This window comes from Hevea brasiliensis, chromosome 12 (assembly GCF_030052815.1).
Source record: "Hevea brasiliensis isolate MT/VB/25A 57/8 chromosome 12, ASM3005281v1, whole genome shotgun sequence".
Classification (NCBI taxonomy): domain Eukaryota; kingdom Viridiplantae; phylum Streptophyta; class Magnoliopsida; order Malpighiales; family Euphorbiaceae; genus Hevea; species Hevea brasiliensis.
The window spans coordinates 1,837,985-1,982,163 of record NC_079504.1 but is presented as its reverse complement, the minus strand read 5'-3'; the positions used below and the strand labels follow the sequence as shown (position 1 = coordinate 1,982,163).

The 144,179-nt window shown below is 33.1% G+C and overlaps 8 protein-coding genes, 2 long non-coding RNA genes, 3 other non-coding genes and 1 pseudogene across 21 annotated transcripts; 5 read left to right on the top strand and 9 right to left on the bottom strand.

The window, feature by feature from the left end:
• The first annotated feature begins 32,319 nt into the window (after positions 1–32,319).
• LOC110666134 (aldehyde oxidase GLOX) lies at positions 32,320–34,202 on the top strand. Its single transcript, XM_021826524.2, has one exon. It carries the CDS (start codon positions 32,391–32,393, stop codon positions 34,023–34,025), a length of 1,635 nt encoding a protein of 544 aa, XP_021682216.2. The 5' UTR covers positions 32,320–32,390; the 3' UTR covers positions 34,026–34,202.
• Positions 34,203–36,679: 2,477 nt separating this feature from the next.
• LOC110666154 (histone H3.3) lies at positions 36,680–38,240 on the bottom strand. Its single transcript, XM_021826554.2, has 4 exons — positions 37,807–38,240; positions 37,461–37,537; positions 37,275–37,365; positions 36,680–37,198 (listed from the first exon to the last, which is right to left on the bottom strand). Exons 1-4 carry the CDS (start codon positions 37,876–37,878, stop codon positions 37,028–37,030), a joined length of 411 nt encoding a protein of 136 aa, XP_021682246.1. The 5' UTR covers positions 37,879–38,240; the 3' UTR covers positions 36,680–37,027.
• Positions 38,241–38,736: 496 nt separating this feature from the next.
• Positions 38,737–40,033, bottom strand: LOC110666142 (histone H3.3). The gene is made up of 5 exons (XM_021826543.2): positions 39,960–40,033; positions 39,756–39,854; positions 39,542–39,618; positions 39,361–39,451; positions 38,737–39,243 (listed from the first exon to the last, which is right to left on the bottom strand). Exons 2-5 carry the CDS (start codon positions 39,825–39,827, stop codon positions 39,073–39,075), a joined length of 411 nt encoding a protein of 136 aa, XP_021682235.1. The 5' UTR covers positions 39,828–39,854; positions 39,960–40,033; the 3' UTR covers positions 38,737–39,072.
• Positions 40,034–49,089: 9,056 nt separating this feature from the next.
• On the top strand, positions 49,090–50,640 carry LOC110666164 (uncharacterized). Its single transcript, XM_021826566.2, has 3 exons — positions 49,090–49,319; positions 49,516–49,686; positions 50,214–50,640. Exons 1-3 carry the CDS (start codon positions 49,215–49,217, stop codon positions 50,295–50,297), a joined length of 360 nt encoding a protein of 119 aa, XP_021682258.1. The 5' UTR covers positions 49,090–49,214; the 3' UTR covers positions 50,298–50,640.
• Positions 50,641–54,136: 3,496 nt separating this feature from the next.
• LOC110666172 (protein BASIC PENTACYSTEINE6) lies at positions 54,137–57,371 on the top strand. 8 transcript variants are annotated; one of them, XM_021826578.2, is made up of 4 exons: positions 54,137–54,313; positions 55,562–55,607; positions 55,713–55,885; positions 56,086–57,371. In XM_021826578.2, the coding sequence occupies exons 3-4, from the start codon at positions 55,817–55,819 to the stop codon at positions 57,028–57,030; spliced, it is 1,014 nt and encodes a 337-aa protein (XP_021682270.2). In that variant the 5' UTR covers positions 54,137–54,313; positions 55,562–55,607; positions 55,713–55,816; the 3' UTR covers positions 57,031–57,371. The 8 variants fall into 8 exon arrangements, with proteins under 8 accessions (XP_021682270.2, XP_021682279.2, XP_021682299.2 ...); XM_021826587.2 differs by having other exon boundaries at positions 55,707–55,885; XM_021826607.2 differs by lacking the exon at positions 55,562–55,607.
• A 1,238-nt stretch (positions 57,372–58,609) lies between these two features.
• LOC110666216 (uncharacterized) lies at positions 58,610–59,929 on the bottom strand. The gene is made up of 2 exons (XR_002497118.2): positions 59,014–59,929; positions 58,610–58,885 (listed from the first exon to the last, which is right to left on the bottom strand). It is a non-coding gene; the product is annotated as an uncharacterized LOC110666216 (long non-coding RNA).
• LOC131171657 (small nucleolar RNA R38) lies at positions 59,248–59,335 on the bottom strand. The gene has a single exon (XR_009142315.1). It is a non-coding gene; the product is annotated as a small nucleolar RNA R38 (small nucleolar RNA).
• On the bottom strand, positions 59,405–59,498 carry LOC131171668 (small nucleolar RNA snoR20a). Its single transcript, XR_009142326.1, has one exon. It is a non-coding gene; the product is annotated as a small nucleolar RNA snoR20a (small nucleolar RNA).
• Positions 59,551–59,630, bottom strand: LOC131171667 (small nucleolar RNA snoR64a). Its single transcript, XR_009142325.1, has one exon. It is a non-coding gene; the product is annotated as a small nucleolar RNA snoR64a (small nucleolar RNA).
• Positions 59,930–60,898: 969 nt separating the features above from the next.
• Positions 60,899–67,997, top strand: LOC110666224 (uncharacterized). The gene is made up of 16 exons (XM_021826640.2): positions 60,899–61,346; positions 61,558–61,619; positions 61,704–61,771; positions 62,612–62,733; positions 63,024–63,129; positions 63,236–63,287; positions 63,882–63,999; positions 64,167–64,197; positions 64,287–64,310; positions 64,470–64,594; positions 64,847–64,928; positions 66,769–66,891; positions 66,987–67,040; positions 67,149–67,218; positions 67,357–67,390; positions 67,484–67,997. The coding sequence occupies exons 1-16, from the start codon at positions 61,163–61,165 to the stop codon at positions 67,801–67,803; spliced, it is 1,575 nt and encodes a 524-aa protein (XP_021682332.2). The 5' UTR covers positions 60,899–61,162; the 3' UTR covers positions 67,804–67,997.
• A 13,851-nt stretch (positions 67,998–81,848) lies between these two features.
• LOC110666726 (cytochrome P450 83B1-like) lies at positions 81,849–89,178 on the bottom strand (annotated as a pseudogene).
• Positions 89,179–90,376: 1,198 nt separating this feature from the next.
• On the top strand, positions 90,377–92,855 carry LOC110666240 (uncharacterized). Of its 2 annotated transcripts, XR_002497124.2 has the most exons (5): positions 90,377–90,747; positions 92,180–92,232; positions 92,341–92,410; positions 92,544–92,577; positions 92,678–92,855. It is a non-coding gene; the product is annotated as an uncharacterized LOC110666240 (long non-coding RNA). The 2 variants fall into 2 exon arrangements; XR_002497123.2 differs by having other exon boundaries at positions 92,544–92,685.
• An 8,110-nt stretch (positions 92,856–100,965) lies between these two features.
• LOC110666253 (6,7,8-trihydroxycoumarin synthase) lies at positions 100,966–102,727 on the bottom strand. The gene is made up of 2 exons (XM_021826677.2): positions 101,792–102,727; positions 100,966–101,713 (listed from the first exon to the last, which is right to left on the bottom strand). Exons 1-2 carry the CDS (start codon positions 102,665–102,667, stop codon positions 101,093–101,095), a joined length of 1,497 nt encoding a protein of 498 aa, XP_021682369.2. The 5' UTR covers positions 102,668–102,727; the 3' UTR covers positions 100,966–101,092.
• Positions 102,728–115,415: 12,688 nt separating this feature from the next.
• On the bottom strand, positions 115,416–117,394 carry LOC110666732 (cytochrome P450 83B1-like). The gene is made up of 5 exons (XM_058131605.1): positions 117,366–117,394; positions 117,202–117,252; positions 116,917–117,114; positions 116,215–116,276; positions 115,416–116,107 (listed from the first exon to the last, which is right to left on the bottom strand). Exons 1-5 carry the CDS (start codon positions 117,392–117,394, stop codon positions 115,416–115,418), a joined length of 1,032 nt encoding a protein of 343 aa, XP_057987588.1.
• Between the last annotated feature and the right edge of the window lie 26,785 nt (positions 117,395–144,179).

Genomic DNA, 144,179 nt, shown 5'->3' with positions numbered 1-144,179 from the left:
TATCATCAAGTTAAAATTTATTAATTTAATTAAATTTTTTTAATAATAACTCGAACAATAGCATCAAATAAAATTTAAATATGCTAAATTTAACATAAAATCAATTTTAATAGTTTATAATTAATATATTTAAAAAATTTAATTTTCTCAACCATGATTTTAGTAATGTTATTAAATATAATCTAAGACCACAGCTATTTATTTAAAAAAAAAAAACGTTATTTTTTAGTTTAAAGATGATAGATTTCGTAGTTAATAAATTTTCCCATGGTTATGACTCATGTGCTTTCTAAAAGTAATTAAATTTTAATTTTTTTATAAAATTCATCAAACTTTCATTTTATTTTATAAAGAGAAAATTAAAAATTTTAAAATTAATTTACTATTTTATCAATTATTTTTAAATAATATTACTTTATTTTATTAATTTCTTTAAAGAATGATACATAAAATGTATTTAGCTGCCTCTCTTTTATATTTTTTTATATCAATAATCATTAATTATAAAATTTTATTTATAAAATAATTAACAAATTAGTAAGTTAATTTAAAAATATTTAATTTTTAATTATAATAATTTTTATGAAATTAAATTAAAATTTAATAATTTTTATAAAAAAAATAAAATTTAATAATTTTTATGAAAATATTCAAAAAGTTAAGCAATCACCTATGATATAGTTTAATTTTAAAATTTTCAAGCTTTTAAATCTTTCAAGACAAACTGTAAAAAAAAATTAAAATTAAAAAAATTTAATACCCCATTATTGTTATTTGCACGTATAAATATAAATGCAATTTAAGTAAATGTAAAGTAAATATCATATCATCAGTGTATGTATATATATATATATATATATAACCACCTTGCATGTTTATTAACATTAAAAAAAATGGATAAATTAATGCTTTTTTTTCAGAGGATTGTTGAGTTTTTTTTTTAATTCAATATTTTTCCGATTCTGAATTTATTTTCTGTTTTTACAATTTCTTTTGCATGTGAATGGGCCAATAAAACTGGCGTTTACGCGTAGACTCGCTCGCATGGGCCTCAATATCACCCTTTTATTCTTCCCCACATTATTTGTTATAAAATTCGAAATGACCCAGCGGATTTGATCCTCGGAAATGGACGAATTCTCTCGCCAAATCAGAAAAGAAGTTGATTACTTGTTAAAAAAAAAAATATTTGAAAAATTCTAAATAATCTGATGATTAAATTAGTGATCCATTAATCCAGTTAAATCTTACATTAAATATAAATAATATTGTGTAAAGTTTATATGAAATAAAGAATTTTAATAAAATTATCATAATTTTATTAAAATATTAAATTTTATTTCTAAGTGTACTCTATCCATTCAAAAAAAAAAATCTATAGGGAGCAGCGACATGTTCTTCTAAAGGATCCCATTGCAATGCTTTTTGGTTTTGAGCGGATGTTGTCGTTTGTGAAATCCTTGAAAGAGGGACAGCACATGCAAGCTTTTGTCATGGTCTAATCTGGTCTCGAACTATTAACAATCCCCAGTAGGGACCGTACTGGCCTGCCCGCTTTGCGTGATCCTGTCCTCCGCCACTATTTTCATTCGGGTGCTTATGTGATGGGCTGTTTTATTAATTTTTTATATAATATAGTATTATTATTATTATTATTAATTTTTTACTTTTTAAAAATATATATATATATATTATATATATTTATAATTTTTAAATTAAATTGATAAAAATAAAAATATATCAATAAAAATATAAAAATAAAATTTATTATAAAAAATTTATTATTATAATATAATTTTATAATTAATATTTTATAAATATATAAATTTAATTATTTTTTATTTTATTAATTTATATATTTTCATGTTAAATTTTTTTAAAATAAAGTATTAGTATATTAAGACTATTTAATTTTTAATATTTCATATTTTTTATAAAATATATATAATTAGCATAAAAAAATTTAAACTTTTTTTAATCTTATTTAAAAATTTTTATATATAATAGTAAAATAAATTCAATTTAATATGATTTCATATAACATTAATTTTTTTTACTTTTAGTTATTTAAGATTTATTTTTTATTTTTATTTGCTAAAATTAATTATAAATATCAATGTTATTAATTTTTATTTGATATATAATATTTTACATAATTAAATATTTTTTTATAATATGATGAAAAATTTTAAAATAAGATTGATAAATATATTAATACTAATAAATTAATAAACAAAATTTTCTTTTTATATATTTTTTGTTTTATTAAAATATATTTTTTTAATTGGAATGATTATGGTAAAAAATATATAAAAGATTATTCGGTTTACATTTTGTTAATTTAATTTTTAAATTAAATTTTTAATAATTATTTTCCTAAAATTAAATGTCAAATTTCAATAAAAAAAATTATTAAATTTAAGAAAATAAAAATTATATTAAATAATAAAATGCTTATATTCATATAAAAATTAGATTCCTTTAATATAAATACCAATTTATGTTTTTATTCAAATATAAATTTGTTAAATTAAAATAATAATTATAAAGTCGTACCGAAAATCCGGCAGAGTCTCCCCTATACCTAGGACCTACCCAACCTGCAAAATGGCTCAAAACACACTTTTATATTCACAACCCATATATCCGCAACTCAATCATATCATACAGCCCCTCCTGGGCCCATCAAATCAGTCATCCATCACAATATGTAAAATTTCAATTTAGTCCTTATAATTTATTATTTTTGCAAAAACTACCCAAATAAGCTCTAAAAATTATAAAACTTTGCCCCGCGGGCTTTAGCGATATTACTAGGCTATTGCAAAAAGAATCATAATTTTCTGAGCTGCCACGAATATTTTATGGATTTTTAATCCTATTTAAGCACTAGAAAATTATGAAAAAACAAGGTTCGGGTTTACCTTTACCGATTCCGACTCCTGGAACGCTCTCGGGACATCTGAAAATAGGGGGGTAGCCAAAACCTCGGTCCAATTCTGAGACTTTTCCGGTAACGGGTCTGTATGGCCTGAAATTCACAGACCTGGTCAACTGTCGAATTTCCGCGAATTGAGAATACCTACACGAAGCCCACAACATGAGGGTTAGTACATAAATTTTTCAGAATTTTCTAAGCTCATTTAATGCTAGGAAAAAACACTGCGAAGTTCCATGGGACCCACCGAAAAATGGTGTCGAAAAATTTTGAAATTTATATCCCCGCGAAGCTCTCGACGAGTGGAGCGCTCTGGTACTCTCGATTTTCTCGTAGGGTTCACGGTTTGCGAAAAATCTAGCCCGAAAGTCAAAATGGGCTAAAATTTTCCAGGCAAAAATTGGACAAACCGCTCGATGGATTTCGGTGTTCTTGGTGTCTATGGAAAGCTCTCGACGAGTAGATGAGTTTAGACACAAGACCCGGTCCGATTGGTGGCCGGATCGGCAGGATTTTGGCCGTGCAGGCGAACGGTCGCGCGCGCGCTGTGCGTCGCTTCTGGAGCCATTTTTCGGCGTTTCAAGCAGCGGCCGGCCGTGGTAGGGCTGAGCACAATACGGTTCAAACCGAAAAACCGAACCCAATCGATTCAATTCGGTTCAATCGGTTCGATTTTAAAAGTTAATCGGTTCGGTTCGGTTTTAATTTATAAAAAATTCGATTATTTCGGTTCGGTTCGGTTTTGAAAATAAAAAAATCGGTTAAACCGAACCGAACCGAATAGTGATTTATATAGTCAAATCGAACTAAATCGAACCGAATCGATTTTTGAATTAATTTATTTTTATGAAAAATTTATGAATTATATTTAATTTTATATATATTAATTGTTTAATTTCATTGATTAATGGTTATTAGGTTCAAACCAAAGTTAAAATTAGACCAAATAACTTAAAAATCAAATCTAAATTAAAAAATTAATAAAAAATCAAACCGATCGGTTTAAACCGAACTGAACCGAATTAAAACGGTTCGGTTCGATTCAGTTTTTCACTAACTTCGGTTCGGTTCGATTTCTGAAATTGGCGGTTCGATTTTGATAATTTAATTCGGTTCGATTCGGTTCTGTTCGGTTTAAACCGATTGCTCACCCCTACGCCGTGGGGGAGGGCTGAGGCGGCGCACCGGCGAGGTGGGGTGGCAGGGGAGGCGGCGGCGCGGCAAGGGGAGGAGGGAGGAGGGAGGAGAGAGAAAAAGGAGAGAGAAGGGGAGGAGGAGAAATGCGCGCGGGAGAGGAAGAAAAGGAAGAAGAAGGCCGATCCGATTCGATCGGTCCGATCCTGTCCGGTTTGATTCAAAATACAAAATTTTGAATTTTTACTCTGCCTCGGGACCGAAAACGAGGTCCAAAAATTTCGAAAAAATTCCAGAAAACTCAGAAAAATTCGTAGACTCCAAATATATTTTTAGTTTTGCCACGTGGTCTTTAAATTAATTTTTAAAAATCATCAAAGTTTATATTTTCGGAAAATCGAACCCGATTTTTAAAATCCAAAAAATCTCAAATAATTTCTTAAAATTTGAATAAAATAAAAATATTAATAATACTCATAAAATAATAAAATTTAAAATTTTGGGGTGTTACATTCTTCCCCCCTTACAGAAAATTCGTCCTCGAATTTTACACAAGGCAGAATAAAGTACATGATTACACATTAAACAGATAAGAGTACTTGCTACGCATGTCCCGTTCTGACTCCCAGGTGCACTCTTCCACTGACTGGCTCCTCCACAAAACCTTAACCATAGGGATCTGTTTTGATCTTAGCTGTCTCACTTGGTGGTCCACTATGGCTACAGGTTGCTCCTCAAATGTCAAGTTTTCTTTTAGCTCTATTACATCTGGCTGTAGTACATGAGAAGGATCTGGAATGTATTTCCTAAGCATGGAGATGTGAAACACGGGATGAACGTGAGAAAGGTTGGGTGGTAGCTCCAACCAGTAGGCAACTGCTACAACTCTATCAGTAACCTCAAAAGGTCCCATATACCGAGGTGCCAACTTGCCCTTCTTTCCAAATCTCATCACTCCCTTCATCGGAGAAACCTTCAGGAATACATAGTCGCCTACTGCAAACTCCACATCCCTCCGTCTGGGGTCTGCATAACTCTTCTGCCTACTGAAAGCTGTTTTCAATCGTTCCCTGATTAAAGGTACTACTTCTGAAGTGTACTGTACTAGATCTACATCATGCACCTTCGCTTCTCCCATTTCCGTCCAACACAGAGGAGACCTACACTTCCTTTCATATAATGCCTCATAGGGTGCCATCCCTATGCTGGAATGGTAACTGTTGTTGTAGGTAAACTCCACCAAAGCTAGCTGATTATCCCATTGACCTCCAAAATCCAAAACACTCATGCGAAGCATGTCCTCCAGTGTTTGGATTGTCCTTTCGGACTGTCCATCTGTCTGAGGGTGGAAAGCCGTACTAAAGTTCAACTGTGTGCCAAGTGCCTCCTGCAACTTCCTCCAAAACCGAGAAGTGAACTGGGGCCCTCTGTCAGATATTGTGGAAGCCGAAACTCCATGCAATCTGACTATTTCTCGAATGTAGAGTCGGGCGTACTGTGCCACAGAGTACGTAGTCTTTACAGGCAAGAAGTGAGCTGATTTGGTTAGGCGGTCTACAATTACCCATATCGTATCATATCCTCGCGTGGTACAAGGCAACCCAGTCACAAAATCCATAGTAATCATTTCCCACTTTCATTCAGGGATAGGGAGCTCTTGCAGCTTCCTGTGGAGGTAAGGGGGCGTGAGGCGAAATATCATCCATTAGAATTATATAAAATGCACCAGGTAATGCCCAGGAAAGATGGTGGAGTCACAATGGTCTCACTTAAGTACCACCTCCTTAGACAGCATTTCCTAGACATGCACTTCATACAATCCTAATAGAATCAATACCCTGGAAATTAACCTCTTCCCATAACACTACCAAGGTACTAAGGATTTATGCCACGAAGGAATATATAGACAGAGTTGCCACGGGTAATAACCGGACATATTCGATGTTTCTTCCGAGGGTCATGGATGGCAACTTACTCCTTGCGAGTTTCCACAACCGTCATTACCATAGCCCAATGTCTAGGTTCGGGATAGTGGGTACGTAAGGGAAGGTGTTAGGCACCCCTTTACGCCTGGTCTAACCTCGTTAATTCGAGTGCCAGTCCTCTACTAATGTTTCTAGAAGTCTTGTTTATTATTCCTTTATTAAACTTTATCCTAAAAATGCAATTCTAATCCTACACACGCAAGTAATTCACAAAAAGGGTTGTTGTTTACACACAATTTTCATGCACAAGTAATTCCTATCTATGGGGTTGCTAATTATTTAAATGATATTTACCAGATGACTAAAATTAATTTATTATTGAGAATTTAATTTACAAACAAATTCAATTTCAAATAACCCTATGTTTCTATTTAACCTAATTAATTAATTTTCACCAAGTTACCCTAAGGATAATTAAACTAAGTTAATTATGTACATGTGTAAGTTATTCTAATATCACATAAGTCCCAAACAATCACAACCTAATAAAGATTTCTAACATGCAAATTTATTTTACAATTACCAAGTATTAAATTAAATTTGTTTTACATGCCAATGTTAGTTTAATTTACAAATAAGATTAATTTTAATTTACAAAGTATTTATTTAAATTAATTACATGCAAAAGTCGGTTAAATTAAAAACAAAGTTAATTTTAATTTATCAAATAAGAATTCTATTATTACTACAATTTCATGCCAATGATTATTCGAGGAGTTTAGAGCTACTTACCTGTTGGTAAATGCAGTTGCAATTGGGGCAAGCTACCCTTAAAAAAGGGTCTTCTCTTCTAGTATGACAATGATATCCCTGGCTTACTCCCGTTTAGCTCCATATAAGCTCCACGCAAATGCCCTCTTTGGTACTTACCTTAGGGCTACTTACCAATTTTGTTTGTAATAAAAAATAAAGAAACTAAAGAAAATAAAAGAAATAAAGAAAACATTAATAACAATTTACATTGGATTCTAACTCTAGTCTCCTAAAGGGTTAAGATTCCTAATTAGTTACAACTACCTAATGGTCTAAATCTTCTAACATGATCCAAACACTTTATAACACTTCTTGAATTAAAAGAATACAGAAAATAGATCAAATATCAATTAAAACCTAAGAAAATACAAGAACATGCATAAATATACAATTTTCAAATTCTGGCAGATTAACAGTAGCAAGAAATTCGATTTTTTAAAAATAGTTATACATGCCTAAAAATCATAAAAAAAATTACAGAAGATAGCCTACATATCATACAATAACATAAAATTTATAAATCAAACAAAACCCTAGCCGAATGATCTACATAAATCGTAACTCTTCTAAGTGACAGAATCGTACTACTTTTTTGTAAAATTCATAACTCATTAACCACAAAAGATATGAATGCAAAACCAATTGGAAAAGATTCATAAGATTCTGAAGTTAATTTTAGACACTAGATTTGCACAAAAATATTAAGGAACAAGGGAGATATGGGCTCCATAAATCGGATATCCTGCAAATCAGATTTTACAGGAACCCTAACTTCAAATAGCCATAACTTACAAAATATTAAAGCTTTTTTAGTAATTCTTGAGCCTAAAATTAATGGAATTTCGTGTAGAATATGAATATAATTTTTACAAATTTTTTACAGATTCAGAAAATAAAGAAAAATAATAAAAATACGAGACAGAAACTAAACATGTGCGAGTTGTGTATCCTCAAATTAAACATGATTACATGATCTATATGAACATATAAAATAAATTGAAGACAAAGAGCATAGAATTAAAATATTGTGTGGCATAGATCTTGAATCTTGAAAAGAAAACAACAAAAACTGACCTTCCAGAAATCTTATATGAAAATCTTCTTGAAGAAAAGAAAAAATAAGGAAAAACTCAAAGAGTCTTGAATATCTCCAAATTCCTGTAGCTCTGAATTTTCTCTTCCTCTTTCCTTTTTTCCTCCCATCATCCCCTTCTTCTCTTCTCTAGTAGGGTATTTATAGGGTTTTGGGAGAGAGGTGTGATAGGATTTGAAGTCTTAGGATGATAAAGTTTAGATGACTTAAACAACTACAATTCTGAGTCGAATAAGACTGGGATATGGGTGAGGTGTTTCAACCAATAGGAAGACAGAAAAAATGGAAGGCACCAATAGGGAGTGAGGAAGAGAGTGGGGTCAAGGAGGAGAGAGATATTTTGTTATTTTAATTTTTAGAAAATAATTAAATGGGTCCCATTTAAAATTCCTAACTAGGCTTTCTTAGGCCCATGGAGCCCAATTAAACTTAATTAGATCCATTTAAGAACTACCCATATTAAATTTAAACAAAAATAAAATTTTATTTAAATTTAATTAAATTAATTTCCCTAAAACTTTATTATGATTATTTTTTTTTTCAAGATCATGCCACAGAATTAATAATTCGGCTCCATGCCTCTAATTACATCTTACAATCATATAATTTTTCATCTTCGGGTTTCTCACGGCCTCAATGTGCATACTCATCACAAAATAAGGGTCTACAGTTTGCCTCCCACTTTGGTGAAAGTTGAAATCAATGCAAAAGCATTGCTCAAGTTTCGTCAAAGTGAAACTCAAATTTCTAATAACTATGAAACATTGGCTATGAGGATCAAGTATATCTTGCTCGATCGACATACTCTATGTTATGAGACTAGCTACGGTCTCATAACAATAATAACTGTGTCATGTGAAAAATGAGTGTATCTTGCTCTATCGATACACTCTGCATCATGAGACTAGCTACAGTCTCATAACAATGATAACTGTATCATGTAAAAATTGAGTGCATCTTGCTCTGTCGATACACTCTGTGTTATGAGACTAGCTATGGTCTCATAACAGTGATAACTTTGTAATGTGAAAATCGAATGCATCTTACTCTGTCGATACACTCTGCATCATGAGACTAGCTACGGTCTCATGATAATGGAAACTCTGTGTTTTGAAATGTTGTGGATTCGTATTTAGGACCGTAGTCCTAAACTACCTACGTATCTCCCTCGCTATCCTGAGGAAGAATTAGACCCACTCGTAGTTCGACACTTGAAACTGTGGTGATGCATGTTCTTCTACGCCTTACACACCTACAGGTGACATGTTGATGCGTGTTCTTCTACGCCTTACACAACTATGCCATATGCCCTAAACAACGTCTAAGGACTTACCAAAAAACATCTATCATGAAATGTTATGGGTTCGTATTTAGGACCACGATCCTAAACTACCTACGTATCTCCCTCGCTATCCTGAGGAAGAATCAGACCCACTCGTAGTTCGACACTTGAAACTGTGGTGATGCATGTTCTTCTACGCCTTACACACCTACAGGTGACATGTTGATGCGTGTTCTTCTACGCCTTACACAACTATGCCATGTGCCCTAAACAACGTCTAAGGACTTACCAAAAAACATCTATCATGAAATGTTGTGGGTTCGTATTTAGGACCACGATCCTAAACTACCTACGTATCTCCCTCGCTATCCTGAGGAAGAATCAGACCCACTCGTAGTTCGACACTTGAAACTGTGGTGATGCATGTTCTTCTACGCCTTACACACCTACAGTTGACATGTTGATGCGTGTTCTTCTCGCCTTACACAACTATGCCATGTGCCTAAACAACGTCTAAGGACTTACCAAAAAACATCTATCATGAAATGTTGTGGGTTCGTATTTAGGACCACGATCCTAAACTACCTACGTATCTCCCTCGCTATCCTGAGGAAGAATCAGACCCACTCGTAGTTCGACACTTGAAACTATGGTGATGCATGTTATTCTACGCCTTACACACCTACAGGTGACATGTTGATGCGTGTTCTTCTACGCCTTACACAACTATGCCATGTGCCCTAAACAGCGTCTAAGGACTTACCAAAAAAACATCTGTCATGAAATATTTTGGGTTCGTATTTAGGACCATGATCCTAAACTACCCACGTATCCCCCTCGCTATCTTGAGGAAGAATCAGACCCACTCGTAGTTCGACACTTGAAACTGTGGTGATGCATGTTCTTCTACGCCTTACACACCTACAGGTGACATGTTGATGCATGTTCTTCTACGCCTTACACAACTATGTCGTGCGCCCTAAACAACGTCTAAGGATTTACCAAAAAATATCTAATTCGTAATTTGAAAAAAATTGGGATAACTTGGTCTCAAAATTCTCTCTGATTTTTGTGCTTTCTGTATGCTATTTCCTATCATGAGAATGCAAATTTTATTGGAGATTCTATAAAAAAACATAGTCCTCTGAGGGATCTCTTTTGCAAAAACTTTCTTTTAGCCTCAAAATTTTTGAGAAAAACCATTCACTAAAAAGACTTCCTTAAGGTCACAATACAATTTCCCTCTGATTTTTCTTTTTCTTCTCTCCCCCTATGGTTTCTTCCTTGACTCATTTCTCTTCCATGAACTCCATTCTCTGTGCCCTAACTTTTGCCTGAAATGACTGTTTCGGTTTTCATCTCAGTGCTTGCTCTAACTTTTGCCTAAGCGGCCCTTTCGGGTTTTCCACTTAGCGAGCTCTCTTTTTTTCTTTTCTTTTTCTTGTTCTTTTTCTCTTTTTTTGAAATTAGACAATCACCAGGATATTCATATCAAGCACCTATTCTATCATGCTCACAAGACAATAGGTTAAATCAAAACAATGCAGTTCAATTACTTAATCTTTTGATATATCCCTCAAGACACAAAACATTCACAATCATAATTCAATAAAACCTATTCCGGGTTAATGCAATAAAAACTTCTTTATTTATTCAGGTACACCATTACTCCCTCTTACATTTAGTTTTGCTAAATTTCTAACCTTCCAAAGTTAGAAATAAGCTTTATAACCTGCCGAATGGCCTTTTCAGGTTTTCCATCCAGATCTTCTCTCATCTCTCCTTTTGCCTAGACTGCCTTTTGCAGGTTTTCAATCTAGCATTTTTTCTTTTCTTTTCTTTTCTTTTTCTTTTTCTTTTTTTTTTTCGTTCTTTTTTCTTTGACCCTTACTTTTGCCTAGACCGCCTTTTGCAGGTTTTCAGCCTAGCGAACCTGTCTCACACAAAGTACCATTTGAGCTTGTCTAAGTTGACTGGTTCTTGAAATTCATTTTCATCCAGGTCTGATATTCTTACAGCACCTTCTGGCAAGATCTTTTTGACTATGTATGGACCATCCCAGTTTGTCTTAAACTTTCCTCTTGGATCAAAAGGGATGGGCCGAGTTTGTTTCACAACCATGTCTCCCTCTTTGATCTTTCTTGGCTTCACCTTCTTATTAAAGGCTCTAGCTATCTTCCTTTGATAAGCCTGCATATGATACAAGGCTTGCATCCTCTTTTCATCAATCAAAGCTAGTTCTTCTTATAGGCCCACTCATTTTCTAGGATCTTAGCTTCTAGCATCACTCTTAAGGATTTGACCTCTTGCTTAATGGATAGCACTACTTTAATCCCATACACTAAAGAGAATGGGGTTGCCCTCGTGGATGTCCTTGTAATACTACGATAATCTTAAAGAACATAAGGGAGTTTTTCAGGCCAATCCTTATATGTTTCGAACATTTTTTCCCAACTAGAACATTTCCATTCATATGGGGACCACAAATTTCCTGCAAGTATTTCTTTCATTATTTGCTCAGCCTGTTTTTCTATCACACATAAGAGTTTGTAGAATTGCCCCCCAGCTAAAGTAAGTTGAGTGGCTAATCCATGAATTGTTGCTCTATCTCTTTTGTAGGCTTATTGTGAGTATTATCTAAATTACAGAGACCTCCTTATGTCTTCATATCATTTTCCTTCTCCCTCTAGGTCCACATGTGCTACTACTAATCCTTCATAGCATAAAATTTTACTCCTCATTAGGATAACTGGCTAAGTCAACTTTTGATCACTCTTTTCCTATAGCGACACCAGCGTGGCTTGGGAATCGGCCATCTGATTTTAAGCTCGAGGCATGTGCTTCTTGGTACTTTGTTAACAAGGCTATAAATTTATCTCTTTCTTCTTAGATTAAATCTTCAGCTAACTTAATGTCTTTAGGATTATTTGGTGTACCCAAATTAATAGAGATCGATTTTGATGCATTAACAAAAATAGATTCTAAATGATTATGAATGCCATGCATATGCCCATTAGAATAAACATCAAACAAGTAGCGGAAGAATTTGGGAATGTTATTGATCTTGGCCTCGAAATCTTTATCAAATGCGTCGAATTGGAAACATCAATATCACTCTGTGAGCATTACAAAAGATAGACTCAAACATAGGGTGTAGCTTTAGGTGTTTGGCTTTTCATGCGTCCTCGGATCAATGGTGCTGATTTTACTTTAGCTATTTCACAGGTGGTAACCCCTACTCATATGTCAAGGTAATGGCCCCATCTTTCAAGAACTTAGGACGCTTTAGATCTTCTTCCTCTTATTTTATCTCATAGCCTAAACCATGACTCGTGATCGCCCCATCATCTCAAGAAAAGTCACGGACCATCTATACTTTCTTCTAAGCTGTGCTAAGAAAAACTCACCTTTTCTTCATAGTAGCCACTTTTAGATCCATCTAGTTTTTATAGATCCCAACAACTTGAAAATCGGACACTAGTAGAATTGAACCATCTAGTTGTAATGCAACTATCTCCTCATCGGAATCATCCGGACATCCAAAGGACCCTCATCATAGCTAGAATTATCACAAATGTCAACAACCATTATAGCGAGGTTCATTGGGCTTTTGGATTGGTTGGATAGGTTCACCGGGCTTTTGGATGGGTTGGATAAGTTCATTGGGCTTTTGGATGTGTTGGATAAAGTCAATATTGTTAGGGTTATTTGGGGTGATGGAGATCATGTAGAGACTTGGCGTAGGTAGAAATTTTGGCTAGGCATGGGGCTTTTGGGTTGATTTTCTGGGTCAATCATCCTTTTGGCATCAATTAGGTCTTAGATATCATGCTTAAGTTAAAAGCATCAATCGGTGTCATGACTGTGGGCTTGGTAAAATTGGCAACATTGGTTGATATCATAGCTAGGTGGGAGTGGATTTGGTAGTAGTCTGGGTGCTAAGAGCTGTAGGAGGTCTTGAGCTTTGAGACGCTCCAAAACTTCAGATAAGGGTTAGCTGAATTGAAAAAAATCTCCTTGGGGTGTGAGACACAATTTGAACCTCAATAACTTTAATGCCACTTAATTGGCCTACCTCGGGGCCTCTTTTTAAAATTGACCACAATTTTCTCTTCTAGCTCAAACATCTCGGCTTTCAATATTTCATAAAGCATGATCATAGTTTCTTCCATCTTAAGTAGTGCAGGTGAAATCCTTACTAGTCTCTTCCCTTCCCTAACCTAAGTGACCTGACTGAAAGTCTCTTTGGTGTGTTTTGAGGCTATGTTTGCTAAAAAAAAAATAGGATTTAAGGGTTAACCTAAGTATGCTATGTACATGAATGCAATGCATGAATGGACCATTTTCTTTTTTTTTTTCTTTTTTTTTTTTATTTTTATTATTTTTTTTTTTTTTTTTTAATTTTAAAAAAACACAACCAAACCATACCAATAGAACCAAAACTGAACCCAAAACCAGACCATATAAACTGAACTAAAATAGGACCAAAGACTGAATCAAAACTAAAAAAAAAAAAAAAAAAAAAAATCTCCAGAACTGAATCTTCGCCCCCTTATACCTTCAACTCTCACGTGCAGGGTAAGAAAAAAATTCTATCCTAGGCTATGGTACACTGGACACACCAATAGGGGGTGGTCCAGGACGATCCTTCCCTCACAAACAAAGGATTTATATCCTTAAAGTTTAACCATAAGTAAGCATCCTCTTGCTTAACATGGGTTTTGAAATGGATTTGGGCCTATACACACATTGGGCCTATGCATAGGCCTAAGTTCATCTCAACTACCACTAGAACTTATGGTTTGAACAGTAAGGTTATAAATCTAGCACAACAAAAATCTACAGGGTACCTAGGGTTAAAATCTATGGCTCATGGGCTTCATCGGGTAGGAAAAGGGTCACCCATGCGAGAGCTTGTCCATTAAGCACAACGGCCGGAGCTGTGACTCTTTTATATACTCGAAGGTACGGGCATGGGGTGCTAGCATTCACCAATTCGTCATAGCTCGAGTAGAACCATGGTCTCCTTGGCTAGTACTAACGGGGCTAAAAGGGTAAGGGTGATCCGTGTGATAGTGTAGTGCAATGCAAAAAGTTTAACAAAGGAATAATATTAGACCAATAGAAACATGTTGGAGTAACTATCCATTTAGTCCCCAGTGGAGTCGCCAAACTGTGGGGGTAAGGGGGCGTGAGGCGAAATATCATCCATTAGAATTATATAAAATGCACCAGGTAATGCCCAGGAAAGATGGTGGAGTCACAATGGTCTCACTTAAGTACCACCTCCTTAGACAACATTTTTTAGACATGCACTTTATACAATCCTAATAGAATCAAGCCACTGATAAGTGCCGTATTCCCATAACACTACCACGGTACTAAAGATTTATGCCACGAAAACATATATAAACAGGAATCGTCACCCAGGTAATAACCGGGACATATTCAGTATTTCTTCCGAGAGTCATGGATGGTAACTTACTCTTTATAGACTTTCCACAACCGTCATTACCATAGCCTAATGTCTAGGTTTGGATAGTAGATATATAAGGGGAAGGTGTTAGGCATCCCTTACGCCTGGTCTAACCAAGTTAATTCGAGTATTAGTTCTCTACTAATATTTCTAAAAGTCTTATTTATTATTTCTCTATTAAACTTTATCCTAAAAATGCAATTCTATTCCTACACACATAAGTAATTCACAAAAAGGGTTATTGTTTACAAATAATTTTCATGCACAAGTAATTCCTATCTATGGGGTTGCTAATTATTTAAATGATATTTACTAGATAACTAAAATTAATTTATTATTGAGAATTTAATTTACAAACAAATTCAATTTTAAATAACCCTAAGTTTCTATTTAACCTAATTAATTAATTTTCACCAAGTTACCCTAAGGATAATTAAACTAAGTTAATTATGTACATGTGTAAGTTATTCTAATATCACATAAGTCCCAAACAATCACAACCTAATAAAGATTTCTAACATGCAAATTTATTTTACAATTACCAAGTATTAAATTAAATTTGTTTTACATGCCAATGTTAGTTTAATTTACAAATAAGATTAATTTTAATTTACAAAGTATTTATTTAAATTAATTACATGCAAAAGTCGGTTAAATTAAAAACAAAGTTAATTTTAATTTATCAAATAAGAATTCTATTATTACTACAATTTCATGCCAATGATTATTCGAGGAGTTTAGAGCTACTTACCTGTTGGTAAATGCAGTTGCAATTGGGGCAAGCTACCCTTAAAAAAGGGTCTTCTCTTCTAGTATGACAATGATATCCCTGGCTTACTCCCGTTTAGCTCCATAAGCTCCACGCAAATGCCCTCTTTGGTACTTACCTTAGGGCTACTTACCAATTTTGTTTGTAATAAAAAATAAAGAAACTAAAGAAAATAAAAGAAATAAAGAAAACATTAATAACAATTTACATTGGATTCTAACTCTAGTCTCCTAAAGGGTTAAGATTCCTAATTAGTTACAACTACCTAATGGTCTAAATCTTCTAACATGATCCAAACACTTTATAACACTTCTTGAATTAAAAGAATACAGAAAATAGATCAAATATCAATTAAAACCTAAGAAAATACAAGAACATGCATAAATATACAATTTTCAAATTCTGGCAGATTAACAGTAGCAAGAAATTCGATTTTTTAAAAATAGTTATACATGCCTAAAAATCATAAAAAAAATTACAGAAGATAGCCTACATATCATACAATAACATAAAATTTATAAATCAAACAAAACCCTAGCCGAATGATCTACATAAATCGTAACTCTTCTAAGTGACAGAATCGTACTACTTTTTTGTAAAATTCATAACTCATTAACCACAAAAGATATGAATGCAAAACCAATTGGAAAAGATTCATAAGATTCTGAAGTTAATTTTAGACACTAGATTTGCACAAAAATATTAAGGAACAAGGGAGATATGGGCTCCATAAATCGGATATCCTGCAAATCAGATTTTACAGGAACCCTAACTTCAAACAGCCATAACTTACAAAATATTAAAGCTTTTTTAGTGATTCTTGAGCCTAAAATTAATGGAATTTCGTGTAGAATATGAATATAATTTTTACAAATTTTTTACAGATTCAGAAAATAAAGAAAAATAATAAAAATACGAGAAACAGAAACTAAACATGTGCAGAGTTGTGTATCCCCTCAAATTAAACATGATTACATGATCTATATGAACATATAAAATAAATTGAAGACAAAGAGCATAGAATTAAAATATTGTGTGGCATAGATCTTGAATCTTGAAAAGAAAACAACAAAAACTGACCTTCCAGAAATCTTATATGAAAATCTTCTTGAAGAAAAGAAAAAATAAGGAAAAACTCAAAGAGTCTTGAATATCTCCAAATTCCTGTAGCTCTGAATTTTCTCTTCCTCTTTCCTTTTTTCCTCCCATCATCCCCTTCTTCTCTTCTCTAGTAGGGTATTTATAGGGTTTTGGGAGAGAGGTGTGATAGGATTTGGAGTCTTAGGATGATAAAGTTTAGATGACTTAAACAACTACAATTGCAGAATTCGAATAAGACTGGGATATGGGTGAGGTGTTTCAACCAATAGGAAGACAGAAAAAATGGAAGGCACCAATAGGGAGTGAGGAAGAGAGTGGGGTCAAGGAGGAGAGAGATATTTTGTTATTTTAATTTTTAGAAAATAATTAAATGGGTCCCATTTAAAATTCCTAACTAGGCTTTCTTAGGCCCATAGAGCCCAATTAAACTTAATTAGATCCATTTAAGAACTACCCATATTAAATTTAAACAAAATAAAATTTTATTTAAATTTAATTAAATTAATTTCCCCAAAATTTTATTATTACTTTTATTTTTTTCAAGATCATGCCACGGAATTAATAATTCAGCTCCATACCTCCAATTACATCTTACAGTCATATAATTTTTCATCATCGGGTTTCCCACGGCCTCAATGCACATACTCATCACAAAATAAGGGTCTACACTTCCCTGAAGGTCTCTGGTGTTCAAACTTTACCTTCTGACAAGTCAAGCACTTGGACACAAAGTCTGCTATGTCTCTCTTCATGCCATTCCACCAATAGCTATCCTTCACATCATGATACATCTTGGTGGAGCCTAGGTGGACATTGTATAGTGTGTAGTGTGCCTCTTGCATGATTTCATTTCTGAGATTGTCCACATCGGGCACACATATCCTAGAACCTTGCATAAGGGCGCCATCGTTGGCAAACCCGAACTCACCACCTTCACCTTGCTGGACTCTTTCTATGATTTTCATCAATTGTTGGTCTCTGTGCTGGGAAACTCTAACTCTGTCTCGCAAGTCTAGCCTTACTAAAAAATGAGCCAATAATACCCCCTCATCAGAAAGATCTAGGATTAAACCTTGATCCATTAACTCATGTACTTCCCGAATCAACGGTCTTTTCTCTGCTGAAATGTGCGCCAAACTGCCAGAAGATTTTCTACTCAAAGCATCTGCTACTACATTGGCCTTCCCAGGATGGTACTGGATAGTGCAATCATAATCTTTCAGAAGCTCCATCCATCTCCTCTGTCTCAAGTTTAAATCCCTCTGTTGGAAGATGTACTTCAAACTCTTGTGGTCGGTGTATATCTCGCACACTTCACCATACAGGTAGTGTCTCCAGATTTTTAGTGCAAAGACTACAGCCGCCATTTCCAAATCATGGGTGGGGTAGTTCTGCTCATGCCTCTTCAGCTGTCTTGAAGCATAAGCCACTACTTTTCCATTCTGCATCAAAACACACCCTAGGCTAACTCTGGAGGCGTCACAGTACACGGTGTATCCTTCACCACTCATAGGTAGTGTCAACACAGGGGCGGTGGTTAGACACTCCTTAAGGTTCTGGAAGCTCTTCTCACAGTCATCTGTCCAAATGAATGGAACATTCTTCCGAGTTAACTTAGTTAGGGGAGCCGCTATCCTGGAAAAATCTTGCACAAAACGCCTATAGTAGCCAGCTAGACCCAGAAAACTTCGCACCTCGGTGATCGCAGGTGCCTAAGCCAATCCATGACTTCAATTTTCTTGGGATCCACTTGAATACCTTCAATAGAAACCATGTGTCCCAAGAATGAGATGCTTTCTAGCCAAAATTCGCATTTCGAAAATTTGGCATACAGCTGGTGCTCCCTCAAAGTCTGTAACACCATCCTCAAGTGCCACACGTGTTCTTCCTCAGTCCGAGAGTATACCAAAATGTCATCTATGAATACGATGACAAAACGGTCCAAAAATGGCTTGAACACCCTGTTCATCAAGTCCATTAAGGCTGCTGGTGCATTAGTGAGTCCAAAAGATATCACCAAGAACTCATAATGACCATATCTTGTCCTGAATGCCGTTTTGGACACGTCCTCATTCCTGATTCTCAACTGATGGTAGCCTGATCGCAGGTCTATCTTGGAAAAGAATCTAGCCCCTTGAAGCTGATCAAACAGATCGTTGATCCGAGAAAGTGGGTACTTGTTCTTCACAGTCACCTTGTTCAGCTGTCTGTAGTCAATACACAACCTCAATGACCCATCCTTCTTTCTCACGAATAGAGCAGGAGCGCCCCAATGTGAAGTGCTCGGACGTATGAAACCTTTATCCAACAGCTCCTGTAGTTGCTCCTTTAACTCTTTCAATTCTGCTGGGGCCATCCTGTAAGGTGGCATTGATATGGGGCTTATACCCGAAACAACATCAATGTAGAACTCTATTCCCCTTTCTGGTGGCAACCCTGGAAGCTCTTCAGGGAAGACATCCATGAATTCTCTGACAACAGGAACATTTTCCATGTTGACACCTTCTACAGATGTATCTCTCACCAATGCCAAATACCCTTGGCATCCACGCCTCAACATTTTTCTAGCACTAATTGCTGACACCAAGTTATATGGAGCCACGCTCCTGTCACCATCAAAACTAAACTCTTCCACACCAGGTATGTGGAAAATACACCTTTTTGTTCCTGCAGTCTAAAGTGGCATAATGAGTTGCCAACCAATCCATCCCCAAGATGACATCAAAATCAATCACTGGTAGAGGAACCAAGTCTGCTGGGAGGATCTTTCCATCTACTACTACTGGGCTACCCAGAAAAACCATATCTACATCTATGTTGTCACTAAGTGGGGTAGCTACCGACAAAGGACATTCTAAGGTTGTAGGGTTTCCATCCAACCTCATGGCAAACATAGGGGAGACAAATGAGTGCGTAGCACCCGGATCTATCAAAACACGAGCCTCATAGGAACAGACAAGAAGAATACCTACCACAACTGCATTTGAAGCTTGAGCATCCTGGTGGGTCAGGGTGAAAACCCGAGCTTGACCCCTACCCTGAGTGGCGTAACTCGACATCGACTTTTACCTCCGACCGCCTCCAAATCCATGCCCCCTTGTCCTCATACATCGAATCGATCACCGCCATGCCGAAGCACCCGGATACAACTGACGAGGAACATTTGCAACAGAACTCTGTGACCCCATCTGTGGCTTACTGAACACGGGGCATTCCCTAGCAAAGTGACCTGGTTGGCCACACCTGAAGCATACTCCTGAACCCATCATACAAGGTCCTAAATGTCCTCTTCCACACTGTGCACAAGGTGCCAAGGAGGATCTTGAACCAAACCCAGAACTGCTGTACCCTGAACTGTGACCACTGCTAGATCCGTACCCTGGTCTGAACCCTCGGGATTTGTGTCTAAAACCACTCCTCTTATTCCTGCTTCTTCCTCTGTAAATAGTCTGGCCACCACTATCTGTAGTACCCATGTGGGGAACACCTGAAGAACCCTCTGCTCTGTTTTTCTTTGCTCTTCCGCTGTCATCCACAGCATAGCTAATCTCTATCTGTCTGGCTCGATCAACCACCACATCAAAAGACTGATCCGACATCATGGCCAGGTTTGCATACCTCCTGTCAAGCCCCTTTAGGAATCTCTTCACCTTCATAGTTTCTGTAGCTACTGCTGTAGGGGCATACCTGCTCAACTCAAGAAATTCTGAAGCATATTCATCTACAGACCTGCCATTCTGTCTTAAGGCCTCAAAGGCCCACTGCTTTTGATCCCTGAAGCTTTCTGGCACAAACCGATTGATGAATAGTTCCACAAACTGAGTCCACGACAAACCCTCCATCTGAGGTAATATGTAGTCATTCATCCATTGTCTAGGCATAGGCCCCATGACATACTGCATACACTCTATTAGTCTTCTATCAGTCAACCACAATTTTGTTCCTGCCTGTTTGCAGGAATCCAAAAATCGATATGCATCATCTGACACATCATAAGTACCAGGCACCAACTTCTTGAAATTTATTATCTATTTGTAAGGTTCCCCTCTTGGTGCGGTGGACTGCTGCTGCTGTGGAGGGTGGACCATATATTGTGCCATCATATCGATGGTTCTCTGTAACCTAGAAAGAGTAGCTGCCATTGGGTCCATGGGACCCTGTGCCATGAAAGACTGATCCTGAACTGGTGGCAGCTGCTCTTCTACTTGAGCAGCTCTAGGCCTCCTACCCTGCCACCCTGGCAGCGCCTCATCCCGTGGCCGACACCTCGCCAGCACATCCGTTCTCGTGCGATGGCGCCTCTCGCTTCTACGCATTTCCCTGAAATTCAGCAGCATTAGCCCACAAAATTCAAAATTACTCATTACACAGCTCTATAGACTCATATTTACACACAATATATGAAGCAGAAACTAGAAGCAAAGATGACAATGCAAGACGAATGTGGATCCTATTTTTCCGCATGTGACTCCTAGTAGACTCTTCCCAACACTTTAGACAAACATTCCCTAAAAATCTGGAGCCTAAGCTCTGATACCACAATTGTCACGACCCAACCTATGGGCCGGACCAGCACTAGGACCTGGGCCAGCCTAAAGCCCCCGAGGCCCGTAGTAAGCCTAACTATTCACTTAACCCAACTCTAAGGCCCATTTGGGCCCAATTTCAAGAAATCAACCGGATAGAGTCCAGCCATAAAATGGACCTACCAACAGGGAGTTTTTGACTCACCTGACCTGTAAACACAGTAAATACTCAATTGGGGAGCTCAGCTCACCCTCCACATACTCATCAACATAAAAATAAATGAGAGCTCAGCTCCCTCATCCAATCCATCAAACATACATAGAATATTAAGTTTACAGGTCCAAAATAATAATTTAGTTTACAGACCCATATCAAATAAACATTTCTAACACATGCGAAAATTCTAGAAATTTATAGAATTACACAAGCATGAATAAATAACCTGCGAGGGAGAAAGCAGGTTAACCTCAAAAATATCCTCCTGTGGCCTGGAAAAATATTGAACAGGAGTGAGCATTCGACTCAGAGAGTAAAATATCAATTTTAACCATAATCTCTATAACTATCTAAAACTAATGCACCCTGTAGAGTGAAATGCAACATCAGCAATAAATCCACATCATAACAGCAAAAAGGTAATTTAGAGCACTCACGCACCCAGCAATATCAATCATATATATATGGGAGCTGATCCCCTATACAGCTCTCTTAATTCCAACTGTGCCAGCGAAGAACTCAGCTCGGACTTCCACTTAATAACCAAATCGGGGTCCCAGCGAAGAACTCAAGCCGTGTCTACCCCGAAGGACTGGGTCCCAGCAAAGATCTCAAGCCGTGTCTACCCGTCCTATCCATAGTCCACACCACATCACACGCACGCCAACGCACGCACACTGCTTCAAATTACCACAACAACATACATGGCACTTTCACAGTTATGAATGCAACATAAATCGTGCCTAAAGTTTATCTACATAGATATATGCATATAAGTGATGCATGGGCATGCTTGAACATATAATAATAGTGAAATTACAATTAAAATTAATATTTTACTCACAGACTTGACAACGGTCACTGTGGCGGCTGGGCGGAGAAAGAAGGCTGTCCCGGCTCACCTGACAATTACATTACAATTATTTAATAAAAATGACTCAATACAAATCAAGAAAAGACCAAGAACGTCCTGAGTCGTGCCGAAAATCCGGCAGAGTCTCCCCTATACCTAGGACCTACCCAACCTGCAAAATGGCTCAAAACACACTTCTATATTCACAACCCATATATCTGCAACTCAATCACATCACACAGCCCCTCCTGGGCCCATCAAATCAGTTATCCATCACAATATGTAAAATTTCAATTTAGTCCTTATAATTTATCATTTTTACAAAAACTACCCAAATAAGCTCTAAAAATTCTAAAACTTTGCCCCGCGGTCCTTAGCGATATTACTAGGCTATTGCAAAAAGAATCATAATTTTCTGAGCTGCCACGAATATTTTATGGATTTTTAATCCTATTTAAGCACTAGAAAATTACGAAAAAGTAAGGTTCGGGTTTACCTTTGCCGATTCTGACTCCGGGGATGCGCTCGAGACATCTGACAATGGGGGGGTTCTACCTCGGTCCAATTCGGAGACTTTTTCGGTAACGGGTCTGTCTGGCCGGAAATTCACAGACCCGGTCAACTGTCGAATTTCCGCGAATTGAGGATACCTACACGAAGCCCACAACACGGGGGTTAGTACATAAAATTTTCAGAATTTTCTAAGCTCATTTAATGCTCGGAAAAACACTGCGAAGTTCCGTGGGACCCACCAAAAAATGGTGTCGAAAAATTTTAAAATTTATATCCCCGCGAAGCTCTCGACGAGTGGAGCGCTCTGGTACTCTCGGTTTTCTCGTGGGGTTCACGGTTTGCGAGAAATCTATCCCGAAAGTCAAAATGGGCTAAAACTTCCCGGACAAAAATTAGACAAACCGCTCGATAGATTTCGGTGTTCTTGGTGTCTATGAAAAGCTCTCGACGAGTAGATGAGTTTAGACACAAGACTCGGTCCGATTGGTGACCGAATCGGCCGGATTTTGGCCGGGAAGGCCAACGGTCGCGCGCGTGCTACGCGTCGCTTCTGGAGCCGCTCCGGCTGCCTGTGGTCGGCCGTGGGGAGGGTCGAGGCGTGGCCGCGAGGTGGGGTGGCAGGGGAGGCGGCGGCGCGGCAAGGAGAGGAGGGAGGAGAGAGAAAAAGGAGAGAGAAGGGAAGGAGGAGAAACGCGCGCAGGAGATGAAGAAAAGGAAGAAGAAGGTCGGTCCGATTCGATCGGTCCGATCTGGTCCGGTTAGATTCGGTCGGTTCGATTCAGAATACAAAATTTTAAATTTTTACTCTGCCTCGGGGCAGAAAACGAGGTCCAAAAATTTCGAAAAAAATTCCAGAAAACTCAGAAAAATTCGTAGACTCCAAATATATTTTTAGTTTTGCCACGTGGTCTTTAAATTAATTTTTAAAAATTATCAAAGTTTATATTTTCGGAAAATGGAACCTGATTTTTAAAATCCGAAAAATCTCAAATAATTTCTTAAAATTTGAATAAAATAAAAATATTAATAATACTCATAAAATAATAAAATTTAAAATTTTGGGGTGTTACAAAGATAAAGATAAAAATTCATTCAAAAAGTTATTTATATAAATAAAATATTTTTATTTTTGTAAATAATATAAATAATAAAAATATTTTTATAAAATTTTATTTTAAATTATATTATAATAAAAATATAAATTAACTATAATTTAAATACAAATAGGATTAAGAATTATAAATTTATATAAACTCTAAAATTATATAAATAATTAAATTTTAAGTTATAAAAAATTTAAATTTATATGAACTCTAAAATTAAATTAAATAGTAAAAAATATAATTATAAATACTATAAATAATGAATAATAATTTAGATAAAATAAATATTCACCCTCTATTTACATATTTATATAATATATAGATTAGAATATTAAAAAAATATTACTTTAAATTATATTTTAAAATTTTATTTTATATTTTAAAATTAATATATTTAGAATATAATAAATTTAATTTTAAATTATTTTATAAAAAAAAAATAATTTTCTTATCAGTTCATTACTAATCAAGTCCAATAGCATCGACAAGAAGCCCAAAGCTAGTGCATTTGGGACTTGGAATGGGGCCTGTAGAGTGATGGATAACCATTATTTTTGCCCACATCAGTTGGGTTCGGGTCTTCTGGACGTTCCCTTACATGGCCTTGGCGCTATAACACCGTCAGTCGAAGGTTTCACAACTTATTTCACCTTTATTAAAAGAAAGTGCAAAAGAAATTAATGCAACTGAAGCAAGTTATTTTTCTCTAAATTTAATTTAAGTGGACGAATACGTCAAGAGAAATTTAAAGTAAGCAGAGCTGACCCCGACTTGGCCAATAATAATGGAGATTGCGACGGTGATTGTGTTGGAATTGGCAAATGGCAACCCATTTGGATTATCCCAGTAGCCAAATTTCTGACGCTGAACCATTGACAATCTATAGAGTCGTAACATAAATCATTTTCTTCAAAGCCACAACATAGTGCCTTGCGGAGATGGTATCTTAGCCAATCAAGATTAATTAAGTTGGTCAAATCTCAAATGTGACTCACGTAATCACTGTCTTGTGGTTAAAACATTACATCAAATCCATGGAAAAAAAAAATTAAAGAGCTTGCTTGCACACAGTTTCTGATCGTTAATTACCTATATTTACATTTTCAGCCTGAACTTGCAGGGAAATTCAGTGACACGTGCTACAAGATTTTGCCTGTTTTTTCTTCTTGGCATTTGAATACATTGAATTGGCCTGCATCCCCAGGAAGAACAATTTTTAGTTGAAGTGCAGTTCTCAACTTCTCATCAAATTATGTAAGCTGCCTAATTAAGCTGACTTTTCATGTCCCAGATGAAGCAGAGAACTAAGCTCCTATAAGGATGATTATGCATATGAATATAAATGATTCAAACAATTAATTAATTATGTTGTGATGATCTGACTTTGTGGCCTTCCAGTAAATTAGCCAATCACTTTTGTTCTATCAGTTTAGTTGTGTCATTTGATTTTGTCTCCTCACCAAATAGCTCTTAGAGACTTGGACATTCTTTGATTGTTTGGTTTATTTTGAAAAATAATTTTTTTTTAATAAATAATGAAGTTTAATTTTAATATTTAAAAGCCCACGTCATGTTATTAAATTCAAGTCATTTCCGGATTAAAAAAAAATTATCATAAAAGTATACTTGTAGTTTTTTGAGCTAACCAATCAAACATGGTCTTGAGGCATCTATACAATCTGTGGGCAGTGCACCTATGATTGGCGACCTTATAATGGTCAAAGCCCAAAGGGTTAATTAATGATTATATAATGATGCTCATCCTAAATATTCATCTGTTATAATATTGATTTAGCTTTTCTCCTGGTGTAAAACTGCTATTCAGGAAAAGAAAAACCTTTATGTTGTTCGAAAAAAAAAATTATTTAAAAGAAATTATTTTATTATTTTAACATTTTAATAATTAAAACTTATTAAATATAATTTTAAATTATTTTTTATTATTCATTAATTAATATATTTTAAAAAATACTTGTCTCAATAGTCTAATAGCATATAGATTCGGTAAATGTTCAATCGAACAGAAGCTCCATGGATTTAAATTAAAATTAAATTTTTTCCTTCTTATTAAATTAGATTGAAATTCGATCCGATCAGCTCAATTTAATTGATATTTTTTATTTAAAAGGAATTAAAAAATATTTTTAATTAATAGAATAATCTAAACTAAATAAAATCAATATTAAAATTGAAATCAAATTAAAACTAACATCGAGAAAATACTATAGTCCAATCTTGGACCCTTGACTCCAAAGAACTAGAAATGAACCAAAACGATTCTCTCACCAGGTTTACAATAGCAGCCTAACCTAATATATAGGTTTCTTTTCAAATTATAATTATATAATACTTCAATACTTTTAAACAAATATAAATAAAATTATAATCAAGCTGCTCAATATAACACTTTTACATGGAAATTATTTTATAAAAAAAATATCTATATAAAAATATTTTCTATGTTTGGTTCTAATATTTAAATCAGTATTTATTTATATTATATATATATATATAAATATTTTTATGGAAATTAGTTTTTTTTTTTAAATATAAACTGCTAAGTCGTGGCCTTTGGCAAATGGCAATACTTAATTAGCTAATGAATTCGATTACACAAATGTTACAAGAACCTAGTCATTGTTCTAGAAGGGGCCACCTCATTGCCCTTTAAATTAATTAAGTTAATTAATTATCTCAACGGGAAAGCTAAGAAGTGCCGACTAGATGTTTTAATTTATTAATATAAGCTTAATTAATATTGATTTGAGAGGATCAAATCAATGGATTAATTGAGACATTATAAAGAAACAGCGAAATTTAACTGTTGGTTGGGTAATTGACAAATTAAGAAAATTTAGATAAGAGATAATCGAATTATATATTTAGATCTTTATGAGAAGGACGCAAATTAAAGGCATTAAGCTACGCCATTGATATGAAATTTTGAAGCAAATTATTTATTTTTTGAAACCCATTTAAGCCACGGCATTGAAATTTCATTCATTATTTGGACTTATCAATGAGAGTGATATATCTGATAACGACCATTATTTGAATGCTTAATTAAAATTTATTAATTACTTTTTATTTTATAAATTATGAAAATCTAATTAAGAGGAGACAAATTTAAGAAAGTTGAGAAATTGTGAATGATATTAAAATGTATTAATAATTATATTAAAGATTTTAATTTTTTTTACGTTTAATCTAATATGAATCTAGATCATAAAATATATGATGAAACTCACATATTAAATACATAAATTTATATATTTATATTTTGAATTTATAATAAACAGATATAAATAATAAATTTTTATAATAATAAATAAAGGGGAAAGATTTGTCTATAAAAGTCAAATTCGAAAAGCACTATCAAAATATTGTCATTTGATGCTTGGTTTTATGCATATCACCAATAAGAAAAAAACAAATGATATATTCTCATTCTCATTGTATACGATGATTGCAATGAAAATAGAATTTCACTTACCACACAGCTCATAAGATTCTGCACATACACTTTTCCCAATATTTTATTTTCAGATTGTGCGAACAAAGAGCAAAGATTTTGTTCCCACTTTCTAAAATGTCAACTATACTCATATATATATATATGACAATCTTTCATACATAGATTAATAATTTAAGTGATTTTACAGGTTAATAATCATGTATCCTATTATTTTTTTTAATATATATATTAGCATGTTAATTAAAGTGTACATATTTTCTCATATCTTATTTATTTGAAATTTTAAAATCAATTAGACTTATAATATATATATAAAAAAAAATTAATAGGATACATAATTATACTTTATTTTTTGTTAATATATATGAAAACCTGCCTTATTTTGCTCATCAGCGAGAAAGTTTATATTCAATCCCAATTCTGTATAGAGTGTGATCAAAATAGCAATTTTGACGTCCGATTCACCCTATTGTCATTCCTAAAAGAATATATAAATTATTTTTATTTGTATTCTTTATTTATAGATTTAAAATTTTAAAATTGAGTGATTATTCAATATCTTTAAACTATGATGACTCGCATTAATTAAATATTTTGATACAAAATAAAAAGAGTATACTCCTTCGTTCATGTTTCAAATTTATGCAGGACAAATAAAAAGGGATGCCTAAATCTGGAAAGACTGTTTCTTTACAGTCATAACAAGCTACGTAGACATGAGGCATGCACCGAAAGGGCTTGAAACCAGCCTTTGATAAATGAGCACTAAGACATTAACAAAGGAATAATTCCCAACCAAGCCATGTATAATTTCTTCACAGGCAAGTTTTGTTTCCATTTTGGCAATGGAACGTTTTAGGAACATATGGCCACACGTTTCATTCTATCATAAATGGAAATCACACAATTACAACGCAAAGGCAACTAAGCATTTATATGCAGTGTTACTCAATTAGCTAGAATCCCCCAACTCAAGAATATTTCCAATTTAACTCGCCTAAAGGAACTTTATATTTTAAAATGTTCTTATTTAGATCAGACTTATTTTGCCCCATCACTGCCAGCAAAATATATAGGAAAAAAATTAGTATTTTAATTTTTTTTTTTAATAAAATTACGACATCCTGATTATTTTCTTACGTAATATGTTATGCTTATTTTTATTTATAGAGATGAAAATAAGCCATTCACAAAATTTTGAATGTAAAAAATATATAGGGATACTTATTTTCAATGTTCTGATCGTTGAAACTCATGGTAGGAAAAATATTTTTTTCAAACATGTTAGTTACAGAACATTAAAAATTAATTTAAAATTAAATTTAACATGTATCAATTATTAAAAAAATTTAAAATATTAAGATAATTTTTTCCATAGTGCAAACGTTTTTTTAGTTTAAAATCTCAATCGTAAACAGAGTTACAACTCTTTTGGCATTGAACTGAATTTTCAGAAAAAAAAAAATTATTTTAAACTTTTTTCTTCAAAAAAATGTTAATTTAGTATTAGTTAATTATTATGAGTACTAAAAAATAGTGTTTTCTTAAGTATAATAAAATAATTTTTACTTTATTATAAAAAAATAGGACCCATATTTTAAAAAGAGAGTATGTATATAAAATATACCAAATAATATTTTAATTAAGAGATTATCTGGGTCCATTTGGACTGCAAGTCTGAGTATGATAAATTTGAAGATGAAGCTCGGTAAATTTTTCAGATTGCACTACTAGAAATCTACTTGTCGGTGACAATGATGCAAAGATATTTGAATGTTAGGTTTAGAAATTTTCTTTTGAATGACGTAAATATAATATTTGATTGTTGTATAAAATGATGCTTAAAGCTGCACGCGATTCTTGAATAGTTCAAAATAAATTTGAATATTTATTAATAATAATTTTTTTTTTTCCTATTGTGTTAATTAATATGGTTGATTGTTTCTCTTATTAATTGTTAGTAATTTTTCTCATATATAAAATTAATGTGCCACAGACAATAGTATTGACTGTATTTTTCATTAAAATTAAATTATGGTCAATAGAAAATTGTCACCCTTATTGTAGTTCAAGTGACAATAAAAAAAAATATATATATATTTTTTAATTACAATAAGTTTATGGTCACAAATGAGATATATACAAGTAAATTGTTTTTTTGTATAATTTTGAAATATAATCTTTGATTATCAAAAGTAAAAATCTTTGACAAATTCAAATCTTAGTTGATAAAAAAAAAAAAACACTTTCATTCTTATTAATTAAATTAATTTTATTTGAATGATGTGTATTCTTTTAATTGAGTCTATTTGTACATGTTTAATTTGATATTAAATATACTTATTATTATATATATATATAATATAATTATTTTATATTTTTATTGGTGAATTTTTTTTTTAAAAGGATTTGCAAATTATTTCTTTACACTTTGTTTGGATACAGGGGAAAAGGGATGGAAAATAAAATAAACAAGAGAAAATAAATTAAAATTGTTACTTTCTATTGTTTAGAAATGAAGTAAAGATAAGGAGATGGTGGAAAATAAAGATTATTTTATCATTATTATTTTCTTTATAATTTGAAGAGAAAATAAAGTAACTAAACGAAAAAAAATTATATTTTTATTGATGAAATTACATATATATATCCTTATTTTTTTTTTAATTCTAACCTTTAAATGATTTATAAAATTAGGAGTAAAATAATAATTTAAAAAAAGTATTACTCTATTTTCCTTTATATATCTTCCCAAACATAAGAAAATAAATTTTATTTTATTTTTTTTAATTATTTTTTTCTCAATTCAAATAAAGAGAGATAAAATAAAGAATAGAAAATATAAAATATTTTTTTTCTATTATTTTCTTTCCTCTGCCGTTACATATTCAAACATATCGTTAGTAGCGTATTTATTACAAGTTATTTGATGAGCCTTTTAAATAATGATAAAATCTAAAAATAAAGCACATAATTTACTTATTGATAAATATACATATTTTATTAACACTATTAGATATTTTAAATTCTTTTATAATTTTTTATATAAATAAATAATTTTATTTATAATACGTTGATTTATATTTTACTTTATACTTTAATTTTTAATTAATTAAATATAATTTTAATTAAAAAATAAATAAAAAGAGAAAAGGTAGCTCACGCACCACATATAATTGAGTGAAGAAGCCAAATATTGACCCACCACCCAAAACTAGCATAAGTCCATAGCGTAACTATACTAATTTCCTAGAGTTATTTATGGCCTGCAAAAGAAGAAGCGCAAGAACTACTAGAACCATCCAGTTAATTGAGAAAATTTTTACCTATACACAGATCCAGTCAATCATTAATTATAATTTAATTAAAATTATATTTATTTTTTTTATTGATTAATATAAGTAAAAAATTTTCAGTAAAATTAATTATTTTTATTCAATGTTTTTACCTACCTTCTTTTTCCTCTCTTACGTGGATAGTAAATGAAAAGGATAAGTATAGTTTATATTGTTGAAATGTAACATGATCCAGAACGGGGATAACTAATTAATTAATTAATTAATTAATTATAATTACATCATTGAAATGGAATGGCCAACAAGTGATGGGGATGGGTTAAGTTTAACAAACATGAAAAGAATCTAAGTAATCATATCAATTAACAAAAAGTAAAATATTATGAGTAATTCCATAGCTAAGAACAAACCAACTCTTATATTCTAGTTAATTAGCCTGTCATCTTTTAAAGAATCATAATAGCATGATTAATCTGTCATGGAAATAGTATAATAATTGGGGAAAAAAGCAAATTAAAAAGGAACAAAAGAACAGTCACCGCACCGACGAAGACAGGAGGGGGGGGGCCGAGGGGGAAAGATTGAAAGGTGTGTCACGATTCGAGAATGGCTGTTTCTGCTCACACCACCTTTCTTGCACGTGTTGCTAAGCTTTTCAAAAACGGCGAAGAAAAGCTTTCGTCCCAGACTCTAGTCAAGCTCGTGGTCCCTCTCACAATTTGGTTCATTTGTGAAAGACAAGATCGCATTGGCAATTGGCTGGGGAATCATTTAATGTTTGAGAGGCATCACATGCAAGATTTAATTATTTTGCGAGCAATGCAATGCCTACAATATTCGTATGGAAAAAGAGCTGCGATTCTTAAAAAAAAAAAAAAAAAGGATTATTCATTGTTTCAGCTGTAACTGAGTCAGAAATTTAGTTTAAGGGTAAATTAAAATATATTATTTATTAAATAAATAAAAATTAATGTTTTTTTTATAAAAATTAATATATTATTATAATTAATTTATAATAATAAAATTAAATACCTTAATTTTTTTAATAAAAGTAACTTGCTAAAAATTAAATATAACTGTTGTTACTTATAAATGTTTGAATTATTATGATGGGTAAAACTGAAAATTTTATTCAATTTATCTTAAATTTATTTTTTTTCAAATAAGCAAGAAGAACAAATTTAAATAAAAAAATATAAAAAAATTATTACATTCACATATGTCTAATGAATATATATATTCACAATTATTTCTAATTATTTGGTAGATAAAGAACAACAAATAGTTTAATAAAAGATTATATTTATTATAATTTGAAATAATATATGTATATATTATATTTAAACTTAAATATATTATTTTCAATATAAATTTTAAAAGGTGATATACTACTTTGTTTGATTTTGAAAATAAAATGATTAAATTATTGATTTCATCAATATAACAAAAATTTAATCTTTCAATTAAAACTTGAGTTAGTATATGAACTATTTTATTAATGAATTAAAAAGTAAAAAATTAATTTATTTAATATTAAAAATATATAAATTAAGTTATATATTTCTCTAAATATTAAGTATTAAATTGTAAAATACACTGTAAAAATATTGAAAAACTATCACTATAGCCCTGTTTGTCAGAGTACATATCATTTCTTGAATATACACTCCAGGCATGAATCATATTATGTATGCATATACATCATCAACATACTTAATTAGCAGAATGCTTCACGCGCTTTAGAGAAGTGTGTGGGGTCACTACGGGTCCCCGCCTGCTACGTAGTGTTTAAAAGGCGGAGAAAGCTTGTGACATCCACTTCTAACCCCGACCAAATAATAGCCCATGAACAAAACATACAAAGTTCCTTTCATCAATGCCTGCTCATTCTTTATTTCTCTTGTTCCTTCTCCTTAGTGCTACCCATCCATGTCCCCTGATCCTAACAGAGGCCGCCGGTGGCAGGTGGCAACTTCTGCAGAAAAGTATTGGCATAACAGCTATGCACATGCAGCTCCTCAACAATGACCGTGTAGTAATCTATGATCGAACAGACTTTGGCCGCTCAAATCTATCTCTACCAGAAGGAAAGTGCCGGCATGATCCTAACGAGCTCGTGCTCAAAACTGATTGCACTGCTCACTCGGCGGAGTATGATGTTTTGAACAACACATTTCGGCCTCTTATGGTCCTCACCGACGTTTGGTGTTCTTCCGGTGCTGTAATGTCCAATGGGAGCCTGATTCAAACAGGTGGTTTCAATGACGGTGATCGTAGGATCAGAGTTTTCACGCCATGCAGTGACTGCGATTGGGTAGAGGTGGGAGATGGGCTTATTGCAAGAAGATGGTATGCGACCAACCATATATTGCCAGATGGTAGTCAAATTATTATCGGTGGGAGAAAGCAATTCAACTACGAATTTTATCCTAAAAATGGTGCTCCAAATTTGTATAATTTGCCATTTCTTGTTCAGACTAATGATCCTGGGATCGAGAATAATCTTTACCCATTTGTTTTTCTCCATATTGATGGTAATTTGTTCATTTTCGCAAATAATCGAGCGATATTGTTCGATTACAAGGGCGGTAAGGTGGTGAAAACTTACCCAACAATCCCTGGAGGTGACCCACGGAGCTATCCAAGCACAGGTTCTGCGGTCTTGCTTCCATTGAAGAACTTGCAAGGAACAGAACTTGAGGCTGAAGTTTTGGTTTGTGGAGGTGCACCAAAAGGTTCCTATATCCAGGCCACAAAAGGTGACTTCGTTAAAGCATTAGATACCTGTGGGCGGATCAAGATAACCGATTCGAATCCACAATGGGCCATGGAGAGCATGCCTTATGCCAGAGTCATGGGTGACATGATACTGCTTCCAAACGGCAACGTTTTGATCATCAACGGTGCTGGAGCTGGTTCTGCTGGATGGGAATTGGGGCGGAACCCAGCATTGAACCCAGTCATATACAGACCCGATGGGAAAGCTGGCTCAAGATTCGAGTCACAAAACCCAACCACCATTCCAAGAATGTATCATTCCACAGCAATTTTGCTGAGGGATGGAAGGGTTCTTGTTGGTGGCAGCAACCCTCACGTAGACTACAACTTCACAACACCCTTGTTTCCAACTGAATTAAGGTTAGAGGCATTTTCTCCTCCATATTTGGATACAGAAAATAACAATTTGAGGCCAAAAATTGTGTCTCCATCATCCAAAGCTACAATTGGGTACGCAAAGAAACTAGTAGTACGGTTCCAGGTGGGAGGCACACTAGCTGAGAAACTGGTGTCGGTGACAATGGTGTCACCTTCATTTACAACACATTCCTTCTCTATGAACCACAGATTGTTATTTCTTGGGAACGAGAAAGTGACAAATGCAGGAACGGCGACGTATGACATTCAGGTGACCACCCCACCTTCGAAAAACCTTGCGCCGTCGGGATATTACCTGTTATTTGTTGTTCATCAGGATATTCCAAGCGAAGGCATTTGGGTCCAAATAAGGTGATATTTTGCATCTGTTATACATATAATTTTCCTACACGTATATTATTTGTAACCAAATAAATTAGTTCCTGTACACTTATGTAGGTAATTGTAATTATCGTTACATAGCATTGGGTTATGAAGATTGTAATTAGTTAATAAACAAATAAATTACTCCCTTTGCATTAGTTTTTTTAAATCATTTAATCCAGTGATATCTAGTGCATAAATTAAATATTTTTGTCATTTTTTAATTTATTTCTTGAAAAGATTACATGGGAGCAATTTTTTTTTTCCCAAATAATAAGTACCCACTTCATCCATCACAGCGACGTATTAAAGTTGATTAGAAAAGGTTTACATCATGGAAAGAAACAAGCAAATGATTGTCATGGACGACCAACTTCTTTGCCCCAAAAACAAATTAGAACACGGTTGCATCCGAAAATGTAAAATCCCATTCCCATGGAGAAATCTATTCTGTGGCAGAAGTATTTTCAGAAAGATATAATTGGCATATGATCGATAGGCCAACTAACTCAAGCAAAGGACCACTACGTGAAGCCATTATCAATAGCATACATACAATAACTATGCATGAAATGGATATGGAAATAAAAATGGAGAAGTTTTCTTTTTTTTGGTTTCTCCGCTTCTTTTATTATTATTATTATTATTATTATTATTATTATTTTACCTTGACTTCCCATCAAATGCAGCTGTTTTTTGGATTTTAGTCTTAAATTTCTGGTTCCAGTCATGAACATATATGTAAGCTGTCGCCATTACCCAAGTTGGAATTAACAGCTTTCATTTTCAATGCGTTGTCAAAGCCATAAAATTGTGTTCAGACTCTAAGATTTGGTATGAATCACCTCAGAGGTTGGTGAAACAGGTCATTATCAGGGTATGCACAACGTAACTAAAATTTCCAATGCACATCTAGTTGGTTGCAATTGGACGTAGCGTATTAGAAACCAAGTCTAAGTCTGAGCTTTTAACCTCAAAATTGCTTTTTTTTTTTAATATCATTTTAAATATTATTAAAAAATAATTTTAAAAAATAATTTTACTATTTTAATATTTTAATAACTAAAATTTTATCAAATTTAATTTTTAATTATTTTTAATGCTATTTAATTAATATATTTAAAAAAATATATTTTTTTAACTACAATTTCAACAATAATATCAAAGAGATCCTAACAAAGATTTTAATATTTTTTTCAGCGAAATAGTATTATGAACATCTAGTGGGGTTCAGTTGCTGAATTTTGAACTGGCCATTGAACTCAAATGTTATCACATACCCTAAGATAAATATGGGCAATCAATTAATCTAACCAGATTGGAATACATGTTCTAGGTGTCTGCCCTGTTTTATCTGAGTAAACAAAGAAGCCTAAAATCAAGAAACAAGAAGAAATTACAAAAGAAATCAAAAGAGACGGTTGATGTAATTATATTTTAGCAATAAATAAAAGGTGGAAAACCGACGCCAGTCCGCATTGGAATAGCCAGAGGGTAGGTTCCATTGAGAGGGGAATGAATATGCCCTTCATTTGAGTCAAAAGATAGAATTTAATCCAAAAGAGAATATTAAAAGGCAAAACTGGGCAACTTGCATCCAAGAGAGATCTCATAGGCAATAGCTTTCGCAGATTGCGCCACGCAGGGATGGCAGTTAGTGTGTCACGGGTTATTGAAACTTGATCTCAAAGTTCACGGGTGTGCTGCTGCCTGTATGTCAAGGGGGTAAGGATATAAAGTTTGAGCAGTAAAATATAATTTTTAAAAATTAAAAAGAAGAATATTTTGTTTATTTTATATTTATTTGCAAGAGTTTGATAATGAATAGTGCCTCTCTACTCTCTGTAAGTTTCTCACTTAATGAAAGATATTTTCTTTACTTATAACTTTTAATTTATTTTAAATAATTTTTTTAACTTATAAATTAAATCTACTTATTAATTTCTACTTATAAGCATATTTAATCTACTAATAAATCAAATCAAATAGCTTCTAAGTCTCACGTTAATATACTCATTTTTCTCAATAGATTATTTTGAGATTTTTTTAGTACACTTATCTTAAAAGAGTCCAGTGCCATACATTCGTAAGTACAGGGCCCGTGAAACTGTGCATCTTCTTCACACCAGGTGGCCTTCTGCTAATTAGAAACAACTGCTTTCATGCCCTAAATCGTCTTCTCCAATGTTAATTGGGCTTCCCATGGGCCAAAAGAAAAATTTTCTAGTGGATGCGAACTCGAATATTAGACAACGGAATTACATATCAGGCATCCTGTTAGTAGTCTCAAGTGGGCTTCGTCAAAAGTGTGCAGCTCAAGCCTGGCTGCCCCACCACAACCCTTTCGACTAGAGTAGAGGGCAATGCTCACAAGTCACAATTCACAAGCTGACCAAACTTGTAAAAAAAATCCCATCACGAAATCTTGTAACACACCTGTCATTTTTACAGGGCCTGAGGCCTGGTTGGTGGCAAATAATCAAGGCCCATTCATATGTGGGAAATGAACGTAACCTACGAAAAACCCCCGCTCCAGACCCCTCGAAATCCTTAACAACAGGGCCTGATTGAATATTATAATTCAACATTCTATGCCAATGTATTTTAAAAAAAAAAAAAAAATTCCCATGCCCATGCAAGAGAATATAAAAACAATTCTTTCCGTTTGTTAACAAGAAACAAGCAGCCGTTAGGTGAGAGATGATTACAAACAAGGGAAAGACCTCAGAATTTCCCAACATAGTAAATAGGATACTGATTTAGGAAATATCTTTCTAATAAAAATATGAAATCTCTAATCTTGTGGAAGAAGAGTTGAAAAATATTGGCATTGGGAGTTTTGAAGATCATCCAGAGAGATAAATTTCATAAAAATTCTAATGATATCAATAAGATTTTCAACTCCTTATCTAACTTCGAAATTCTATAAAGCAGCCAAGCGAGAAAAGGAACTCCATTCCCTAACCTAATAAGCCAAGGCAAGTGAAAAAACATCTAGGCACGTTCACCACGGATACGCCTAGCCAGCTGAATGTCCTTGGGCATTATAGTTACCCGCTTGGCATGAATAGCGCAGAGATTGGTATCCTCGAACAAACCCACCAAATAGGCCTCTGCAGCCTCCTGAAGTGCCAGCACCGCATGGCTCTGGAACCTCAAATCAGTCTGACAAAACACAAACATGGAAAAAGGATATCAGCAATATATCCCCAAAAGTTATTACTGCAATGTTAATCTTTACCTTGAAATCTTGAGCTATTTCACGAACCAGGCGCTGGAAGGGCAACTTGCGGATCAAAAGCTCAGTGCTTTTTTGATACTTTCTGATTTCACTGTTCGTTCAATAAACAAATGAATGTTGTTAGCATTAGAACTAAAATGAAAGTTGAGTATAGGTACAAGAACTGAAATTAGGGAAATTATGTACCGGAGAGCCACAGTTCCAGGGCGGTAACGATGAGGCTTCTTAACTCCACCAGTCGTTGGAGCAGACTTCCTTGCAGCCTATAAACAATCAATTATCATAAATCAGAGGCATTCAATTCACTAGACATTGAAACTGAAGCAGAACATTAAAACAAAATCCTGAAACCCTAGATTTTTTGAAGGAAAAATAAGGAGAAAACTAAAACGATCCACAAAAATTGAAATTAATATCAACACAGATTCAAGTAGGCATGTGAAACATAAATTTACCCATAAAATTTCTGAAATAAATCCTCCTCCATCTAATTAAACATATTAAAACAAGCGAAAGCACAAAGAAAACACACCTTTGTGGCTAGCTGCTTCCTTGGAGCCTTTCCTCCCGTTGATTTGCGAGCAGTTTGCTTCGTGCGAGCCATTTTCTTTTGGATATACGAAAATTATTGATTGACAAAATTTAGAGCTGCAGAGAACGATGATTCTGCCCTTTTGTTAGAGGCGACCCAGGATCACGAGAGAGAGAATTAGACAAGTAAAGGTACCGTACGGGCTTTATATAAGAGAGAGATTAGTTACACGCGAACGCGGATTTGAAGTCTTCAACGGTATAGTGAAGGGATCAGGATTTTGAAAAGTCTTTTAAGCTGAGTTGTAGGCCTCTGATTGGTTGATTTTTTTCGTAATGGATTGCCAGCGACGCCGACCTGTGTTTCTTTCAGAAAGGTAACCGACCAACTCGTGGCAGCACAAACCCGCCATGTAAACTCGGTTTTCCCATTCTTTTTTTTTTTTTTTTTTTTTAAATAGGCTTTCCACTTTCCATACTGACTCTATTTTTTAAGGAAAACAAGTAATTATTATAAAAATAATATTATTAATTTTATAATAACATAAAGTACAAAATATAAAAAATTAAAAACAAGAAAAATGCTAAACTAGACGAATTTCACTTGAGATATGACAAGGTTCTTCAAAATATATCATAATTTATTGATTTAACAAATAATCATTTTATTCAAAACTAATTTTTTACAATTAACGATTAAAACATATGATAATTAGTGAAATACAAAATTTAGTAGAACTTTATGACATACGACCAATCAACTCACCATACCCCGTTATAATAAACTTTTTGCACGTAGAACCGTATGCCCAAACCACAATTTTTAAGCCAGATTTTAAATAAAACAGCTTCACCGCCATCGCTTCATGGGCTCCACACCCTTCCCCATTAGTCACCATGACGCATTAGTTTAAATAAACACCCGCACGTATAAGATAACTTGCAGCTTCTATAATTTTATTCAATTGATAATAAAAGAGAATTCATTACCACAAAAGCATATTACACACGAGTCAGATGCAATGTTGTCAAGCAGGTTGTAAAAACCAGCTTTATCCTTCTGAAATCCTACAATAAATATTCAATTCTCTCTATTCTAACACACCAGCCCTTGACAAAGTTTTAAAGCAACAAAAACAAACAGTACCATAATCATTATTACATAAAAACACTACCAACTTGAATGTGATTAGAGGAATTGGGTTTTTGCCCCAGTTTTTCAAATTTACAAGTTCTTCACAGCTAATGGGCCAAATGAGAGACCTAATTAAGCACGTTCACCACGGATCCGCCTAGCTAGCTGGATATCCTTGGGCATAATTGTGACTCTCTTAGCGTGGATAGCGCAAAGATTGGTGTCCTCAAACAGACCAACCAAATAAGCCTCGGCGGCCTCCTGAAGGGCTAGCACTGCGTGACTCTGGAACCTCAAATCCGTCTAACAAACAGAAACAAAACAATAATCACCCAATTAATAGTACTTCAAACAAACAAAATGGGCTTTCACCTCCAAGGCACGACTTAAATATTTCCTTGATGAGAGACGCACGCATACCTTGAAATCTTGTGCAATTTCACGGACAAGACGTTGGAAGGGCAACTTCCGGATCAAAAGCTCAGTACTCTTCTGATATTTACGTATTTCACTGATAGTTCCACAATGACAAAAAATTATACACCAGGATTTCATAACGCAACAACGTAACTGGAACAAAGCCAAGGACAAAAAGCTTTACCGGAGAGCCACAGTTCCAGGACGGTAACGATGAGGCTTCTTAACACCACCAGTTGTTGGAGCAGATTTCCTAGCCGCCTAAACGAAATTAATTAACATTAATCCCATAAGATTAAAATCACTCGACAAATTAAGCAGCAACAATAATCCTAATTCCACAAGAAGAATTTCAAAAGGAGGCTAAAATAAAGAAACAACCAAACGAAGATACATACCTTAGTGGCAAGCTGCTTCCTCGGAGCCTTTCCACCAGTTGATTTACGAGCAGTTTGCTTCGTACGAGCCATTTCCCCCCGAAGAAACTTCTTAAAGCCCTGCAAACCACAAACCAAACGACTTCAATCAGATCAACACATTCAGCTCGATAATTACCAGGCGCCCAACTCCTTGAAGGCTTGAACCCGACAGATCGTGCTTACCCTTGGAAGATAGCAAAAGCAAAACAACAACAACAAAGAACTCACCACTGAGAGTCTTCAGAATCAAATTTAAAAGAAAAGAATAATTTGGCAATATCGAGGCCTTATATAGAGATAGGGAATGGCAATGGCCTGGTGGATGGTTAGGTTGGTTAAATTAGGCGACAATGATTGGACGAGTTGTGTTTCTTCTGTGAGAGCGTCACCGGCTGACTTGGGAGTTGGAAACTCAGTAGTCCCATCTCTGATTGGATGCTTTTTTGTATGGCATGATCGCCAGCATGGACGATTTGCGTTTCTGTTAAAGGAAAGCTATTCTCTGATTGGTTAAGTTTTTGTCAGAGAGAATATCCAGCGTGGCCTACTTGTGTTTCTTTTGTGAGAGAAGCGAAACCGCCACACCGTGAAACTCGACCGAGTCAACAGGTAGAATAACAAAAATTAGGTTGGCTTAGGTACATTGCAATTAGGGGTGTGCAGTTTTTTGTTTAAATCGAAAAATCGAATCGAACTGATTAATTCAGTTTAATTTGTTCGATTTTAAATTTAATCGGTTCGATTCGATTTATAATTTTGATAATTTTGAATTAATTGGTTTGGTTCGATTATTTTCATAAAAAAATAAAAAAAACCGAACCGAACCAAAATTTTTAATATATATAGGAAATAAAAAAATCGAATCAAATTGAATCGAACCGAATCGAAATCAAAGAAAACCGAACCGAACCTTAAGATTTTTGAGTTTTGATTTCTAATTTTTTTTGTTTTTATGTTTTTATTATTTAGATTTAATGTTAAAAATATGAAATTTTATAAATTTCGATTTGATCGGTTTAAAATCGAACCGAATCGATATTTATCGGTTCGATTCGATTTGATTTTCTCTTATCAATCGGTTCGGTTCGGTTTTTAAAATTTTTTATTTTCGATTTTCAATTTTATCGATTCAGTTCGGTTCGAAACCGAACCGACCGTTTGCACACCCCTAATTGCAATCCAATGAAGGAATTTCAATTCCACCCTAAAAACTTATTTAGTTTAATTAAATCCAAGCATATTTGTTAATAAATTCTTCATTTAACGTATTTAATTTGTAAAGAATTATAAACTTTATTTATATGAGACACCCACCTTAAATCAAGTCAAATAATTAACACTTAAATGAATAATTTAATATAATTGCCAAAGTATCGACGCTCAATAAAAAAACCAAAAACAATAAAAAAAAGCTTAAGCTCCTACCAAATAAAATGAGCAGAAATCGCTTGAACAATTCAAATCGAGCAAAAAAATACTTGGTTGCCAAGTATAAGCTGAAACGTGCTCGACCAACCTACATTAAATAGAATAAGAGATTGTGATATAAAAAACATTTGATCAGTAAGTCAAGCATTACAGTCTATCATAAACTGTGTTAAACATCAGGAATACTAATCAATGATAAAGTCATATTTTCATGAGAGAATTTCAAAATATCAGCCCAACATTTAAAATTTATACAAATAGTTATAATGATTACTTAGCCTTTGATTTATAAATATGAAAAATAATTATTAATCTAATATATTTATACCGATAAACTCACTATAAAATTCTCTATTATCAATTTTTTATACTCTCAAATAAATTTTAACTTGATTATTGGAGTTATCAACTTTGCCTAAGTAGTTTGCGCTTAGCCGGTCCCAAGCCCGGATAAAGGAGGAGGGTTGCAGTAGGTGACAACCAGCGTAAAAATTTCGTCACACCTTATGATATGGATTCAAATGATATAAACATTGGGGCGTCCTCTACTAACGACGCGCTACATCGGAGCCCAGGTGTAGTGAGAAATATGCAAGGGTGTAGGGCGTTCACCGAAAGCGACGCGCCATGCCGGCGCCCAGGTATGGTGTTAAGTGAGCAAGGATTCCCACATCATGGACGGGTGTGGGTAAAGAAGTTAGTCCATATGACAGATAATAGAACAGATAGTGGAACAGAATACAAGATAGACATATAAAACAATAGAAAATATCATAGAAAGAGACCAATTAGGAATGAGTAGGTTAGGAGGAGGATCAGGATTGGTACTTGGAATGTTAGATCACTTACAGAAAAATTAATGGAGCTTGTGGATATCTTGGAAAGGAGAATGGTGAATATTGCTTGCATTCAGGAGACTAAATGGGTAGGAGAGAAAAGTAAAGAAGTGGGTAATTCAAGGTACAAACTATGATTTACCGAAAATGAGAGAAATAAGAACGGAGTGGGCATAATCATAGACAAGACATTGAAAGACGCAGTAATAGCTGTGAAAAGAGTAGGAGATAGAATTATACTAGTAAAGCTAGTACTATAAGGAGAAACAATAAATATAGTTAGTGCTTATGCCCCACAAATAGGACTAGACAGTGAGAGTAAACAAAAGTTTTAGGAAGATATGGATGATTTAATGCAAAGCATACCGAATGAAGAGAATGTTTTCATTGGTAGAGATTTGAATGGACATGTAGGAAGTCGAAATGAGGAGGGAAATGAGGAGGGAAAAAGTATCCTGGATTTTGCTATAGCATACGACCTAATACTAGCAAATACTTACTTTATAAAAAGAGAGTCACATTTAGTGACTTTCAAAAGTGGGCAACATAGAAGCCAAATCGACTTCCTCTTAACCAGGAAGACAAACAGAGCTCCATGCAAGGATTGCAAGGTCATTCCAGGAGAGGCTTTAACAAGTCAACATCGGTTGGTGGTCTTAGATGTCAAGTTTATGAACAATTTAAGTAAGGTCAGAATAAATAGTTTAGCTCGAACAAAGTGGTGAGAGTTTAAAAGAGTAAAGCAAATGAAGTTCAAAAATGAGCTTCTCGAGTCCGAAGTATGGAAGCTGGATATGGAGGCCAATGATATGTGGATACAGATGGCATCAAAGATTAGAGAAGTAGCTAGAAAAGTATTTGGAGAGTCTAAAGGACATTGACCACCCTTAAAAGAGAGATGGTGGTAGAATGAGGAAGTACAAAAGGCAGTGAAGAGAAAAATGGAATGATATAAGAAATTACCTAAATGTGATAATAATGAGGCATATGAACTGTACAATGTAGCAAAGAAAGAGGCAAAAAAGGCAGTTAGTCAAGCAAGAGCACAAGCCTTTGAAAAGTTATATGAGAAATTTGGAACTAAAGAAGGGGAGAAAGATATTTATAGATTAGCAAGGAGGAGAGAAATGAAATGTCAAGATCTCAATCAAGTTAGGTGCATTAAGGTTAAAGAAGGAAAAGTGTTGGTGAAAGATGAGAACATTAAAGAAAGATGGAGAAATTATTTTAATGATCTCTTTAATAATAGTCAAAATAGTAATAGCGTGAACATAGATTATAGAACAATAGAAAAGAATGTGAATTATACTAGAAGGATTAGATCTTTATAAGTAAATGAAGCACTTAAGAGAATGAAAGTGGGTAAAGCCTGTGGACCCGATGAAATACTAATTGAAGTGTGGAAGTGTTTGGGAGATATGGGAGTGGCATGGTTAACTAAATTATTTAATAAGATTATAAACTCAAAGAAAATGCCTGATGAATGGAGGAGGAGTATCTTAGTACTTATTTTTAAAAATAAGGGAGACATAAAGAGTTGCACAAACTATAGGGGAATTAAACTCATGAGCCATACTATGAAGTTGTGTGAGAGAGTTGTGGAGTATCGACTACGTCATGATACTTCTATCTCTCTCAATCAATTTAGTTTCATGCCCGGTCGTTCAACTATGGAAGCGATTTTTCTCATGAGAAGCTTGATGGAGAAATATAGAGATGTGAAGAAAGATCTACACATGGTTTTTATTGATTTGGAGAAGGCTTATGATAGTGTTTCAAGAGATGTATTATGGAATGTGTTAGAACAAAAGAGGGTATCTATTAGGTACATACAAGTGTTGAAATGTCACACCTTATCCCTCTGTAAGGCATAACATGATCCCGTAAAATACATAATGAACTACCGAATTTCACCTACCGATAACTCATTAAGTACCCTACAAGGGATTTTAAAACAATTTTCTTAGTTTTGTTAAGTGGTGAGCATTTTCTAATAGGTATTTAAAACATATGATTAAAATTAAAAACTAGTTAAAACTTTTGGCCCAGTTTATTTTTAGGCAAATTTTATAAAATTTTGTGAGTTCATCTGTATTTTGAGAAAACAGTTCTTCAAATACCTGTAAAAAAACACTTCTAAAAGTTTTTCTCAACCACTATTTCGATTTCACAATCAAATTCAATCAATTTCACAATCATTTCAATAAATTTCTCAAGTTCAAAATTCAATAATCCTCAAAATACTAGCAATACATTTCATTCAAATTAAATAAAATAGTTCCATTCATATTTCATTATAAACAAAACAATTTATATACATCCTTACAAACTTCACATCAAAAGAAATACAAACTAAACTTTATTACAAACTTCATACAAATTTTGTACAAGCTGCTCCAGACCCATTTATATGTCCATACATTTATATGCAATACATACATCAAAAGAAATATTTACAATTGGGGTATAAATTATACCCGAAGACTTCAGGCTGAATGATCCTCAATCTTTAGCAGCTCAGTCTGCTGCTCCTCTAGTCTCTGTATCTGCGACAGCAATAGAAGCTATCGCTGAGTACTAGGACTCAGTGGTGCACAACATACTAAAATAATCTTTATGCAGAATATAATCACATTTATTCAAAAATTTGACTAAACATAAGCATTAAACACAAAACATGAATTATGAAATTTTAATGCAAACCAAGTTCATTTCGAAGTATCAAAATACATTTCATAAAACCCACAGTTAGATCATGCCATTCGAAACAAATAGAATCTCAATAGCCAGATGCTAAAGAGAAATCACTTCACAAGGCTAGCTAGCTCAAATATATGGATATCCATTCACATCATCTTCTACTGGCACACCTCAACACTTCTCCAGAGAAGGAATCAAAATTCGAAACTAATTACCTCCACTAGTCATGCTAGTGAGGTGTTCAAATATATGGTCATGATACTGTGGTTTCAAAACTTATCTTAACAATTTGCTAAACATTGTCATTTCAAATATACATAATAACTTTCAACAATTTAGATCAAACATAATAAGAACGCCATAATCCAATATTTCACATTATTCAAAACAGTATGCAAAAGATGATTATAAAAAGTATACGTTGTGCACAAACCTCAAGCGAGTCGCCTCTTGGCCTTGACTCTCCTTCCTCTTTTTCCCGGTATTCTTTTCAACTGAAACACACAATTTTATAATGTTTCAGTACTAGAACTTAACATAAATCCAAAATAAATTTAGCTTCATATTTACCTAGTTCTAACGTGTTAAATTCGATGTTCTTGAAATTTTTGTGTTTCGGGTTACTATTCACTACACTATTCAAGTCAAATAGTTGACTTTCTAAGGCTTAATAGGTATGGGAACTCCAACTTCACCCACATACCACATTTTGGTCACTAAACTTGTTGGTTTTGGTTGTTTACTCAAATCCTAAGTCTTTTAGGCAAATATGGTAAATTTCAGTTTTGGAGTCCTAAGTTGCACTATTCCATTGGTCACTTTATTGTTGGAATTTGGCAAAACTTTCTTCATAGAAAATGTTCCCCATTGTCTTAAGTTTATTCTCCTTTTTGAATCACCTCAATTGGAGTTTTGTAGCTCAAGTTATAGCCAAAATACAGTTACTGTTCACGTGCACTGTTCATGCTGCAATTTTTGGTTTTGGCAGATTTTTGATCCAACTTCGTTCACTAATTTGATCAAGTTAAGTCCATAATTTGGTCTAATTTCCTTCATACGAAATGTTTTACTATGTCTTAGGTTTCCATCGGTTCAAGATTCACCTAAATCGGAGTTTTCTAGAGAGAGTTATAGCCATTGAAACTTTACTGTTCAAATGGCAATTCTGCAGTTTTGCAGGTTCAGTAACTCAACTTTGCTCAATAATTTGATTAGGTTAATGGCATAATTTGGGTTGGTGTTCTCCATGAAAGTTTTAGATCTATATCTTATCTAATTACTGGTAAAATTTCAGGTCATTTTGACCTTCCTAGCTCGAGTTATGACCAAATGAATAATTACTGTTCATTTGGTCAGTTTGTGCAGTGGCAGACTGCTCTTAACCAACTTTGGTCAATTGGTTCACTAGGTTTTGGTCAGTTTTTGGGCATGGTTCCTTAATGAAAATTGTGTCATTTTATGTCTATTTTCATCCCCAATTGGTGGCATATCAATTGGACTTGTAAAATTTCCATTTTGGTCCTTCAAAGTTGGCTTGGTTATGCTGCCAGCAGCATGACCATTTACCCTACGAATTTGACTTCTATTCTAACAATTCCCACACATCTCCTTTGGTCATTATTGACCATTTTTCTCTTCACAATAGGTCAAAGTCATCATTTATGCATTTCTCCAAAATTTGCCTCAAAACCCTAGGTTTCAAACCCTAACCACACTAATTTATTGTAATTAACTAATACAAAGCATATAAACACAATCTTTCAACTCATTCAAGCATTTTAACATGTTTAACTCACTCAAACTCATGCAAATCACTCTCCCCTCCCCACTGGACGAATTTCAGTTTAGTCCCTCATACATATTTTTTTTCATTTTAAGCATATTACAAGCTAATTCAAGCTAAAAACACAACAAGTAAACTAATCTTGTACCTTAAATCACTAACCTTTGTGTAGCAACTTCTAACTCCCCTTTTCTCTAATTTTCTTTCTTCTTTTCTTCTTTCTTTGATGACCAATCTTCTTCTCAAGTTGCCTAGACAAGCTTTAACTATGGTGGCTTACTTTTGTATGGTGAAATCTTATAATATGCAAGCTCAAAATTGAGCTTTAATGGAGGTTTTGGTGTGGGAGAGAGAGAGTGACGTTTTTTTGAAGAAGACTTGTGTTTTATTTTTTTTTCTTTTCTTTTCTTTTGTCTTTTATCTCTTTAGGAAGACCAAAAATCCATTTAATTAATTTATTAATTATATGACTTATGGCATCATGCATGATATCATGCATGATGTCATCTTCCTACACCTTTTTAACTTTTTCATTTTCTCTTTTTTTTTTTCTTTTTTCTATTAGTTCTTTAATTTAATTCTCGATCCCGAAGTTTTCTTTTCTCCGATTTTATTTGACAGTTAAGTCAGAAGTCAGCTCTCGGGGTCAATTGACCAAATTGCCCATCGCCGGTTCATCCCGGTTTGCAAATAATTCCCTATTTCTTTCGTTTAACTTCTTATGTTTTGTTTTTCTTGTTTATACTTAACTAATTGAACATTACTAATTATTTGTGTTTATGGCTTCTCTAATTGTCTTAAGTGTAGTTCTAATCCCCTTAATTATCCGGACCGACACCGGTCACCGGAACAGTGAAATCTACCAGGCTATGCAAACGGGGTGTTACATGAAAGATATGTATGAAGGAGCAACTACTATTGTGCACACGGTGGGAGGGGACACAAGAGATTTTCTGATCTCAATTGGATTACACCAAGGATCAGCCATAAGCCCTTACCTTTTTATATTAGTTTTAGATGAATTGACGAAACATATACAAGAGAGTATTCCTCGGTGCATGATGTTTGTGGATGATATTGTTCTGATAGATGAGACACGAGAATGAGTCAATAGAAAACTAGAGCTTTGGAGAAGTATTCTAGAGTTAAAGGGTTTTAAGTTAAGTAGAACGAAGACAGAATACATGCATTGCAAGTTCAGTGAAGGCCAAACTGGTGATAGGGAAGGAGTTAGTTTGAATGGAGTGGTATTGTCCCAAAGTAATCACTTTAAATATCTAGGCTCAGTCCTTCAAGTAGATGGGGGATGTGAGGAGGATGTTAGTCATAGGATTAAAACCGGATGGTTGAAGTGGAGACGTGCCACGGGAGTTTTATATGATCGTAAGATTCGTAATAAGTTGAAAGAAAAATTTTACCGTACAGCCATACGACCGGCTATGTTATATGGTAGTGAGTGTTGGGCACTGAAAGAGTCGTGTGCGTCTAAGATAAGAGTTGCATATATGAGAATGTTAAGGTGGATAAGTGGCCATACTAGACTAGATAAAGTCCGTAATGAGAGCATTAGAGAAAAGATAGGAGTGGTGTCAATTGAAAATAAGTTGAGAGAAGGAAGATTGAGGTGGTTTGGTCATGTGAAGCGTAAATATACGGAGGCTCCAGTTAGATAAGTAGAGCATATTAGGTTAGAGGATAGAAAGAAAAAAAAGGGGTAGACCTAAATTGACTTGGAGGAGAGTAGTATAACATAACCTAGAAGCATTACACATTTCTGAGGATTTAACCTAAAATCGTTTAGAGTAGAGAAAGTGAATTCATATAGCCGACCCTAAATTTTTGGGATAAAAACTTAGTTGAATTGAGTTGAATATTGGAGTAATCAATTAAAAAGCTATTGATCTCATTATTTTCTTATTTTACAAGTTTATTCGAAGATTACTTGACACTTTATCTTCAGAAACTCACAACAACATCATTATACTTTCTTAATTTTATTATTAAATAAATTACCATTAATTCATTGAATGGCAACAGTGACTATTTATAAAATGCAATTTGCTTTATTAAAAATAAAACATTTTTCCTTCAAAAACTTATATAAAAAGTTTTATAAATATGTTTTGAATTTAAAATTATATCATATTAAATTCAACAAAATTTATAAATTTTTTTAATTTCTAAATTTAAAATTCAAGTCACTAAATTAAATTAGTTTATTTAATATGTAAAATATTAAAATATATTTATATTCACTTAGAAATTAGATGGACTCTGCTTTTATTACCTCTTTAAGTATTTCGACATTTCAATATCATATATTAAAAAGATATTATCAAATAAAATAATTTTAATCAATTAAAGAAATTAAAATTTTTTTGTAGTTATTTAAAATATAATTTAATTTTAAAATTTTCTTTAAAATAATTTTAATATTATTAAATTAAAATTTAAATCAATGGTAAAGTTTTCATTAATGAATATCAATATTTTCTTGATATAATTTGGAGGGCATTTATATTTTTGAGAGCATTCATATTTTTGAAGAATATATTTTAGGATATTATGAATTATGCAATTTGGAGTCATCGTTCGGGATCATGCGATGTGGCTGACGATTAAAACGGAGTCGTAGGGTTTTTCAACAGTGCAGCCTCCATATATTGGTGGCCTTTCGAAGAGTGCCTTCCAATGAGCGCAGAGATGGGCAGAAAGAAGGAAGGGTACGGATGGGCAGTATCAGCTGGAATCAACGCCGCTCTCGCTGCCATAGCTGCTAAGTTCTTTTACAATCAGGTACTAGCTTCGCAATCATTCAACTCAACTAATCATCCTTAAATTCTAGATGAAAACACCTGCACATGATTGATTTGAATTTATCTATTTTATGCTTCTGATCTGATCGTTTGAAAATTACGAAACCAAAAAGTTTCCGAAATTAATAAATTTCTGGTGTGATCATTGATACGGAATTTTATGGTTTTCTTCGCAGTTTGTTAGATATAGTCTGGTTGTGATATGTAATGTTACAATGTGGGGATGTTACGTTAACAGCCTTAAAGTTCTTTCATCTCTGCAAGCTACAGTGACGAACTTTGCCACGAATTTCCTCTCCTCTGGTCTAGCAGGATTTTTGTTTTTTGAGGAAGCATTATCAGCTCAGGTAAATCACTTGGCAGTAACGAGCAGGACCATTTGTAAAATTTCAACAGGTGTTTTTGATTCTTTGTATATCATATCTGAAAGCGCTGATTTTTTATCTGGGTTAGTTCAACACGATAGGTGAGAACTAGAAAGTTTGGTAAAACGTATGAAATGAAAGACATTGGTAAACCTTATGGAATGCTTCCCAAATAAAAAAATGGGGGAGAAATTGTGCTATATTCCTTCTTTTGTCAACCCAAATCATTTACCCTTCATGGATCTGTAACAAAAATTAATGAATAGAATCTTCCAATGGCCTCTTCCTCTCACATTGTTTGTTTATCCTTTTCAATTCAGATATTTTTTCCTCTTAATAATATTGCCAGGAGGAAGAATTTCAGATTGTAGTTAGCCATGGTAGCATCATCAAGATAGCTGTTTTGTATTAATATTTGCTCCTGATTTCATAATTAATTTGTGTTATAGCTAGAGGATTGTATCTTATCATTAACATATGGAACTCTAATAATGAAACCTGTACTACAGTGGTTTGCAGGTGCCTTACTCATTGTAATTGGTGTAGTGATACTTAGCAAGTCAAGTATAGAACGAAAGCCAAGCATTGATTAGAAGCTTCATTGGTGGATCTACATCTACTTCTGCTCTTATTAGGTTAAACAATTGATATGCCTTTTGGTTTATTGAAGCAAAGCTTTAAGATGATATTTCTGAGAGTCACTAGAAGCTGTTGCAGTGATCATGTGTTCTTATTTGGTAAGATACAAGAGCCATTGTCAGTCAATGTAGGTTCAAATCTGTTAGAGCCATTGTCAGTCAATGTTGGTTCAAATCTGTTACCCGACTTTTTGGTGTAGTAGGGATGTGCTATATGCTAACATCTATTTGTTGTCGAGTACCGTTTGATGGATCTATCATAGCATATGATGAATTGGCAAGAAAATATTGATAATTACATTTTGTGCTTTATTTTTTTTGGCTATTGAGAGCTGAATGTTAGATATGAAGGCTTTTTGTCCTGTATTGTGCTTTTGAGAATTTCAGTTCTTAATCAATGAATTTGTCCCAAATCTCCAATCTTGATCGATTGTTTACATGTGAATTTTACTAGCAGTTTGCTTGTTATTTGAAAGTGCAAATCACCATGAGCTAGAATTCATACAAACCCCATCTATCTTCGGGACTATCTTTCTCGCCTTCCATCTTAAATTATTGATGTTGCATTTTTTGGGGTCACCGTCGTGGACAGTGGTTTTTGCTTCCTGCAGCAGCCCTTCTTTCTCTTTTTCTTTCCTTTTTTGTTTTCATAAAAAAAAAAGTAGAAAAAAGCTAATAATTATTTATTTAGTTTCCTTTTAGATTCGGTTTGATCTCAACATTTTATGGTTTTTTTTCCTGCCTTGAAAATATTCTTATGGTTTGATCTTCATCATATTCTGGGATCTTTTCATCTTCCTCTTTATCGGTCAAATTTGGATTCTCATGTTCATTCTTTTCTCAATCTCTTTTCAAGGATTGAAGATCTTCATCGTTTGGACCATGGTGCTTGCAAGGTAGCCATTAGCTATATGGACTCTTATGTGACTTTTAAGTGGGTCTTTGATGTATTGCTTGTTAGGCTTGTGTTTGGTTTCAACAATAATTTTTTGTGCAGTCTCAATAGTGATTTTGAGGCCTCTTATATGGATGGACAAGCTTGTTCCAAAATAAAATAGCATGAAATTAATATTTTTTTTCATTTATGGACATAAAATTTTGAAATAAGTTAATAATTGAAAAATATATATTTATATGATGTGCTTTAATATTAACTTTTAAGAATTTGTCATGAATTTATATGTATTTGATAATTAAATTAAATATTTGACCGTTGAATAATTTGAGAATATTAAGGGTAATTGTTTCATTTTCATAATATTTGGTATCCTTTTTATTTATTTATTTATTTTTATCAAGATAGAAATTTCATTAATAAGAGCCATGAAGGTGACAGAGAGTGAGTTACAAAGGTTGTTTATTTTAATTTTTTTATTTAATGAGGAAAAGATATATTACATTAGAAAGGACAAGACTCACAAACCCAAATAGAGAATTTACTGCTAAAATCCACTCATACCCAAACAACAAAGACTCAAACCCGTACATCCTTAAGACCCAAGTCCAAAACAATTCATTGCTTTTGGCAGCCACCATGGACGGCTCCTTCTTCCATCAGATGGCCAGCACTGCATCAAGCCGAAGGAAGAAGAACAAAAGAAAAAGTGCAAAGAGAACCAGGACAACAAGAGTCGCAGTCCTCATTCATACACAACAAGCTCCCCCAACCAACATAGAAGTTTAAGGTAGTCGAGAAGTAAATGGCGCATGCACCAATAGGACTGAGACCAGTGCTAGATGAATTAGGAAATACATGGGAGGGACACGAGCATCTTAGTCTTCTTAGCCTCATAGACCATGCCCAATTAGACCCATAAGCACCGCCAAACTGCTAATTGACAAGGGAACTCTCTAACATCAGAAACAAAACCATCTCGTTGATCTACACCCAAACTCTCACTTATAGAGAGGCACTAGCTCTCGCTTTAATAATAGTCGGCTACAAAGTTCAACTGCATAACCAAATTATATCTAAATGTAGCACCATCAAAAAGTTTTTTAGCAAGAAAATGAGTAGCTTAGTTGCCAATTTAATGGATAATAGAAAAGCATACATGATTCATTTGCTTTCATAATTTTCAGACATTGAGCAATACTATCTAGATAACTAGTGAAAAGTAGAGGTAAGCATTTAGTTAATCAAATTGAATTTTAAGCTAATCAAAATTTTAACTGATTTTATTTATATTAATTGAACCAATTTAAAATTAAACAAAAAATTTGATGTTAATCAAAATCGAAAGTCTTCAACCAGTTATCATTTATAATTGAATTAATCAAAAAAATACAACATATGTTTTATATTATTAATTAATTAATGAAATATTAATAAAATACATTTTAATCATTTTTTAATTATAAAAAATAAACATGGTTTATTATTAATAAAAAATAAGTACAAATTCAATATTATTAATAAAATTATAAAAATAATAATGATAGGTAACATATTATTACTTAAAATATAATTAATATATTAAATAATATAATTTCATTATTTTAGTTATTAAATTCAAGATACCAACAAATTTAATCAAATTGAACTCACCCAAATTAAAATTATGAAATTTTATCGATTTGGTTTCGGCTTGTTGGAGAGGCGCGGCCACCATCAGTCGCATTGATGACAATTGAAGAATTCCAGTCGATTGCACCAACTTAAATGTTTTACTTGTTTTGTAAATATCAATATTGTATTATTGTTTTATTTGTCTTCACATTAAATTAAATGTTTGCCAATTGGTTTATTTTCCCTTTTCCTTGCTTGGGTCTATTTTGAAATTGCTGATTATTGTTAAGAGTAATCGTTGAGAAATATATATATATATTAAAAATTAAATTTAAATAAATTTTAAATATAAAAAATAAAAAAACATTTCAAATTATTTTTTAATATTATTATTTTGAACTTCGGTATCAAATAGTACTTTTAGCGGCTAGACATGTAATTGTTGTGCTGTGTCTCAAAGCAAACCTCTAATTGGAGGAACATTGATTTGTGAGTTAACAATATCTGGGATTCTTTTGCTTCAGCGGTGGCTGGAAGGCTGGTATGGCCCCATGTGACCATGTGGCGGTGAAGGCCGCACAAATTGGAACTTTAATGGTCGAAATGATAATCATGAAAAATGACAATATAAGAACACTAACTAATGGATTCATGCTCATGCAAAATTAAATTATTTTATTTTTAATATAACTTTGAACAATACAATTAAAATCTTGCTATACATCTTTAAACCTTCAATGAGCTAGGAGGGACACTGGTACTTATTGGTATACTTCAAATGCAATTAAAAAATAATTTGGAGAAAATTGTTTAACTAATTTTTCTATGTAAATTTATGTTGAAAATTGTTTAATTGAAAATTTCCCGATTCCATTAATGTGGTTACAGAAAATTCCAAATTGATCAGAAGACGCGCATTTCGAGGGTTTCCGCACTGTGAACGGCAAAGGGGGCCCATGGGCCTTATCAACCGTGGCCTTTTGCCACGAATATGGAAAAGAGTATTAAAAAGCATGCAACAACCAGAAATTATTTTATCAGGTCTTATAATTATATAAAATATATTATTTAAATAAAATTTATATTTTTACAATTATTCAGTATTTCATGTAAATGGTCATTATCTGTTTATGGTAACATATAATTTAAAATTATATTATTTTTTCCTCTTATAAAAAAAAATTATATATATTTTTTTAATAATTAAGTATATAAAAAATTTGTTGTAAGTAAAAATTTATCATTAGAAACTGTATTTATTATTATTAAAAAAAAAAAAAAAACATTTCAGTTTTAAGACAACGACAGAGAGATGAGCCTTCCCCCTTTCACCCACTGAGGAGGAAAAAAGTAGTAAACAGAAATTCTTTGCCTCTCTTCTTCTACCGTTTCTTTCCACTGATTTCCCATCCTGTTCTGCAAATTGGGGTTTCTCTCTCTCTCTCTCGTGGGCTGTTCTGATGTAAGCTTCGATTTCTCTTACTTTTATATTTATTTATTTATTTTTTCTGTGCTCTCTGCTAATCCTTCTCTTTGTTCACACCATAATCGCGAGTAACATTTCCATTTTTTGTTACTTTAAGTTGGTTGTTAGTGCATTTTTATAGCGATTGAAAGTTGCTTTTGTCTTCGCTTTGTTTAATCTTGGTCTTGATTTCTGTTTTTTCAATGTGTGCGAGTGAAGCCTTGCTTCGTGGGTTTGGATTTCTAGGGTTTTTAGTGGTTTACGTTTTAGTGATTCTCTATAGATTGGTTGAGAGATGGATTTTGAATGCTTGATTTTGTCTGTGGGAGGAGGATTTGATGTTTGATTCTTTGGCTTCATATCAGATTTACAGAATCTTTTCCATTGTTTGACTAGAGGGAAAATTGGATCTCTAATTAGTTTTTGGAGTTAAGTGAGGTTCCTAATGCGGACTTGTGCCTGGCAACTTGGTCTTTAGTTCAATTGATGCACTATCCCAGGATGATATTTATTTTGCTAGGGTTACGAGTCTTGCTAATAACTGAACGTTATATGTATGAATTCTTTTGATAAATACTAGGATTTTTATTCATTCCATCTATATTTGGTGTCATATTGGTTTTGTTTGTCTTTGATCTGTCAAGGCCCCAGTGATTTGGTGTTTTTGCTTAGTAAGGAGGTGGTGGTGCTTGTTGTCAATTCGGGTCATAGATTAGTTAAATGGGATGACTGTATCGTAATGTGCTTAGTACAACTATGCCAATTTTTAGATTGTTCATGGTCTATTCTCAACTTTTTCTTTCTCATGTTTTGAAATAGTAGTACTTGCAACCAAGTCAGGTGGGGATAAGAATGCCAATCATAATTGGAATGCTATTTTAACAAAACACTGATTTTGATCTGTAAAATCCTGAGATTCTTTGTTTTTCTGTTTCATTTTTTCCCCTAGTATGTTCATTTGACATATCAAATTTAATTATAGACGTTGTTCTGTGCCAAGTGTAATATACATAGATGACTTTCCAGTCCTAGATTTTGGATCATTTAGACACTGGCTTATGCACAACACATGCTTATGCATTTCTAAAAACAAATTCTGGTCATGCTTTTTCTCCCCTCTTTTTAAATCTTTTGGATACGGAATTTTTTTTATTTTAAAAGTGTGCTATTTAAGATTTTTTACTCTTACAAAGTGTTGGAAATGCCTTTTCTTGATGTGGGATGAAGAATGTGTTTCTTATGCAGGGAAGTTTACAAGGGAAGGGTTTTTACTTCATTCTGAATGTCCATGGTAATGTATTGGCATAATAGAGGAATTACTTGATCCTTTTTTTCCTGTGATATTCCATAGAAGAATATATGAATAATTTTTTCTCCATTCTTTAATAAGATGCAGGATTTATAGCCCAAGTAACTTTCCTATGTTCAATTGACCGATCACTGCACTTGAACAAGAGGTTCTAAACTTTCAACTGCATTTATTGCCACCTGTGGGCTGCAATGGATGATGGTGGGCATCGTGAAAATGGAAGGCATAAAGCAGATCAACATAAAACAGCGCATGGTCAGGTATCTTGAGTTAATCTTCTGCTGGCAACATGAATTTGTTTTAACCTAGGGTCTGAAATGGTTAGTGGGAGTGAAGGTCAGAGTAGAGGTTTGGATTTGAGCCATAGTACTTCATTTGCATATCAAAGAGAGACCCAGCATAGCTACATACATTGTAAATTGCTACTTCTGATTGTTGTTATTTTATGTTTGCAATGCAGTGGTTGATGCAAGCTCAGCCTTCAATGAAACAGATTATGGCCATCATGGCCGAAAGAGATGCTGCTATTCATGAGAGGAATATGGCTATTTCAGAAAAGAAGGCAGCAATTGCGGAGCGTGATATGGCATTCCTTCAGCGAGATTCAGCTATTGCTGAGAGAAATAATGCAATAATGGAACGAGATAATGCTATTGCCACTCTTCAATATCGAGAGACCTCCCTGGCAAGTGGTAATATGTCCTCTTGTCCGCCAGGATGTCAAATCTCACGTGGGGTGAAGCACATGCACCACCCACAGCAGCATCCTCATCATGTGCCCCACTCAAGTGAAGCTTCATATGGTACTAGGGAAATGCAGGCAAGTGACGCTGTCCTAATATCACCTGTTGGTTCTGAGGCTGCAAAGTCACGGCGGGGTAAACGATCAAAAGATGCCAAGGTGATGCCACCTAACAAAAAGACTTCAAAATCTCCAAGGAAGGTTAAGAGGGAGAATGAGGACTTGAACAAAATCATGTATGGCAAATCACATGAGTGGAAGAATGGACAGGATATGGCTACGGAAGGCGATGATCTGAATAAACAGCTGGTTGCCTCTAAATCTGATTGGAAAGGTCAAGATTTAGGGTTGAACCAGATTGCGTATGATGAGTCAACCATGCCAGCACCAGTATGCTCTTGTACTGGAGTGTTTAGGCAGTGCTATAAATGGGGAAGTGGTGGATGGCAGTCTTCATGTTGCACAACCACTCTATCCGTGTATCCATTACCTGCTGTGCCAAATAAGCGGCATGCCCGTGTAGGTGGAAGAAAGATGAGTGGAAGCGCCTTCAGCAAACTACTTAGTAGGCTTGCTGCTGAAGGCTACGACCTCTCAAATCCAGTTGATCTCAAGGAACACTGGGCCAAGCATGGGACTAATCGCTACATCACAATTAAGTAGAAGAATTTTGAATTGGGTAGATAGAAAATACGTAAGTGGCATGTAGTCTTAAGGTATGCTGTAAGTATCCGCAATTTTTCATATTTGCCGAGGGAGAAAATAATAATTTGACAACAGGCACAAGCAAAGCTATCAGGTAGCTGACACCAACCACATTGCTTTGTATTTCTAGCAAATTGTTCTCATTTGTCGTGGTTGAATTGAGCTGTATTGAAGTTGGGTGTATTTGAGTAGTTTATCCTCGTAACACTAGTTAATTGTAAAGGGTCTTTTCTCAAGGTGAATTAGAAGTGTTAATTTACAATAGAATTGGCCATCCAGGCATCTGAAATTTTTGTTCATGTTTCAGATTTTGGTTGATTAATTTTCTAAAATGTTCATAATTTTAGATTATATGATATAAGGGACAGTAGTGTTCCATATTATAAATCACACCTGATACGATACCCTAAAAAAATTACACTGATAAGAAATCAAGAATTGTCTCGTGATGCATGTGTAGGGTGGAGTTGAACCAAGGCAGCTGTTGCTATCTAAAAATTAAATATTTTAATTGTGAAGGTTTTAAAATAATTAAATATTTTCAAATTATTACTTTACAGTATTTAAGTTTTTATAAAAATATTTTTTTTAACTGCAATTATAAACGGAAATAGTTTCACAGCTCAAAGCAAACACTACTACGACTATTATTATTATCGTTATTTCACTTGTTTCTACTAATCTGAAGATGCTTGAGTTGTGTTGTCTGAGCAATTGTAGCATCATTAACAACCCTTACAGACAGCATTAGACAAGCTAAGAGCCGAAAGGACGAACTTAAATATCACCATTTAATTGAAATTCCTTGGCAGGTCACTGGGGGAAAAGAATTAGTGAATTATACAAAATCCGCAAATGGCTAATGAAAATTTTTATTCCCAATTGCTTAGTAAAACCAAAAAAATAGTTCAACCTCATATGAAAGAGATTAACAATTACTAAATTATATATTTATATATAAACTTATGTATTTATTATAATTTAAATTAATTTTCATGAATTTCAATATAAATATTTAATCTCTCAACAAAACAAAATGCATCTAAAAAAAAAAAAATCTTTGCTTTCAATTTAAACACACCTTATTTAATAAAACATTTAATCTCTGGCAAATTTGCATGGCTCAATACAAAACTCTGAAAACAAACTGCAATGACTTACACTGCAGAAAATCTGTTGCAAAATTTTAAACAACTTTTACTAAATCTTTTAACGAGTGCAATATTAATATTTTAAAAAAATATTTATTTATTACTTACATCATTAACCAAAAAATTAATATTTTCTATGTAATATTAATCATTCCTGATATAAATTTAATAATAAAAAAATGTATTTAATAAAACTTAATGAATATACCTTAACAAGTACAAAAATTGAATTTTTAAATAATTTTTGTTACTATGTTTAAAAGGAAAGTGGTCAGAAACGGTTTGTCCTTGCTAATCCATGTGATTAGCACAGATAATGATCTACTTCAAGAAACTTGAAACTATATCATCCATCTCAGTTTGATAAAAAAAATATATCATCCATCTCAGTATGCAATCATGCACAATTTGTATTTCAATTCCCAAAACCACAATTAACATCCACATCTCAATAACATTGAAGCTACATATTTGGTTTCATATCAGTAACAGAATTTGCATTCTAATTCCCAAAACCAATAATCACACAAGAAGAGAAAAAAAAAGATTACAAACTGGGGTAGATTGTGCCTCATACTCCCTAACTTTAAGACTCTGGATAATATCAGAATCTCAGTCAGCAAGATTTCTGCTAACAGTAGCATATAAAAGAATCTACAAACCTGCAGCTCAAACAACAATGCAATAACAAATAAAAGATTTCAAATTTAACCCTTTTTTCCCATTGCAGCTCAAACAATAATATCAAATAAGCCCATGTTAGGGGGAAGAAAAAAGAAAAAAACAATACCTTGCTTGCTTAGCATAGGAACCACCATTTGAACAGAAAATCAACTAATCTAATTAACCTGTTATTTACAATTTAGAAAGCTCAAGACTTAAAAAAATCCAAAAAATAAAATCAACTTTCATTGGTTTTATCACCCCATAATAGTAATGAATTCGAACTCAACTCTATTTAAAATCAATATTCTATCAAAAAAAGCAAAAATTCTTTTGAGAGCTTATAATCAAAAGCAGCAGTGTTAGTGTCAGATCACATGTAATCAGCACAAAAATGCATCAGACAGGGATAACTGTGTGATAATTTATATTTCTCATCATCCACAACACTGTTAATAAGCATTTCAAGATTTAAAAAAAAAAGAAAAAACAAATAAAGAAAATGAAAATATGAAAAAGCCTCAGACCGTCCTAGTTCATGAAATTATTTCAACATTTGATGCAAGCCAGTAGACTAGCATTTTTGCTGAACTACCAATAGTCATCAATGGCTTCAGTACTAAAATCCACGATTAAATAACGGGAGAACAAAAATAATAGCAAGGCATCAGATCTTCCTATTAAAAAATAAGAATCACAATACCCAAATCAAATGTCCGAGCATTCAATGATTCGGCGTATGATTCGTCATTTGCCCTCCCCATGGAAATAGGAACCCTACACGGAGAAAAAAAGTACGGCGATTTGAGCTAGGGTTTTTTTAACTCCAGAAAAGACTGAGGAGTGGAGGTCTGATTTATCAGGGTTAAGAAGGGATTGATTACTGTTGAAATTGTTGATCCAACGGCTGGGATTATTGATGTGCGATGCATTTTTATTTTCTGAGCCAAGCCCATTCATACTCTGAAATGGGCTTGTGAGCGGCATTGTCAAGCCCAAGTATGTCGAACCCAGATTGAGCTGAGTGGATCAATGAAATTCCCTCTCTGCGAAGGCATTGTTTGGTTAGGGTAAGTAAACTAAGGAAATAGATTTTTTTTTTTAGAATAAGGAATTAGATTTTTCTGAAAAGTGTAAAAAATATTCTTATTTAGTTTATACTATTAAATTAATTTCTTAAAAAAATAAAACACTCTATTTTCATATTTTACTTTCATTGTATCATATTTTTCGAGAAATAAATTTCCTATAAATATACTTTTTTATAAATATATTTTTTCAAATATGATCAATTAAATAAAGTTTAAATATGATTTTGAAATTATAATTTAAGTGTTAGGACCGTTTTTCACAAATTTTGTTGAAAATGAGAGTTTGAAAAAAAAATATTTTATTATTTTTATATTTTAATGATTAAGATGTATCAAATTTAATTTTAAATATTTTTTAATACTTTATAATTAATGTATTTAAAATAAATATTATTCTCCATCTATAATAGTAATGTCAAACACACCTTCAATCTACAGTGTTACATTTTTTAAAAAGTTCACAAAAAGTCAATTAAACAAACTTCATTTTGACATTTTTTGAAAATTTAAAATTATAATAATATTTACAATGTACTATTTGACTTGAAAAAATATTAAAGTAATTTGAAAAATTTTAATTATTTATAAAATTAAATTATAAATTTTTTATGAATAGTAAACATGATTATATTCTTCTGAGCCTCAAAAACACTCAAATTTCAAATAAAAGATTGTCATGATTATACAATATGCAATGCAGATCCTCGTCCTGACTGTTTTATAAACTTACAATTTCTAAATTTTTAATTAGGTGAAATTAATAAAATAAAAGAAGGCAATTTAATTCCAAAAAATGCAGCTAAAAGAGAAATTAGAAACAAACTGTATAAATGATTTAAATAAAAATATTTGATTTAAAAAATAAAAAAGAAAAGCCACAAACAAAAAGGAGCAAAATCAAACTCTCTGTTTTCTCTCTCCACATTATATTTCATTTATTATTAATCCCTTTCTATCCTTTCCTCGTTTCTCCTGCTCTCATTTTGGATTAGGGTTTCGCTCTGCTCTTCTTTCACTTTGAAGCTTAAACCCTAATCTCTCCGATCCTCCCGCCAACTAGCCGTTAGCTCTGTTTCCCGCCACATTTCTATATCATCCTAGCCGTTGATTCACCTATATTTGAAATACTAGCCGTTAGATCTGTCTTTCACTTTGTTCCTTGCATACCTGGTAGTTTGACCGGAAATGTCGGCCGCTGAAGCAGGGAAGAAAGAGGTAGAGGAGAAGGGAGGGGAGCTCTTATTTTGTGGCGCCACTTGTTGGAATACCATTGGTCGCAAGAAAGGTTCCCAGGAAGGCAACTTGGTCTCTCCTACTCGGCTCCGTCCGCTCGTCGGCGTCGACATTCGTTTTGTTGCCTCTGGATGTGGTGAGTTTAACTTCCCCTTTATTTTTTTATGCATGTACGCGCGGCTAATTTGTAACCTCCATTACATGACAATCGCTCATTGGTCTTTGGGTATTTGACAAACACTTGGTCAAGTCTGATGTTGGTCGTTTTGATTGATTGGTAACACAAACATTTGCATTGCATTGTAGTGCAGCGGTTTTGATTGTTACTATGTGATACTTTGATGCAGCGTCCTGTCATTGTGTGGCTCTGGATGTGGAAGGGCGTTGCTATACATGGGGCCGCAATGAGGCATGACTAACTTAGTATTAAAGTTGTTTAACACGTTTAGTTTTTCTTATCTGTCAACTCACGGAGCAGTGCATGTTTGCACAGAAGGGGCAACTTGGTCATGGGGACACAATTCAGCGTGATAGGCCAACAATTGTTTCTGAACTTTCGAAGTACGTTGTTTGTTTGAAAATATTGATAAAGTTATTTATTTATTTATTTTTATCTTTTATGTTTACCGTGTATTGTTCTTGCATATGATTTACCTCACCTGTGTGCTTGTCCTGAGTATGTATACAAAGGAGATTGCATCATAATATCTAGGTTGTTCTCTACCCCTAATGTTTATAATGTTTTTTTAATTTTACATGAAATTTATAATTTTTTTTTAATGTTACTTGAAAATGAACATGCATTGTAAAGATAAAATAAAGCAGAGATTAAGGTCCAAAATGATAACTATGAAATAGAGATTCAGATCACTGTGTGGACCTTCAAATGTCTAAAACTTTAAATGAGTTGCTAGTCATTGTTTTTATTTCGCTATTTGGTATTGATATAGACAGAAGATGCTTGGCTTTGAAATGTCGGGAGCTGGGCATAGATGATTTATATGTAATATTATTGGTTACCTATAAAATACAAATGAATTTTTGTAGGGAAAGACGCTGAAGGGATTCTAGTTTGCAAGTTGCAACACAAAATTCAGCCAAATTCATTTCTTAATTAGTTTTGGGTATGAACTTGGAATTTAAAAGTGTGATAACACCAAGAAGCTAGAACTCCTGATCTTTATGTGTGACACTTATTTAGCATTTTTTTTCCTTCCCTTGTAAAGAGTAAGGGAGCATGCTATTTGTTTGAGAATTAGTGTACGCCATCTGAAGAACTCTCTTTTATGTTATGCAAGTTGCCTTTTGGCATTTTTTGTTTTGCTTTCTCTAAGTTAGTGGTTTTAATATCGGTTAAATATTTTGTGGCAGAGATCTAATGCTCTATTGGTTGTTCTGAAGGTACAAAATTATTAGTGCTGGATCAGGGAGGAGCCACACAGCAGTGGCCACAGAAGATGGTCAATCCCTTGCATTTGGTTGGAATAAACATGGACAGCTGGGTTCTGGTTCAGTAAGAAATGGTAATTCTGTTTTGGATAAATTTCATTCCATGACTACCCCTTTTGATCAAATTTTGACTTCGCTGGAAAGAATGAATTTTTCATGTTTTCCTAGAAGGCATTTGAAATATAGTTTCTGTTGATTGGTTGTGTTACATTTTCAGATTGAGCAACAAAAAACCTTTGTGCAACTTCTGTTTAGTCGCGTTTATAGTGTTCATTAATCTAGTGTGTTTCCATATTTCACTATGAATAAATTTATTTCTAGATATCAACCTTCTGGATTATACTTTTGCTCTATCGCTTTATAGAAATTGAGTCATCTCCTGTCCGCTGTCTCGTGTCTGATGTCAAGAAAACTGCCTGTGGAGCTGATTTTACTGTCTGGTTATCATCTGTTGAAGGAGCTTCTATACTGTATGGTTTGTGGATCATTTTAGTCCTGTTTTTCAGTCTTCAACTAATTAATTTAATGTCCTATGGCTCTTTTTCTTCTTAGGTCACTTTTGTTTCTGGTTTGCAGAACTGCAGGCCTTCCACAGTATGGTCAGCTTGGGCATGGAACGGACAATGAGGTGTGTTGAGAGGTCTTTTACTTAATTGGTTTTATAAGTAAATCCATACCAATTCATCAATTGCAGACAACTTTCACTAAATTTTGTGATTCTACATTGATAAACCCAACAATTACCTAAGTTATAGTCACAGTTACGTGGCTCCTTGTGCTAAGTTATAGTCACAGTTACATGGCTCCTTGTGCCTTATTGTGTACTGTATTTTGTATTATATGGGAAGAAATCAGAAATTAACTAGGAATAGGATGTTATCAAGGTTTATATGCAAGCATCTAAAAAGTATTTTGTTTCAATAAAATAGAATCACATCTTAATTCTGGACCTTTTCATGTAAAACCAATGCTAAACCTGATTCTTAGGTATTTAGATGTTTTGCTGCCCACAACCATAAGTTTGGGTTGGTTACAGCTGGGTTTACTGGTTGCACACATTAAATGAACAGCACTAACGGTGGTACTGCTTTGTCTGGGGAGCAGATATGATATGACGGATTTTAGTTAATTTATTATTTCAACATCCTATTTTCAGGATTCTCTACATTAGTTTATGACTCGTTGTAGGCATGGATCCTAATGAGATAGTCTTTGCTTGCAGTATAATACTAAAGAGAGCTCAGTCAGGCTTGCTTATGAAGCCCAGCCACGGCCTAGAGCAATTGCTTCTCTTGCTGGGGAAACTATTGTAAAAGTTGCATGTGGAACTAACCATACAGGTTATCCACCCCACCCCCCCCCCCCCCCCTTTCTCCTCTCTCTCTCTCTCTCTAAACACACACACACACACACACACACACACACACACACACACCTCCCCTTATCCTATGAGCTTGTGCTTGTTGCTGTTGTTTGTTTAATTGACTAATTTGTTATGGTCATGCAGTGGCTGTGGATTCAAATGGCTATGTTTACACGTAAGTTTCCAATATAAATAGCCATTTTTTTTTCACATGCATCAAATAGGTATAAATAATTGACAATAGTTTATTGTTTGTATGTTTAGGTGGGGCTTCGGTGGTTATGGAAGGTTTGTTCCTGCTATTTTATGTTGGCCTTTACAAGGGCATGGCTAAAACATTGTAGAGTATTGGATAAGCTTAAAGAATTTAGAAGCTTTTGCACGGTCCCCAATTCTTGGTTGCTTTCTCATTGACATGCATGTGATTTTCTGATTCGTGATTCATAGGCTTGGACATAGAGAGCAAAAGGATGAATGGGTTCCTCGTCGTGTGGATGTCTTTTCAAAGCATAATGTTCTACCTCCTAATGCAGTAATTTCTGCTGGTTCTGTAAACTCTGCATGTACTGCAGGTATTATATGTTTTTCATTGTCTCTTTCATTGACCTTTAGCAGGTAAAAACATTTTCTTTTCTAATCAATCCTTGTAAATTACATCTTTCCTTAAGATGGTTGATGATTTATTATCTTCCTGGTAGTGATCTACTTTTGTGGTTATTGATTTTAATTATTCACTTGGCTGTCCAATTCTGTGTTCCCTAGTCCTGACAGCCTGTTGCTCATACAAACAAGTGTTGACAATTATCAGTTTTATTTGTATTCAGGAGGTGGACAGTTGTACATGTGGGGGAAAATGAAGAACACTGGTGATGACTGGATGTATCCTAAGCCTCTAATGGATTTAAGGTTCTTAGCGGCCATTATTATATTTAAAATTTTTTATATTCTTCTCTCTGTTCAAATTTATATATATCTATACGGTTCAGGTTTTGATTTTTTTTTTAATGTTTAATTGTTTTATTTTTAGCCAAGGCATATAATTCCTTATCATAGGGTGATGTTTATTTTTGATGTTTAATTGTTTTATTTATATATATATATATATATATATATATATATATATATATATATCGTCTCTGTTCACATTCGGCATTCCATATTTTTGGCCGAGGAATATACACGTTTATTATTATTTTTTTTTTGTGTTCCACTGTTTTTATTATATGATGATCCTATTCTGCATTTTTATTTAGGCCCAATCTGTTTGACATCTTATTTCTGGTTATAGGAGCAGACATTCTCAAAATATATGGTGCTTTGTTTCTGATAATAAATATTCAAGTCTTGCCTGAGACTAGGTTCACCAGCAAATTTTGTATTCATGTGGATAAGCTGTATCAGTTTCCAGTTACCAGATTGCAAACGTCAGAATGGTTTTGAATGAACAACCTTTTTTTCAATAATAAATTCCCAAAAGTGTAGATGCAAGTGTACAAGTCCTGGATGCATACTGAACTTTAATATTTTTTGCTGCTTATATGGTGATGGATTATAAAATCCTTGGGATCTGAATCAATTTTGATGAATTTTCTGTTGAAGTATATGAGGTACTGTGCTGCACGACAAATTTTACTTGTTTTGTTATTATTTTGTTGCCTATACTGTGTGAATCATTTTTAGAACAAAGGTCATATTGTTGTTAGAGTGAGAATATATCTTGTAGATGTTGTTACTTGAGCACTGAACGTGATGTCTGAATACAAATATTAGACATCTAAAGTTCTCTCTTGCTGTCTCACTCCCTCTGACCTTCTTCTCATCCTCCTCTGTCCTTCTTCACATCCTCCTCCTTGGCTTTTTGCTGACTTATAGTTTACGATCAGTTTAAAATAGTTTCGCCATCTGACATGGACTTGGATGATGTGCATGTCCTCTTATGACTCTTGGTTGACTGATGGTTTGTAGCCCTTATTATGCACCTTTACTGTGACGCTTGAGTGCCCAGCTTCTCAATTTTCCCTGGCAACTCAAAACATGTTAGAGAGAAACTCTTTCTACCCTGACTCTGTGTGGTTCTTTTCTGCTATATGGTACGAAGCTTTCTGGGCCTCCAACCTTAGTGATGATTCACCATAAAAATCACATGAATTTTCTGAAAGCATCTGCATCAGAGACTGCTGGGTGAATCTGTCTTTATCGGTGCCTGTTTCTGCCTGGTATCTCCAACATAATGCTGATATTCTGCTCAAATGAGCCTATGTTATTTTCATTGTCCGTGTGCGTTTATATTTTTTTTCACTGATGGTCAGAGAGTTCTGTGTCATGCTGGTTCTCATTTGATTAAATGTGAATCTAATAAGGTAGCAGAAATTGCACAGTTTATAGTCTTACAGCATGGCAACAGGATTTGTACTTCACTGGTCAAGGTTCAAAATGTAATTACTATGGTCTCTTATTTGATGGTTGTTTTAAAATCTGATAGGAGTTTGGTTACAGCCTTAAAGAATCCATTAATTTCCCTTACTTCAAAATGTTTTGTTATAAGATATTGTCTTTATATGTTTCTGGTTTTCATTTTGGGGATTCTTATATTTTTATTTATTTATTTTATTGTAGCAGCTTTACTAGGACTTTTAACATGTTGTTTATTTGTCTATGGAGTTCAATTAATTGAGTTTAATATGCAAATAACAATTTTAATGGACAATTGTTGCTTTTCTTTTCTTTTCCTTTTCATTTGGTGCAGTGGTTGGAATTTGCGGTGTATGGATTCTGGCAGCATGCACCATTTTGTTGGTGCTGATAACTCTTGCATAAGTTGGGGCCATGCTCAGTATGGTGAACTAGGATATGGTCCTTATGGACAGAAGTATGTAATTCTGCACTTGTGATGTCTGCCTTATTTCCACAAGGCTTCTTTTTTAATATTTAGCATACACTTTTATGTTTGTTTCTCCATGTCAGGTCTTCATCAGTACCCCAGAAGGTAGATATTCTTGAGGGCATGCGTGTTATTGGGTGAGCAAAATAGTAAACTCTATTTATTCTATTTTAAAAATTTGATGCATCATGCCATATACTTTCGATTGTATCTGTGGGTTTTGAAAATGGATGCTTCTGTTTCAGTGTGGCATGCGGTATGGGCCATTCCATGGTTATAGTTGATAGAACAAATGTTGGTGACCGTCTTGAGCAGGTAATTCTTTTTTATGTACATGCCTGGTTGTCCTGTCCTGGTGTGAAAGTCTTCTATTTTCGTGGTACATGGTGCAATCTCTGTTTTGAGATTTATTTTTTGATGATTATACCTAATTGCTCATTTATTGATTCGCAGCTGGATGTCTATGATGGCAAGGCTTCTGGTGAAGGTATGTGATAGTATTCAGCATTTGTTTTCTAGATTTCTCAGCATTGTATGTCGTTATCTCAGCATTGCCTAGTAATTGATTATTCTCTCGCAGGGAGTGAAGAACCAGAGACCAAATCTCCAGCTGCTAAGCCTGCAAGAAAAGTTGCCTCTAAAGCTTCTGAAAATTCCAAGAAAAGGAAGAAGTCCAAAGATTCTTCAGAATCAGAAGAAGAGCTCAGTGATAATGAAAGTGAGGATAGTGATGAAGAGTTTAATGGCCGTACACAACAAAGTAAGCGGGGTGGAAAGTTTTCTGGTAAAGGTCGAGGAAAATCAGCATCAAAAGGGAAGGGTGGGCGTCCGGGGGCAAATAAGAGTACAAATTCTTCTCAAGTAAATGCTGGCAAGCGGGGAAGGCCAAAGAAGTCATAACATGCATATTCCTGGATGAACATGGAAATTTTTGTTGTGTAGAAACCAAATGTAACTTTGCATTTTTTTTTTAATTGTTCAAGTAATTTTTATTCAGTTCCCGTGTATTTTCTTTGTTGGAAGAATTTTTTTAAGGAAACTGATTAATCTTTTTCTGCGTAGACGGTTTATAAAAATCTATAGTGCTGCTTCAATTTTGGATGATTTCTTTTATTTTTGCTCAATCTTTTCAAAGGATGTTTTTGAATCGGTATAATTTGGTGTTTCAGTGATTAGAGGGAAGTAAACACACAAGCCCAATGTAGTAAAAGACCCAATTTCTTATTTTTCTGTAACTAGGCATTTAGAGTGAAATGCCCATCTCATGGTCTTGTGCGGGAGAGATGGTTCAGCCTATTCTTTTTAGACAGAAAGAAAAGAAAGCCGAGTTCAAAGTAAGGTCTAAGGTGTATTGTTATTCAAGTCATTATTTAAAAAAAAAAAAGACACTATTTTAAATATATTAATTCTAAAATAAGTAATTAAATTTTTTTTAAATTACTTTTTTAACGTTTAAAATGGTGGGTGGGTTGAAGCCATAATTTCAAATACTCGAATATATTTAATTTTATATTTTTTTTAATTAATAATCTATATAAAAATTATTTTTATTAATAATTTATATATTAAAAATTTGATAATTTTATAAAATATTTTAATTTTATTTTATATAAAATAAAATAATAAAAATTTATAAATATTATTATAAAAAATATATATAATTTATATTTAATTAAATATTTATATAAATAGATTAGAATAATAATAATTCTATATATAAAATTTAAATATATTATAAATATTAAATTTTAAATTTAAATTTATCTCAAATTTAATTATATATTATTTAAATTTATTTTATTAAAATTTGATGAATCAAATATTCACAAAAACTATACGCATTGCAATTCTAAATGGCAGTTGGCAACAACAAAATTCAATTAAAGTGATTTTAAGTAGGCGTTATAAAGTCAATAAGAAATGAAAGCCATTCAATTATGTGCTTCTAATCAGCAGTTGTTGGAGTGTGAATATTAATATAGTAATTTTTATATTCTTCATTTTTACTTTTCAATAAAAATAAAAAAATTATGGGGCATATCGGTGATCCTTACAAGAATATCATATCCTTAGAAATGAATGTCCTTATCTGTCCTTGTAACCAAACATATTATAACATATGGATTATCAGATCCAGTAGCTGCTGCTCAATTATTGACAGCCATTGCCCATGCTTCTACAGACCTACAGATATTGTGTCTTTCTTTTTTTTTTTTTAAAAATCTTGCTCTTTCTCTACCTTTCGGCCTTTTCATCGCTACAAACAGGCTCGCAAAATGAAGCCCAAGACTTCACCCATCCAACACTTGACCAATTTATGGGATATGGTGAACATTCATGGCTTATAGTGTACATTTTCCACTCTCATGGGCAGAGCCAGTTGGGCCAAGGACGGCAATGAGCCCCCTGAAATTTAAATTTTTTTTTTTGTAGATTTAATAATTTTAAAAAATTATTTTTTTATTATTATATTAAATTTTGATTAGTATGAAAATTTGTGAGTTTTAAAAGTTTTAAGTGAGTTTAATATTAATTTCATATAAAAAAAAATTTTAAAATTTTTATTAAAAGAATGATATAATAAAATATAAATCTCCAGACTAAAAAAAATCTAAATCATTGTCACTTCATCCTATATTTTTCATCAATTTTATTTTATTATTTTTTCATCTAATAAATCTAAAATTATTGATTTTTATTTTTTAAAATTTAAATTATTATATAATATCATTAAAAAAAATCTAATGTAATTTTCTCATATTTTTTCATCAATTTAAAATATTAGTAACTTTTTTTTATGATCTTATTACTATTTTGAATTTTTTTATTGCTAAAATGTCTTCATATTAAAGTTAGAAAAAAGAAGTTTCTTTCATAATATTAGAAGTTAAATCATATTATTTATTTTATTTAATCTATAATTTTAATGGAATATACTTTTTATAATTTAAAAAAAATAAATTTGAGATAAATTGGACAAACTTTTTAATATTAAGCCATCAATATATTTTAGTTTTAGCAATTCACAATATTAATTATTCATTACATTTTTAAACTAATAGTAATTTCATTTAATTTTTACCAAATCAATTTTAAAAAAAAAAATTAAAGTATTTATTTTTATTATTATATCTATTAAATATTTTTATTTTATAGTTATGAGATAATTATTATCATTAATTAATCAATCTCTTTAATCAACATCTAAGTAAGTAATTTATTAATAAATCATGTATTTTAATTGAGCCCCCTAAGCCAAAATGCTGACTCTGTCACTGCCCACTCTAGACTCGCTTGAGTTAAATAATACTTATAATTTATATTTATATTTTAATAAAAAATATAAAATTTTAATATAATGTTAAATTCAAATATTTTATTATTTAAAATTCACATTTTTTAAATGGATGCTAATGTTTGTAGGTGCACACAATTTTACCCCATGAAAGTTTTGAAAGAGTTACCTAATTTACTGAAAGTTGTTGCTAATATATATTTTTGATGTAGTAGTATGTCTTTTGTTGTAAATGATTTATCCTGAACGAATCTTATTTATGAAATTTTCCACTAAAATTTTCTTTGTTGTATAGCACTGCTGAAAAATATTTTGATGGAAAATAGTTTTTACCATTAAGAGATATCTCTTTCTATATTTTTGAGATTCCCTCTTATAGAAAAGGAGAAAAAATAACAGGTCGAAGTTAACTTTTTCGGTGAAAGAAATTTTAATTTGGAGGGTTTTGGATTTCTTCATTATCCAAGAAAGAAATCAATTTTGTACCCTTAGAAAACAAAGGACTTATTCTCTCTTATTTATTTGAAAAATTATTAAACCTTAAATTTTTGTTAAAATTCAACTCATCTTGAATTTAATATACAACATGTATAATGCGACTTAAATATAAAGTTGAATCACTTGCCTTTTTTTATAGAAAGAAAAGTTTAAAAAAATAATAAAATTATAAGAAAAGTAAAATCTCTAATTATAGAAAGGAAATTTATTATTTTCGTTACAATTTTTTTTTGTAGGGAAATGAAAGGAAATTAAGTGATTTGTTTATTCTCTATATTTTGATGGAAAGAAAAAATGAGGAGAGAAAACTATTACATTTTCACTGTTATACTCATATTAAAAAAAATTAATTATTGAATGCTTACCAATTTAGAGAGAAAACAAAATGACTTAAAATATACTGTGTTTGCCAAAAGCCCAACAGAAGGACATTGGTCCCAAATTTTCGAAGGAATATTTCATGAGTTCCCCATCATCCGTAGGGCCTTTCCACTCAAATTAGATGGACAAAATGAGTACTTAAATCCTTGCATATACAAAAAGCCAGCCAGGGTTATTCATCTTCTGGTGATGCGACATGTGATTATTCCAGATGCGCTCTTCTTCTTATGGAGTTGACAATGGTAAGGTTTCGAAGTCACAAAGAAAAGAAATTTTTATATCAACTTCAGTTCATTATAAATAAGCACAACTCATATTCACAATAGATCAAGCGATCTAAGTGTGAGTTCCACTTACATATAATCTAATGAGTCTTAAATATGTTTTGTTTATTCACCATAAATTTGGTTTAGATAAAAAATTTGCAACGAAGATCAATTTTAATTTTAAAGGAATGATTAATAGTGGTATAATCATATATTATTAGTAGTAGTTATGGTAACAGCAGGAGATAGATATATACGAGTGAGCTTGGATGACAAAGCATTGATTAATAAAGATGGACCTTAAACATGGCGAACTAAATAAAAAAGAAAAAAAGAAAAAAGCTAAAGTTACTAATTGTACAAACCAAATATATATATTTTTAGAGCTTCTCAACTGACATGTAAAACTGTTAGATAAATTATAAAAAATGTATTCCATGCATTAAAATAAAAGTATATTATAAATTTATTAAAAGAATTCTTTATAACCAATAAGTATTAGATACAATGATAAAACTTACAGCACTCTCAAATGAATAAGTCAAGTTATTTGATTTTTAAGAGACATATTATTGAAAGAGATAGCCACGAATTATAGATAAATCAATTTTCTGTAAACTATAAATGATGAGAATCAAGCTACATCCACGACAAAGGATTTCATCCAAGGTCCAATTCCTAGAGCTAGAGCTAAATCACTTCAGAATTTAATTTGTGAAATCATAAGGAGCAAGGATTATAAGCTGGAATGGCATGAAGAAAAATGTAAAGGATTAAATTTGGTGAAAATTATGCTTAGAAGTGACCAGGTGTCATGTGGAGCATTAGATTACATGGAATAACCTGTGGACATGCATGCACTAGATCCAACCCATGTACATGTATCTGCTGGCACCTTTTTCAAGGAATATTCCATCTGTTATAAACACCTCTCTTTTGGACTTAAATGCCCTTATTTCTTCTTTGTATTAAATTTACTTTTGTAAGGAGTTTTTAGTCTTTTGATAGATTAATTTTTGTTTGGAGTTAATGCTCCTTAAAGCTGTTACTAAAGTTGGGATATTTTTGAATTTAGCTTTGAAGCCAAGAGGCTATAAATACAAGTGTAATAAGAGAGTGGAGGACACACTTGAATATTAATGAGAGATTGTTTCTGCTCCTCTAGTGAGTAAATTGGCTGTTGCCTTTGTTCTTGTGAAGCTCATTAACTTGCTAAGATTCTTTTTTGCAAGTTTTAATGTGCATAATATTCTTGGTTTATTCATTCTCCATATGAATTAGGTCAAGAATCCCATTTCTGATATTTTCTTTCTATTACACAACAACTGATTGTCTTTGGTTCAAAGATTCAAATTCATACATCTTGATTTGGTGCTTTCCATATTGTTCATTTAATTCTTGAATGTGGGTTTTCAAGTTACCAATTACTTGAAGGTTCACATCAGTTTTGGTATCAGAGCAAAGGGACGTCCAAACAAGGTAGATTCTCTATTTGATTTTTGTTCTTTGTGTTTCTTACCTTCTTCATATTTGCTGTTTGGCTCTTGGGGTTTAGTTGGACCTGTTTGTTTAAAAATTTGTTTTGTTGGGTTTGTCTTAGGGTTTTGGGTTAATCAAGCCAAAGCGATTATTCTAGCCATCCATTTTGCTTCCTTCATTTTGATATTAAGCATGAGAGATTATCTGGTTCATTGAGTTCGACTTACCAATTTGGCTTGAAACTGTACCAGCAATATTTGGGTGTGTTTAAGACGTTGGGTGTAAATTTTGGGGGTTGTTTGATATCGTTTGCCTGCTGAACCAAAATTTTGCGGCAGACCCGATCAAATTATGTTCACATAGCAAATAGACCCAGAAATTCTTGAAAATTTACAAGGTGTTTATACCCCATATCAGTAGTTCCCACATTAAATTTCAGCTTAAAATTCAACCATTTGCATAGGGAACCAAAATTTTGCGGCAGAATCGATCAAAATAAGTTCATATAGCAAATATACCCAGAAATTTCTGAAAATTTACCGGGTGTCTATACCCCATATAAGTAGTTCCCAAATTAAATTTCAGCTTAAAATTCATCCGTTTGTGTGGAGAACCAAAATTTTGCGGTAGACCCGATCAAATTAAGTTTACATAGCAAATCAGCCCCGAAATTCCTGAAAATTTACAGGCCATTTGTGCCACATTTGAGCTATTCTCAAATTAAATTTCAGCTCAAAATTTAATCGTTTGTGTGGGGAACCAAAATTTTGCGGCAGACACAATTATATTTGATTTACATAGTAAGTCTGTCAAGAAAAGGCTGAAATTCTTGCAGCAATTAGTTAGTATTGGGTTGCATTTGCCTACTCAGTTTCAGATCAAAATACACTCATTTGCTTGGTGATTCTAAATTTATGCAATTCTTGGTGTATTGTGTGAACTGCTGGTAATTGTGATAAGTTGGTGGCAAACTTGGATATTTAAGCTTAATATCTCTACTTTAGGTTGTCTCTTTTCCAGCTTATTACTCTTTTATTTTGGTGTCTTCTTTCTTGATTCCTATTGCATTACATTTCCATACTTGAGCTTTTCTTTTCTTGACTTCTTGAATCACATTATTGTTTTCTTGATTACTCGTTTTGATCCGTCACGTTCAAGAATTTTATTGTGTGTTAAATTTTTGTGGGTACAGTCTTGGTTTCAGTTACTTGAGTTTGATAAGAACTTGTGGACATAGCCAAGAGAGGTAAAAGGCACAGAGTGGTGAGTTCATAAGAGGGAAAAAGCCTTGTTGAGTTAAACACGAGTGGAGTGTCCTCTGTTGAGTGTAAACACGTAAGGGAGTGAGTGAGGTATTTTCTTTACACTAACCATTTTCTTGCAGGTCTGAAAACATGTCTAGAAGGGGTGATGGTAGTGAGGGGGAAGGTGAAAATCCATTCTACATGCAGTGTCAGACAACAATTTTAAAGAATCAATGTTGTGTTCAATGAAATCATAGATAGCTTGGAAAGATTGGAGCAAAGATATACGCAAAATGAGACAAGGCCAAATAGGAGGGTTATTGTACCTCCAGTAGTTGTATCTTATGTAGTTGAGGTTGATAACTTTGTTTTTGAGGTTGAAAGACCTAGGAGGGGTAGATATGAGAGAAGAGTCAAGATAGGAGGAATGGGGATAGGAGGATAAGAAGAGAGGAAAGAGAGAGGGATAGGGTAGATGACAATATCAAAAGTATTAAAATGAGCATCCCTTCTTTCCAAGGGAAAAATGATCCTGATATGTATCTTCAATGGGAAAGGAAGGTAGAAGTGTGTTTGATTGTCATCACTATTCAGAGGAAAAGAAAGTAAAGTTAGCAGAGAATTTACTGATTATGCTTTGGTATGGTGGGATCAAGTGTTGATTAGTAGAAGGAGAAATTATGAGCAATCAATTGCAACCTGGTGTGATATTAAAACTATAATGAGGAAGAGATTTGTTACTAGTCATTACTATAGAGAGCTACATCAGAGGTTACAAAGATTGACTCAAGGTTCTAAAAGTGTTGAAGATTATCATAAAGAAATGGAAATTGCTACGATTAGAGCAAATGTGGAGGAGGATAGAGAAGCCACCATGGCTAGATTCTTGAATGGGCTAAACAAAGAGATTGCTCATATTGTTGAGTTACATCACTATATTGAGTTGGAGGATATGGTCCACATGGCTATGAAGGTAGAAAGGCAACTTAAATGCAAGTCAAAATTTGGAGGAAATGCAGGTACTTCTTTATCTTGGAAGTCAAACTGGAAGAAGGAGGATAGGAAAAGGCTTTTAGCAACTATAAGAAAAATGAGGATAAGGATAAGGAAAAGAAGGTGGAGAAGAAATTTGTAGAAAGTAAAGGAAAGGAGGTTGCAACTACTACCCAAATAGAGATGTGAAGTGTTTTAGGTGTTTGGACGGTGGACACATAGCTTCTCAATGCACTATCAAGAGTGTCATGTTCATGTGAGAATATGGTGTGATAGAAACAGAGGAGGAAATTGTGAGTGATTCCACATCTTCAGGAGGAGGATGCAGAGGTAGAATATCTTTGAAGGAAGTGCTCTAGTGATTATGAGAGCATTAAATACTCAAGTAAAGGAGGATGTTGGTGATGAATTGCAAAGAGAAACAATTTTTCATACAAGGTGTCTTATCCAAGACAAAGCTTGTAGTGTCATCATTGATGGGGGAAGTTGTGCCAATGTTGCTAGTACTATTTTGGTGCAGAGACTAAGGTTGAGGACTTCGAAACACCCTAGACCCTATAAATTGCAGTGGTTGAATGAATGTGGTGAGGTGAAAGTAACAAAACGAGTACTGATTTCCTTTGCAATAGGAAAGTATCAAGATGAGGTTATGTGTGACGTGGTTCCAATGCAAGCTGGCCATTTATTACTTGGCCAACCATGGCAATTTGATAGAAAGGTGATCCATGATGGGTATAAAAATAGGTATTCTTTTGAAATGAATGGAAGGAAAATCATTTTGGCACCTATGACACCAAAACAGATTTATGAAGACCAAACAAGGCTTAAGCAAGCAATGGGTGAGGAAAAATCAAGAGTGGCTGAAAAGAGAGTAGAGAAGAAAAGAAGGAGTGAAAAGAAATTGAGTGAAAATGTTGTGAGTGAGCAAGACAAGGGTGGTTGTGAGGAAAGAAAAGATAGTAAAGAAAACATTCCAAGAGTGCTTGAAAAAGGTGAATCTTCGGCGCAAAAGGAGAGCTGTGCGGAAAGAGGGGAGAGAAAATTAAGCTTGTATGCTAAAGGAAGAGATGTGAGGAATGCCATGTTTGCCAACAAGCAAATGTTATTAATTGTGTTTAAGGACTCTTGTTTATCCACATTTGACCTTGACCCCAATTTGCCTAGTGTTGTTGTCTCCCTTTTGCAGGAATATGAGGATGTACTACCTGAGGAGATGCCAGCTGGACTACCACCTATTCGAGGGATTGAGCATCATATTGATTTTGTACCTGGAGCAGTTATTCCCAACCGTCCAGCCTATAAAAGTAACCCTGAAGAAACCAAAGAATTACAAAGGCAAGTTGAGGAATTGCTAGCTAAGGGATATGTGAGAGAAAGTATGAGCCCTTGTGCTGTACCCGTCCTTTTGGTACCAAAGAAAGATGGCACATGGCGCATGTGTGTGGATTGTAGGGCGGTCAACAAAATCACTGTTTGGATGAACTTTGTGGTGCTTGTGTTTTTACCAAAATTGACTTGAAAAGCGGATATCATCAAATTCGCATGAAAGTAGGTGATGAATGGAAGACTGCATTTAAAACAAAACATGGACTATATGAGTGGTTAGTGATGCCTTTTGGGCTAACTAATGCTCCTAGCACTTTTATGAGATTGATGAATCATGTGTTGCGTGCTTTTATTGGAAAATTTGTTGTTGTTTATTTTGATGATATATTGGTTTACAGTAGAGGCATGGATGAACATATGCATCATTTAAGGGCTGTATTCGATGTGTTAAGAAAGGAAAAATTATATGCTAACTTGAAGAAATGTTCATTTTGCATGGAAAAAGGTTGTCTTTTTAGGATTTGTCATTAGTGCTAATGGTGTTGAAGTTGATGATGAAAAAATTAGAGCTATTAGAGACTGGCCCATTCCAAAGACTGCATCTGAAATACGTAGTTTTCATGGACTAGCTAGTTTCTATAGAAGATTTATTAAGAATTTCAGTACCATTGCAGCACCATTGAATGATCTTGTAAAAAAGAATGTTAATTTTGTTTGGGAACAGAAACAAGATGATGCTTTTCACAAAATTAAAGAGATGTTATGTTAAAGCTCTGTGTTGGCTTTACTGATTTTTCTAAAAGTTTTGAGATTGAGTGTGACGATCGGGAATAGGTATTGGAGCCGTTTTAATGCAGAAAAAGAGACCAATAGCATACTTTAGTGAGAAGCTTAATGGAGCAGCTTTAAACTATTCTACATATGACAAGGAGTTGTATGCATTGGTACGTGCCTTGGAAACATGGCAACATTACCTTTGGCCAAAGCAATTTGTCATCCACACAGATCATGAGTCATTGAAGCATATCAAGGGGCAAAATAAGTTGAGTAGGCGTCATGCAAAATGGGTTGAGTTCCTTGAGACCTTCCCATATGTGATTCAATACAAACATGGGAAAGAAAATGTGGTGGCTGATGCCTTATCTCGAAGGAACAGATTCGAGGACGAATCATTTTGAAGCGGAGGGGAATGATGAGAATCAAGCTACATCCACGACAAAGGATTTCATCCAAGGTCCAATTACTAGAGCTAGAGCTAAATCACTTCAGAATTTAATTTGTGAAATCATAAGGAGCAAGGATTATAAGCTGGAATGGCATGAAGAAAAATGTAAAGGATTAAATTTGATGAAAATTATGCTTAGAAGTGACCAGGTGTCATGTGGAGCATTAGATTACATGGAATAACCTGTGGACATGCATGCACTAGATCCAACCCATGTACATGTATCTGCTGGCACCTTTTTCAAGGAATATTCCATCTGTTATAAACACCTCTCTTTTGGACTTAAATGCCCTTATTTGCTGCTGTATTAAATTTACTTTTTGTAAGGAGTTTTTAGTCTTTTGATAGATTAATTTTTGTTTGGACTTAAAGCTCCTTACAGCTGTTACTAAAGTAGGGATATTTTTGTCTTTAGCTTTGAAGCCAAAAGGCTATAAATACAAGTGTAATAAGAGAGTGGAGGACACACTTGAATATTAATGAGAGATTGTTTCTGCTCCTCTAGTGAGTAAATTGGCTGTTGCCTTTGTTCTTGTGAAGCTCATTAACTTGCTGAGATTCTATCTTGCAAGGTTTAATGTGCATAATATTCTTGGTTTATTCATTCTCCATATGAATTAGGTCAAGAATCCCATTTCTGATATTTTCTTTGAATTACACAACAATCTGATTGTGCTGGTTCAAAGATTCAAATTCATACATCTTGATTTGGTGCTTTCCATATTGTTCATTTAATTCTTGAATGTGGGTTTTCAAGTTACCAATTACTTGAAGGTTCACATCAATAAAGATGAAAATAGATGAATATTATGATTTTTTTAATTTATTAACTTTTATTTATTAAATTTCAACTTTTATTTTTGTTTTATATAAATAATTTAGTATAATAAAGGCTTAATGGCACAATATAATGCATAATTAAAATTTTATCATATTTATTATTACATTTATGAATTTTTAAAGTTTAAATTTGATTAAAATCATATTTACATTATACACATGCTTAATCTAATTCCACAGCTCTTAACTAAATTTAATAATATTATGATTTAATTAAAGAGATTACCATGTGATAAATATTCAAGATATTATGTGATATTAATCTATTAATTATAATTATAATCGACTCAATTACATGTGTGTATATATATATATACACACTATCTAATTTCATGACTCACAATTAAACTTAATAATATTATGATTTAATTAAAAAGATTACTATGTGATATAAATTCAAGATATTATATGATATCAATATATTAATGACAATTATAATAAACTCAATAGTATTATGATTTAAATTTAAAATATTAATAATTTAATTTTTTGAAAATAAGTGGACAATATTAAGTAGAAAAAGAAATAAGAGATAAATTTTTAAATGATGCATAAAAAGAAAGTGCTGAAAAAGAGAAGAGAGTAATAATAATAGATAGATAGCTTAGTATTAAAATTGAATATTAATCATTTAAATGTCTAAACATAAAAGAGAAATAGTCAAAGAGATTAGAATAAAGAGAGACTATATATAGAGAAAGTAATAATAATTGTTGGATATATTAGTGTTAATTTGAAGCATAATATCTTAAAAGTTTAAAATTTTGATAGAAGAGGAAGAGAGGGAGAGAGATAAGCTTCATGTTTTAAATTACAACAACATCAAAGTCTGTAATTTAAATTACCGGCGAACAAGTTTTCGTAGGTAAATTTTTTTAGTTTTTTAGAATTTTTTTCTCTATTTTTTCTTAATATTACTTACGAAAAACTTTTCGTTGGTAATTACTGATAAAAAATTGTTCGTAGGTATTTTTTAAAAATTTTATTTTATATTTTCTCCTTAATATTACCTATGAAAAGTGTTTCATTGGTAATTACAGACAAAAAAAATTCGTAACTTTATTTTTTTAGTTTTTTAGAATTTTTTTTCTCTATTTTCTCCTTAATATTACCTACGAAAATTTTTTCGTTGGTAGGGTTTGTTAGTAATTACCGGCTAAAAGTTTTCATAAGTAAATTTTTTTTAGTTTTTTAGAATTTTTCTTCTCTATTTTCTCCTTAATATTACTTACAAAAAGCGTTTCGTTGGTAATTATGGACAAAAAAAATTCGTAGCTAAATTTTTTAAGCTTTTTAGAATTTTTTTTCTCTATTTTCTCCTTAATATTACCTATGAAAAACTTTTCGTTAGTAATTACCAATGAAAAGTTTTCATAGCTAGAATTTTTTGAGCTTTTTAGAAATTTTCTTCTCTATTTTCTCCTAAATATCACATACGAAAAACTTTTCGTTAGTATGAAAAAGTTTTTGCAGGTAAATTTTTTTTTTTTTAGAATTTTTCTTCTCCATTTTTTTCTTAATATTGTGTACGAAAAGCTTTTTCGTAGGTATTTTTTAAAAAAATTTTGTTTTCTATTTTCTCCTTAATATTACCTACGAAAAACGTTTTATTGATAATTACCAATGAAAAAATTCGTAGCTAAATTTTTTGAGGTTTTTAGAATTTTTTTTCTTTATTTTTTCCTTAATATTACCTACAAAAAACTTTTCGTTGGTAATTACCGACGAAAAAGTTTTCGTAGGTAAATTTTTTTAGTCTTTTAGAATTTTTCTTCTCAATTTTTTTCTTAATATTACTTACGAAAAGCTTTTCGTTGGTAATTACCAATGAAAAATTATTCAAGGGTTTTTTTTTAAAATTTTATTTTCTATTTTCTCCTCAATAGTACCTATGAAAGTGTTTCGTTGGTAATTACCGACGAAAAAAATTCGTAGCTAATTTTTTGTGCTTTTTAGAATTTTTTCTCTCTATTTTCTCTTTAATATTACCTATGAAAAGCATTTCGTTGGTAATTACAGACGAAAAAAATTTATAGGTATTTTTTGTAAGTTTTATTTTCTATTTTCTCCTTAATATTACTTACGAAAAGCATTTCGTTGGTAATTATCGACCAAAGATTTGGTCGTAATTTTTTTTATTTTTTCGCTAATTTTTTCGCCAATGTTAGGCACCACTTTTACCTACGAAATTACATCATCGATAAAATATTCGTCGGTAATTAGTCGGTAATTTCGTCGGTAAAAATTATTTTAAATTTTATTTTTCTTTTTCGTCAATAAAGCATTGGTAAATCGTCAGTAAATTACTAATAAAATTTTTTGGTCGGTAATTTTTGTAGTTATTTTTAACATTTATTGTAGTGAAAGTTCACATAAAAGAGAACTAATCAAAGAGATTGGAAGGAAGAGAGACTACATATAGAGAGAAAGTAATAATAATTGTTGAATATATTAGTGTTAATTTGAAGCATAATATTTTAAAAGTTTAATATTTTCATAGAAGAGGAAGAGAGGAAGAGAGATATGCTTCATATTTTAAATTACACCAACGTCAAAAGTATGTAATTTTAATTTATTTAGTAATTTAATATAGATAAATAGTTCACAATAATTTTTATATATTTATTATCTAATATTCTAAATTTTTTCTCATATAAAAATTAACTTATTTTTTAAAAAAATAAATCTAAAGCACAAATAACCATATAATTATAAATATATTTTATATATTGTTTATATCATATTTTTAAATAATATATTATTTTCAAAATAATTATAAACAAAATAAATGTATTTATAATATTATGAAATTATAATAATTAATGTAAATATTTTTATAAACGAGTCTATAAACGAATCTACAAACGAGCCTATAAATGAGTTAGCTTGTAAATCTGTTTAATGAGCCAGCTCGCGAGTTTATAAATAAGCCGAACTCGAACTCGAGCTGAGTCGAATATTGTTGAACTCGAGTTTGGCTCGTTTATTAAACGAACCTAAAATTCGAGCTCGAACTCGGTTCATTTAGAAAATGAGTCAAACTAAGCCGAGTTTTTATCGAGCCGAACCTCTAGTAACTCACGAGTGGCTTAATTCATTTACACCTCTTATATAAATATATTTATTTTACATTTTGTTTTATTACCAAGAAACTCCCATTAATAAATGAATGTCAAGTGTGTATATATATATATATATATATATATCTTCAGTGTTTTACATTTAATCAATAAATAATGATCACATATATACTAAATTATTATACAGTAACATTTCATACTTAACATGCATGTATTATTTTTATGTAATAATCAAATATAATTTTCTAAATATATAAGTAAATATATAAATCACAGTTATATCATACCTAGGAATGGCATATTTGAGATGGGCAAAGTGAATTTATTTATTTATTTTTTAACTTAACTGAAATTTAAATTCATTACTTCATAATTTTGCACCAATCAATTAGCTAGAACTAAACCAAAACTTGGTCGCAATTTAAGCATAAGCGCATGTTGATCTAAGTATAGCAATTAAAATTAGATATATTTCTTAGCCATCAGTCGGAGATGCTCCCTTTGGTGCACAGCAATACCTGGCAGCACATTATCGGTGTCTATGTCCTCCCTTGTCATCTCAGCAGGCATTTCCCAATCAAATTTGTAGAGAAGATTAGCGAGTGAAAGATCCATATTGGCAATTCCTATAAATATTCCGGGACAAATTCTTCTACCAGCGCCAAATGGTATAAGCTCATAATCTTGTCCTTTCATGTCAATATAACTATCCAAAAATCTCTCAGGACAGAACTCCAACGGGTTTTCCCAAGCCTCAGGATCTCTTCCAATTGCCCATGCATTCACATAAACTAGGATTTTTGCAGGTATATCATACCCACGTAAAGTGCACTAATCAACTGTTTCTCTTGGGATTAGTAATGGAACTGTTGGTTGTAGTCTTATCGTTTCTTTCACCACAGCCTCGAGGTAAGGCAATTGTTGAATATCGTCTTCACCTACAAAACCTTTTTTTTCCAATTAAGCTTCTAATTTCTTCTTGAACTTCTTTCATTGTTTCAGGATTTTTCATTAGAAAACTCATGGCCCAAATCACAGCTGCATGCACTTGTGTCTGTTCCAGCAACAAATATGTTCTGCATGGAGATAAATTTAAAAATGAAAATATTATAATGACAGCGGAAGCTCAAATATTAGTAATTGAATTCAACCAAAAAGGAAAAAAAGGAAATAGTTCACATGTAAGTCTTATTCTTGATGTGGTTACTCACTATATCAACAATAGCATTGTAGTTATTACTTATAACAGAAAATGAAGGAATGAACGAATAGTATATATGATGACGGGTGATGAGGTCAAGGAGAATCAGCAATAATTAGTAATAAAATATCGAGTTTGGATTCCATTACCATGAGAATTGCTTTGATGTGTTCATAGGTCCGTTGAACTTTAGAAGAACGATCCTTGCAAATTTGTAGTGCAACATCAAGAATGTTCTCGTACTCGGGCTTTTCCCTCTTGAGATCGAGGTGCTCATCGATGAGCTTTTGGTAGAAAACATCAAATTCATGGAAATTCTTTTCAAGTCGTGAGAGCAGTCCACAGAGTTTATCAACAACCCAGCCAATGTAAGGAATATAATTTGAAAAGAAAAATCCCACAAACATGGCCTGAGTTTCATTAAGCAACGCATGAAACCTCTTGGCTTCTTTTCCTCCTTCCTCGAACCCCTTTCCAAAGGCAACTCTGCATATTGCAGAAATTGTAAGAGCCATCATGGCTTCAGTCAAGTTTACAGGTTTAGAATCATCAGCTAATTTCGATATACTTTCAAGCATACGTGAAACTTCGTCTTCTCTAATGGGACGAAAGTCCTGGACTCGATTTGAGTTGAAGAGATGAACAACACATATTTTTCTCATCTCCCTCCAATAAGCATCATAGAGTGCAAAAGCCAAATCTAAACCATTGTAGGATAATTTTTGTAGACCAAGCAAGCGAGGTCTACTACAAAATTCAAGATCTTGGGTTTTCAGTACCTCTTTTGCCATTTTGGCTGAAGAGACTGTTAGAGTTTGCTGTTAGGAATGTGATTCAAATCACTAACGGCTAGTAGGAAGTGGTCTTGATGAGTTTAGTAATAAATCTCATGATTGCAGGAACTGTTACTAGTTATCCTCATTTTGTGGGAATGTTATTAAGTGTCGTTCTATTTTCTAGGAGTTCAGTTATATGAGTGTGGCTATTTATAGCTTATTTTGTTATGTCTGTGTGAGTGAGTCTTTTGATTTATTGAATAAAAAATCAGTTCACTTTGTTCTTGTGTTGTGTTATTTCTTTACACCTTCTAGTTTTTTTTCAAAAGTTTTTTTTATTCTAACATTTTGGTATCAGAGCCTGGTTCTTCTTTCTGGCTTGAACAACAATGGCCTCATCAGGATCCAACTCATTGCAGTCTATGATTCCAGTCTTCAAGGGTGAGAATTTCGATTTCTGGAGGATTAAGATGAGGACACTTTTCAAGTCTCAGGAGCTTTGGGAGGTGGTTGAAGATGGGTATAGTGAGACTGATGATGAAGCAAAATTGAGGGAGAATAGAAAGAAAGATGCAAAAGCACTCTTTTTCATTCAGCAAGGACTTCATGAAAGTGTTTTTTCAAGAATTTCAGCAGCAGAAAGTTCAATGGAGGCGTCGAAGATTCTAGAAACTGAATTTCAGGGTTCATCCAAAGTTATTATGGTCAAACTCCAGTCGTTGAGAAGGGAGTTTGAGACACTGTCAATGCAATCCGGTGAATCGGTTCAGGAATTTTTATCGAGAATAAGAGTAGTTGTTAATCACATGAAGTCGTACGGAGAAGAGATCACGGATGGGACTGTCATTGCAAAGATCTTGAGAAGTCTCACTCCAAGATTTGATCACGTAGTTGCAGCAATTGAGGAGTCAAAGGATCTGTCAATCTACTTTGTGGATGAACTCATGGGGTCACTGTAGGCACATGAGGATCGATTGAACAGATCACAAGAGAAGAGTGAAGAAAAAGCTTTTGCCGTGAGAGATTCTACTCAAGATGAAGGGAGAAACAACAGTAGCGGTAGAGGAAGAGGACGTGGTGGTTCAAGAGGAAGAGGCAGAGGCAGAGGTTAGGTGGAACAGAGGAAATGTTACACATGCGGCAAACAAGGTCATCTTGCAAGAGACTGCAAAAGTAGTCAAGCAGAGTTTGCTGTTGAAGAAACTGAAGCAACAGAAGAAGGTTTCTTCAAAATCTATCCCTTTCCTTTGTGCGTAGCCCTTCACCACTAGCCTTGCCTTGTGCTTTATTAGAGTCCCATCTGGATTAGATGAAGGGAGAAACAACAGTAGCGGTAGAGGAAGAGGACGTGGTGGTTCAAGAGGAAGAGGCAGAGGCAGAGGTTGGGTGGAACAGAGGAAATGTTACACATGCGGCAAACAAGGTCATCTTGCAAGAGACTGCAAAAGTAGTCAAGCGAGAGTTTCTTTGTTGAAGAAACTGAAGCAACAGAAGAAGAATTTCTGTTCATGGCGTTAATGGAGCATGGAAAGAAAGAAAAAGCTGTATGGTTCATAGATAGTGGTTGCTCTAACCACATGACTGGGATGAAAGAGATGTTTAGAGAGCTTGATGAAACTGAAAGAAGGATGATTCGTTTGGGAAACGACAAGCAAGTCCAAGTAGAGGGGAAAGGTATAGTTGAGGTAAAATCTATTTATGGGAAAAGTAAACTCATTTCTAATGTTCTATATGCTCCAGAGTTGGCCCACAATCTCTTGAGTGTGGGACAGCTTTTACTTAGTGGTTTTACTATTTTCTTTGATGAAACATGCTGCACTATTACTGAGAAAGCAACGGGTCATGTTTTGGCCAAAGTACATATGGCTGAAAATCGCATGTTCCCCTTAGTGTTCAGTGAACTGGAAAGTCATGCAATGGTCACTATGTCTAAGAATGCCTCTCAACTTTGGCATCTTCGATATGGTCACCTAAATACAACTGGATTGAGATTATTGGCTCAAAAGGAGATGGTTAGTGGTCTTCCACGAATTGAAACAACTAGGGTAGTATGTGAGGGATGCATGTATGGGAAGCAAAGCAAGAGGCCATTCCCAGTTGGTCAATCTTGGAGAGCAACTAAGCCGTTGGAGCTTGTACATGCCAATTTGTGTGGTCCCATGAGAACTGAGTCATTGGGTGGCAGTAAATTTTTCCTACTGTTTGACGATGATTATAGTAGGATGAGCTGGGTGTATTTTCTCAAATTTAAATCAGAAGCCTTTGAGTATTTCGTTAAGTTCAAGGCTCTTTTGGAAAAGCAGAAGGGAAGCAGCCTGAAGATTTTGCGCACTGACAGGGGAGGAGAGTTCACTTCTGAAGAATTTAATCAATACTGTGAGAAGCACGGAATTCACAAAGAGCTTACTGCACCTTACACTCCAGAGCAGAACGGAGTAGCGAAAAGGAAAAACAGAACAATTGTTGAAATGGCGAGAAGTATGCTGAAAGGTAAGGGGCTACCTGATAGATTTTGGGCGGAGGCGGTGACTACTGCCGTCTATTTGATCAATGTTTCACCAACAAAAGCTATTCTTAACAAAACTCCTTATGAGGCGTGGTCAGGTAAAAAGCCTTCAGTTGAGCATCTTAAAATTTTTGGGTGCATTGTGTACGTAATGATTAATGCACGTGAAAGACATAAGCTAGAAGAAAAATCAATTAAGTGCATTTTTATTGGTTATTGCTCACAAACTAAGGCTTATAGGGTCTATAATCCAGCAACTGGTAAAGTGATTATAAGCAGGAACACAGTGTTCAATGAGGAAGATTGTTGGCAATGGGAAGACGAAGGAAAAGCTCCTGTGTTTCAGATCAAAGATGGTGAGGAAATACATAGCAGGAAAACTGGAAGCATGACCACTTCAGAATCAAATTCTGCTGCAAGTCCAATTGGATCGAACTCAGTGAGTAGGTCAAGCGTTGGCCTAAATTTGTCTAACAATGTTGCAGGTTCATCGAATGGAGAAGCAGACAATGATGATGATGATAGTGAGACATCACCTATGAAGACAAGGTCACTTAGAGAGATTTATGAGTCATGCACTTTTGCTCTTTATGTTGCCGAACCCTCCTCTTATGAAGAAGCAGCAAAAAGGACAAAGTGGAGACTAGCAATGGAGGAGGAAATGTCAGCAATTGAGAAAAATGAAACCTGGAGTTTGGTTGAGCTACCAAAGAATAAGAAAGCTATAGGTCTGAAATGGGTATTCAAAACCAAATATAATCCAGATGGGACTCTAATAAAGCATAAGGCAAGGCTAGTGGTGAAGGGCTACGCACAAAGGAAAGGGATAGATTTTGAAGAAACCTTCTCTCCTGTGGCAAGATATGAAACAATACGAGTAATATTATCAATAGCGGCGCATCTCAAGCTTTGTGTCTACCAGTTTGATGTCAAGTCTGCCTTTCTTAATGGAGAACTAGGTGAGGAAGTTTATGTAGTTCAGCCTGACGGGTTTGTTAATCGAGAAAGTCCAGGTAAGGTCTTTAAACTTAAGAAAGCCTTATATGGACTTAAGCAAGCCCCTAGGGCGTGGTACATGAAAATAGATACATACTTTCTACAATGTGGGTTTAAAAGAAGTGAAAATGAGCCAACAATGTATATTAAGAGCTGTGGGGAGTATGATTTTTTGTTAGTATGTTTGTATGTTGATGATATGATTTATGTGGGGACTAACAGCTCCTTAATTATGGAATTTAAAAGTCAAATTATACAGAAGTTTGATATGATAGATCTGGGCGAGCTACACTATTTTTTGGGAATGGAAGTAAGGCAAAGTAAGGAGGGGATTTTCATAGTTCAAAAAAAGTATGCAATGGATCTTTTGAAGAAATTCAATCTGAACGGGTGCAAAGCAGTAGAGACACCCATGAATGTGAATGAGAAACTTCAGGAGGAAGATGGGTCTGGAGCTGCTGATGCGCAGAGATTCAGAAGTTTAGTTGGTGGTTTGATTTATCTCACGCATAAAAGACCGGATATCATGTTTGCTGTGAGTTTGGTATCAAGATTTATGCACAAACCAACAAAACACCATTATGGAACAGCTAAGAGAGTGTTAAAGTATGTTGCAGGAACTCTAGATTTGGGGATTTGGTATTGTCAAACTAAATCTCTGAAACTGGAGGGTTATTGTGATAGTGATTGGGCGGGTTCATTAGTTGATAGAAAGAGTACAACAGGATTCTGCTTTACACTTGGGTCAAGAGTAGTCACATGGAGGTCAAAGAAGCAACCTACGGTTGTCATATCATCGTGCGAAGCAGAATATGTAGCTGGAGGAGCAGCAGCATGTGAAGCTGTGTGGATGAGAAAACTTTTGCTTGACCTTGGCATGAAGCAAGAGGGGGCAACTGAGATTTACAGTGACAGTAGCTCAGCTATAGCTATGACAAAAAATCCCGTCTTTCATGGTCGAGCTAAGCACATAGAAATAAAGCACCATTTTATAAGGGAGCTAGTAGCTAAGGAGGAAATCAGCTTGAAATTCTGCAATTCAGATGAGCAGTTGGACATCTTCACAAAGGCGCTGCCATATTCCAAGTTTAGTTATTTAAGAAGCAAGCTTGGGATGGGAGAATTTGAATCAAGAGGGGGTGTTAGGAATGTGATTCAAATCACTAACGGCTAGTAGGAAGTGGTCTTGATGAGTTTAGTAATAAATCTCATGATTGCAGGAGCTGTTACTAGTTATTCTCATTTTGTGGGAATGTTATTAAGTGTCGTTCTATTTTCTAGGAGTTCAGTTATATGAGTGTGGCTATTTATAGCTTGTTTTGTTATGTCTGTGTGAGTGAGTCTTTTGATTTATTGAATAAAAAATCAGTTCACTTTGTTCTTGTGTTGTGTTATTTCTTTACACCTTCTAGTTTTTTTCAAAAGTTTTTTTTATTCTAACATTTGCTTCAAACCTAGTCTTAAGGACATGAGGGGCCCATATCTCTTGGAAAGTTGCCATAGACACTTCTGAATGTTGGAGTTATCGAAGCTGGAATAGGTTTCCTACGAAGGGAAGACACTTGGGTCCAAGAAGGAGACAAGAGGTAGTTCTGTGTTTTTTAAGAACAAACAAGAGGAAGATAGGGAGAAGTAGAAGGAAGATGATCAGTAAACCCAATATTGTGATCTATGGAGGGTAAAAGAGAGCTAATTACTATGAGTATGAATAGAAAATTACATTTGAAAAAAGTAAAGACTATCACACGTGGAAAACGCGTAATCACGAAAAAATGTCAGATTTTTCATGTTTTCAATTTTATCTATTACTTTTTTTTTTAAATTATGTTTCGTGTTTTCACGTTTTTTTAGTTTTTGTAATTTTATAAAAAAATACATTTTTTACTCAAATTTTTAACTATTATTTTTTAATTGAAAAAATTTATAATTCTTTATTATATAATTAATCAAGTAGCATTTAGCTTCTTAAGCAATTAATGAATGAGAGTGTCATCATTTGGTTCGCAAAGTCTAATTTGATTGTTCTTGTGAGGTATAGCGACTGTAGGCTTACATATATATATATATATATATATATATATATATATATATATATATATATATATATATATATATATATATATATATATTCTAATTTTTTTAGATCATGTTATTCGTAACCGTAATCATGATTAATTTTTTTTATTCATAATAATAATAATAATAATAATAATAATAATAATAATAATAATAATGCTTTTCACGAGTTTAACCTTTATAACATTTTGGATTTTAATGGCAATTGGATGTTGATATTTTGAAAAAAAATAAAGCTTTTGAATTGTTTTTTAAAAAATTTTTAATTTATAAACTGTTTTAGTTAACTAATTTTAATAAACATCGATAAAAATTTTTTAAAAAAACTTTCATAAGAATTTTTTTTTAGAAATTATGAATTTCTAATTTTAATTACTCGTTGTACATACTGCTATTTAATTTTTTTATATATAATTTTTTTATAAATTTTCATTTATAATATAATGTTACACACTATTGGTGTTATTAAAAATTTGAGAGGGTAATCAATATAACATAAATAAATATATATAAATAATATAATGACATATTAAACTTTATATATATATATATATATATATATATATATATATATATATATATATATATAGTTTTTCATTTCTTGAATGACTTGATTTCAAATTACAGGTTCAATATAGAATATAAATCATTAACTTCGTTTACATTATACGTGGTTTAATATAACTTTTTTTTTTTAAAATATAATCATTTTCATTTTTTTAGATAATATTTATAATTTAGCTATATGATATATGAATTTATGAAAATTTCTAAACAGTATTTTGTTTCAATAAAATAGAATCACATCTTAATTCTGGACCTTTTCATGTAAAACCAATGCTAAACCTGAATCCTAGGCAGTAGATGTTTTGCTGCCCACAACCATAAGTTTGGGTTGGTTATAGCTGGGTTAATTTGCTGGGTGCACACCTTAAATGAACAGCATAACGACGGTATTGTTTTTGTCTGGGGAGTAACCTCCTATTTTGAGGATTGGATTGGCTCTTCCTCTATATTAGTTTATGACTGCTGTAGGCATGGATCCTAATAAGGTAGTCTGTGCATGCAGTATAATACTAAAGATAGCTCACTCAGGCTTGCTTATGGAGTCCAGCCACAGCCTAGGGCAATTGCTTCTCTTGCTGGGGAAACTATTGTAAAAGTTGCATGTGGAACCAACCATAGAGGTTATTCCCTCCAAAGCGCGAACACCACACACCACCCCTTCTCCCCCACCCAACCCCACCCCCCCACCCGCCCTTCTCTCTCTCTCTCTCTCTCTGTGTACACACACACATCTCTCCTTATCCTATGGGCTTGTGCTTGTTGCAATTGTTTGTTGAATTGACTAATTGACGATAGTTTATTTTGTGTGTGTTTAGGCGGTTATGGAAGGTTTGTTCCTGCTATTTCATGTTGGCCTTTACAAGGGCATGAATAAAACATTGTAGAGTATTGGATAAGCTTTAAAGAATTTAGAAGCTTTTGCTCAGTCCCCAATATTCTTGTTTGCTTTCTCATTGACATGCATGTGATTTTCTGATTGCTGATTCATAGGCGGATGAATTAGTTCCTCGTCGTGTTGAAGTCTTTTCAAGCATAATGTTCTACCTCCTGATGCAGTGATTTCTGCTGGTTCAGTAAACTCTGCATATACTGCAGGTATTATATGTTGTTCATTGTCTGTTTCATTGACCTTGTGCAGGTAAAAACATTTTCTTTGCTAAACAATCTTTGTAAATTACATCTTTCCTTAAGATAGTTGTTAATTTATTATCTTCCTGGTAGTGATCACTTTTGTTTGCTTTTTTTTTTTTTTTATAAGCGAAATTATATTAAGGAAATTAAAATCCGAGAAGAACGCATGTGAACATCCAAAATAACCCTCGCCCCAATACACCTGGAGCTAGGACAAATCATGCTAAGAGAACCTGGAAACAAACAAGATACAACCAAGACCTTAAACTGAACACCAAGGACAACGTAGCACCTGTTGAACAGAAATAAAAGCAACAGGCCTCTAAGAGACCACACAAACCAGAACATAAAACAACTACAAAAACAACACACCACAATAAACAAAATAAAACAACACAAACAACCCAAACAAGAACAGCTGATGCAAACGTTGTAGACCAAAGACAGCAGATAACAACACTTTTGTTTGCTTATTGATGGGTCATGGATCAGTAGATTGGAAATGTAGGGTTTGTGAAGATGAAAATAGGCATTGACAATAAATTTTGTTTTTAGAGAACTGGTTCTTTGTGTGTTGTGACTTGGACCTGTGTCACCTTGTGTCAGTAGTCATTTGTTCACTGTTATTGTGCACAAGGCTGATAATTCATGGAAATATATGGGATCAACATTTAGAAATTGGCTATATGGGGCCTTTTCGCCTTTGCAACTGAAGGTTGCACTTGCCTTATTTCTTGCTGCCTTGAGGCTTATTTCATGCTATGCATCTTTTCAATTGAAGAAACTTAAAGAGTGGCTGACCGCACATGTTTGTATGGTTATTCTGCGACTTTTCATTCAACCATTTTTCCTCTTAATTTTGGTTCTTTTCTGTACATTTCTCTTTCTCACTTCTCAGTTCTCACGTGCTGGCTTTATTTTTTAAAAACTTGCTTTATTATTTTTTTTTTTTCATTCTATGCTGGTTTTTGAAGTTTTCTCCGCATCTCTCTTGGACACGCATGTAAGTGAACGCATATTGCGCGCATGAACGGGCACACTATGCTTCCACATAGATGAATTTATTGGAAACTTTCGTTTGAGCACCATGTATTATTTAGGTCTTTCTCAGGCAGTCATGCATCTAATTGTCAGTAAACCTCATCCCAATCATTGGAAGCATAGCTATTATTTATTAAAGGCGCGAATGGGTTTAGGCGAATGGCTGGTTGCACACCTGAAGGAGGCAAAATAAATAAAATCAAAAAGAAGAATTATTCATAGGTCCACTAGAGACAAATAAAATAAAACAGCAGGCTGCCAAATACAATTTTACCCTTGTGATGTCTGCATTATTTCCACAAGGCTTCCCTTTTTATATTTAGCATACAATTTTATGTTTGTTTTTCCGTGTCAGATCTTCATCAGTACCCCAGAAGGTAGATATTCTAGAGGGCCTGCATGTTATTGGTAAGCTAAATAGTAAACTGTATTTATTCTATCTTAAAAATTTGATGCACCATGGCATATACTTTCAATTGTATCCGTGGGTTTTGAAAATGGATCCTTCTGTTTCAGTGTGGCATGCGGTATGGGCTATTCCATGGTTATAGTTGATAGAACAAATGTTGGTGACCGATTTGAGCAGGTAATTCTTTTTGAAGTGTATACCTAGTTGTCCTGGTATGAAAGTCTTCTATTTTCGTGGTACGTGGTGCAATCTCTGGTTTGAGATTTATGGTTTGATTATTACACCTAATTGCCCATTTATTGATTCACAGCTGGATATCTATGATGGCAAGGCTTCTGGTGAATGTATGTCATAATATTCAGCATTTGTTCACAACATTTAATAATTATTAAGTTCCTTTTTATAAAAGTGGAAGGTTATATTAAATATTAACTTGTTTTACAGTGTCGGGCTCACATTGACGAATGAAAGTTACTGGTGGTAGGTGACACCTAACAAAGTTGAATTTAAAATGTGCTCCAACTGCAAGTATGGGTTTAATAAATTAATAATTAATAACCACTGATGAAATGGAAGAACGTGTAGAAGTTTGTCTTTATTCTTTGAGAAATTATTAGGTGTTTTAGTGTGTATATATTATCTCTCATAACTATATAAAATAAATTTTTTATATTATAAAAAGAATCAACTTTTCTATAAAACAAAAATTATTTTTTAATATTATCGATATATCTAATAATTAATCTTATTCTTTTGTGATGAATCATGCTATATATATCATTTAAAACTCATTAAAACTTTCTAAGTTGAATTTAAAAATATTTTAATAATAATATTATTAAAATAATTAAATAATATTTTATTTATTTTTATATAATCTGAATAGAAAAAAAAATAATATTCGGTCCATTCAACTTGAAAAGCACATATATTATTTAAAATAATTGGGGTCTGAATTACAAAAAGCCATACAAGCAATGCAGAGAGATATTAGCAATTAATCTCTAGGAGAGTTTTATCAAATAACTCTTGCTACTGTTGATAAGCTTTGCGAGAAATCTTTTGCATTAGTCATTTCAAGAATTTATTATGTCTGTAACTCATAAAATAGATTAAATTATTAAATAATAATGGAGAAATAGACTATATCATAAAGCTTCATTTACAGAAAATGTATCTACTGTTCTTATAGGTCATTTAATTTTAGTATGCAAATTCATAAAAATTTAATGGCATATATCTTAAATGTATTAAATGAACAGAATAAAAAATAAATAAATAAATAAATAATTGAACCTGCTGTAAATTTTATGGGTTTTGAAACTAGCTAGGATATAATTAATTGAAAGATTCATTAGTAAATTTTTAAAATTGAAAGATTTAAGTAATATTTATAAGCAAGTAAATTTTTCTGTGAATTAATTAGATAATTATAAGATTTTTAACTTTATTGAAATTTAGTGCCCAGTGATGAATTATCCACATGAACTATTCCCATCCTGGCTTGATCGTTTTCATATCATATGACGTTAGCAATGTTTGATATGTTTGTAATTATCTTGAGTAATTCATTAAAAAAAAGGGTAGTAGTTGGCACCTGTAAAGATCAATTGAAACGCGAGAAAGGATCCATTAAAGAAATGATTTAAGTAGGTGGTGTAAAGTCAACAAGGAATGAAAGCTATCCAATTGTGGGGCATATTAGTGATCTTCCCGCTAATATCGTATCCGTGGCCTTGGAAAGAACGTCCCTTCCTTTCCTTGGAACCAAACACGCTACCACAACATGATCATCTCCAGTGGCAGGATCTCAATTATTGGTAGCATTTGCCCATACTTCTAAGGAGTAATCGATACTGTCTTCTATATTTATATAAACTCATTCCTATTTTACTTTTTATTTTTTATAAATTATTTTATTTATAATAATTTTTCATTTTCAAAAATTAAAAAATATTAATTATTTTTTATTAATTTTATTATTATTTCTACTAAACACAATAATTATTTATATAATTTTTTAAAATTAATCTTAACACTTATTTATCTCTTTTAATTAAATTCGATAAAACATAATTTAATTAATTAAAAAATATTTATTATAATTTAAATTATTTAATTATTTTATTAACTATTATGAAAGATTTTAAAATTGTAGATAAAATTGAATAAAGGAAGTATAATTGATTTTGATTCAAAAACCTATGAATTAGTGTATATTTAAAATAATAGTAAATTTATATTTTTATTTAAAAAAATGTAAACTTTTAATATAATTTAAATTTAAATATTTTATTATTTAAAATTCACACCTATTTAAGTGGATACTAATATTTCTACGCACACGCCATTTTACCGCATGGAAGTTTTGAAAGAGTTGCCTAATTTACAGAAAGTTCTTGCTAATATATATATATATATATATATATACAAGTATTTTGATGTAGTTGTATATCTTAGATAATGAAATATAGACTATAAGCCTAAGAACTCACCCTTTAACCATTTGCTGTTGGAATATTATTATTTCCCCTTTTAGAGGATGCTTCTCCGTGGAAGCTCATGTAATATGAATTTTAATTTTTTTTTTATATTATTATTAACATAGTAAAAAAAATATATTATTTTATATATTATTATTAACGTAGCGTAACTTAAATAATAAAAAAATTAATAATTTTTTTACTTTCATTTATTATAGTTAATTTTAGAGTTTATTTTAATTTAGTAAAAAATTAATATTTTATTACTTAATATAATTATTAAAAATAAATATTTATATTACTTAATATAATAAAAAAATAATTTTTCTTCATTTCCTCTCATTTTTTTATTTAGTATTCATAAAATTTATTTATGAAAATAAATAAATTTTTATATATACATCTCTCTCTAAAATATATCCTTACACCTTTCTCCTTTTGTCTTTCTCATCCCATCCATTGTTATATAATAATATATACACAAACTCCCCCACCCATCTCTCTCTCTAAAAAATTATCTCTACATTCACATTTTTCTCTCTCTCTCTCTCACCCTTTTCCTATCTCTCTCCTCCCATCCACCATCATCCAATAATAAATATTCACACCCATTCATATGTTTATTATTATTATATCCTAAAATGATGATTATTATTATCATTATTGACTTTTTTTAATGAATTTTTAATTTTTTAAATGAATAAAAAGTTTATATTTTTTATAAATAAATTTCATAAATATATAAAAAAAAGATATAAGTGAAAAGAGAGAGAAATTTTTTTTTTAATTATACTAAATAACATAAATATTTATTTTTAATAATTATATTAAGTAATAAAATATTAATTTTTAACTAAATTATGTTAAAATTAATCGACTAGCTATAAAGGAAATAAATATATAGAATCGATTATAATTGATAAAATTAAATCAAAAAGTTTTGATTTTTTTTCATTATTAAATTTACGCTACATCAATAATAATATATAAAATAATAATATTTTTATTATATCAACCACCACATCAATAATAACATAATAATAAAAAAAATTAAAGTTCATAACACCTATAACACCTCAGTTGCTACGTTTTTTGTTACATCAACTGTCATATATATCAGCATTTACTTTACCCAATTTATGACCTAGGCTACAATTAACCCTAAAGTTTCATATTAGGCCAAAATTAAAAAAATTAAAAAAAATTATTATGATTAATAAAACACTTAAAATTTTGCTTTTTTATTATTTGGCTTTTTTTTAATTATATTTCATGTTTCCATTTTTTTGTGTTTGTAATTTTATTAAAAGAAAAATACTCAATTTTTAACTATTATCTTTTAATTGTAAAAAATTTATAATACGATTTTATTATAATAATAATTTCTTATAGTGGATTTTATATAGATGCTAATATAATCAATGACTTTAAATATATGCTAATATAATCAACGATTATATATATTCTTTATTATATAATTGATCAATTAGCATTTAGCTTCCTAATCAATTATAATGGATGAGAGTGACATCATTTGGTTCACAAAGGTCTAAGGTCTCATCAATTTTTAATTTGATTGTTCTTCTCGTGAGGTAGCGACTGTAGGCTTAATTATTTAGATAATCTTTATCTTTGAGAAGGCAGTAATTGAAGGAAAAACAAAACCCAATTTGCATGATTAATCTTTTAAATTTAGAATAAAGAAAGTTAGAGGTCTTGTAAATCACAGGGGACGAGATGATGCATAAAGCTAGCCTCCACAGGACTCTGAAAGATGGGTAATTTGATTAAGAGTGCTCTGAATTTTGCTGCATCCTTACCTAGTATCTCCTTTGTTCACAGTCTTTGCGAGTCTTAACTGCTTTGCAAACTCTTTAGCTAAAATGAGCAAACTTAAACATGATCAGGATTTCATATAGTCTTTTGTAATGGTTTCTATTTTTATTGCTGGCTGTATTTTCTGAGATTTTTTTCATTAATTGTGGGTTTTAGTCTTACAATTGAGGTTCTATTTATTTATTTATTTATTTTTATTTAAGCTGTATGGGGTTGTATTTGTATTTTAGTCTTGAATGAATGTATTATAGATGAACTATAGGGTTCTATTAAAAAACTATCAATTATAGTTCATAGGAAGAAATTCCTCATCCTCTTGCTTTCTTTTTCTCATATTTTCTCTCCTCCTTTCTCGTTTTCTTCTTTTAATCTTGTCTTTGAATAGCTACCCGTGAGTATTTTCATCAAAAATAAATCTTAATTTTTATTTTTTTATTTTTTTTATTTTGTTTCTAATAATTTTTAAATAAATCATTGTTGATAAATTTTTAGTAAATAGATACTAAAATCTTATCATTACTAAGAGACCTTGAGTGTATATTTTATATTTCTCTCTTCTGAAAAAGTTATTCTTCTTTATTGAGAAGCTACCACAAAAAAACAAACCAAAATCTATTGCAGATGGGCTAGTTTTCATCGCAAAAAAATTTAACGACTGATTTATGACGGATGCGTTCTCGTCGCTAAAACACTCATCAGAAAATTTTGCGACCAAAATTCTATCCGTCGCTAATATTTAGCGACGAAATATGCCGTCACTAATATAAATGAAACCAAATTAATTTTTAGTTACTAGTGTCGTCAGAAAAATACCTTCGCTAATCCGTCACAAATCTGTGTCTAATTTTGTCACTAAATCCATCGTTAAAGTTATATGGTATGTCGATAATGCATAAATAATTTTTTAAATTTTTAAATAATTTTAAAATTTCGTCGCTAATTCACCGTAAATCTGTCGAAAAAGTAATATTATTTATTATTACTGAGGAAAGACTATGAAACAAGATACTTGAAATTGAATACCGGACTCAAATTTTCGATACAAAGTAAATTAAGAAAAGAAAGAAAACGCAAGAAATTCTATTAGAAATCTAAAACTAAAATCAAATAAAAAATAAAACCAAATTACTTACCTGTTGAGCGCTGAAACCAGAAGCAGGAAATTGAGAACAACAAATTGTTGTCGAGAGCGCTGAAACCAAATTACTTACGGTGGTGGATTGTCACAAACGAAAAGAGGGAGCAACTCCTCATTGTCTAGAAAGAGAGAAAAGAGGAAGAGCCATTTTGAAAGAAATGGGATAAAATGCGACAGTCAACATTAGGGTTTTAATTCTTAAAATCTAAAATTTCTGATGAATTTCTAACGGAACTATTGTCCGTCACAAATTTCGTTAATAACTCATCGCTAATTAGTTTAATATCAGTCACTATTCCCTTAAATTGATACCTGTCATTAATCCGTTGAAAGTCTGTCGCTAAAAGAAATTCTTTCTGATGGATTTATTTTCGTCTCAAATTCCGTCTCTAAAACAACTGTTTTTTTGCGGTGAGCTTCTATATGTTAATTTGTAGGTGATTTATTTATTTAGAAGAATGCTTTCAATATGCAGATTTTTTTTTTCTTTAGTAGTAAATGTAAATTTGGAGCTCAGAAAAAGACTATGAACAAAAAGGTAAAGCGTACAGCCCGTCTACTGATCAACCACCATGTTTGTTAGACACTATTAGATCTTTTCAATTTTTTATATAAGTTGTTAATTTTATTTAAACGAAAAATATAATATCTGAATTACAATTAGTAGAACATTTACAAATAAATATTTTTTGATCAATATTTATTAATTTACTATTTATACTTAATAAAATTTATTTACGTAATTATTAAATATTACATTTATACAAAGATAATAATTTTCAAGTATACAATTCTTTGAATTTTTTATGTATATTTTCATTTTCGTTAAAATTATTTTAAGAAATAAAGACACAATAAATTTAATTCAACGATTAAAAATATTATTTCACAAAAAAAAAAAAAATCGTAAAGAAGCTTGTCTTTTTATTCTTCATTTTACACTGTAATATGCTTTCAATCGTTATTATATATTTTATAGTTAATTATAATCACTTGTCGTAAACAGTTATTTATTAATTATTGAAACTGCTAATAGCTTAGCTGGATTGAAAGGCCTTTATTAGAGTAAAATTAAATGAAAATGGGAAATATTAATCTAATTTTGAATAATGGGGAAATGTCTTTAGTAAAAAAAAAAAATAATGTTTAATATTTATGCATTGATTTGACATAATTTTCAAGTTAATAACTTTTCAAAATGTTAATAAAAGTCATAATGATGTGCAAGATGAGACCCATTAGTTGAAAATAACAAATGTTACATCTTAATTTCCATTGACGACCAATTATGGTCGGCAATTCATCTTTGTTAAAAAAAAAAAAAGGGTAATTGATATTTGAATTTTTTAAAATATTTTTGCAGTTTTGTTAAATCAAATTATTAAAATATACAATACAGAAATTCAATTATTGAATTATTGGCTCAATGTAAAACGATGGTTGAATTTTCAATTATTGTATAGATTATAGTGGTTGAATATATTTTAAATTTATATTAAAAAATTTAAATTTATATAAGAAAAAAAATTTATATATTCGAGCATATATAAACATGCCATTTCATTGAGTATTTTGTAATTGAATTACCAGGAAATCATAAATTTTAATTAATAGTGAAATGGAGAAAAATGTTTTATATATGACTATTATTTTGGATCTCGAGCAGTTCATAGAAAATAAATTAAAAATTTATTTTAAATTAATTATATATATAAATTAATTATATATATAAATATTTAATTTAATAATTATTAAGTTTCCTTTTATAAAAGTGGAAGGTTATATTGAATATTAACTTTTTTTACAGGGTCCGGCTTACATGGACGAATGAAAGGCACTGGTGGTACGTGACACCTAACAAAGTTGAATTGAAAATGTGCTCCAAATGGAAGTATGGGTTTAATAACCACTGATGACATGGGAAATCGTGCAGAAGTTTGTCTATATTCTTTTGTGATGAATCATGTTATATACATATCAGTTAAAACTCATTAAAACTTTTTAAGTTGAATTTAAAAATATTTTAATAATATTAAAATAATTAAATAATATTTTATTTATTTTTATATAATCTTAAATAGAGAAAAATAATATTCGATCCATTCAACTTGAAAAACACATATATTATTTAAAACAATTGGAGTCTGAATTACAAAAAACCATACAAGCAATGTAGAGAGATATTAGCAATTTATCTCTAGGAGAGTTTCATCAAATAACTCTCGCTGCTCTTGATAAGTTTTGTGAGAAATCTTTTGCATTATAGTCATTTTAAGAATTTATCGCCTCTGTAACTCATAAATGAGATTAAATTATTATATATTAATGGAGGAATAGACTGCATTATAAAGTTTCATTTACAAAAAATTATTACTCATATATATGAAGATTTAAAGTCTCAAATAAAAAAAAATTAATGTATTTGAACTGTCAAATAATCTATTTAAATATTATAAAAATAAATAAAATTTCACAAAAGAGAGAAAATAAAACCCCAATAATAGGGAGATATGATCTCAATATTGGGGAGAGAACCGTATATCTATTTTCAACAGATACAAATATGAAAAAAGAAATTTAGAGTTTATTAAAATAAATTAAGAAAAAATAATAAAAAAGAATATTGATTTAGGAGTAGTTACTGGTGCCCAAGAGAAAAAATTTTAGAGAGAAAAGAAAAATAATAGAAGAGAGAAAAGGTTAGACATAATTTTTTTTAAATAATTAAAACCATACACTAGACAATCTCTTTTAATATATAAGTTTTATTTAGAATTAGGATTGAAAGATTAAAAAAATATTTCTAAAATTTATCACTTAAAGTATTAGAAAAAATAATTTAAAATAATTTAATTATTTTAATATTTTTAATGAAAATATATACAAAAATGTGACTCCAAACAATTGCTTATTATAGCATATATCTGGACTTGAAGAGAATACAATAGGAAAAGGGAAATATAACTGAAACATTCACTGGCCTCTAACCCTAATATATAGGTTTTTTTTTTTTTAGTCGAAAAAATAAAACTTGTGTAATATATTTTTAATCACTAAATTAAATTGATTAGGCTATATATAATTTTTTTTTTAAATTATGAATTAATAGTGTGATTCTTTATGATATTTGTGGTATTATTATCCTTCTATATGATGAGTGATGTAATTGTTTTTTTTTTCTTTTTCTGAAAAAAAAGTATTTATACATAATAATAAGAGTACATCCAAATACTTGATAAGACAATCCTACTAAATATTCAACAGAACCATCAATCTTAAGTCAGGCTGCCTTTGATTAGCCGATTTATTATAATACAAATATGTAGAGCTCATACAAAGCAAATGCTGAAAAAGTTGCATTAAAACTACATTCATGCAGGAGGGAAACGCATATTAATTAATCTATGCAGTACTCAAGTAGTCCTTAGCCATTAAAAGAAGATTGTGCTTCTTGTGCACCACAATACCAGGACGCACATCATTGAAATCTATGTCATCGGCTTTCATCCCTGGAGGCATTTCCCAATCAAATCTGTAGAGAAAATTAGCAAGAGAAAGCTCCACATTGGACATTCCCATGAAATAACCAGGACAAATTCTTCTGCCAGCACCAAATGGTGTTAGTTCATAATCATTTCCTTTCACATCGATACCACTTTCCAACAATCTCTCAGGCCTGAACTCAAGAGGATTCTCCCAAGCTTCAGGGTCCCTTCCAACTGCCCAGTTGTTCACGTAAACTATGCTTTTGGCTGGTATATCGTAGCCTCCCAATTTGCAGTCTGCAATTGTCTCTCTTGGGACAAGCATTGGAGCTGCTGGTTCCAATCTCATTGTCTCCCTCACCATGGCCCTATAATAAGGCAAATTCTGAAGATCATCTTCATTCACAAAACCTTTCTTTCCAATTACACTTCTGAGTTCTTCTTGAGTTTTTCTCATTATTTCCGGATTCTTCATCAGCAAGCACATGGCCCAAACCACAGCAGAGGCGCTTGTGTCTGTTCCAGCAATAAACACATTCTGCAAGACAAAAATAAGATAAAACAGATAGTTTTAACTTTAGTAATCTGTCAAATTGAAATCAGAAAATTTATATACCATGAGAATTGCTTTGAGGTGATCAAAAGTGAGTTGAATTTTATATGCGTTCTCCTTGTAAAGTTTAATAAGAACTTCCACTAAGTTCTCGCATTCGGACTTGGGTGCCTTAGCCTGGAGGTGTTCATCGATGATATCTTGGTAAAGAACATCAAATTCTGAGAAGTTCTTGTTGAGTCGACGGAGTAATCCACTGAGCCTATCGATAATCTTGCCAACGCAAGGGATATAATCTGAAAAGAAGAATCCAGCAAACATGGCTTGAGTTTCGCTGACGAGCCTTGTGAGCCTATCTTCAACATCACATCTCTTGCCAGTGGCAGCTCTAATTGTTACATTGTTTCCAAGTGCGAGCATTGCTTCCGACAAGTTGAAAGGCTTAGAAGCAGCTGCTGATTTGGAAATGTTGTTCACCAAGCGAGAAACCTCATCCTCTCTTATGGGACGGAAGGTGGAGGATCGAATTGAGTTGAAGAGATGAACCACTGTAATTTTTCTAATCTCCCTCCAATAATCATCATAGGGTGAAAAAACCACGTCTAAACCATTGTATGAGAGCTTGTGAGAGCCCACCAAGGCAGGTCTACTGCAGAAATTAAGATCATAGGTTTTCATAATGTCTTTAGCCAATTTTGCAGAAGTTACTACAATGGCTGGCCTAGTTCCCATTCTCAAGGTCATGATGGGGCCATAATTTTTGGAAAGTTCCCATATACGCTTATGAGGGATGGAGAAGTAAAGCTGGTGTAGGTTTCCTATGATGGGAAGACCCTTAGGACCAGGCGGGAGATGATATTTTTTAGTAGTATTGTTCTTCTTGAGAAGAAACAAGAATAACACTACTGGAAGAGCTAGAAGGAAGATGAGTACAGCCATTTTTTTTTTTTTTTTTTTTTAATCTCTGGTGCTACTTAGCTAGCTGCTCTGTTTTGCAATGCCAGAAAGCTATCTATTTATAGGGAAATTATATGACAAAATCGATGAATGCAGCATCTAAATTAGAAGCTAAACCTATAGATTCGTATTTTGAAAGTTATATAAAATAATATAATAAATTATAGAGACTATAATTTTAATTTATAATACATAACCTTAATCTTTAATTTAAATAATATAAAATCCCTATAACTTTCACTAATCAATTTTTAAATTATTTTTATTAACATATCACTTGATGTATTAAAAAAGTTATATTTTTTTACATTAAATTGAGATTTTTCTAGAAAAATTTAATTATTTTCTTTTTTTTTATATAATTTTAATGATCAAAATTATATAAATTGACACTTTAATAATTCAGAATCAATTAATTCAAAATTATTAATATATGAAAAGATTTTTTTTGTTTAATTAATGACTTTTCAGCGTATATAACTTAAAAATTAGTCATTGGATATTATAAGAATTTTATATTATTTAAATTAAAAATTAAAATTTTTTTATTATAAATTAAAGTTTTAATTAAGTAATTTATCTTAAAATAATAATAATAATAATAATAATAATAATAATAATAATATAATGCTCCAGTAGAGTTGAAATTCATTAAAATTAATTATATTAAAAAATTAAAATAATAATAATGACGTAAGTCGGAAAATAAATTAAATAAGCTGACGCAAGCAAGCAATCTTTATATTATCTTTCCAAGATTGGGACGACTGGTCAAGTATTGCTCAAAGACAATTATTATTATTGGATCTGCACAGAAATGAAGATCAATAAATATAAAACTAAAATTTTTTAATTAATAAATTATAATATTTTTTAACTTTATTTACCTCAAATGACTTTTTTGGGGAAATTACAAATAGTCCCCTAATTTTTATTTATGTGTTTTCTTCAAATAAAAACCGGATATTGAATCAGTGGATTGGATATTTTAAATTAATATTTAAAAATATATAAAATTACTAATTTTCATAATATATTATTTTACTATTATATTTAAAGAAGATCTTAATTTTATAATATATTTAATATTATATCAATTAAATTTTTAATATTTTTAATGAACGTATAATCCGCTCACTATGAGTAATAGAGCATATAAACTAGGAGTAATTAATAATTTTTTATTCAATTATTATTATTTTTTAATATTTCAATTCTGTTTAAAACATTTACATAAAAATTAAAGAATTAACCTGACATAATTAATCATTCCTTTAAAAGTATAATTTAAAACAAATCTCGAAGATTTTTTTTTAATTAATCTAAAAGAATTTGATCATTGTTACCTACATAGAAGTGTGAAAAAATAATTTCAAAAAATCCAATTTAAAAGGATGACGTAGGCATTTTGATTCGTCTTACCCAACCCAATAAAGGGCACCGAGGAAGCTCATTTAAAATAGAGAGGCCCATACCTATACTATGACTTTGCCAATGGCCTATCATTATTGTTATGGTACCAGAAATTTGGTAAGCAATTTTGCTTTATTCGTTGACGAAAAGAAATATCAAGTTTCATTAAAAAAAAAAAAAAAAAAAAAACAAAGTCACCTCTTTCTTTAAGCTTTCTTCTCTCTTTCATTATTTCCTTTCTGTACTTTTTAAGATGATTATCAGTGAGTATTTCCGCCAATGATTATTTTTTTTATTTTTTCATTTTGCTTTTTTGTGTTTTTTTTTTTATTTATTAATCTGTGAATCTATATTCTTTTTTAAAATAGATTTATTCTTGTCCTTAATTTAATCTTATTAATAATTGTGAATTTTATCATTTCCTTTAAAGGATTTGGTGTCTCTCCTCTGTGAGAATTTCCTTCATTGCGAGATTTTTTTTTTAATTATCAAACTAGATATTTTACTTTATTATTTAGATAAAAATATAATGATAACATATGCGAGTTTTCTCTTTACGCGGATATTAAAATTTAATTATTTGTAGAAAGATCGTAGAGTCAAATAATATTAGATTACTATGGGGTGGGACATATTTTCCACTAAATAGCAAAACTAAATATTTTATCAATATGATTATATCATTCAAATCAAAATAATTATTATTATATTTTGTATAAGTGATTTATCTTAAATTTTATTATACAAAATCATAGTATTGCGGTCCATGAAAATTTCTTGTGAGTATGTACCTACAAAACAGAAAATAAATAGGTAAGAAATCCACCAAGTATGAACCCAATGAGGATCCTCTAATTTTTAAATTAGAACTAATATGAGAGAATAATGTATTAGATTGATTAAGGAGAAAAAACATACTTCTATAGATGATATGATCTCTTTATATAAGATATAGACAATAGTTAATTATGGTAAGTCAACTATATAATTATATAGATATTATTAGCTAGCATAATTATAGTATTATATTTATATTTATAGTTGATCATTATAAGTATTGTTATATTTGGCAATCTTACCAATATTGCTTATTTTTAATCAAGATTCTTTCCTTTTATTGAGTGGGTCTTACAGTGATTGAATCAATTAAACGAATCTTGTGGTTAAATCATTAAATATCATTTGACTCATGGGCTATCCAAAAACCTGAGTTATTGAATTAATTATATATATTTTGAGAAGCTATATCATTAGTCCCCCCCGCCTCCTTTGGATACAAATCTTTAGATTCGTTTACATATCGAAACTTTAATCATCGCCTTAAATTTTTTTTTTTGAGTGTGGACTATGACCTTGATAATGGTAGAATTTTCATCTTAGGTAAATTTACACCTTCGATTTGCTTAGTTTGGTAAACTATTTCTTAGGTGGACTTACACCTTTAATTTACTTACTTGGTGGGCTATCATTTTAGATCGGGTAAGCACATTTGTTTTAGCATGATAGACCATCGTCGTAGATAGGTTAAGTAACTTTGTTTTAGCCTGGTAGCCTATCGTCGTAGATGGACTAAACGCATTTATTTTAGCCTGGCAAACTATCGTCGGGAATAGGCTAAGTACACTTAGATTTTTTAGTCAAGTAGACTATTAGCGTGAATGAGCGAAGCACCCTTATTTTATTTAACCTGACGGACTATCACTGTAGATGAGCTAAGCACCCTTAAATTTTTTAGCCTAGCTGATTATCACTGTGGATAGGCTAAGTACCCTCCTCAATTTATTTAGCTTGACGAACTATTGCTGTGGATAGGCTAAGCACCCTCAGTTTATTTAACTTGATGGATTATTGCTGTGGATAGGCTAAGCACCCTTTAAAATTTATCTACAAAAATAATCCTTGTACAAGTATTTTTGTGAAGATAATCCATATCATGCATGTTGTAAATCTATCCATGATTTCTTAACAAATAGTATTATAAATGGAATGTATAATGTATATTTTCAGTGGATTTACCAATTGATTTTGATAAAAAATAAAGGCTTTCAAGTTTAAAGAATATGAGAGTGATATTTTATTCATAAACATATATTCATATATACATAGTTATAAAATGAATTTTAATTTTAATCACATCTAAATTTTACAATATAATAAGTATAAGCTAAATAAAAATCAAAAGCAATGCTAGATCATAGAAATTAGAGTGATTAATATTAAAATAATTTCAGGTGTTTCCAATTGCTATTCATCTTGAAGACAAAACTTGAACTATAATTTAATCTAATGGAGCTTATGCTATTGCCTCCATATAATTCTAAAAATTAATTTCTAGAATCATATAATTTTTTCAAGTCCCATTAAACTAAAATACAATCATAATTTCTATTCGTTTAAAGTCAAACAATGAATTTAATTTTGATAATAATAGAATTTTGTGTCAAGAAAATTATCTAAAATTCATATAGTATTGATTGGAAGCATTATGAGTAATTTTCAACAAAACATAGCAGTGGCCCAAAATACAAAACTGAAAGTGCAACGATGGACTTATTAAATCTCTTTTATAGCTATTAGCATAAATCAAGACTGTTTTCTTACCATAAAAACATTGATAATTTTGTAAAATAAACAAAAATTATTAAATAAGAATTTTTACAAGTTCAAATAATTTGAAAGTTCTGAAATTTCACAATGATCTCCCGTCAATTATTAAACTATTAATAATACTCCATAGAAATTGAAAATGTGATTTTTTTTTCTTAATGTCAAATCTTTGTAAAATAAAATATGAAAATATCACATTAAACACATGGGTTATATATAGGCATGTAATAGCAAAGAAGAAAGAGTGATACAATAATAAAGTATTTATACTTACTACAAGAAAAATATCATTGATTGATCATCCAATAAGATATATAGCCCTTTTGCAAATTTAAAACAAAACTCATGTGACTGTAAATAAATTTTTTAGATCGTACTTGAGTAAATTTAAAAATTTCTTGAACATGATAAAAAAATTTTTTGCTGGGTTGTTAGAAATCACAAGTCATCCTCTCACTTGGTTCATTCCCCCATTTTGAGTTGGAATATAAAGAATATAAGGGAGAGACATAGCTTCTTATGTCATTTCCCATAGATGGCGCCATTGTTGCGGTCCATGCAAATTTCTTATGGGTATGGACCTGTAAAACAGAAAACAAATAGGCCAGAAATCCATCGGAAATAGACCCGGTGAGGACCCTCCGATGTTTAAATTAAAGCTGATATGAGAGAATAATGTATTAGATTGATTAAAGAGAAAGAACATACCTTCATAAATGATCTGATTTCTTTATATAAGTTATAGACAATGGTTGGTTATAATAAGTCAATTATGTAATTATATGGATATTATTAGCTAGCATAATTATAGTATTATATTTATATTTATAGTGCATAATTATAGGCATTGCTATATTTGGCAATCTTACCAAAATTGCTTATTTTTAATCAAGATTCTTTCCTTTTATTGAGTGGGTCTTACAGTAGTTGAATCAATTAAACGAATCTTGTAGTTGAATTATTAAATATCATTAGGCTCACGAGCTATCCAAATATCCGAGTTACTATATTAATTATATGTATTTTGAGTAGTTATATTATACAGTAGCTATTATAAAATTTTGCATTCCAGAATTGTATTGTCTCTATTTCAATCAAAGCTCTATCTTTTATTTAAATATATATATATATATATATATATATATATATATATATATATATAAAGTGCCAAGTGGAATAGTCTTTCCTTTCTCTTTATTTATTTTCAATGCCCTGCAAACAAATAAGCAGTAGAAATATTTTTCTCGTGAAGTATGCCTGTTACTGAGAAATTCAATGGACAAATGCATTTTAAAGTCGTCCCAATTAAAAATGACAATGATTATTAGCTCAACTCATATGAATTGTCAAGGAATGACAAATTTAATTAATCTTTTGTTGAAATAATACTAATAATTCATCCCATATGCACGGCAGATAAGAACTCGATGTTGCTGCGTAGACAGTAACTAACATTCTGGAAGCAAGGAGAGAACTTAACCGCCACAAAACACATAACTAAATCAGTCTGTTTATAATTTATCAGTAAGTTATATTTATTAATTACAAAAATAAAATTTTAATATAGTGAATTAAAGTAGAGGAGAAGGGAAGATTTTTACCTTTAAAAAAATTCATACAACATATGCCAATCAAATTGTAGCCTAGATTAATTTTTTCTTTATTTTTAAAAAATATAGAATAAGTAAATTTTAAAATCGAGTATTTTCATCCAGTAATTACAATAAAATTTATCACCTTTATTATAAAAATTATTAAAGAGAAAGAGCTTCTTGTTGCATGATCCATTAATTTTTAATTATTTGATTCATTGTAACTCTTTAAAATAAAAAGTTCACATATCATGATGCCATAAACACTAAATTGAAAGGCATTAGTAATAGGGTAGCTAATTGGATGGCAAAGCCTTCCTTACACCCTGTTATTCAAGAGGACAGATACGGGAAATTATTAAGAAGAGAACTACAACCTTCTTACATGCATGCATGCATGGGGAGCTCCACCTCCACATATCCACGGCCATATGCTAGGTAATTATTTCGAATAATTTATCTTATTACATATCAATGTATTATACCCTTTTGATTTCATCATGCATAATTCCTGGCCATAAGGCAAAGAGCATTTTTCTTGTGCATAGTAATACCTGGTTGCGCATCCATGTCCAAGTCTTCCTTCTTCATTCCAACAGGCATTTTCCAATCAAATTTGTAAAGTAGATTAGCAAGAGAGACTTCCACAGTTGTGAGACCCATCAATAACCCTGGACAAATTCTTCTAGCAGCTCCAAATGGTATTAGCTCAAAATCTTGCCCTTTCAAGTCAATAGAGTTATTCATGAATCTCTCAAGATTAAACTCTTCCGGGTTTTCCCATATTTCAGGGTCCCTTCCAATTGCTCATGCATTCACATAAACTACAGTTTTTGCTGGTATATCATATCCATCTAAAATACAGTTTTCAGATGATTCCCTCGGGATTAATAAGGGAACTGTGGGCTGCAATCTCATTGTTTCTGTAATCACAGCTTTGAGATAAGGTAGTTGCTAAGTATCATCTTTATCTACAAAACCTTTCTTCCCAACAAGATGCCTGACTTCTTCTTGAGCTTTCTTAATTGCAATGGAATTCTTCATCAGGAAGGTCATGGCCCATACCACAGTAGCTGCGCTGGTGTCTATTCCACCCACAAATACATTCTATGGGAAAAAAAATATATTATTAGTGCATGACATTGTTGAGAACTGATTCAAACTTCAGTTTTTTCTATTCCTATTTTCCAGCTGTGTTCCATGTTTTCTTTTTTATTATTTGAGTCATGTGCATGATTTTAAGTGATTCCTTATTTTTCTGAATTAGTTTGTTATTGTTATCTTTTCTTGCCTATTTAATAGGCAGTCTTAGTATCAAATAAAGACACAGCAGAGAGAAGTTTCTAGTACAAAACTTTTGTACTTATCTGTTATCTTTCAGTGTTTGAATTTTGTAAAAACTCTTCTAAGTTCCTAACAAAAGTGGTATCAGAGCCAGGTTGGGTCTTGCACTGGGCGATTGAGAAAAGTGAGTTACGAGAGAAATAAGACAGATTGAGCGATGGCAGCAAACACTATCTCTTCCTCTCAGCCTCTTATACCTGTCTTCAATGGAGAGAAGTACGAATTCTGGAGTATTAAGATGAAGACTTTGTTTAAATCTCAAGACCTTTGGGATTTGGTTGAGAATGGATACACTGATCCAGATGATGAAGCTTAGCTGAAAGAGAACAAGAAGAGGGATTCGAAGGCCCTGTTCTTTATTCAACAAGTAGTACATGAGAACATATTTTCAAGGATTATGGTAGTAACTACAGCAAAGGAAGCCTAGAGAATTTTGCAAAAGGAGTTTCAAGGGGATGCAAAAGTTATTGCTATAAAATTGCAGTCTCTTCGTCGAGATTTTGAAACATCAATCATGAAGAAAGAGGAGTCAGTGCAGGACTTCCTCTCTAGGGTCTCTGCAATTGTTAGCAAAATGAGATCCTTTAGTGAGACAATTGAGGATCAAACAATTGTTGCAAAGGTTCTAAGGAGTCTGACCCCGAAATTTGATCACGTCGTCGCTGCCATAGAGGAATCCAAGGATATGTTTGTATTTTCATTTGAAGAATTGATGGGATCCTTACAAGCACATGAAGCAAGATTGAACCGCACAATGGAACAAATTGAAGAGAAGGCTTTTCATGTGAAGGGAGAATCTTCAAACAAACAAGAAGACTTCAATCAGTATGACGAACAGTCTTGGACCCATGGAAGAGGAGGATTCCGTGATCGTGGCCGTGGCAAAGGAAGAGGCAGAGGTCAATTTGACAAGCAACAAAGGCAGTCCAATGAGCAAAGAAATAATAAGAATGGCATTCAGTGTTATCATTGTAAGAGATATGGTCATATAAAAGCTGATTGTTGGTACAAAGATCAACAAGTGAATTATGCAGAGGAGGAGAAAGATGAGGAGGAATTCAAGCTTTTTATGGCTAAACTTAAAAAAACAGAAGTTTCAAGTAACATTTGGTTTTTGGATAGTGGTTGTTCTAACCATATGACAGGTCTGCGTTCGTTGTTTAAAGAGCTAGATGAATCTTATAAGATCAAGGTGAGGCTTGGAGATGATAAACAAATGCAAGTAGAAGGAAGAGGCATTGTAGCAGTCAGTAGCAGTGGAGATACAAAGCTTCTACACAACATGTTTTTTGTTCCCAGTCCAACGTAGAATTTATTGAGAATAGGACAATTGGTGGCCAACGGCTTCTCAATACAGTTCTAAAACTCTTCATGCGTGATCAAAGATCAGAAAACAAACCAAATTGTAGTTGAGGTATGCATGACTCAAAACAAGCTGTTTCCTCTTGAAATCTCTTGTATTGAAAAGCATGCTTTAGCTGTTAAAGGAAAAAATGAATCTAAATTGAGGCATTTAAGATATGGGCACTTGAACATGAAAGGTTTAAAATTGCTACATCAAAAAGAAATGGTGTCTAGGTTACCTAACATTGAATCGATAGATTTGTGTGAAGCATGTGTATATGGGAAACAAAGTAAAAAACCATTTCCTATTGGTAGATCATGGAGAGTTTCAAGTAGTCTAGAACTTATGCATGCTGATCTATGTGGCCCTATGAAAACTGAATCCTTTGGAGGAAATCGGTATTTCTTATTGTTTACAGATGACCATAGTAGAATGAGTTGGATGTATTTTCTTCAACTCAAATCTGAAGCTTTTGGAGCATTCAAGAGGTTTAAAGCGCTAGTAGAGAAGCAAAGTGGCAAGTGTATCAAGGTGTTACGAACTGATAGAGGTGGCGAATTTACCTCCAAAGATTTCAATGATTTTTGTGAAGAGCATGGGATACATAGGCAGCTAACTGCACCATATACACCTAAGCAAAAGGGAGAATCTTCAAACAAACAAGAAGACTTCAATCAGTATGACGAACAGCCTTGGACCCATGGAAGAGGAGGATTCCGTGATTGTGGCCGTGGCAAAGGAAGAGGCAGAGGTCAATTTGACAGGCAACAAAGGCAGTCCAATGAGCAAAGAAATAACAAGAATGGCATTCAGTGTTATCACTGTAAGAGATATGGTCATATAAAAGCTGATTGCTGGTATAAAGATCAACAAGTGAATTATGCAGAGGAGGAGAAAGATGAGGAGGAATTCAAGCTTTTTATGGCTAAACTTGAAAAAACAGAAGTTTCAAGTAACATTTGGTTTTTGTATAGTGGTTATTCTAACCATATGACAGGCCTGCGTTCGTTGTTTAAAGAGCTAGATGAATCTTATAAGATCAAGGTGAGGCTTGGAGATGATAAACAAATGCAAGTAGAAGGAAGAGGCATTGTAGCAGTCAGTAGCAGTGGAGATACAAAGCTTCTACACAACATGTTTTTTGTTCCCAGTCCAACGCAGAATTTATTGAGAATAAGACAATTGGTTGCCAACGGTTTCTCAATACAGTTCTAAAACTCTTCATGCGTGATCAAAGATCAGAAAACAAACGAAATTGTAGTTGAGGTATGCATGACTCAAAACAAGTTGTTTCCTCTTGAAATCTCTTGTATTGAAAAGCATGCTTTAGCTGTTAAAGGAAAAAATGAATCTAAATTGTGGCATTTAAGATATGGGCACTTGAACATGAAAGGTTTAAAATTGCTACATCAAAAAGAAATGGTGTCTGGGTTACCTAACATTGAATCAGTAAATTTGTGTGAAGCATGTGTATATGGGAAACAAAGTAAAAAACCATTTCCTATTGGTAGATCATGGAGAGCTTCAAGTAGTCTAGAACTTATGCATGCTGATCTATGTGGCCCTATGAATACTGAATCCTTTGGAGGAAATCGGTATTTCTTATTGTTTACAGATGACTATAGTAGAATGACCTGGGTGTATTTTCTTCAACTCAAATCTAAAGCTTTTGGAGCATTCAAGAGGTTTAAAGTGCTAGTAGAGAAGCAAAGTGGCAAGTGTATCAAGGTGTTACGAACTGATAGAGGTGGCGAATTTACCTCCAAAGATTTCAATGATTTTTGTGAAGAGCATGGGATACATAGGGAGCTGACTGCACCATATACACCTGAGCAAAACGGGGGTGGCAGAACAAAATAATCATAAGGTAGTTGAGATGGCAAGAAGCATGTTATAAGCAAAAGGATTACCGAATCAGTTTTGGGGAGAAGGGTTGGCTACAACAGTTTATATATTAAATTTGTCCCCAACAAGAGCAATACCAAATCAAACACCATATGAAGCCTGGACGAGAAGGAGACCTTGGGTAAGTCATCTAAGAATCTTTGGTTACATTGCATATGCATTGGTTGACTCCCATAAATGCAGTAAGCTTGATGAGAAATCCGTCAAATGCATTTTTATGGGTTACTGTTCTAACACCAAAGCCTATAGACTATACAATCCTATCAATAGTACAGTAATCATTAGCAAGGATGTTATCTTTGATGAAGAAGCAAGATTGGAATGGAATGAAAGTGAAAATGGAGTGCAATTTGAAGTTCCAACAAGCATGAAGGCTCATTTAAATGAAAGACAATTGCAAACACCTCCAAGATCTCCCTTAACTTCAGCTTCCCCAAGCATGTCAGCCTTGACAATTCCAGGAAGTAGCTCCTCCTCGCCATAAAGTTCATCCGATGATACTCCTCCACGAAAGACAAGGTCTCTAAGAGAAATCTATGCAACAACACAAGCTATGTATGTGGCTAATCCAACTACCTTTGAAGAAGCAGCAAAGAAAGAATAATAGACAAAAGCAATGAATGAAGAACTTGTAGCAATTCAAAAAATAAGATTTGGGAGTTGGTGGATCTTCCTAAAGGCAAGAAGGCCATTGGTGTAAAATGGATTTTCAGAACAAAGTTTCATGCAGATGGGAGTATACAGAAGCACAAAGCACGATTGGTAGCAAAGGGATACTCACAGCAACAAGGTGTGGATTATGAAGATACATTTTCTCCTGTTGCTCAGTTTGAGACTGTAAGAACCTTACTTGCCTTAGCTGCTCAATTAAATTGGCCTATATATCAGTTTGATGTTAAATCTGCTTTTTTAAATGGAGAATTAGAAGAAGAAGTTTATGTTTCACAACCAGAAGGCTTCATTGTTTTGGAAAAGAAGAACAGGTTTACAAGTTGAGGAAAGCCTTATATGGCCTAAAGCAAGCACCTCGGGCTTGGTATGCAAAAATTGATTCATATTTCTTGCTGAATGGCTTTGAAAGAAGTAAGAATGAACCCACCCTCTATACAAAAATGCAAGATAAAAATTTCCTTTTCGTTTGTCTCTATGTTGATGAGATAATATATATGGGTTCATCTCCCTCTCTCATTGATGAATTTCGACTATACATGAAGAAGAAATTTGAAATGTCAGATTTGGGTCTATTGCATTACTTTCTTGGAATTGAAGTGAAACAGGCTGAAGGAGGAGTGTTCATCTCACAAAGAAAATATGCTGCAGATCTTCTTAAACGATTCAACATGGAAAATTGTAAAATGGCAGCCACACCCATGAATGTGAATGAAAAGTTACAAGTTAATGATGGAACTAGATCAATGAATGAAAAAATCTTTAGGAGTTTGGTTGGTGGAATAATCTACTTGACACACACAAGACCAGACATTGCATTCTCAGTGGAAGTGATCTCAAGATTCATGCACTTTCCCTCAAAGCATCATTTTGGAGCAGCAAAAAGAATTCTGTGTTATGTAGCAGGAACAATTGACTTTGGTATATGGTATGGTTATGAATCAAATCACAAATTACTTAGGTTTACTGACAGTGATTGGGCAGGCTGCATGGACGATAGGAAAAGCACTTCAGGGTACATTTTCAGTCTTGGATCAGGAGCAATTTCGTGGAGCTCAAAAAAACAAGCAACCACTACACTATCATCCTCAGAAGCTGAATACGTGACTGCAACTTCATCAGCATGTCAAGCAATCTGGTTGAGACGACTTTTATCAGATCTTGGTCAGGAACAAAAAGAAGCATTTGAAATTTTTTGTGACAACAAGGCTGCAATTGCAATGTCAAAGGATCCAGTCCATCATAGAAGAACGAAGCATATCGATATTCGGGCTCACTTTATTCGTGATCTTGTAAAAGATAGAGTAATAGCCTTGAAGTATTGTAGTACAAATGAGCAAGCAGCTGATAGCCTTACAAAGTCACTTTCCATAAGCAAGCATGAATACTTAAGAGCTCATATTGGAGTGTGCAAGTTTGAATCAAGGGGGGGTGTTGAGAACTGATTCAAACTTTAGTTTTTTTCTGTTCCTATTTTCCTGTTGTGTTCCATGTTTTCTTTTTTGTTATTTGAGTCATGCGCATGATGTTAAGTGATTTCTTATTTTTCTGAATTAGTTTGTTATTGTTATCTTTTTTTGCCTATTTAATAGGCAGTCTTAGTATCAAATAAAAAAACAGCAAAAAGAAGTTTCTAATAGAAAACTTTTGTGCTTATCTATTGTCTTTCAGTGTTTGAATTTTGTAAAAACTCTTCTAAGTTCCCAACATCACACAAAGAAGCTAAAGAGAGATTTGTACTTTTCCGTAGTAGAATGTCTAATAAAGCATTGTTGGTAAAAATAAATGCAAAATAAATATAATAATAATAATAATTTAGTGGTATTGAAATTAAAGCTGTAATAAAGTCTCGAGTTCAAATCTGGAGAGTAAACGTGGTAAACATGGTAATTACCATGAGCACAGCTTTAATATGATCAAAGGTCAGATCAACTTTAAAAGAACGATTCTTCCATAATTGAAGTAAGACATCGAGAATGTCCTCTTTCTCTGGCTTTGATCTACTTGGATCAAGGTGTTCTTGGATTACCTGGTCATAGAAAATGTCAAATTCCTTGAAGTTTTTCTCTAGGCGATGGAACAATCCAGTGAACTTATCAATAAAACCCAAGAAAGGGTAATAGTCTGAGACAAAGAAACTTGTAAACAAGGCCTGAGTTTCCTTCAGCAACTCTTGAAATCTACTGTTTTCAACCCCATCTTCCTCATACCTCATCCCCAAGACAGCCCTACAAATTATAGAACTTGTAAGCGACATCATGGCCTCAGACAAGTTTACAGGTTTTGAAGCAACAGATGATTTGGATATCTTTTCAAGCATATGGGAAACCTCGAATTCTCTAATGGGTCGGAAACTTTGCACCCTATTAAAGTTGAAGAGATAAACCATACAGATTTTCCTTATCTCTCTCCAGTAAGAATTATAAGGTGAAAAGGCCAAGTCTAAACCATTGTAGGACAACTTTTGCTGGCTAACAAAGGAAGGCCTGCCACAAAATAAAAGATCATGGGTTTTCATGATTTCTTTAGCCATTTTAGCAGAGGAAACTACCAGGATTGTACAAAACCTAGACGCAAGGACATTAAAGGCCCATATTTTTGAGAAAACTGCCATAAATAGTGAGGGTTTAAGCTATGAAATTGATGTAAGTTGCCTGTGAAGGGAAGACCCTGGGGACCAGGTGGCAAATGAAGATTTGTTTTAGCATTGTGTTTTCTGAGAAGAAACGAAAGAAAGACTGGAAAAGCTAGTAGAAAAAGATAAATAAAACCATCGTGCACTACAAGAAAAAAGGAGATTTGAAACCGAATATTCGGTTTCAAATCAGTGAAAATCGGTTTCTAAATACATTTAGAAACCGATTTAATATTTTAAATCGTAAGTTTCTAAATAAATTTGAAACGGAAAATGGCGTTTCAAATTCGAAGCTATTTTCAAACCACTATTCCGTTTCAAATTTAGAAACCACATATATTCGGTTTCAAAATCCGTTTAATTTAAAAGCGATATTTTGGTTTCAATTTTTTAAAAATTCCGTTTCAAATCGGTTTCTAAATTCAAATCGATCCTTGTGTTATTGGATTAGAAAAAAAATTTTTCTAATCCGTTTCAAATTACTAATAGAAAATTTTTATTTTTATTTAATATATTATTTCTGAAGCATATAATATAATATTAATTTTAAATGCTCAATATCATAATATTTATAATATCATCAAATATCAAATATCAGTCAATATTATATATAAATATGGAAGGGTTATGACAATAATATCTGTATGGAAAAATAAAATATTATAATAACAAAAACAAGCTACTTGTCATCAACAAGATCATCACTCATCACCATTATCACCTCTCTACCATCATCTTGATGATTTCATTTGTGCCATCATGTTTTGCATCATTTGTTGCATGCGATCTCTCCTCTAGCATCCACGTTGTCGATCTCTCCTCCATTGCAACCAAACTATCCTTGAGCGTTACAATGCAATTGTTGAATCTCTTCCTCCATTGCCTCATAGGATGCGATGAAGATGATCCATGTGATGAGCTAGGGTAAAAATTGATGCTTGAGATCCAATGCCATAAACCTGCTTCTTCTCCCCACAACTTGATAATATAGTGCGACCTCATCTACAATAGGAGGGTCACTGCACCTCTTGTGGTTGAGACGCGCCAAAAATGCATCCTGCATAAGTCAATACACATATTTTAAATTTATTTTTCTTGGCAATTGAATAAACAAACTCACTTATTCATTTTTTTGTATAATTGAAAGACATAAAATACTTGTTCACTTACCTTAATTGATTGCGCTGTGAATCAACCATATCGGAGGTGCCTTTCCTAGTGTGGGTCTTATGGAAAAGTTCATATGAAAAGGTCTTCGCCAAAAGGCTTCTTCTGAAAGATATAATGATTTTAGTGATGTTTATAATAATGTTCAATTATTTGCTACTAATATGTAGAATAACAAAACTAGTAAATATGAAATCATTACCATACTATAGTAATATGAAATCATTACCATTCTATCTGCGTGAGTAGCATGTGGTCTAGAGATGCCCCCAACTCCCCTATCTCACTACATGGCTCTTGGCTTTAAACTCTAGGCTACTCCATGCTTCCTTCCATTTTTGCATTGTACTATTAGGCACGATGACCTTGGATTTTCCTTTCGACATTGCACATTAGCGCTTTAGGCGCCTCTGCTCCAAGCTTCCTTTACTAGTGGAGTCACCTCTTGCCAATCAAAGTATTTTATAAAAAAAATAAAAATTAAGACAGTTGTATTAGTATGATAATATTTTAGAAAAAATTGACATTTCCCTTAATTTTGGACAATCCTAGTTATTAGGTATTAATTGCACTTCATATATTCTCAACAACAAATAACATCCACCCCAACTACAATAACTCACAACAATATATATTTTCAACATCCTCAACACACATAGAACATTTAAGCATTAATATACTTCAATTGTGTTCTTTTACATTAATTCACAAATTCTCATCACTTAAATGATATTTGTTCGTAACATTCTTTTTTGAGGTTTCATAAACTATGCAAATTAGTTATCTGATAGCTAATTATATTTAAATATTTATTTTATTACCTGAAATTCATCCCAATAAAACTCTTTTGTTTCAGGCGTGATAGTTTTCCGTCCATCCTCTCCTTGAAGATATTCTTCATCTTCTTAGCACATTCCTCAGATGGATGTAACCTGTACAAAAGAAAGACAACAAATATATTGATTTTATGTAAATGTAGAAACACGGTACTTCAATTGCCAATGATATGTAATACCAAATCATAGATAAAGTTAATTAATTTTTAATACTTACATGCCATTAATGAGCTTTATTCGTTTCTTTCTTCCAAATGTAGTGAGTGATAGGCCATCCATCGATGATATTGGTGCTGCCCCAACTGAATGACCTTCATGACCAGAGGTTGATCCAATTGTAGGCTCAGAAGATGGGGTAATAGGTGGTGGTGGTGGAGGTGGAGGTGTAGCTCGATGTTGTGTTGGGATCGTGAAGGAACAGATTGGTCTAGTTGATCATTTGGCTCATCAATGACCCAACAAACCTCCCCATAAATAATTGTATTAATTAGTTAGCTTCATTCAACTTATGATACATAATACAGATGAAATTTTCCAATAGTTAGAATTTATACTTCAAGTTTAGAAATATAAATTCATTAAGAGAAATACCTAATTCTAATTAGTATCACTATCATATACATCATCGCATTCCTCATCACTTTCTGAGTCCAATTCAAGCTCTTCTTCATCTTCAACATCCTCTTCATTAATTTCAACTAGTACACCGTTTTGATCATTCAAATATTGTTGATGATCATCATCATCAATTTGAATCAAAGGGACTTCCATTTCATCTTCTTGAAATGGTTCTTGGTTGTCACATTCACTTGCTCGAAGATCAATAACAGATCTCGCTTTGATTTTGAACACCAATCATCCTTATCACGTTTTAAGCTTGGATATATGGAATAATTCACTGGATGGCAAGAACAAATGGTTCATACCTATTGAAGGATCTTTTATGATTAATATCCACAAGTTTATATTTTGGATGAATCTTTGTTCCCACATTTGGTGTTGGATCAAACCAATCACATTTAAACAATCTTTTGATTGGTAATCCAGTACTCCAATCGTAGCACTTCAATTAATTGTCCATAGTAGTCACTTTCATTAGAATTAGTCCCCTTGATACATACCCCAACCATGACCTTTAGTGTGAAATTTATAACCATTAACTACATAACTATTGTAGCACATAACACTTCTTAATGGACACTTTGATAGATCCTTCAAAAACTGGCTTGATATATTGTTGGAGGGATTGTGAACATATTTATTGAACCACTTATCAAATTCATGCTCTAGTTTCTCATCAACTTGTTTATCATTGATATTTGGATTGGCCATGTGTAACTCATTAACAAAAATGCTGCACACAATGAAAATAGTTAATTACATGTTTGGAATCAATAATGGCATTGCAACAATTATAATAATTGAATATTAGAAAAACTTACTCAATGTACGGTTTTACTTCTATACAATTCAACAAGATGTACATTTGTCTTGAAATTCTTGTTCGTGAGATATCTAACCTTTCCTTTTATGAGTGAAAATTGATAGATTCCCTGGATGTTCATCCATATGTTCGACTGCATCATCATTAAGTGGAACCTTTCGATGCCTTGTGTTGACATGGGGTTCAAAATAATGAGCGCAGAATGACGATGCTTCTTCAACTAAGTATGCATTGCATATGGAACCTTCCACTTTGGCTTTATTTTTCACATTATTTTTAACTTCCTAAGGTACCATTTACTATTTAGTCACAACAAAGTTTTTATTTCTCCATGTAATGATAGTATACAACAATACATTAAACTAGTTACCTCTCAAATGGATACATCCACCTATATTGATCCATGCTTCATAAGCCAAATGCGAGATGTTCCATGGAATCAAAGAAACTTGGAGGGAATATACGCTCTAGTTTACATAATATTATAGGAATCTCTTCATTGAACATGGCTTCTTCTCTAAGTGTTGTTGAAGTTAACTCTCTAAAGAAATTGCTCAATTCGGTCAATGCTTGCCACACATTTTTGGAAGCAATTCCTAAATGCTATTGGGAGTAATCTTTGCATAAAGACATGACAATCATGGCTTTTCATCCCAAACAACTTTAGTTTTCGCATGTCTATACACCTACCAATGTTTGACACATAACCATCTGGGAATCTAAGATTTTTAAGCCATTCACACAACATTGATTGTTTGTCTAATGTGTAACATGCTTTAGGATACTTTCTGTTGCCATATCCCTCTCTAACTTGACAAAACTCTTTCAAATCTTCCCTTGATTTTGCATTGTCCTTCGTCTTCCCTTCAACATTCATCACAGTATTAAAAATATTTTCAAATACATTTTTCTCTATTTGCATAACATCCAGGTTGTGGCGAAGCATGTTAGTACTCAAATATGTCAAATCCCAAAAATGCTCTTCTTCCAACCCGTGTTTTTGCTTTTATTCTCATCTGCACCCATATCACATTAATCCTAGATGTTCTATTTGTTCTAAAATTTCCTCACCGGATAGAATGGGGAGCACTTTTTTTGTTCTTTCTAAAAGCAATTTTGTTAAAGGATGGTTAGCTAGTAAGAATTTACGGTGATTGTCAAACCATGATTGTTTACCACCCTTTGTCAATGTGAATGCATCACAATATGGACAAGATAACATTGAATATGCAGAAATCACTTATTGTCCATAATAACGCAACCCTCATATTAAAATTATTCTTTTTGATGCATCATATGTCTCAACTCCAACTTCCCACAATGTTTCAACTCAGTACACATCCAATTTGTCTTTTGGGTTTCTAGGACCGGGAACTATTACCGTTAGGAACATATACTCTTCCTTCATACATAACCAAGGAGGCAAATTGTAAGGAGTGACAATGCCAAGATGAATATTGTTGTCAATGGTTGAAACCCATCGCCTTACATTCCAACCTCAATGAAGGATGTGTTTTATTAAAATGCTTCCATGTAGTTGCATCGAACAATGACGCATTACCCCATCTTCATGGTCATGCTCAGTGCGCATCTCATTTCTTTTCTTGTTGCATTGAAGCATATAATCTTTGCAATCTCTGTGAGAGGAAAGTAGTACATTTTCTTATGTGGGACATTGGTTTGAAAATTAGAAAAGCCTCGACTATGTCGTTTGAAGTGGATGGTCACAAAATTTGCAATTCGTTAACGCACTATCTTAATATAACATACATCCATTAGTACAACAATGAATCTTCTCAATGCTTGGACCAACTTCTTAAGTTTTGATCATTAAATTTTCATACACCTCTTTCATAAGTTGACAAATGTCATCAAAACACCTTCGACAAATGATGTTTGATGTTCAACATCCTTGCAACAAAATGGCTTTCACAACCACACCTCTTGATTATGTAACATGTCATACAATTTTGAGTGATGGATTTGGAGGCTCCTCCATTACATCTGAAAGAAATTAGGACTCTTGCATCCATTACCATTTGCTCATATGTATTGCTTGTGCTATTATCAACCTCTTGACTATCATAACATTTATGTTTTGACTATCAATATTACTTGGTTCCCCATGTAGAATCCATTTATAATAATATGGCACGAATCCATGCTTCATCAAATGTAACCAATTGTATTCTCATCAACATAATTACGATTCGACATTTTCGATGATTACATGGACACTTATCCCCATCCATCCACTCGATGTTGCTTAGCAAATGTTATGAATTGTTCAATACCTTCTATGAATTGTCAATAGACCATCTTTTAACCTAGCATACATCCATCTCCGATCGATCCCATTTTGCTAATAGTGTAATAATTAAGTGAATATTAGTAATGATATGTCGATATCGATTACATCATATCCCCAATCATGCGTTGAAAGGTAAGGCCCTAACCAATTAGAATTGTATCATTTCTACCAATATAATGACATGTCATATATTTGTAAAAATTCATCTCCCATTAGTTCTCCAAGTGCACAACATAAAGTGAACAATGAGAGATGTTACGAAATTTTTACAAATATATAGTACATATTTATATCCATCCTATTCCTATGTAGAGTATACAATTCCAATTTGTCCAACAGGACAATCCATTGTCCACTGACATTAATTGTTAGTAGGACATTGGACGGGTTTTCTAAGGTTATTATGTGACAAATTTAATTAAAAAAAAAAGAAACTATTAAGATATATAGAAAATCTAGAATAGTGTCCAACAATAGAAAAAAATTATCACCTCAAAAATTGATATGCATGCATCTACAAATCATAACGCCATATTAAAATATTACTTACCTGTGTGATACTTAAAGCAAGGGACAAAATAATGAGAGATAGTGACCAAAAGAGAGTGAGATAAACTGTAGATCCAAAAAAAAATAAAAAAAAAAATTCTGTCAGTAAATTCTTGTATAAAATTTAACACCCAAAAGTAAATAAATAACTACACTATATGGCATAATAGTATAAAATTAAAAAACATAATAATCATTAAAATTAAAGGACATGAAAAAATAGATATTAGTATAGCAATAAAATAAACATACAATCTTTTATTTGTAATTAAATATGTAAGTTTGGTTGCTAAAAAGCCTAGTCCAAATTTTCAAGAAGTAGTGCAATGAAGAGAGTTGAAAAATGAGATTCACTGCCCCTTTAGCACATAACAAAATATATGATATAGGAAATTATACTTCTAAGATTTCTTGAATACCAAATGAATGATGAGAGAGCCACATTCTAAAATCTAAAGCAGTATATCACATTTTATTTGTTTAAACTCCAAATACAAGCGAAATGGTCAAAAATAGTTCTAGAAAGGACTTCCACTGATGGACATTTCCCAGTTATTAGCAAATAAAATAGACCAAGTAAATTGCACAACAGATAAGAAAATATTCTGCAATTCATAACCTATAATGAAATTCTCAAAATCTTTCATAATAATAATATTTTAATTAAGCTTTTACAGTATAATATTTTTCACTTGATGAAAATATCTCACAAAATATATAAATAAAATTATTATATAAAAAGATGGCATTCATATTTCATCTTTTCTTTTCCAGTTAATATGTATTCACTATTTTATAAAAAAAAAATAGTGAAAGGATAATTAGGAAAATTTTATAATTTAATAGTAAATTAAATGGTAATGTATCAAATAATGTATAAAAGAAAAGAAAAATTAATATATCTTATAAGTTTTAAACTCTGTAACAATAAAAAATAATAATACATGTTCTTTTTTTTTTCTAACATTGGAAAAAATATGTTTTTAACAAATAACCATGTTTTCTAAGTTTCCCATAGAAAATGAAAATAAAAATTTTCTATGATAATGGAAAATATACCAACTCTACATCTTATACCATTTTCACTACTAAAAATAATGAATCAAACTTTAGTTCTTTAATTAGAACGGGGAAAAAGCAAATGAATTCTATATTATTAATGTGATGTCAAATTTCACCATTTTGGGCAATCTTGGTTGATGGGAGTTATTTTGGTCCAATCAGGGCCCCAAACCACGTCATATGTTTTTCTTTTTCTTTATTTTCTTTTAGTCAAATAAAGGCCCAAACTCAAATAAAAGAGAAAAGTTGCGATAAGTGGACTGCCAATGTAAAATTCGATATTTTTCATGAAATAGATTCTTATAATACCTTTCGCTAAAAAGATAAAATTTTAAATTGAAAGTATATATGTTTCAGCTGTTTGATAATATATCTCTGTTGTTAATCACTGTTTTTAACTTAATGATATTAAAAATTAATGTTGTTAAAATTAAAAATTAAAATCTATTTTAGGGGCTTGGTAGGTAAAAGGAGCTGTTGATGTGAGGCAGACCAGTTGATTTTGATAGGTTAATCAATATATATGAGCAATCTGCATGCATGATTCACACAATTTAAGAGCTCTCCAGAAATTTATTAGAATCGACACATGCAACATTCAACATTACAACTTGAGCTGCTAAAGTTTCACACGAAGCAAAAGTTTAGAAAAGCTATATATTTTCGAGGTCTAAATCAAATAAATTGTTGATAAGAAAGCTATATATTATACAAAAGAACTAAGGGATCAATCGAGCTTGTCACTTTCTTGAGAAACTTAATCAAATCAAGATTAAGGATGCTGATTAGTGAAAGAAAAAGGAAATAATTATTAAATGTGTTTTTGTGAACAGCATTAGTGCCATGTGAAAATCATTACCTGTCACCAAAGGATGTGGCAAATCTTTGAAACCATAACAAAAGAGTAACAAAACTTCAAGAAGTTTCCTTATAACTACTCGGATATCATTGGTTGAACCTCATCATTATGAGGACACATATTGGCAATCACAATATTTACACATCAATAAAAGACTGATGATTTTCTGTTTTGTCAATACTCCATGCTTCAAAAAATAAATTGTATAACCACACAACACTTTTTGGTCAATACATGGATGTGAAAGAAAAATGTGATTGGTGAATAAGAAACAATCAAAACAATAAAGGCAAGATAGTCCTCTAGTTCCCAATCTTGCAATTAGATTACCATTAATTTATTTCCATCTGAAAGGGAGAAAAATATCACAAAATCAAATAATATATAAATATATTCAATTTAATATTGATGAAATTTAAATTTAAAACTCCTTAATTTTAGTGTCTCAATTTTATTCAATTATTTTTTTGCTCTCCTTAACTTTTAGAGAGAGAAAATCTTTTTTTTTTCTTGGATTACATGCATGTTCTTTTCTTTGAGAAGGGACAACCTTCCTCCCCTTGCTAGACGTGAAATCACCTCTATCACCTTTGGATGGGTTTGTGAATAGTTTTTATCTGAGTTGTGCTAGTAGTAACATGCTATATAATTTCATACAAGTGATTTTAGTAGTGATTGTTTAAAAATATATTTAAATGAAAATTTCTAAATGAATAGTCAATATGAGACATGATGAATTAAAGTACATAAAAATATTTAATTACATTTTATTTCATTAGGTTTTACTAAATATAACTTAAATTTATGCAAAAACTACTAGTTTAGAAATAAAATCAAGAACTATAACGTAAATAACACTTCAAATCATTTGAAATCTCACAACTCTGGACTTGCTATAAGAAATAAAGTTGCTAGGAATCGCATCATAGCCTCGACATTGAAATTTCTAACTTCAGTTTCAAAGATGTGGGAAGACAATGGAACAAACACAAACCATGAGCCAGAACAAGCAATGCAAATAATCTTTAACATGAAACACCTACATTGAAAGCGCATGCTTAATGCCTTTGAGGCTTGGATATAGTAAATAACAAATCAAAAATTGCAAGACCCAAACCAAAAATTTAAAGTATCAAACCCATACAAAGAATTGCAGAGGGATCATTATCTGAAGGTTATCATTGTCCGTTCCCAAAACAAAAGCACAAACATCATCCAGTAATTGCAAGAATAAACCAAATGGTGGCTTCAATCAAAATGAAAAGCAAAGAAAATGAAAACCCCACCTAAGAACCAAACCCCCAAATGCGATAACAGCAAATAAAAATCAAGTCCTAAGCTTAAAAAAATTGAAAAATAATAACTTAATAAAAAAAAATTCAATCCTCCATAAATAGGGAAAAGATGAATAAGATTGAGAAACAGGCATACCTTGAGCTAAGCGCAGCTTGGAGGGAGAAGGGGAGTGACGAAAAAGACCTAGGGCAGCTGAGTGAATATTAGATGAGAGTTTTTTTTTTCTTAAATAAATAAATGGCAATTAGAAACTGACTAAAATCGGTTTCTAATTTAAGAGTTTTTTCAAACCGAAAATATTCGGTTTCTAAATATACATAAGTATACATAAACTTTTGAAACCGCACAAATCGGTTTCTAATTATAACAAAATAATTAGAAACCGATAAATCTCGGTTTCTAATTTCTTTTTATATTTTAATAAATAAAATAAATAATAGATTAATTTTGAAACCAAAATTAATCGGTTTCGAAATATAAATAAAAGAATTAGAAACCGATAAAAATCAGTTTCTAATTTGAGTAAGTTTGAAACCGAAAATAATTGGTTTCTAAATATAATTAAATAACACTTTAATTTTTGAAACTGAAAATAATTGGTTTCTAAAATTAATAAAAAGAATTAGAAACCGATGTGAATCGGTTCCTAATTTGACTTTAAATTTAATCGATAAAATTGATGATATATTTAGTTTGAAACCGAAAATAATCGGTTTCTAAATATTACTGGAAATAGAAACCAATAAAAATCGGTTTCTAAGTTGACTTTAAATATATTAAATAAAATACACAATTTAGATAACTTTTGAAACCGAAAACCATCGGTTTCTAAATTTCATAAAGGAAATTAGAAACCGATAAAAATCGGTTTCTATTTTGACATTAAATTCATAAAGAAGGTAGAAATAATATTAATTTTGAAACCGACACATATCGGTTTCTAAATATAATAGAAATAGAAACCGACACATATCGGTTTCTAAATTAACTTTAAAATTTACTAAATAAAATATACAATAGATAAATTTTGAAACTGAAAGTTATCGGTTTCTACAATAAATTAGAAATCGAAAATAATCGTTTTTATTTTCACTTTAAAATTTAATAATAATTTCGAAACCGATAAAAATCGGTTTCTAAATATAAATAGAAAATACATTCATTGTGAAAACCGAATTCAATCGGTTTCTAAATTAAATTCAATGAATTAGAAACCGACGTTATTTGGTTTCTAATATGACCTAATACAATAGAACTAATTTAGATTTCGGTTTCTAATCGGTTTCTAAAATGATGCTAATTTAGAATTTTGAAACCGATGTTTTTCCGTTTCAAATTTCAGTTTCAAATCCGTTTCTAATCGGTTTCTGATAAATTTAACTAGTTCTACCCTCTCTCACAATCATGTGGGACTCACTTCTTATATAATAGGAAGGACCCACTTTCTAAAGAGGGAGCACTATTTTTGTAGTGGTGTGTGTGTGCGTGTGTTTGTTTCGATTGCAATTTGAGGGAAAGAGATCACTATAGCTAGGTATATATAGACCTCTTCTTTCTTCCAACAGCTGATGAATCCATTAAAGATTCTTTAATTCGAGAAATTATTAGGTGCTGCATACACTATTTTTCACAACGATGTAGGACTCACTCTTCATATTATAAGAATGATTCACTTTTTTGTAAGAGAGAGAATAGAGAATACTATTTTTTAGTATTTTCGATATATCTAATAATTAACCCTTTATTTCTTATTATTTACTTTTTGTTTACTTGTAATTACAGAAAAACTAATAATATTTCACACAAAAAGAATAAGCATGAAAATGAAAATTTTGATGTAATTATTCTAGCTTTTACTGCAAAGAGAAAGTCCGCATCAACCGTTAACTACAATTTGATGCAAGTTTTTTTCTCGTTATAATATATATATATATATATATATATATAATCTTTATAAGATTCGAATGATAAATTCTTACGGATTCTGATATGATTTTTTAAATTCTTCGAATAGTAAACTTAGTTTTTTTTTTCCTAAGCTAATAGTATAACTTAGTTCAAAAGAAAGTTGGAAGTGAAACGGTGGATGAAGATTGATTAACAATTTAAAACAAATTTAAATTCTGGAAAAGGAGATTAATTATTTATTAGGTTGTGAAATTATTGATTTTGAAGTTATATTTATAAAAGGGTTTTTGCTTACTTATAAACTAGCCCTTTATTTACGAAGAGATTTTTTTTTTAAATAATAAAAGGTTTTTAAAGGTTTAAAACTTGAACTTGTATTTGGGAGGGTAAAAGATTTTTTAAAATATGATTTTTAAAAGTTTTTTAAGGCTTTCAAAAAAATTTATTTTTTAACCCATTAAATTAATGAGTTAACAAAATTTTATTTTTAAAACCTTCAAATAATTTAAACATTCTTCACTTTTTTTTAAACACTAAAAAATTATAAAAATTTAAAAATTATTAAATATTTACTTTAAAAATTTCACTTTATAAAATTTTATTTTACTCCATCTCATTTCAAATAGAGGGTAAGTGACCTCAATGTAAGCGCACATGTTTTGAGTGATTTATAAATTATCTTTAAAAGAGAATTAAATTAATTTTAATTATCTAGAAGAAACATCAAGCGTCCACCCTTCAATTCCAAATTGTAATAGTTCTCATGATAGCTTTGTCCGAATCCACGCTCTTTCCATCATTGGATTCCAAGAATCTGCCGCATGCACACTCAGTTCCACGTACCTGTTAGCCATGCATGCATATATGAATTTTTATAGCCATGCATGCATATATGAATTTTTATAATAATTTTTTTCTTAAATGTGTATAACAACATTAATAAAATCCACATGGCTTTTATTAAGTCCATTAATTATTGCTTGTTTTGTAAGCACTATTTTCATTTGTGCAAAATCAATCTTTCAGATTCGGTGGGCGAAACTCCAATGTTCCACACGCCTGACCTCAATTGGCCTAACTTTCAGTTCCTTTTTCAATTATTCTTTCAATGTTGTAATTTGATACGCAATAACATAATGACAAAAAGTCGCAAAATATATTTGAAGTTTTCATTATATCAATCTATTATCTATTTCTACATTAATTATCCAAGCTGGGAAATCATATTATTAGTAGATAAAAATATAACTAGTTCAGTGGACTTTTTGTTTTTGCGCATCAAATCCGAAATCTTTTGACATTGTAAAGTTAAATAAATTCAAATTAAATATTGTTACACACAAATTTAAAATTAAATAGTTTAAAATTTTTTTATTTAATTAAAAATTTAATTTCACATGTTGATAATTTGCAAGTGAATGTTAAAATAACAATTAAATAATATCTAATTTTAATAACTTTATTAATTAAACATAAGATTGATTATTTTTCAATTTTCATTAAGATTAACTATGTTAAAAATCTTTTTTAAAGGCCAATCAATAAATTTTGTAGCACCCCTAATTTTAAAATTTATTATTTTATGGGCAATTAGTTATATTATATTTTATTTAAATTTTAGGAAATTATTTGAAATTTTTCGGATTTTAGAAATCGGGTTCGATTTTCCGAAAATATAAAACTTTGATGATTTTTAAAAATTAATTTAAAGACAACGTGGCAAAACTAAAAATATATTTAGACTCTACGAATTTTTCTGAGTTTTCTAAAATTTTTTCAAAATTTTTGAGTCTTATTTTCGGTCCCAGGGCAGAGTAAAAATTCAAATTTTTGTATCTTGAATCAGATCTGCTGAATCGAACCGGAACGGGTCGGACTAATCGATTCAGACAGGCCCTTTCCTTTTTCCCTTCCCCTTCCCCTTCCCCCGCGCGTCCTGACCTCTCCCCTTCTCTCCTCGTTTTCTCTCTCCTCCCTCCGCCCCTCGCCTACCAATCGCCGCCCCCCTCCCCAGCTCGTCGACGCACCTCCCGTGCCTTTCCTCTGCCATCGGCAAGCCTTCAGGCCGCCGAAAACGTCTCGCGAAATCCCCCCTGCGCGCGCGCTGCTTTGTCTTCCCGGCCAAAATCCGGCCAATCCAGCCACCGATTGGACCGGGTCTTGTGCCAAAACCCATCTACACCTCGAGAGCTTTCCATAGACATCAAGAACACCAAAATATATTGAGCGGTTTGTCCAATTTTTTGCCAGGAAGTTTTAGCCCATTTTGACTTTCAGGCTAGATTTCTTGAAAACTATAAACCCCACCTAAAATCCGAGAGTACCGGAGTGCTCCACTCGTCGAGAGATTCGCGGCAATACCCATTTCAAATTTTTTCGACATCGTTTTTCAATGGGTTCCACAAGACTTCACAGTGTTTTTCCGAGTATTAAATGTGCTTAGAAAATTTCATAAAAATTATATTCTAACCCCTGTGTTGTGGGCTTTGCGTAGGTACCTTCAATTTGCGGAAATTCAACAGTTGCTTGGGTCTATAAATTTCAGGCCGGACAGACAGACTACCAGAAAAGTCTCAGAATTTGGTCGAGATTTTAGCTACCTCACCTTTGTCAAATGTCCCGAACGCATTCCCAGGGTCAAAATCGACATAGGTAAACCCAAACCTTACTTTTTCTCAATTATCTAGTGCTTGAATTCGATTAAAAATCTATAAAATATTCGTGGTAGGTTAGAAAAATATGATTCCTTTTGCATTAGCTCTATAATATTGCTCAGGATCGCGAGGCAAAGTTTTAGAATTTTTAGAGCTCATTTGTGTAGTCTTTATAAAAGGGGTAAATGTAGGGACTAAATTATAATTTTTTAAATTATGATTGTTGACTGTTTGGGTGGGCCCAGGGAGGGGCCATTAATGTGATTGAGTTGTGGATGTGTGGCTTGTGAATATAGAAGTGCAATTTGAATCCTTTTTCAGGTTGGGTAGGTCCTAGGTATAAGGGAGACTCTGCCGAATTTTCGGCACGACTTAAGGTATTATTGGTCTTTTCCAAGCTTGTATCGAGTCAAATATATTAAATATTTGTAATGAAATTTGTCAGGTGCGCCAGGACAGCCTTCCTCCTCCACCCAGCCACCGCAGTGACCTCGGTTAAGTCTATGAGTAAAATATCAATTTTAATTATAATTTCGATATTATTATATGTTCAAGCATGCCCATGCATTACTTATAAATATGTATCTATGTAGTTAAACACTAGGCACATTTTATATTGCATTCATAATTGATGAAGTGCCATGGATGTTGTTTGTGGTAATTTAGAGCAGTGTGCGTGTGTTGGCGTGCGTGTGGCATGGTATTGGATATGGACAGGACAGGTAGACACTGCTTGAGAGACACTAGTTGGGACCCGGTCCTTTATGGGTAAGTCAGGGTAGACACGGCTTGAAAGACACTGACTAGGACCCCGCACTTAGTTTATTAAGCGAAAGTCCGGCTTGAGAGACACTCGCTGGCAAAAGTTAGATTAAGAGAGGTGTATAGGGGATCAGCTTCTATATATATACTATTTGTACAGTGTTGGGTGGGTGAGTGCTCCAAATTGCCTTTTTACTGCTATGATGTGGTTTGTATGAAAATTAATGATGATGTTGCATTTTCATTCCTTAGGGAGCATTAGCTTTAATTAACTATAGAAATTGTGGTTAAAATTAGTATTTTACTCTCTGAGTCAAACACTCACTCCTGTTCATCTATTTTTTCAGGCTACAGGAGGATTATTTGTTGTAGCTAACCTGCTCTTCTTCTTCGCAGGTCCATTAATAGTATTTAATGTATTTTGTCCAATTGAGTTAAATTATAGACTTCACATGTGTTAGAAGTACTTATTTTTATTTTGGGCCTGTATTATAAAAGTTATATTGGACCTATAAAATTATTAACTGTATGTATGGCTGGATTGGATGAGGAAGCTGAGCTCCCATTGGATTTTTGATATTATGAGCATGTGGAGGGTGAGCTGAGCTCCCCAATTTATTTTATATTGTGTTTATAGGTCGGGCGAGTCAAAAACTCCCCGTTGAATGGTTCATTTTATGGCTGGACTCTGTCCGGTTGAATTCTTGAAATTGGGCACAAATGGATCTTAAGATTGGGTTGAGGAATAGTTAGGCTTACTACGGGCCTCGGGGGCTTTAGGCTGGCCCAGGTCCTAGTGCCGGTCTGGCCCATAGGTTGGGTCATGAAAAATGTGGCATCAGAGCTTAGGCTCTAGATTCATAGGGAAAATATGTCTAAAGTTTTGGGAAGAGTCTAATAGGAGTCACATGCGAAAAATAGGGTCCTCATTCATCCTTACATTGTCATCTTTGCTTCTAGTTTTTGCTTTATATAATTGTGTATAAACATGAGTCTATAGAGTTGTGTAACATGCCGTTTTGAATTTTTATGAGCTAATGCTACTGAATTTCAAGAAAATGCATAGAAGCAGAAGAGCTGCCACTGCACTAAAATGGGATGTGCCAGATGAGGTGTCGGCACAGGATGAGGCACCTGCCCCAAGGAGGCAAGGCAGGAAACCTAGAGTTGCTCAAGTAGAAGAGCAGCTGCCACCAGTTCAGGAACAGTCTTTTATGGCCAGGGTCCCATGGACCCAATGGCAGCTACACTAGTCGGATTGCAGAGAACTATCGATATGATGGCACAATATATGATCCACCCTCCACAACAGTAGTAGCCCACCACACCAATAGGGGAACCTTATAAATAAATAATTAATTTCAAGAAGTTGGTACCTGGTACTTATGATGTATCAGATGATGCATATCAGTTTATAGACTCATGCAGACAGGCAGGGATAGAGTTGCAGTTGACTGACAGGAGATTGGTAGAGTGTGTACAGCATGTATTGGGGCCAATGCCAAGGCAGTGGATAACAGATTACGTGCTACCTCGTATTGAAGGATTAGCATGGACCCAGTTTGTGGAACTGTTTATCAACAGGTTTGTGCCAGAAAGCTTCAGAGATCAAAAGCAGTGGCCTTTTGAGGCCTTAAGGTAGAATGACAGATCCGTAGATGAATATGCTACAAAATTTTTAGAACTGAGTAGATATGCCTCCATAGCAGTGGCTACAGAAGGTATGAAGGTAAAGAGGTCCTAAAGGGGGTGGACAGGAGGTATGCAAACCTGGCCATGATGTCTGATCAGTCTTTTGATATGGCGGTTGATCGAGCCCGACATATTGAGATTAGCTATACAGGAGATGACAGTGGAAGGGCAAAGAAGAATAAAGCAGAAGGTTTTTCAGGTGTTCCCTATATAGGTACCACGAATAGCGGAGGCCAAAGTCACTACAGAGGAAGGGGTAGAAATAACAAAAAGGGTGGTTTTAAACACAAATCTTAAGGATTCAGATCAGAGTATGGATCCAGCAGTTGTAACACCCTCCCTGTAGAAATTCCATATATTCTACTGTTCCGGTGATCGGTGTCGGTCCAGACAGTTAGAACATCCGAAAAAATATTTAAACTAAAGTGAGGAACCATAATTAACTCAAATATTAATAAGAAAAATTTAGGAAAAATTTTAGAAATAAAATACAATCAAGTTAAATGAGCCGGTGCCCTAGCGATGGGTAACCTAGTGGAAAGTTGCGGTTCTCGCAACTAGGAGCCCTAAACCCGAGGAAAAATTCATAAAATAATTTTTGGGACTCCAGAGAAGGGTCATTGAGGTTCCTATGGCATTAGAATGCCAAGAAAATATTTAGAAAAATTTTTCAATCGGTACAGACAATTTTGACCCGTTAAGCCAAACGGAGGGCATTTTGGTCATTTCGTCTTCAGAGATGATTTTTGGCCGACTTGTCCAGTTAAGTAAATAATTATTATGACATAAAATGTGAATAAATATTACTAAAAATTGAATTAAAAATGAGTAGAAAAGAAAAAAAATGAATTAAATGGGAATTTATGACATCACATAATGTCATTAGTGTGCTTTCACCCAATTACATGGTGACACATGGCATAACTTATCTTAAAGAGACAAAATGGGCTGAAAATGAATAAAAAAACAGATCCCTCTCTCCCTTTCTTCTTCCTTGCTGTGAACCCTCTCCCATTCTCACCATTATCAAGCTTTTAAAGCTTGCTTTCTCTCACTTTTACTCAACAAAACCCTAATCTAGCAACACAAAAAAATCTTCTTACACCTTTGAGATTCTTTTGGGAGCAAAAAGAAGAAGAAAAGAAGAGCTTTAGCAAGTGGGAAAAATCTCACTCCATAGAGGTTAGTGACTTAAACTTAAATTTCACTTTAAATTCATGTTTAACAATTATGAATGAGTGCAAATGATAAGGAAATTGATGGAGTACCATTTGTATGTAAACCATAAGTTTTGGCAGCCTTGGTTAGGCAATATTGTAATGATTTTAATGAAGTTAAAAAGGGTAGTATGGCTGCCCACAATATGTCTCTTTTATGTGGATTGATGAAATGCAATCCTAGTGCATGGCTTGAAATGTTGAGTTAGGGTTTGGGGTGGAGAAATGGGACTTTGACCATGTGATAATGAAAATGGGTATTAATGGTCAATTAGTGACCATTTAGTTCTGTTTAAACCAAAAATGAAGTGTGTTGATTGATGGGATTTAGGTTTAGTGTGGCTGCCCTAGGTGACCTGCAGAATTGGACATGAGTCCAGCAGGTTTGGGCAGCCATAACTTGAATTGTAGAGGTTCAATTGGTGTTTGTCCAATTGGACATGAAACTAGACACATAATGGCACAACTTTGGTGAAGAAACCATGCCCATAAGACCAAACCAAGTGGACCAAGAGCTTGCCCCAATCCGGGTGACCTGCAGTCTGTTTCTGTAGAATGACCAAATAAACAGTATTTGGTCATTTGACCATAACTCAGTGTAGAATTGTCCAATTGACTTGAAATTTTACCCACAACAAGCTGAGATATAGACCAACAACTTTCATGAAGAAACCTAACCCAAATTATGACCAGAACCTATCCAACAAGTGAGTTGAAGTCACTATTCACTACACTGTAGATATGGTCAGTCCAGAAAAATTTCAATCCGGCCAGTTGTGGTTTTTGGACCATAACTTGAGCTACAAAACTCCAAATGGAGTGATTCAAAATAATAAATTCAACTAGACAAAATAAGGAACAACTTTCATGTTTATCATTTTTTCAAATTCTCACTGCAATAGTAACTAATGGAACAGTAAACCCAAAGCTTGAAAACTGAAAAATTCTGTCCAATTCACATTAAGCTTAGAGATGGTATTGGCAACCAATACCAACAAGTTTAAAATGCAAAATGTGGAATGTTAATGATATTTAAACTAATTTACCTATTGCCAATGCAAAATTCAACATTTTGGTTGACCAATGAAATAAATAGTAATCATAAAAAATGCAATTTCAAAGAATTACAAAAAAAAAAAAAAGTTTTAAATGCCCTAGTAGGCCTAATGTAATTGGTTTGGATAGGTTGGCATGCCAATAGGATTCTGTTAGCAGTACTGCATATGGCTTCATGCCATTCTGTATTTCATGGCTTTCCATGCCATTCTGTGACATAATAGCCTTTGGCTATGATATTGAGTTGTTATGCTCGGGTTTAATCCCCGATAATTATTACAGCTTATTAGCTGTTCTGTTGCACACCGGGAGACACTATGTGACCGATGGTGTGATGGTCCGAGGTACTTAGTACCCAGCACCAGTTTACTCGTTTATCCAGTCCAGTCAACTAGTATAGGTTACTCGGGCAATATTAATAAATCTTACCAAACTTTAATCGAATAATATTGCAATAAATATTTGAAATTAAGTCTACCAAAAATGTAAACATACATTCTGCATACATGTTATTATTTTATTTTATTTTATTTTATATTGTCACCACTAAGCAAAATTGCTTAGCGCGTCGCTTTTGCCACGCGCAGGTACTGGAGACATAGCTGGGGAGTCCAGCAGACCTCATACAGGGTGAGTTTTCAGATCTGCACTCAGAGTTCAAAGTCACCTCACAAATTGTAGTGCATTGGTAGGACATTGGGCTACCTAAGTCTTTTGTATTTGTAAACTTTTGTTATGTATATTATAAACTCATGTAATCATAGTTTTGCTGTAATTACATATGAGCTGTGTTCAGAAATAAATATGAGTATTTCTCATTGAATTGGGTGTGATATGAGATGAATGTGAATTTTGAGATACTGAATTGATTTGAGAAATTGTTGAAAAATATTGGTGATTGATTGAGATTGAGATTATAATTATATTGGAAGTGTTTTAAACAGGTTCAGAAGAACTGTTTTCCAATTTATAGCCGGCACTCTGCCGGATTTTCTATAAAATTTGTGGAAAAATTTAGATTTATCGAAAATTATAAATAAATGAATAAAAAGGGATTAATTGAAATTGAAACATGAATTGGTGTTCCGACACACTGAGTGGCATAACTTGCTCGGCTACACTGTAGACGGGTAAGGGGTGTCACATTTAGTGGTATCAGAGCACGGTTTAGGCATTTCTGGGCCTAGATTGAGTCCATACCATGCATTGCATTTATAAGAGTCGAGGTGACACTAATGCAGATCTGTTGTCTTTGTTAAATAGGATATGGACCCTTCATCTCAGAGGGCAGTTGAGGAGGAAGTGGAGAGTCATGCTCCACCTGCAATAGCTGAGACTGGGGGTAGGGGAGAACCTGCTCCACCAGCTCCATCAGAGCCTGCTCAACCTCCATAGGCTGTGTTCCAGCAAATGGCCGAATTCTTCAAACAAATGGCTGGGGTAATGCCACCGCCACCACCACCTCCACAACCGAAATCACACCTGGAAAGATTGAGAAAATTTGGAGCAGTGGACTTATTTGGCAAGAGAGAAGATGATTCTATTGCAGCCAAAATTTAGTTGAACAGAACAGACAGAGTTTTAAAACAACTCCACTGCACTCTAGAGCAAAATCTAGAAGCTGTTGTATCTCTGTTGCAAGATGATGCATATGAATGGTGGGATACGGTGTCCAGTGAAGTACAGCCAGAAGTAATAACATGGGACTTCTTCCTCTCTGAATTTAAGAAGAAATATGTGGGTAGTGTATACCTAGAAGAGAGAAGAAGGGAATTCATTAACCTGAGGCAGAGACAGTTGACAGTGGCCGAGTATGAAAAAGAATTTGTCAGATTGAGCCGCTACGGAAGGGAGATAGTCCCTAATGAAGCTGAAAGGTGTAGGAGATTTGAAGAGGGATTAAATGACAATATAAAGATCATGATTACTGCCTTGGGAATCACCGACTTCACCAAGTTTGTGGAAGCTGCAATAAAAGTTGAAAAGGTTAGAATAAGTGAGCAAACTAGAAGAGAGAGACAGCAAAAGAGGGGCTCGGGTCAATCTAGTTCATCTCCTGCACCTGGTAAGAAGTTCAAAGGTTGACTCGCATGCAGTTCAGTCAACCACAAGGTCGTGGTCACCTCAGGGCCTGTGCCACGATTCACCCCTAGGAGAGGTCACCCACACCATCGGTGGCGGCTCTCGAGGATGGGGTTCAGGGGACCAGCCCCAGCATTTTCTGCTTGTCCACATTGTCTGAAATGGCATAAGGGGAAGTGTTGGAGAGTGACTGGTGCCTGCTTAAGGTGTGGGTCGACAGAGCATCAGTTGAGGAACTGTCCACGCAGAACTACTACAGCTGCTCCAACACAAGCAGACAGACCTGCTCCTGCACCACAAAGGGGTAGAAAATCTAGCAAATATGATGCAGTGGGACCATCACGAGGCACATCCGAGTCGCCAGAGAGGCTCGAGGCGGATCACCCGCGAGCCTATGCCATGAGAGCTCAGGAGGAGCAAGATGCCCCGGACATCATCAGCAGTACGTTCTCCCTCTACAATACATCTGTGCATGCATTGGTGGATCCAGGATCCACTCATTCATACATCTGCATCAACCTACCCATAGAAAGGGGGATACTAGTAGGGGAGAGTGACCAAGACATTCTGGTCACTAATCCGTTAGGCCACAGTGTAGTGGTGAACAAAGTGTACAAGGGTTGCCCGTTAAGGATTCAGGGGTATGAATTCTCGACAGATCTAATTGAGTTGCCCTTCCACGAGTTTGACGTGATTTTGGGAATGGACTGATTGTCACGTCATCAGGCAATAGTTGATTGTAAATTGAAGAGAATTTCTCTAAAAACTTCTGAGGGTAATGAGATCACTGTTGTGGGTGAAAGGACAGATTTCCTGTCCAATGTTATCTTAGCCACAGTTGCAAGAAGAATGATGAGAAAAGGCTGTGAAGCTTACCTAGCACATGTGGTTGATACTAGGCAAGTTAAGCCAAACCTGAGTGGTATACCCACAGTAAGAGACTTCCCAGATGTATTTCCTGAAGAGTTGCCTGGTTTATCACCAGAAAGGGAAGTCGAGTTTGCTATTGAGGTAATGCCTGCACAAAGACCCATTTCCATTGCTCCTTATAGGATGGCACCCACTGAATTGAGGGAGTTGAAAACTCAGTTGCAAGAGTTGCTTGATAAGGGGTTTATACGCCCCAGTGTATCACCATGGGGAGCTCCAGTGCTGTTTGTGAAAAGAAGGATGAGACTTTGAGGCTATGCATCGATTACCGGCAATTGAATAAAGTAACTGTGAAGAATAAATATCCGTTGCCTAGAATTGATGATCTGTTTGATCAGTTGAAGGGAGCAGGAGTATTTTCTAAGATTGATCTCAGATCAGGGTATCATCAGTTGAGGGTGAGGGATGTAGATGTGCCAAAGACTGCATTCAGGACTCAGTATGGGCATTATAAGTTTCTGGTGATGCCCTTTGGCCTAACAAATGCACCAGCAGCATTCATGGACCTTATGAACCATATCTTCCATCCATACCTAGATCGGTTCGTAGTGGTCTTTATTGATGATATTTTGGTGTATTCTAAGACCAGGGAAGAACATGATGAATATTTGAGGATTGTTCTGCAAACCCTGAGAGAAAAGAAGCTATATGCTAAGTTGTCCGAGTGTGACTTCTGGTTGAATGAGATTGCATTCCTTGGACACATAGTGTCAGCTGATGAGATTAGAGTGGATCCCAAGAAAATAGAAGCAGTGATGGAATGGAAGCCTCCCAGGAATACAACTGAGGTCAGAAGTTTCTTGGGGCTAGCTGGGTATTACAGAAGATTTGTGAAGGGATTTTTCTTAATAGCTGCTCCAATGACCAAGTTGTTACACAAGAATGTCAGATTTGACTGGAATGACAAGTGTCAGACCAGTTTTGAGAAGTTGAAGGCTATATTGACAGAGGCACCAGTGTTAACATAGCCAGTGTCAGGAAAGAACATTGTGGTCTACAGTGATGCCCTCATAATGGGTTAGGGTGTGTATTGATGCAAGAGGGGAAGGTGGTCGCTTATGCTTCCAGGCAGCTAAGGCCACATGAATAGAATTACCCTACCCATAATTTAGAACTTGCAGCAATTATCTTCGCACTGAAGATATGGAGGCACTACTTATATGGTGAAAAGTGCTACATTTACACAGACCACAAAAGCCTGAAATACTTGCCAACCCAGAAGGAGCTCAACCTTAGACAGAGGCGATGGATTGAGTTCCTGAAGGACTATGATTGTGTAATTGACTACCATCGTGGGAAGGCAAATGTAGTTGCTGATGCTTTGAGCAGAAAATCCATCACAGCTTTGAGATCATTGAATGCTCGTCTATCTTTGGTTCAAGATGGAGCTATTTTGGCTGAGTTGCAAGTGAGGCCAAACCTGCTACAGCAGATTTTAGATGGGCAAAAGGCAGATCAAAAGTTAATGGCTATTATAAGCAAAATCTCAAAGGGAAAAGCAACTGACTATGAGGTGAAAGCAGATGGGTGTCTGTACTACAAAGGAAGACTGTGTGTACCAGATGATGGGGAATTGAAGGCTAGTATTCTAAAAGAGGCACACACCAGTGTATATGCTATGCACCCAGGAAGTACAAAAATGTATCATGATTTGAAGCTTCAGTATTGGCGGCCTGGTATGAAGAAGGATATAGCTGACTATGTGACTAAATGCTTGACATGTCAGCAAGTTAAGGCAGAACATCAAGTTCCATTCGGTTTGCTACAGCCTATACGTATACCTGAATGGAAATGGGATCGGGTCACCATGGATTTTGTAAGTGGTCTACCTCTCACCCAGAAGAAACATGATGCAGTATGGGTGATAGTAGATAGATTGACGAAGTCAGCACACTTTCTGCCAGTTAGGACTAACTACTCACTGGAGAAGTTAGCAGAATTGTATATCAATGAGATAGTTAGACTGCATGGAATTCTACTTTCCATCATATCTGATCGTGACCCAAGGTTTACATCGAGATTTTGGAAGAAGTTGCATGAATCCTTGGGTACACAACTCTACTTTAGCACAGCTTTCCATCCTCAAACGGATGGGCAATCAGAAAGAGTAATACAGATAAACAATTGAAACCAATGGAATTAATACAAATATTGAACTAAAATGATAATAATAACATGAAATATATGTCAGGTCCTTGAGGATATACTGAGGAGTTGTGTCATTGAGTTGGAGGGAAGTTGGGATAGATACCTCCCACTGGCAGAATTTGCATACAACAATAGCTACCAAGCTAGCATCCAAATGGCCCCGTATGAAGCACTGTCTAGGAGGAAATGTAGAACTCCAGTGTGCTGGACTGAATTGGGCGAAGACAAACTAGTAGGGCCAGACCTGGTGAAACAGACTGAGGAGAAAGTAAAACTAATCAAAGCCAATCTGAAGGTTACCTCAGATAGACAGAAATCTTATGCCGACCTAAAGAGAAAAGAAATAGAATATGCGGTAGGCAACAAAGTGTTCCTCAAGGTGTCACCGTGGAAGAAGGTACTGAGGTTTGGAAGAAAAGGTAAGTTGAGCCCTAGGTTCATTGGCCCATATGAAGTCATTGAACGTGTGGGACCAGTAGCTTACAGGCTAGCTTTACCACCAGAGCTGGACAAGATCCACAATGTGTTCCACGTGTCTATGCTAAGAAGATACCGCTCAGATTCTTCACATGTCATCTCCATGGAAGAAATTGAAGTACAACCGGATTTGACATATGAAGAAGAACCCATACGGATCCTGGCTCGGGAAGTAAAAGAGTTGAGAAATAAGCAGATTCCACTGGTGAAAGTGCTTTGGAGGCACCACAACACCGAGGAGGCAACTTGGGAAAGTGAAGAGATGATGAGGCAACAGTTCCCTCAACTGTTTGCAGCAGGTAAATTTCGAGGACGAAATTTAAATTAGAGGGGAAGAGTTGTAACACCCTCCCTGTAGAAATTTCATATATTCTACTGTTCCGGTGATCGGTGTCGGTCCGGACAGTTAGAACATCTGGAAAAATATTTAAACTAAAGTGATGAACCATAATTAACTCAAATATTAATAAGAAAAATTTAGGAAAAATTTTAGAAATAAAATACAATTAAGTTAAATAAGCCGGTGCCCTAGCGATGGGTAACCTAGTGGGAAGTTGCGGTTCTCGCAACTAGGAGCCCTAGACCAGGGGAAAAATTCATAAAATAATTTTTGAAACTCCAGAGAAGGGTCATTGAGGTTCCTACGGCATTAGAATGCCAAGAAAATATTTAGAAAAATTTTTCAATCGGTACAGACAATTTTGACCCGTTAAGCCAAATGGAGGGCATTTTGGTCATTTCGTCTTCAGAGATGATTTTTGGCCAACTTGTCCAGTTAAGTAAATAATTATTATGACATAAAAAGTGAATAAATATTACTAAAAATTGAATTGAAAATGAGTAGAAAAGAAAAGAAAAAAAAATGAATTAAATGGGAATTTATGACATCACATGATGTCATTAGTGTGTCTTCACCCAATTACATGGTGACACATGGCATAACTTATCTTAAAGAGACAAAATGGGCTGAAAATGAACAAAAAAACAGATCCCTCTCTCCCTTTCTTCTTCCTTGCCATGAACCCTCTCCCATTCTCACCATTATCAAGCTTTTAAAGCTTGCTTTCTCTCACTTTTACTCAACAAAACCCTAATCTAGCAACACAAAAAAATCTTCTTACACCTTCGAGATTCTTTTGGGAGCAAAAAGAAGAAGAAAAGAAGAGCTTTAGCAAGGGGGAAAAATCTCACTCCATAGAGGTTATTGACTTAAACTTAAATTTCACTTTAAATTCATGTTTAACAATTATGAATGAGTGCAAATGATAAGGAAATTGATGGAGTACCATTTGTATGTAAACCCTAAGTTTTGGCAGCCTTGGTTAGGCAATATTGTGATGATTTTAATGAAGTTAAAAAGGGTAGTATGGCTGCCCACAATATGTCTCTTTTATGTGGATTGATGAAATGCAATCCTAGTGCATGGCTTGAAATGTTGAGTTAGGGTTTGGGGTGGAGAAATAGGACTTTGACCATATGATGATGAAAATGGGTATTAATGGTCAATTAGTGACCATTTAGTTCTATTTAAACCAAAAATGAAGTGTGTTGATTGATAGGATTTAAGTTTAGTGTGGCTGCCCTAGGTGACCTGCAGAATTGGACATGAGTCCAGCAGGTTTGGGCAGCCATAACTTGAATTGTAGAGGTTCAATTGGTGTTTGGCCAATTGGACATGAAACTAGACACATAATGGCACAACTTTGGTGAAGAAACCATGCCCATAAGACCAAACCAAGTGGACCAACAGCTTGCCCCAATCCGGGTGACCTGCAGTCTATTTCTGTAGAATGACTAAATGAACAGTATTTGGTCATTTGACCATAACTCAGTGTAGAATGGTCCAATTGACCTGAAATTTTACCCACAACAAGCTGAGATATAGACCAACAACTTTCATGAAGAAACCTAACCCAAATTATGACCAGAACCTATCCAACAAGGGAGTTGAAATCACTATTCACTGCACTATAGATATGGTTAGTCCAGAAAAATTTCAATCCGGCTAGTTGTGGTTTTTGGACCATAACTTGAGCTACAAAACTCCAAATGGAATGATTCAAAACAATAAATTCAACTAGACAAAATAAGGAACAACTTTCATGTTTATCATTTTTTTAAATTCCCACTGCAACAGTAACTAATGGAACAGTAAACCCAAAGCTTGAAAACTGAAAATTCTGTCCAATTCACATTAAGCTTAGAGATGGTATTGGCAACCAATACCAACAAGTTTAAAATGCAAAATGTGGAATGTTAATGATATTTAAACTAATTTACCTATTTCCAATGCAAAATTCAACATTTTGGTTGACCAATGAAATAAATAGTAATCATAAAAAATGCAATTTCAAAGAATTACAAAAAAAAAAAAAGTGTTAAATGCCCTAGTAGGCCTAATGTGATTGGTTTGGATAGGTTGGCATGCCAATAGGGTTCTGTTAGCAGTACTGCATATGGCTTCATGCCATTCTGTATTTCATGGCTTTCCATGCCATTCTGTGATATAATAGCCTTTGGCTATGATATTGAGTTGTTATGCTCGTGTTTAATCCCCGATAATTGTTACAGCTTATTAGCTGTTCTGTTGCACACCGGGAGATACTATGTGACCGATGGTGTGATGGTCCGAGGTACTTAGTACCCAGCACCAGTTTACTCATTTATCCAGTCCAGTCAACTAGTATAGGTTACTCGGGCAATATTAATAAATCTTACCAAACTTTAATCGAATAATATTGCAATAAATATTTGAAATTAAGTCTACAAAAAATGTAAACATACATTCTGCATACATGTTATTATTTTATATTGTCATCACTAAGCAAAATTGCTTAGCGCGTCGTTTTTGCCACGCGCAGGTACTGAAGACATAGCTGGGGAGTCCAGCAGACCTCATACAGGGTGAGTTTTCAGATCTGCACTCAGAGTTCAAAGTCACCTCACAAATTGCAGTGCATTGGTAGGACATTGGGCTACCTAAGTCTTTTGTATTTGTAAACTTTTGTTATGTATATTATAAACTCATGTAATCATATTTTTGCTGTAATTACCTATGAGCTGTGTTCAGAAATAAATATGAGTATTTCTCATTGAATTGGGTGTGATATGAGATGAATGTGAATTTTGAGATACTGAATTGGTTTGAGAAATTGTTGAAAAATGTTGGTGATTGATTGAGATTGAGATTATAATTATATTGGAAGTGTTTTTAAACAGGTTCAGAAGAACTGTTTTCCAATTTATAGCGGCACTCTGCCAGATTTTCTATAAAATTTGCGGAAAAATTTAGATTTATCAAAAATTATAAATAAATGAATAAAAAGGGATTAATTGAAATTGAAACAAGAATTGGTATTCCGACACACTGAGTGGCATAACTTGCTCGGCTACACTGTAGACAGGTAAGGGGTGTCACAGCAGTGGTCACAGTTTGGGTTACAGCAGTTCTGGGTCTGGTTCAAGATCCTCTTTGGCACCTTGCACGCAGTGTGAAAGAGGACATACAGGACCTTGTATGATGGGTTCAGGAGT

Excerpts from the sequence above, each read along its gene's own strand:
- LOC110666164 (XM_021826566.2), top strand. The coding sequence starts at position 49,215 with ATGAGCGCAGAGATGGGCAGAAAGAAGGAAGGGTACGGATGGGCAGTA. Across the intron at positions 49,320-49,515 it reads CTAAGTTCTTTTACAATCAG|TTTGTTAGATATAGTCTGGT; the intron begins GTACTAGCTTCG and ends TTTTCTTCGCAG. Across the intron at positions 49,687-50,213 it reads AGGAAGCATTATCAGCTCAG|TGGTTTGCAGGTGCCTTACT; the intron begins GTAAATCACTTG and ends CCTGTACTACAG.
- LOC110666154 (XM_021826554.2), bottom strand. The coding sequence starts at position 37,878 with ATGGCTCGCACGAAGCAAACTGCTCGCAAATCAACGGGAGGAAAGGCT. Across the intron at positions 37,538-37,806 it reads GGAAGCAGCTAGCCACAAAG|GCTGCAAGGAAGTCTGCTCC; the intron begins GTGTGTTTTCTT and ends GATTGTTTATAG. Across the intron at positions 37,199-37,274 it reads AAATAGCTCAAGATTTCAAG|ACTGATTTGAGGTTCCAGAG; the intron begins GTAAAGATTAAC and ends GTGTTTTGTCAG.
- LOC110666172 (XM_021826607.2), top strand. The coding sequence starts at position 55,817 with ATGGATGATGGTGGGCATCGTGAAAATGGAAGGCATAAAGCAGATCAA. Across the intron at positions 55,886-56,085 it reads ATAAAACAGCGCATGGTCAG|TGGTTGATGCAAGCTCAGCC; the intron begins GTATCTTGAGTT and ends TTTGCAATGCAG.
- LOC110666253 (XM_021826677.2), bottom strand. The coding sequence starts at position 102,667 with ATGGCTGTACTCATCTTCCTTCTAGCTCTTCCAGTAGTGTTATTCTTG. Across the intron at positions 101,714-101,791 it reads ACCTCAAAGCAATTCTCATG|AATGTGTTTATTGCTGGAAC; the intron begins GTATATAAATTT and ends TTTGTCTTGCAG.
- LOC110666224 (XM_021826640.2), top strand. The coding sequence starts at position 61,163 with ATGTCGGCCGCTGAAGCAGGGAAGAAAGAGGTAGAGGAGAAGGGAGGG. Across the intron at positions 62,734-63,023 it reads TTCTGGTTCAGTAAGAAATG|AAATTGAGTCATCTCCTGTC; the intron begins GTAATTCTGTTT and ends ATCGCTTTATAG. Across the intron at positions 64,311-64,469 it reads GGCTTCGGTGGTTATGGAAG|GCTTGGACATAGAGAGCAAA; the intron begins GTTTGTTCCTGC and ends CGTGATTCATAG.
- LOC110666732 (XM_058131605.1), bottom strand. The coding sequence starts at position 117,394 with ATGGTTGATTCACAGCGCAATCAATTAAG. Across the intron at positions 116,277-116,916 it reads ATCAAGATGATGGTAGAGAG|AAAACACAATGCTAAAACAA; the intron begins GTGATAATGGTG and ends GTTTCTTCTCAG. Across the intron at positions 116,108-116,214 it reads CCAGGGTCTTCCCTTCACAG|TTTCCTCTGCTAAAATGGCT; the intron begins GCAACTTACATC and ends CAATCCTGGTAG.
- LOC110666134 (XM_021826524.2), top strand. The coding sequence starts at position 32,391 with ATGCCTGCTCATTCTTTATTTCTCTTGTTCCTTCTCCTTAGTGCTACC.
- LOC110666142 (XM_021826543.2), bottom strand. The coding sequence starts at position 39,827 with ATGGCTCGTACGAAGCAAACTGCTCGTAAATCAACTGGTGGAAAGGCT. Across the intron at positions 39,619-39,755 it reads GGAAGCAGCTTGCCACTAAG|GCGGCTAGGAAATCTGCTCC; the intron begins GTATGTATCTTC and ends AATTTCGTTTAG. Across the intron at positions 39,244-39,360 it reads AAATTGCACAAGATTTCAAG|ACGGATTTGAGGTTCCAGAG; the intron begins GTATGCGTGCGT and ends TCTGTTTGTTAG.